Here is a 144,179-nt window from a genome sequence, read left to right on the forward strand (position 1 = left end):
TGTGTTGTGGTCTGAGAGAAGTTAGAAAAGGGAAAGCGAGATACTGTGTCAAGAATTTTAGCCTTAGAATAAACATGAACCTTTTGTCAATATTTTTTGTTAGTCTCCAATTTGTTCCAAATGAGGTTTATGACTCTTATTTCAATAAGTGATAAACTAATATTGTTTGCCTACACTTTAGAACGTGGAAAAAATATTCAGTCCTCTTACAGAGAAAATAAAAATGTGCCTTTAACCAGAAAGTTTTTATGTAAGAAAATTAAGCTCACTCTACTGTTGATATGAAGAATAAATTTATCTTCTTACACTTTTCAGATATTAGCAGAGAATCTATTTAGTCACCAGGAATTAAATATCTAAATATAAATAATCTTGATAAATTAAAAATGAATTAGTTGGCATTTGGTAATGAATATGTGCCTTGTTTTCAATCTTAGTGTTAAAACATTCAGTTTCATTATTTTTTAAAATGTTAATTTTTAAAAATATTTTATTTATTTTTGAGAGTTAGAGACAGAGCATGAGTGGGGGAGGGGCGGAGAGAGAGGGAGACACAGAATCTGAAGCAGGCTCCAGGCTCTGAGCTGTCAGCACAGAGCCCGACATGGGGCTCAAACCCATAAGCTGTGATATGACCTGAGCCCAAGTCAGACGCTTAACTGACTGAGCCACCCAGGATCAGCCAACCACCCAGCCAGCCCTTCCATATTTCATTATCAAGTATTATGTTATCTGTAAGTTTTCTTATAGGTGTCCATTATCAGATTGTGGGATTTTTTTTATTCATAGTTTACTGACATTATGAGAATTTCTCCCAAATCTTTTTTTAATCTGCAACTTTCTAGATGATCACATAATTTTCTTCATTGTTCTGTTAACATGCTGAATTATACGGACTGATTCTTGAAAGTTTAATTGACTTTTGATTCAGTTTGGTGTAAAATTTTATCCTTTTTACTTATTGTGGGTAAGACTCAATTTGTTAATACTTTGTAAAATATTTTTTCATCTATGTTTATGACAGATATTAATCTGTCATTTTTTTCTTATCATGTTTCATCAATTTTAGTATTAGGCCTCTGCTATTCTCATAAAACAGGGGTTTTTGTGGAGTTTTTGCATACTCTAATTTCAATCATGGCTTTGAATTTTTCTACTCTACTGCCATATCTCCAACATTTGAAGGACTTCTGTAGTGCCTTCAGTGGAGACCCAGAGAGTTTCTAAGCGATTTCCTTTCCTTCTTGTGCAGCCAGCCTTCAAACGCCAGCAGCCAAACACCATCGGCTTGCCCTCAGTGAAGTCCAGGATTATGCAGAAGAAATTTCTTTCAGCTCTATTGCCCTGCTCCAATCTTAGTTCTCTTTTGAACCTTAGTTTCTCTATTGAAATAGTATTTTGGTATACCATTCCCAAGCAGTCAGAGATAATCTTTGGGAAAAAGCAGATGGTAGGTACAAATTCTCTGCCACTGAAGCTCCTGGTAATTCCCATCTGTCACACCAATTCACACATGCACGTTAAAGTTTATTAAACGTGACTTTTTTCTTACCAATGATCCTTCTTCCTCATGCCTCTTTATCAGGGATGAAAGCAGCTTTGGGTATCTTCTTTCCCTAGGAATTTCTTGGTATTCTCTATATTTTAGTTAATTCAAGTTTATTACAATATTCAGCTCACTAATGAGGGAATAATATGATATTACAGTCTAATTTGCTTTTGCAGTTAAGATTGGGAATAAAAGGGGGCGCATGGGTGGCTCAGTCGGTTAAATGTCCAACTTCAGTTCAGGTCATGATCTCCCAGTTCACAAGTTGAAGCCCCACATTGGGCTCTGTGCTGACAGCTCAGAGCCTGGAACCTGCTTCGGATTCTGTGTCTCCCTCTCTCTCTGTCCCTCCCCTGCTCGTGCTCTGTCTCTCTCTCCTTCTGTGTCTCTCTCTCTCTCAAAAATGAACAAAAACATTAAAAAATATATTGGGAATAAAAGTCATGAGACCTTCTATGTCTTATTAAGAAGCAAAATCAAGTGTTTGTTTTTGTTTTTATTTTTACTGAAAACATAATCACAGGTCAAATATTAACTTTAAACAAAAATTTGTTTATTTTGATTATTATTTTATTAATGAAATGTTAAGGATCTTCTTCAAATGCCTTCCATTTTAAACAATTTTCCTTTAATAAATAACTTTTGGGCATCTACTTTCTGTTTGGTGATAATTGTTGATACTTAATGTAAAGTGAATCACATCAAACCTCATGCATTAGTTTAATAAAATGAAATCTAGAAAGTTAGGAAGACTTGAGGGTTTACCCTTAAACATTAAAACAAAATAAAAATTATAAATCATGCAAGACATTTCCCATAGAAATAAGGCACTGTTGTACTCTTGCAAATGTGCAATGATAATGTGGCAATTATTTTCTTGAGCCAATTTTTCAAATACTATGACATTATTATACTTTGATTTTTATTTCCATTCTACACACAGATTTCCAAAAATACTATGAATATGTATGGACTACATACATCATCTGCATTTCTTCAACCATACTGTCTCTGGATTGTGGTCTAGTTTTAACAGTAACACTTTAAATTTTTTCCCATAGCGCTTTTGTTTATGGTTAAAATAACCTTTCTTCCAAAAAATACTAAAGCATGGAACAGGGCAGTGATGAATGATCACGCAGAGTACAGGTAAAGAAAAAATAATTGTCCATCACACTTCTTGCTTAAGAATAAGCAAACACCCAAAAAAGAGAGACAGAGACAGAGAGACGATAGAATGTATAAGACAATTATTTTCTAGTATCGAGTTGAATAACGGTGTACTGTCTATATGGAAAAAGTATATTTCATTCAGTCACCTTGTGATATATTACTTTCCATTAAATATATGACTGTAAATGAGATCCAGTATTGGTACCTGAATATTAATAGATTAGGACTATCTTTAGACCCACTTTCCTATTCTGACAAATGATGACAGTTCATGCCATAGTGGAAATATGTCAATACCAGTCTTTTTTTTTTTTTTAATTTTTTTTAACGTTTATTTATTTTTGAGACAGAGAGAGAGACAGAGCATGAACGGGGGAGGGTCAGAGAGAGGGAGACACAGAATCTGAAACAGGCTCCAGGCTCTGAGCTGTCAGCACAGAGCCGGACGCGGGGCTCGAACTCACGGACCGTGAGATCATGACCTGAGCCGAAGTCGGACGCTCAACCGACTGAGCCACCCAGGCGCCCCTTTCAATACCAGTCTTAATCTTGAACATTCAAAAATCATATATATTCATGTATACATGATTTTAAAACATGGTAAGACTTAATATGGATTCACAGTGTTTGCTATTGCAACTATATGATAGTTAAATGAATGAAATGGAACTGGTGAACTTAGAGTAATTAGTGGTAATTATGTCATTAAAATTGAAAAAATATGTCTGTGTTTTCTAGCTACCATTTATGAAATTTGACATTTGATTGAAAAATAAAAATCAATATCTATGCTTGCATGAAGTACAAATAAATGTGTAGTGATAAAACAAATTAATACCATACCTATATTTTTTTAGTATGTTCTTCCCCTGAACAAATTATGTCTCCCTTCCTCTTTTATTTGAAATAGTTTTTAAAGTAATGATAATTTCATGTGAGAATTCTGGCCTTATACTTCCTAAATTTACCTAGTTATGAAAATAAAAAACTAGTAGGCAGGGAAATTTGTCACAGTTTCTGTGCTTAGAAATAGGAATTAATTAAAACCTTAAGAGATTCCTCATTTGATTTTCCGTACTTTTGAGACATGAAAGGGTGAATGCAAAGGTAAACTTTCAGATGCTCCTTATATCCTAATCATATCACACGTGCCTCCTGGCAATCTGTTGCTTAAAACTCAAGGGACCTAATGCTTAATGAGAATGTTTTTCTGATTAGGAAACAAAAACATATAGTCTTTTGGAATAGATTCTAATAGTCTAGAGCGAATGGGATAAATTCACTAACATACTTAGAAGAACTAGCACCTAAAAATGATTTTTGTTGTTTTATTGTTTGCATTCTTAAGTAACTCATTTCAATATTTAATTATTATAAAAATATAGTGAGACATTTTACTTTTTTTTATAAGTCATAGAAATTCTGAGTAGGTACACTTCTGTAACCACATATGGCTAGTCAATGCTATGCTGGACAGTGAACCTCTACACTTTCAGTTCAAAACATTTAATGAGCACACTATGAGCCATAACTTTAACTCCTAATTATATAAGAGTTCTGAATTTTAGAATTTGTTGATGAAGGAGGGTTTCCAAATGAAGAAAAACATTTTCATAGAGATTAAGTGTAATATGGAGATACAGAGCATAAAGAAGCCTTCTTTTGCAGTGGAAAGATATATGGGTCTAGTATTTGAAAGTGTTTCTCAAATTCAGAAAAGGTTAAAAAGAAGTGTTAAAAATGTCTGAAAAAGGGGGCACCTGGGTGGCTCAGTTGGTTAAGCGTCCGACTTCAGCTCAGGTCATGATCTCCCAGTTCATGAGTTCAAGCTCCCCATCGGGCTCTGTGCTGACCGCTCAGAGCCTGGAGCCTGCTTCGGATTTGTGTCTCCTTCTCTCTCTGCCTCTCCCCCACTTTTGCTCTGTCTCTGTCTCTGAAAAATAAGTGCAAAAAATTTTTTTAATCTAAAAATTACTTTAAATGTTTGAGCCTTTTAAACAGTTTTAAATTGTACTCACTGTAGTAACCTTAAGGTTGCCTAGCAAGCCTTACTAAAATGCATCTGTCCCAGCTATACTTCTAGAAATTCTGATTTAGTGGGTGTTTTCTGGGTCCAGGAAATTGTGCTCATTTATTAAACATCTCCATTGTTTCTAATATAAGTAGTCCACAAATTTTGAGAGACACTGTTTTTGTGTCTGGAGTGACTTAGTTTTTCCTTTAGTCAATAGTTTCTTAGGGCTTTTGATGTACATTAGCACTTTGAAGAAACAAAAATTAGGGGAAGTTCATCTTGGTGGGTTATCTATCTTCTTATTTTTACATCTCACACATAAAGTAATTATTAACATTATCTTTATTTTGAACATTTTTCAATGGTTATTTTTTCTCCATGAATGTTTTTTATTTATATCATGCTGTTTATGTTTTATATGGGTAATATTACCTTGAATTTCTATAAGTATATTCTTTAGAGATTTTTAAAAGCTATTTTGTTTCCAAAACACCTGGGTGGCTCAGTCAGTTAAGTGTCCAACTCTTGGTTTCGGCTCAGGTCATGATCTCACAGTTCTTGGTTTCGAGCCCTACATCAGGCTCCGTGCTGTCACTACGAAGCCTGCTTGGGATTCTCTCTCTCCTCTTTCTGCTCCTCCCCCATTCCCTCTCTGTCTCTCTTTCTGTCTCTCCCCCTCAAAATAAATAAATGAAAAAACTTAAAAAAAAAAAAAAAAAGGAACTATTTTGTTTCTTCCAAGTTCAATTTTTGGGATTATTGACTTTTCTTTTTCCGTTCTGATGATTATTATGCACATGTATGATGATCTTGGTGGTTAATATTATATCTACTCTCTACCGAAACTACCGCACATCAATCTTAAGCTTGTCTTCATTGACTAACAAGTCTTCTTTCAAGAACTACAAAATATTGCCTTTACTTTTTAGCATTTATCTGCCTGCTGACATTTTTGCAAATGTTTGAGTTTTTGAGCTGCTGATTCTGTAATAGCTAATCCTGTGTTTTAGATCTCTAAAATCATTTATACTCTTTTCAGTTTTCTAATTTTTGCTTAGCTAAAGGTAAATTTTTTCATGATCGATTTGTGATTACCCAAAATTTAAGTGGGAATGTGAAAGTGATTTTAAATGTAGCACAATCAGTGTTTAGTTCAATAGTGCCCTCACTAAACTTGGAGTTTTAAAGTCTACCCAACAGTTACATTGTTTTTCTTTGCCTTCAAGATATTTCAAAACCCTGGAAAGGTATCTGCATTCTAGTTGCTGTTTCATGAAGTTATGTCCTTGGAAAGTACATTTCATCCATGTTTCCTTCCTCTATACCTATAAAGTGAAATTAATACACCCTAAAGATTTTGAAATGATATAATTGGTAACTTTTAAAAATAGCTATTTCATATAGGATTTGTTTTTTCATTTTTGCCTCAGTTGCCAAATAGGCAAAATAGTATAGTCTTATTTTTCGACAATTACATTATTAGAAATGTGAAATAAATAAGTTATGGCCCTGAAAAAATTATGTGAGTATATGCAAATAGTGCTAAAGTACTAGCTACTGAAGCATTAACCTTTTAGAGCAAGTATCTAAATATGACATGCCCGCACTGTTACCCCATACTGGACAACTGCAGAAAAAGTAAGCTGTTGCCTGAGGAAATACATCTGTTTTCTCCAAGTGAAGCAAAATCAACCAAAGAGCACATTAATGGTTAGAGAACAGACTATACTGTTTAGGAGTAAATACATGAATACATACATGCTCCTCTCACATTTTTGGCACATGACAGCTCCTAGGACATTTTTCACAATCCAAATATGCATCAAATTAGAAACAAAGCTTTAGAATTTGGGGCCAAATAGGTAAATGGACATTTCTGGTCTTTCATGCGAGAGGGTGATGAAGGCCATGATGAAAGAAATTTGTAGAGGTTTCATGTATATTTCAACACTCGGCAAAGATATGAGAAAATTACCACACAGTTTTATCACATAATATCACAGAATTTTTATTTTAGAGGGAAAACTGAATAATGTTTGACCTGTAAGCCAGGTCCATAAATGAGAGGTTCTCAAAGAAAAAGAATGTTAATACTGAAATATATGATAATGCTTAATAGAGTGCCTGGCAGGAAAATTGAAGCAATCTTTAGATAATTCACATTATTAAGAGTTATTTTTTCAAATATGTTTATGCATGGTCTTCAGAAAAAAAAATCTTTATCAAAATTCTTAGTTTTATAAAATATATGGGAAACCAATCACAAACTGAATAAGAAGATGATGTATTACATTTGAGTTTTGATTTAATATTCTCTTCACAACTCATAAAACAGTCCTGACTTTCTAGTCACTGCAATGACACAAGTAAAAAAAGTAAAATATATGTATATTAGAAAGGAAGAAATAAAACTGTCCCTGTTTGTATATGACAAGGTTGTCTATATAAACATTCTGACAAATATACAAAAATAAAAATAAAAACTTATGGAATTAACAAATGAGTTCACCAAGTTTATAAGATACAAGATGAACATACAAAAATAAATTGTATTTCTATGTACTAGCAATGAACACATGACCAAATTAAAAATAAAATACCATACATACGAGCTCAAAAATAATGGAATACATAGATATAAATTTAACAATACATGTGAAATATTTGCTTGCCAGAATCTACAAAATGATGATAAAGTGTTTAAGATCTAAGTAAATGAGAAAACATTTTGTGATTATGAATTTGAAGACTTGACAGAGTAAAGATGTCAAGTCTCAACAAACTGATATACAGACTTAATCAATTCCTATCATACTCTCAGCAAAATTTTTTTGTAAATATAGACAAGATTATTCCAAAATTTATATGGAAATGTATAGACCTCAGAATGACTAAAATAATGTTGACAGAATAAAGAATAAACTGGGAGGAAATCAGTCTATCTGATTTCCAGGTTTATTATACAGTTTCAGTATTCAGGCCATGCAAATTGTAGAGGTTTTGATACATAGATTACTGGAACAGAATAGAGAGTTTGGTAATGGATCTATATAAACCTGCCTGACTTTGACAAAAATGCAAAAAAACAATTCAATGTCACCTTTCCACAAAGGTTGATGGATCTCCCACCTCATACAAAAAGTAACTCAAAATAAATCATGAACTTCAACATAAAACTATAAATCTTTTAGAAGAAAATTAAGAGAAAATATTCCGGCTTCCAGGCTAGGCCAAAAGTTCTTAGATTTGACCCCAAAAAGCATAATCCATAAGAGGAAAATAAAGCAAATCTTTTGCTCTATGATAGACTGTTTTAAGAGCTTCAGAGACAAGACAGACTGAAGAAAACATTTGCAAATCACAAAGGATTAGTATCTAAAATGTACACAGAACTTTCAACACTCAATAGGAAGAAAAATAAGCAATCCAAAATGCAAAAAAGTCACAGATATTTCATTGAAAAAATACACAAAAAACAAACACGTGAAAAGATATGTTCAATATTACAAGCTACTTGAGTTCCTTCACTTGACATCTGAAATACTAAAAACTTAAGTTTAAGAATATGTTTTGGTGATCCACATGTAGCCTTTCCCACTTGAGCTAGAGCTACTGTGATATTATCTTGAGGAGATGAGCAACGCTTTTTTGCCTCCTACTTTCTTCTTTGGGTTTGAGATCTGGAGGAAGTTGAGAGAAATATCAAGCTCCAACATGCAGAATTTGGTCAATTGTTTCCTTTAAAATACTGTTTTGCATCAGAGCTAACTATATCTAATTCATTTTGCCTGTAACTCATTTTGCCTGAATCTAGGTTTCACTTGTCCAGGATTCTCTAAAGTATTTAGTCTAAACACTTATACGAATATGTGTCAATTTATGAGAAACCTGGAGCCATTTTGCCATGTAGATGTTTTCAGGAACCATGTGTGACAATCTTTCCACAACCCATAACCCACATGCAGAAGAATCATCTATCTAAGCAGAAGGATACCAGAATCCTAACTTGCCAAAAAGCCTTTTGACTTGCTTCCATGTTTGTGTGTGTACAGGGGGAGAAGCCTGAGCAAAATGAGAAGAAAGGTTATGTAAATGATTAAACAAACACAATACCTGTTTTTCCTTTTACCCAGATAACCGAAACACAGAAAAGATCAGATTAAAAGGAAAAGATGCCCACCCCATTATGGATATAAAGCAGGAAGAAGGCATAAACATGACCCTGCCTTCCTCGTTCTCATACTGACACCTAACACAGGGACACTTTGCCATGCTTTGGCTACTCTGAAGGGACAAAGGGAAGACAAGGAGAATATCCTGTAAACATAAACCAGAGAGGCAATAACTCTGAAAATAAAGTGAATGTGGCTGGAGATGAAGTATCAGTCTCTAATAGTGTCAATAAGGTTCATGAGACTTCCTTTATATTACAATTGCCATCCAAAGAAATAGTATCCCATGGACCAGATAAGACCAGCTCTAAATGGCTACTTTGTACAAGAGAAGGAATAATCATGACAAAGGTAATAAAGAGAAGATCCGGCCCCTTACTAGTTTTTCTGTTCAGCCAAGTAAGCTCTGAAGTGTCTGTTATAATTCAAAGAAAGGAGAGTCTTCCAAAGTTAATAATTATCAACTAATTAGCAGCACTGAATGGTGTCTGGGCATGTGTGTATGTGTTTGTGCAATCAAAATGTATAATGAGAGATTTCTTGATTTCACAAATTGTGGAAAATTTTTTACTTCTTTTTTTTTTTAATTTTTTTTTAACGTTTATTTATTTTTGAGACAGAGAGAGACACAGCATGAACAGGGGAGGGGCAGAGAGAGGGAGACACAGAATCGGAAGCAAGCTCCAGGCTCTGAGCCATCAGCCTAGAGCCCGACGCGGGGCTCGAACTCATGGACCGCGAGATCGTGACCTGAGTTGAAGTCGGACGCTTAACCGACTGAGCCACCCAGGCGCCCCGAAAATTTTATACTTCTTATGAGTACTTATTTTCTTCTTTTCTTTCAATATTTAAAGTAGATGGATGTGGAAACCAACAGAGAATAAGAAGACCCTTTCGGAAATGAGTTAACATATCATTATCATCTCTGCATTTATCGAGCAACTGGGCACTTGGAACTTCAAGAATCTCCACAGAGACTCCATAGTGAGACAGGTTTCTATGTTTTATAGTCATCTATTTGAGGACAAGATTAATCTGCAAATGCATTACATCATGTGGAATTATTCTTGGGTTTGTTTTTCTAAGGGAAATTATTTTTTAAGCAAGTTAATCTATATTATCTCATTCAAATATTCATGATTGGAAATTTATTTGTTTCAGTAAATATGATTTTACATATTGGAAGGAAGGAAGTTGGAAGGAGTTTACCTTGTAAATTGTTGCTATGAGCTTTGGGAGAGCTATAAACCAATTCTTACCCATGGTGACATATATCTACATGTTGAATTATTCTTTTCAATCTGATATCATTGAGAGTAAACAGCTGGTCCACTCCAGGGGACAATTTTCCATGTTAAATGTCATTGAACATGAAATTCACTCTGATGCTATCAAAATCTTCTTTTTTGTAGCAGCTCTAATCTGGTATCACTTTTCTATAAGTTTTGTAATAGAATTAACCAAAAGCTAATAGTATTGTCTGTCCTTGTCTCCATTTTTAAAAACTAATGTTCGTAATTCCTCTTGGAGTCTGACACTTAGACCAAAAAAATAGCTCTCATATATGCATACACAAACAGGGCCATTTTGAAGTTTTAGAGAAGTAAATAACAATTTATAAATGTGTCGGGAGTCACAAATTTACTCTCTCAGCAAGTCAGATATGGAGAAGAAATTGATTTCTTCGTATAATTTACTTACCTTCAAAAAGAGACCCTACTGGCTGCTGATGAGCTGCTTAGTCCCAGCTGCTGATTCTCACAGTCCCTTTACATAATGATTTTTCTTTGAGATAATTGTTCAGTGTTGCTGTTATTGTTGCCTCAACATTTGCTCCTCTCTGAGGTTGTGTTTGGTGGGACACATGATGCTTTGGTAGAACAGTTAAGAAGGCAGGGCTCCAGGGGTGCCTGGTGGCTCAGTCAGTTAAGTGTCCGACTTCAGCTCAGGTCATGATCTCACAGTCTGTGAATTTGAGCCCCCCATTGGGCTCTGTGCTGACAGCTCAGAACCTGGAGCCTGCTTCAGATTCTGTGTCTCCCTCTCTCTCTGCCCCTCCCCTGCTCATGCCCTTTCTCTGTCTCAAAAATAAATAAAAACTTTTTTAAAAAATTAAAAAAAAAAAAAAAAAGAAGGCAGACCTCCATAGAGACAGTGCTGGGGCGAGAGAGCCAGAAAGGCACTGGGCGACTCTGTGCCTCACTGAGGAAAATAATTAAACCTGGGCAAAGGGGATCCTAAGAAACCGAGAGGCAAAATGTCATCGTATTCATTCTTTGTGCTAGCTTGCCGAGAGGAGCGCAAGAAGCACCCAGATGCTTCAGTCAGCTTCTCAGAGTTTTCTCGTAAGTGCTCAGAGAGGTGGAAGACCATGTCTGCTAAAGAGAAAGGAAAACTTGGAGACATGGCAAAGGTGGACAAGGCCCTTTATGAAAGAGAAATGAAAGCTAATATCCCCGCTAAAGGGGAAACAAAAAAGAAGTTGCAGAATTCCAATGCACCCAAGGGTCCTCCTTTGGCCTTTTTCTTGTTTGTTTTGAGTATTTCTCCCAAATCAAAGAAGAACATCCCAGCCTATCCATTGGTAATGTTGCAAAGAAACTGGGAGAGACATGGAATAATACGGCCACAGATGACAAGCAGTCCCACTAAAAGAAGGCTGCTAAGCTGAAGGAAAAATCTGAAAAGGATATTGCTGCATACTGGACTAAAGGAAAGCCTGATGCAGCAAAAAAGGGAGTGTCAAGCTGAAAAAAGCAAGAAAAAGAAGGAAGAGGAGGAAGACAGGGAAGATGAAGAGTATGAGGAGGAAGATGAAGAGAATGATGATGAATAAGTTAGTTCTAGCAGTTTTATTTCTTGTCTATAAAGCATTTAAGCCCCCCTGTACACAGTTCCTTTTAAAGAAAAACATTGAATGTAAGGCTGTGTAATATTTGTTTTTAAACTGTATGGCATCTTTTTTTTGTATAGTTAATACACTCCTAAATGTGTCTTTAGATAGCCCTGTGTTGGTGGTACTTTCAATAGCCACTAACCTTGCCTGGTGCAATGTGGGGGTGTAAATTGGCATGGAAATTTAAAGCAGGTTCTTGCTGGTTCACAGCACAAATTAGTTACATATGGGGATGGTAGTTTTTTCATCTTCAGTTGTCTCTGGTACAGTTTATACAAAATAATTGTTGCTCTGTTAACTGAATACCAGTCTGTAATTGCAAAAAAAAAAAAAAAAAAAAAAAAGTTGCAGCTGTTTTGTTGACATTCTGAACACTTCTAAGTAAATACATTGTTTTTATTTTAAAAAAGGGCAGAGAAATGTGGTCAGGCAGGATGATGTTGCACTCCAGACAGTTCCCTATACAGCACTGATGCTGAGTTAGGAGCTGGTAGACTTACTAGGAAGCCTGTCCAGGCAGAGAGAAATGACCTTATAATAAGCACTGTGTGCACAGCATCTAATTGTGGAGCTAGATACAGGCTAAGGAAACTAACTGAGAAGGTTTTCATTTCTAAGCTCTGATCCAGCTGAGAAAGACTACAACTCTGACCACAAATGCCAGCAGCAGACAACATCATGATGCCCAGGAAAGGGACCAGGCTAGCCACAGCCCAAACTTATCAAACCAGCCATTTTGTAATTTGGTCGGAGGATTCAGAGAACACCTTGAGGTAATGATGATTCATTTATTTTGCCATTATGAGATCAGATGTTCACAATGCTCCCTGAGAGGAGCCAGAGAGAAAATAAAATATGAGAGGAGTTGAGAAATTATCTTCCAGAAAGATTGAACATTACCTAAAATGTCTGTTTATATTCTCAAGTTGGACTTGGTTATGAAATGAAAAGGACGGAATGCTGTATTTCCCCCACCACTTAACAGGTTCCTCTACTTATCAAATCTGGTGCCCAGGCTACATGCACTATAAATGCAGCCTCAAATAAAACAAATAACCCTCAGCATAGGGTTCCCAACAGAAATAAATGCAGAAGATAATGACAGGCAAAATCATATTTCATTTATGGCTGGCCTTTAATTTTGAATCTCAATAACTCAGGCACTCAAGTGAGCTGGGATAAACCTTGCCTAGTATTCTGCCTAAGCTAAATCAGAGAAATGATCTGTAAGAAAAAGGTCAGCTCTATTTCACCTATATGAAAATGGTTATTTGTTAATCTGACTCACTTTTATAGCAAAAGGAAGAACAAAAATATATAAATTTTAAAAAAGATTAATACAAATAAAAACCTACACTGGAACATAAGTACAAATGGATAATAAAGGTAAGGAAACAGGACAAATGGGAAAGCACAGGCCTGTTACTTAGAGTGACATCGGCCTAAACTGATCTGTCCACGCCTTCTAGGACAACCACATTAGTCCTGAACTTGGTTATTCTTCAGAAGAGAAAGTATTCTATAGGAGCCAAAAGCAGTCTCCCCAAAATGTGCTACTTTGGCATTTCGATTATGTTAAACACAAGTTCCTTAAGAAACAGGCAGTGCAAGGACCCTCAGACCCTCTTAGGTCCTCCTGAAATCAGGAAATAAATATCCCATATGAAACCTACTCTCCTTGTACTAAGAAGTAAAAAGTCATCCTTATCACGAAAGATAGCAACTTTAAAGTTGAAAGAACGACAGAAGCAAAACAGTTACTTTTCTCTAATCACTGCCTCAGCCCAAATTCCACTTAGAATTCCTCACTAATTAAAGTTTCCAAACATCTGTTTTCTTTATCCTGTCAATTCTCACAAATTTATTGTCTTTTTGTCTAAAAAGTATGAAAACAGTCTGCCTTGGTCATTTCTTTAAATCTCAATTTCATTATTGGGCTTCTGTGTACATGTAATAAGTTTTGTGGGCTTTTTAATCCTATTTATCTGTCTCATGTAAATTTAATTCTTTGTCCAGCTGGAAGAACTTGAAGCATAGAGGAAGAATTTTTCCTTCCCTATAATACAAAGAGAGAAATATTATGCTTCAACTTTTCTGTTCTATTTTACAACCATAAGGTAGAGAGAAGTTGCTAGAACACATGTGTTTAATTCCTTGGAAAACTCCAACCCACTGGGTGTAGGTGGGGGGCTCTAATCTTTGTAAACCCAAAGATTAAATGAAATGGTCCTCTTATTAGGGGAATGGAAATGGGGAGGTAGTACAATAAAAATAATTTCCAATCCCTAATTTCCAAAAGACATAAAGCAGATAATTTATGATACAGAGACCTTGAAAATAAATCAGAAAGTGAAAAAGTTATAAGCACATCTCACTTCTCATCAGTTTTCCATCTGATGACAATAGGGTACAATAGGAATATCTATTTCTTCTTCTTATTTTCCATATTATATAACCTCATTTTTTGACATTTGATAGATTAATAGAAGCAAAATATATATAATTACACCTCAGCCTGCATGAAAATAACCATAGTAGTTTGGTTTTTTCAAATGAGATTTGGAATAAAGGCTTAGCATGTCAGGAATGGTAATTATGCCTGGTATATTTTAAATTTAAGAAATTTGAAATTCCTAGTCTAAACCTTTTACAGTTCTGCTTATATAGCATTACAATAAAACCTTGGATTGCGAGTGATTTGTTCTGTGAGTGTTCCACAAGACGAGCAAACATTTATAATAAATTTTAACTTGATAAACAAGAGATGTTTTGCAATATAAGTAGTACATGACAGCAAATGTCACATGATTACAACCGAGTCAGTGGTTCTCTCTCTCTCTCTCTCTTTCTCCTGCTGCAGGATTGTGGGTGATTGTCTCCCGTGCTCAGATGCTTGGCCTCAGACCGTGGTGTTTGGCAGAAATCAGTGATTTTTCAGAACATTGGAAGGTGCCCACAAATGGCATCCGACTGTTGCATCGTGAGCAACAGCAAGAGGTTATGGAGATCTCCTCTACAGAGGAGGAGATAAAGGTGGACTAGTCCCTCACTTCAAATGGGATTAGGGAGATGCATAAAATGTCAGAAACAGGGTAAAATTTTGTAGAAAACCACCACCTAAATAAGGCTGTAGCAGTGCAAGTGATGAATCTACTTAACAACAATGTAATGTCATATTTTCGAGAAATCCTCAAAAGGAGGCAAAAGCAAGTGCCATTGGATAGGTTCCTTGTTAAAGTTGCATGAAAAGAAAAAGATTCCATTGAGCCAATAGATAGCAGTGATTCCATCAGTGATAGTGAAAGTAGTCCTACACAATAACCCTCCTCTCTCTTGTCTCCCTCAGACCAGCCATGAAGGTTTTCTAAGGTAAGTACAGGTTAATTTCTTTTTCTTTATATTTTGTCTTTTTAAAAAATTATTCTGTATTATATTCCAGTATGTTAATCATTTTTATATGAATATTTTAGGTTGTGGAATGAATCATCTGAGTTTCCATTATTTCTTATGGGGAAATTCGCTTTGCTATACAAATGCTTTGGATTACTAGCATGTTTCAAGAACGAATTATGCTCCCAAACCAAGGTTTTACTGTACTTACTGTTTGTTTGTTTGTTTGTTTGTTTGTTTTTCCTAGAGTGATAAGTAATTTAGTTCATCCTCTTGCCTTCAGGTACATTCACACTGTCTTTTCCAGGAGATAGGACTTTTATTAAAAATTTTCAAAGGAAGAATTTTATAATAAGTTTTACTAATTTATTCTCATTTAGCTTAAACATGTCAGGAAATGTTATTTTAAGTAAATTTGTAATTTGCATACTGAAGTCTTAACACTTTTCTCATAAGGAGAAATAATAGACTCTTGGGCAGATCATAAAGAATTTCTTGTAACCTCTTTTTCTAAAGATTAAAAATATATTTCCTTTCCTCAGCACCTCCCCCCATATATTTGGAATTTTTGTATTCTCATCTGACATGCCTAACTCTCAAAATCTACAACTATTTTTGTAGGCTATCTTCTGAACTTCCACTCCCACTCATCTTCTAGTTCTCTGACAATAAGGGAAACCAATTCAAGGCCATTTCTCTGCAGCATCTTGCTTTTCTATATCACCAGATGTGTGTAGAGCTAAATCGCCTGGACCTGGGTGGTCATGCAAAATTCTTTGTTAGAATTAGCTCATTTCTTTAATAGGTCTTATGAAGCCTCCAGTATGAAAAAGGGTAGGAACAGCTTTCCTCCCACATCCTCTCTAGAAGATTATAATTAAACAATAATAAAATTTTTAAATAAAATTCTGATCTTCTGGAACATTTATAGATAAAAGGTTGGTGAAGTCCTAGCTGCTTGTTCCTTTTAGTGATCTGAAAACATGTGAAATATATCAGGGGCAGAAAGACTGTAACTAACTATCAAAGCCACATTTAAAAAAAAACCACCAGGGAGACAAAAGGATATTTAGAGATTAAGAGTAGCTTACATTCTTTAAGGAAAAATAAGAAGAATAAGAGAAAGCATTTTGGTTTAATAACAGAGTACATCATTGCTACTAAAGAGGTGAGCAATTAGAGAAGCATTTAAACTTTTTTCAACACAGAATTTAGGCTTCTCACAACATACAAATTGATTATAATTCTAAAAGTATTTTAATAGTATTTTTCCAATTCTAACTTTAAAACTCTTAATTCATTCTAATTTTAAAGCTGTATGACTAAAAAATAATTTCCATAGCAGAAATTTAATGTTAACTGGGTAAAAATAGAGTTAGCTGCATTGTTTCTTTTTCAGTTGAAATACCTTCACATTGATAGTACAGGCAACATTGATAGCAGGGATGATTAATTATTCTTCTGAGTATAGAATCTGAAATCAAATGATAATTTATTAATATCTGTACCAGTATCTGTATCAACATTGTGATGGTTATTTGGACATAACTGTGGGCAAACAAAAATATCCCAATAGTAAAAAAATAAGCAAAGCTTATCTTAGAATGGAAATACAGTTTTATTTAAACCTGAGTCTCCAAGAAAATCTATTAGCTGTTTTTAGTTCTTTAAGACAACTATACATTGAAACTACTAAGTCAAAGGGATATATGCACCCTATGTTTATAGCATCATTATCTAAAATAACCCAATTATGGGAACAGCCCAAGTGTTTGTCAATTGATGAATGGGTAAAGACAAGATGGTACATATACACGATGGAATATTAGTCATAAAAAAGAATGAAACCTTGCCATTTGCAATGATGTGGATGGAGTCAGAGTAGTATTATGCTAAGTGAAATAGGTCAATCAGAGAAAGACTAATACCATATGTCTTCACTCATATGTGGAATTTAAGAAACAAAACAAATGAGCATAGGGAAAAAAAAAAGAGACAGAGGCAAACCAAGAAACAGACTCTTAAGAATAGAGAACAGGGGAGCCTAGGTGGCTCAGTTAGTTGAGTGTCTGACTCAATTTCAGCTCAGGTCATGATCTCATGGTTTGTTGGTTCGAGCCTGATTCTCTGTCTCCCTCTCTCTGCCCTTCCCCTGCTCACGCTGTCTCTCTCTCAAAATAAATAAACAAACATTAAAAAAAAAAAAGAATAGAGAACAAACTGATGGTTTTTAGAAAGAAGATGGGGGGTTAAATAGGTGATGGGGATTAAGGAGTACACTTGTTTTTGTTTGTTTGTTCTTTTTATTCTTTTTTAGGAGTGCGCTTGTTATGATGAGCACCAGGTATGGTATGGAAGTGTGGAATCAAACTTAAGAAAATATTTCTGAGATGGTTGATATGTTTAACCAATTTAAAATTTATTTCTAAATGATCATACTTCCTGATAGTTTTAATCTGATTTATTAATATATTCTAATTCACCTAAGAGTTTGGAATTTTTTCTCTATGTAAACCTATGTGTTTTATGTCTAAAATTTAATCTTGATTTTTGCTAATAAACAACTTATGGGTTAGTTTTGAAGCAGTTGATTCCTCCAAAGGACTAAAAACTAAGACTTGCCACGTTAATAGACAGTGAAATACAGGATCACAGAAGTAAATGCAGCAGTTTAGTAAACAGTATCCTTCCTAGTTAAGTTCACTTGAAAAAAATTTAATAATTATTATAGATTGAGTTCAAAGGCACTTTAACAATTTCATTCTACTATCACAAAGATCAGATGAGAGACTAATAATTTATCAATTCAAAAAAATAAACTGGGCAGAAAATACAGTGAGGGAAATATAATAATGTGCTTGGTAATTGAACTAGTGTTTTTCAGACTGTTATTAGGCCCATTGTATCAAAATAAGGTGTTGCAAAATATATTAGCATTATTTATAAAATGATAATCAATTTTAATTATATTTTTACCCTTTCAAAGTTGGTAGAATTAAGCGATTCACTTTTTCCAAGGGAAAACAGTAAATCCGATGATCAATTCTTGAGTTTCCCATGCCTAAATGCAGTTTAAAAGCTATAAGCATAGTCCAAAAACCAGTGTTAAATAAGCACCTGAGTTCTGGAGTCAGACTATGTTGACATCCTGGTTTTACAAAGTTTTAACTGTATGATATTGGGCAAGTTTATTAATCTCTCTGAACTACAGTATTCAAATCTATAAAGCTACTTTCACTTGTTAGAATGAGGCTTAAATCAATTATTGATATGCATGGAATATTTACAACAGAAGGTGACATATAACAATGATCAATAAGTGTTAGCATTTTTGCTTTTCAGAAAATTGCCTTTCTCTAATTCCGAAAGGCATTTTTGTATAAGATGGAATGAGAGAGATAAAGCTTCTGAGAACAGTCTCATATTTTGCTGTGCTCACAATTGTTAACATCTATTATATATGTTTTGCTTTTCTGCATTTGTCCTTTGTTCTGATTATATCTAATTGGTAGATTCTAAAATTATTCAGTTAGTTAATTTCATTCCAATCATTCTTCTCCATCATCACTATTCTTAATTCCCTCACATTTTCACATTTTGTAATCTATATACACCAATTTTCAATACTTCTTATATAGTTTCTCCACACCCTTATTCTCACCATTAATAATAATTGCTTGTAAAATATGTAGTTCTGATTGGATTAAAATATTAAAAAATCACATAATCATTGGAAGTTTTAAAAATGGAATTAAGGGGCACCTAGGTGGCTCAGTCAGTTAAGTGTTTGACTCTTGATTTTAGCTCAGGTCATAATCTCAAGGTTCGTGAGCTTAAGCCCCACATCAGGCCTTGCACTGAAAGTGCAGAGACTGGGGCGCCTGGGTGGCTCAGTCGGTTGAGCGGCCGACTTCGGCTCAGGTCATGATCTCACGGCCCCGTGAGTTCGAGCCCCGCGTCAGGCTCTGTGCTGACAGCTCAGAGCCTGGAGCCTGTTTCAGATTCTGTGTCTCCCTCTCTCTGACCCTCCCCCATTCATGCTCTGTCTCTCTCTGTCTCAAAAATAAATAAACATTAAAAAAAAAAATTAAAAAAATAAAAATAAAATAAAAAAAAAAAAAAAAAAAGAAAGTGCAGAGACTGCTTGGGATTCTCTGTCTCCCTCTCTCTCTCCTTCTCTCCCACTCCCTCCTCTCTCTCTCTCTCTCAAAAATAAATATTAAAAAATTGAATTTTTATTGTTTTTAAAAATATTCTATGTCTATATTAAGTTCAAAATTGAAAAAACTTATTAAAATTTTTATATCATGAACTTTCTAGGCAATTTTTTAAAAGGATGGAGTTTTTAACTGATTTTAAATTGATTTGATTCACTGACTATAAGAAAAATAATTTTCATGACTTCAATTTCATTTTAGGGCATATCAATGGTATATGATGTAGAATGTTCCATGTGTACTCGAGAAGAAGATATATTCTGCTATCAGTGGTCTATACTAGAGATGTCTGTTTGATCTAGTGGATTTATAGTGTTGAAGTCTTCTATTTCCTTATTGATCCTCTGCCTAATTATTTCATTAACTGTTGAAAGTGAAGTATCAGTGTTCCCAAATATTATTGTTGAGTTGTCTATGTCTCTCTTCAGTTCTGCCAGTTTTTGGCTTCATTTATTTCGAGGCTTTGTTCTTAGGGACATATGTTGTTAACTGTTTTCTTTATAATGGATTGACTTTTAGCATTATAAAATATCCATTTTGCCTCTAGTAAGAATTTTTTGTCTTAATATATTTTTTGTCTGATGTTAGTGTAGTCATTCTAACTCTTTTTTTGGTTATTGTTCCTATAAAATATCAGTTTCTATCCTTTTACTCTACATATATGTGTTATTGAATCTGAAATGTGTGTTTTATAGACAGCATATAATTGAATCATGGGTTTTTCCTTTCTCCATTCTTCTAATTTCTGTCAATGATTGTAGTATCTTATCAATGTATACCTAATGTAATCCCCGAAAAGATCAGACTTATTTCTGCCCCTTTGCTTTTTGTTTTCTATATATCTTATGCCTTTTTTTTGCTCTACTAATTTATTAGTTATCTTTTTTTTGTTAAATAGATATCTTCTTGTGTAGAATTTTAATTTCCTTGTTTCTTTTACCATATTTTTTTGTTATTTTTATAGGAGTTTCCCTAGGTATTACAATTTTTATCTTAACTAAAAATAGTTCAGATTAATATCAACTTAGTTTTAACAGTAAACAAAAACTTTGCTTCACTATACTTTCATTTCTTTTCCCCACCTTAGTGCTATTGTTGTCAAACAAATTACATTTTTATACATTATAAGCTCATCAATATGGTTTTATAATAATTGATTATGCAGTTGTCTTTTAAATCAGATAAGAGAAAAAAAAGGCTAGAAACAAAATACAAACATTGTGTCTTCTGTATTTACCTACACAATTATCTTTACCAGTGCTTTTTATTTCCTTGTGTGGATTCAAATTACTGTGTACTATCCTTTCATTTTAATCTAAAGATTCCCTTTAGGTTTTCCTATAGGGCAGAACAATTAGTGACAAATTCCTTTAGCTTTTGTTTAGGAATGTCTTAATGTTTTCTTCTTTGTAGGATAGTTTTGCTGAATATAGAATTCTTAGTTGACTATGTTTTTCCTTCAGTCCTTTGGATATGTTATGCCAAAACCTTCTGACCTTCATGGCCTGTGATAAGAAGTTTATTTTATTGAGATTCTCTTATATGCTAAGACACTTTGCTCTTGCTGCTGTCAAAATTTTCTCTTTGTCTTTAAACAGTTTGATTGAAATGTATCTAGGTGTGGTTTTCCTGGATTTGGTCCTACTTGGTTTATGTTGGGTTGCTGGGATATGTAAATTAATATTACTTGGTTTTTGTTTTGTTTTGTTTTAATATAATCTGGAAAATTTTTGCCACTTATTTATTCAAGGAGATTTTTTTTTGCCTTTTTCCCCCTCTCTTCTCCTTATGAGATTACTATTAAGCATATGTTGGTATAAATGATGATATCTCACAGGTCAGTGAAGCTTTATTTTTCTTCATTATTTTTTCTTCCTGTTCATTAGACTGGTTATTTTCAATTGAACTATCTTCAAGCTGATTGATTATTTTTTTAAGTTTATTTATTCATTTATTTTTAGAGAGAAAGAGAGAGCACAAGCAAGGAAGGGGCAGAGAGGGAGAGAGATAATCCAAAGCAGGCTCTGCACTGTCAGTGCAGAACCCAACGTGGGTCTCAAATCCATGAACCATCAGATCATGACCTGAGCCAAAACCAAGAGTTGAATGCTTAATGAACTGAACCACTGAGGTGCCCCCAAACTGATTCATATCTGTTGAGTCCCTGTAGAGAAATTTTCATTCCAAAAATTTTATTTTTCAATCACAGAATTTCCATTCATTATTATTATCATCATCTCTTAATTCCTCCTATTTGGTGAGACAACATTTTCATATTTCCTTTAATATTCTAAACATGATTTCCTTTAATTTTTTTTAAACTGTATTTATAATTGCTGATACAAAGTCTTTGTCTACTAGGTCTAAAATCAGGCTCCTGAAGAATAGATCCCACTGACTGCATCTTCCCCCATGCATGGGCCATATTTCCCTCTTTCTTTACATGCTTCATATTTTTTTATTAAAAAAATTGTGAGTTTTCTGAGCTAATTGCATAATCTGTATTCCTTATACTGAATAGCCACTGAAGTCTCTGCTTCATTAGTTTAGTCATCAGCTAACGGTGGGGCAGATTTTTCCTTAAATGACTTGCACCAAAATATCTATTTGCCAAGGAGCTTTGTACATGGTAAGGCATATTTTAATTTTGGCACTTTATTTTTTTTAATGTTTATTTATTTTGAGAGAGAGAGAGAGTATGCACACAAGAGTGGAGGAGGGTCAGAGAAAGAGGGAGAGAGAGAATCTCAAGAAGCCTCTGCACTGTCAGGATACAGCCCACCAATCATGAGACCATGACTTGAGCTGAAATCAAGGGCTGGATGCTCAACCCACTGAGCCACCCAGGCACCCCTAATTTTGGCACGTTAAAACTGAGGTCCTTGGGTGTACCTGGGTGGCTCAGTTGGTTAAGCGTCTGACTTCAGCTCAGGTCATGATCTTGTAGTCTGTGAGTTCAAGTCCCACCTTGGGCTCTGTGCTGACAGCTCAGAGTCTGGAGCTTGCTCTGCATTCTGTGTTTCCTTCTCTCTCTGCCCCTCCCCTGCTTGTACTCTGTCTTTCTCTCTCTCTTAAAAATAAATAAACATTTGAAATTTTTTTTAAAAAGTCATCCCAGAGTAAGTACTATTCTGAACATTGAACTTCTGTATTTTGTGTGGTTTTCTTTAATACAAATTACATTATTATGCAACCTGCTCTTTTGAGGAGTCTAAATGTATATAATTGCAAAAAATTGTTGTATCTTAAATATTTAACCAAAACATTTTATTTCTGTGAAATATTTTCATCTTTGTTAGAAAGTTGTCACAACTGCTTACATGAAAACTGGACACTTTAACATCAGCTTTACAAACACGATTTTAATGAGCTTTAACTTTTAAGATATTCTATTTCCATTTCCCAAAACAAACAATATTTGCAAATTGTATATCAGTTTTACATAGGTTTTTCTGTTATTTATTTTAATGTTTGTCATTCTACATACCTCTATTCATTCTTAATCAAAACAAATTTTAAAAATAAGGAGAGAGATGAAAAAGATTGAAAAAATGTGATTCTTCCCCCATTCCAATTTGGTACCTTATTCTTTAAAAGGAAAAATAAAAAGAAAAGAGTGAAAAATTCATATAGTAATATTATTCTGTGAATGAGTTATTTACTTAAACAATGTGTCAGTCCATAAAAGATACATTATTTTCATCAATTTTGGTGAAAATCCACTTAGCATTCTAAGTAAAGTCATACTTTTCACTTCATTTATTTATCCATCCCAAAGCAAAGTTTCCTGGTTGAGACTGTTTGGAATTCTTTTTCTAATTTTCTACGATCCAAATGTATCAAATATTAAAAAGAAAAAATATTTTTATTAGCCATATTGCCAGAAGAAAAAGAGGAAAGGGGAATTCTCCTTGAGAATTGCCCTCTAAAGAGGCCCATCAAAAGCCTGTTGAAGGAAATGCCAAGCTTGATTGTTTGAAATCTCAACTTTACATATTTCCATTAAAATCCCATCCAGGTCCATTTAATTTATTCACAAATAAACAAAATGCCCTTTATTGCATTGAATGCAGTTTTGACAGATGGCTCTTAGCATTCTGTCCAGGTGTAGAAGACAAAGATAAATGAATCTGTTCTTTTTAATTCATACACTTTATGACTTTCATCCCCACCTGACAGCATCCTTTGGCTCTCTACTTCATGAACCCAATAAGCCACAGCTCTTTTTCTAGCTGGAGATTGCTTCATTGTGCTTCTAAAGAGTAGCTACCTCTATTTGAAATAATCAGTTTGAGAGCACAGCAACAAAACAAATTATTCTCACCAACATTTCAAGCATATTATTATTCAGTTTATTAGAATTATCTTAAACGCACATAGACCTATTAGATTTATCTATGCATGGATTATCTGTAACTAGAGTCTAAGGTGATTAAGACTTTACGATATTCATTATTATGTAAATGCTAATTAAATGTCTGTCATCCAATGTAAAGCAAAATTAAAGTTAGGTTTAATAACTGAAATTAATTTTAAATTTCTTATCAATAACAATAAATACTGAAAAGCTGAAACATTGAGCTTATATTTAAATTATACCAACTTGTCATTGCCCAAAATCTTCAAGAATGTTTCATAATACTGTTTTAAAAAATTTAGTGGGTAAATTTTAAATAGTAAATTATTACTACACATTATTTTATTTATAATAAAATAAACCCTCAATAATTAAAAAAAATGGGAGAATGATATAAAAATATTCTGTTCCTATGGATTGAAAAGCACATGAAATGTGAATGCTAAGATACTGTTTCTCATATTAATATGACCTCCTGAAAAAGAATTATACATTTTTTCTTGAAAAAAGAAACTAGTCCTTATAATTTAATTTAGGAGTAGAAATGTACTATAGTTCATTTTTACTGGCATAAAAAACAATCTATCTGCACAAAAGTCAACAGTTATTTGCTTTTTGAAAATATTTATATTTATCTATTTAAATAGATTCCCATATTTTTAAAAGAGTGGTTTCTAAATTGTGATTTATAGAATTGTCTCAGAATTGTCTATACACTCAGAATTGTTTATACCCTTTCAGGTGGTTGTGAGATCAAAATTGTTTTCAAAAGCATACTAGGCATTATTTCATGTTTGCCTTTGCACTGTGTTAACATTTGTACTGATGGTGTAAAATAATTGATAGTGAGGAAAATTACAAGTGCCTTAGCAGGAATTAGGGCAATAGCACTAACCCATACTATTAGAGATCACATTCTCAACCATAATCCCCACATCAAGGTCATTTGTATACTAATCCTCATTTTACACTACTTATAATCAGCATTTGACACAATTATCACCTTCCTTCTAAAGAAAAAACTTCAATTTAATTCAAAGACAACAAATAATGTTTGTTTTTCCTTTAACACACTGGAGACTGCTCAGTCTTCTTTGAATGTTTCCACCATTCTTCCAGACCTTTTAACAGATGGAGTATACCAGAGAAAAGTCTTTGGACATCTAAATACCACTGACACCATAAGAACTCTCAAATCAAGATGAGACTTCATATTGAAGTCCTATCAGTATTTCCATTTGGATGTCTAATAAATAAGAAAACACTTTTATTTTGGAAAACGAGGGAGAAGATCATAACAGAATAAAAATGTTTAGAAATGTCTGGAGCTATGAAACAAATAGGGTCAGAATGACAAAAGAGCAAATCAGTAAGAATCTACCTGAAAAGAAAGTTGACAGAAATAAACAATATAGCCTTAACATTCCCTCTACCAGAGACTAGTGAAAATATGGACCAGTTGTAGAGGTGTGAATTAAATTGTGTTAATACGTTTCAGTTTCTCATACATTGAGCAGCTAGCTTTATAATTAACTCCAAGAGGATTATTTAGTTCAGTCTGCTCACTTAGGAAAGTCAAAGATTGTTCAAACCCATGCTTAAATATGAAAAGTCAGTTAAAAATAGAGGGAAAAATTTCAGCTACATTTGGAAAACTTCTACAAATTAGGGAGAAGAAAAAATGTTGATACAAATTAAATGCCATAATTTTCTCTGGTTCTTTTTAAAAGAAAAGAGGTTTATTCAGATACATAATATATCACAAAACTCACCTATTTAAAATGTACAATTCAGCTGCTTTTCGTATATTTACCACAATCTAGCCTTAGACCATTTTTAATCATCCTATAAAAAAGAGCCACTACCATCAGCAATCACTTTCCCTCTTCCCCTCACTTAGCATTAGGCAAATATACATCTACTACCTCTTTTTGTTAGTGACTTCTTCCACTTAGCATAAAGTATTTAAGGTTCATCCATGTTGCAGAATATTTCATTCTTATTTAAAACTGAAATGTTTATTGAAATGATTGTAGATTGATACATAGATACAGAGAGGCCCTTTGTATACTTTATCTACTTTCTCCCCAAGACAACATTTTGCAAAACTATGGTATAAACACCACCACAACTAGGAGATCAACATTGATCAAATCTGCTGATTATATTCAGATTTTCCCACTTTTACTTGTACTTCATCATTCATCATATATATATGTGTGTGTGTGTGTGTGTGTGTGTGTGTGTGTGTGTGTATTTTAATTCTATACACCTTCATTACATGTACAGGTTTTTGTATTCACTAATACAGTCAAGAATCTCAATAGCTCCATCACTATAGGGATCCCTCCTGTTGACCTTTTATAATTATGGCAACATCCTTCCCACCTCTCTTCCCTCCTATAAACCTGGCTCTGGTAACTATCAATCTGCTCTCCATTTTAAAATGTTACATGAATGAGGGGTACCTGGCTTGCTCAGTTGGAAGATCATGTGACTTGTGATCTCAGGGTCATGAGTTTGAACCCCACGTTGGGTGTAGAAATTACTTAAATAAATAAATCTACTTTAAAAAATGTTATATGAATTACAGAATACAATATGTAACCTTTAGCATAGTCTCTTTTCACTCAGTGTAATTCCCTCAAGATTCTACAAAGCTCAGGTCATGATGTCATGGTTTGTAGGGTCGAGCCCCACATCAGGCTTTGTGCTGACAGTGCAGAGCCTGCTTGGTATTTTCTCTCCCTCTTTCTCTGCCCTACTTCACCTTGTGTACTCTCTCTCTCTCTTTCAAAATAAATAAATAAACGTTTTTTAAAAAACTGTCTGTTTTACTTCCCTTATCTAAAAATAGTAATCATATGGATAATTTAGATAGTAACTGTCTAACTCAAAGAAGTGCTATATAATAATTTATGGTAAGATAAACTTAAGAATTTTAGCTTTACTATAACGTGGAAGTGTCTTTGATTTCCTCCAAAGATAGGGACTAATAGGTAAAAAATTGGTTTGTTCTTATTAGGTGCTTTAATGACATGGATTCCTAGAATACTATTAAGTACTTCTGTGTGTTTATATTATATTTCAAAATAGAATGTGCATTGTCATATGATGCTATTTTAAATTATGGCTGATATTTTATAATCAGATGTAGTAGCAGATTGATATAATTAAAACAACACTGGGTTGGAAGTTCATTTCAATTTACCCAGTTGAAATCATTTAAAGTCTTGAACTTTACTTTTCTCATCTGTAAAATAAGATTCGACTAGATAGGCTCTGGGGTTCTTTAAATCTCTTTACTCATGGTTGTGAATAGTTTCCATATTTAAAGTGTCTTATTTAAATCATCTTTCCTCCTGCTTTAATGACATAGTCATGTAAAGCATATGTGTTCTTTTATTATTCTAAATGCTGTCAGAATGCATGCCAGGTCAAGGAGACAGACAAGAGCTGTCATTTACTTACTAGTGGATTACTCTATTGATGAGGAGTTTTATATTCAAGCAGTACTTGAATCTATCTTACTTCACTGATAGTTGAACTTACTTAATATTCTTGATCAGGCAAGAATATTGTCTCTTGATAGTCTCAGAAAGGTTGTTTAACAATGTTCTGAACCTTAGGTCCATACATGTATGTCAGAATTTTAGTGGAAACTTTGCTATTCTTCTATATTTGATTCCTCATAAATAGTAGCAAAACAAAAACAAAGATTAATGCACCTGTGATCATTTAGAAAAGCAATTAAATAGAAACTAAAAAAATGAAAATCAAGTTAAATGATTAGTCCACTAATCAAGCTTATTTGTCACTTCATTTGCCAATGAAGTGATGGTGGCACCTGGAAATCAAGATTAAGTCAGACAAAGAAACAAAATATGTTAGTGTATTGAGTTTAATTTCTTCCATCTGCAAGGCTTCAAATGGCAATTTAAAAATTCTCCATTATATATTGGCTCCAACAATCACTGGGAAAAGAAACTTAAAACAAATTGTTTACAGAATAATTATTTATGCAAATATGTAACAAAAGATCTCTTAGCAAACAATCTATTGCTAATCCCGGCTTATACAACTTTAAAGTTATTTGCGTGTATTAATACTTTGCAAGTCCTGATAATATCATCATCTTTCTTGTAACTATACTTTTATGGGCTCTTTCTTTCCCCACTAAGAAATTTCTTGTTCAGACTTACATTTTTCAAGAGACAATTCAAGAGCTTTTTGTAAAATGTTTTAAATTCCTTCCTTCCACCATTTCTTGGCATAGGTCTATTTGCTCCCTGAGTTTTCTGGGAGTAATGTGTATACGTTTATTTTACTCTTATTTTACTGAAATTGTGTTTTCAAATGTTAATACTCTAAATAGAGGATAAGTTCTTTCAGGATATAAATTGGGTCTTACATTTCTTCATTGTAGCATGGATGCCTGGCACAGAGTGTTAGAAACTCAGTAAGTGTTACAATGCCAGTGGAGGCACCTTCCTATAACAAGGCAACTCTGGTAATAAATGCTAGTTGAAAATAGTGAGGTTGAGAGTTTTAGAGATACACAAACACCTTTCGGCTGATGGAAAATTTCTGTGAAGGCATAAGTTGAATCAGTATTATAATTGCTTATGCACTCTTTTGAATGGGGCAGCCCATGTCTTAACAAGAGGACAAATACATGGAACTACAGCAACTATGGTTAGTTTTATTAACTCTAGCTTAATTTCTGAGGTTTTAGCCACAAATTTATCATTTTTCTAGATTATCTGCTTATCTCGTGAGTGCTCATTATTTGTCTTAAGCAAAGTGCAAATAAGGAACAGACTAGATTGGGTAAACATCAAATTATTACAGATTAAAACCACTGCCTTGGAACTAAGATTGCTTTAAAATGTTGTCCCCTTTCATATTCATTAATTATTTTCTTTACTCACCAAACTCCAACCAGTTATGCAGGGACTGATTCATATAATATTTAAAATATTTTTATTACAAATCTTAATATATCTTCATTTAGATGTTAGAAATTATAAACAAGCAAAATTTTAAATATTTCCTGGAATAGAATCCTCAACAGCAATCATTGCTATTAGTTGTGAACACATCCAAACTTTTCCTTTTCTAATAGTTACATAAAATTGTACAATTTATATATTGTGTATTACACATAATACATTATATATTATGCCCACAGAGGAAACTTTTGCAAAATTGCAAGTTATTTATCTCAATATTTTAACCTGATATTCCTATTGGAGGTAACTTTTATGTTCTTATATATATCAAAACATCTCTTTATTTTCACACTTCTTTATGGTACCATGATTGTTTGACACATTATTTACATGTCCAAATAAATTTTGAACTCATGCATTGTAAGCCATACCATGTAAAGTAATAGTCATTATAATGATGATGATAATGATGATGATGAGAAAAAGAAAAAGGAGAAGAAGGAGGAGGAGGGGAAGAAGAAGGAGGGGAAGAATAGGATCAACACTGAGCATTTGTGTAGCTACTCTTTAAGTAGGTACTGTCACTCCCATTTTACAAAGGCTGAAACAGAAAGTTTACATAATTTGCTTATACTATACACATTCTAATGGAAGAACAAATGCAAGTAACATGAACTACATACCTATGCTTTCACTCTTTCACATTTTATAAACTATAATGTAATTTAATCCATGTTCTATTAGTGCGTGTTTAGGTTTTACTTCTCATTTTTCTTTTTCTATTACAAAGAACACAATGAATAATTGTATGTATCCTTGCATATCTTTTTAACTTAAGACAAAGAAGGGTATTATGCAAATTTACAATATAAAAGATACTATATTGTAGCATCTATTTATCATGTTCCATAACCAAATATTATTTTTTTTAATTTTGAAAGCCTGCTTGGTGAAAAAAATTGTAATTATTTCATAAAATTGAATTTCTTAAATTATTTGTGAAATTGGGGATCTTTTATTTAGCTGTTTAAATAATTCTGTTGTGGGTACACTACTCATACTCTCGAAAATTATTCAGTTTTATTTTTTGCAATTTATTGAAATATAATTTATATACAATAGGTTGTGCACATGTAAAATATATAATTCAATGAATGTTGATAGAAACATATGCCTATGAAACCACCAGTATAATCAAGAACAATTCTGTCACTCTCCCCAAAGAATTCTCATGCCACTTTGCAGTCAGTCCTTCTCTTTATGAAGTATACATTGATTCTCTTTTTCATATTATTGATTAGTTAGCATGTTTTATTTGTTCATCCATTTATTTATTTAGTCTAATTTATTTAAAATAATTATTTAAATAAATGGAATTAGAAAAATAAAGATTTTTGTTCCTTGAAATTAATGTTTTCATCAAGAGTTTATAGCCATTATTTCATTAAGTATATATTCTGTTCATTTTTTTAATTTCTCCTTCTGAGTGTCCTATTACACAAATATTGTACCAATTGATACTCTCTGAAAATTCTGAGGCTTTGTTCATTTCTCTTTATATTTCTTGTTTTGGAAGGATTGGGTAATTTTTACTAATCTTTCTTCAGGTGTACTGAAGATTCTCACATCTCCATTATTTTGACAAAGATAAGAAAAGCAGTAATGTGTTCAGGGCTAGAAGATTCTAGCCCTCATCTGCTCAAAGAAACACCAACTGGAAAAGCTTCAATGGACAAAAATACCTTCACAAGAGCCACAAGAATCCAGGTGAGAAGTTAAAGCAGCCAGGTAGGGCACAGAAATTAGAAAAGATACACTGAAGACAGTAATTAAGAAGGAGAGTTTCATTTTAAAGCCCATACAGTGTAATGTGCCTGGGTGGCTCAGTTGGTCAAGTATCTGCCTCCTGATTTTGGCTCAGGTCCTGAGTTCATGAGTTCAAGCCCCGTGCTGGGTTCTGCACTGCCAATGCAGAGCCTGCCTGGGATTTTCTCTCTCTCTATCTCTCCCCTTCTTATGCTCTCTCTCTCTCTTTCTCAAAATAAATAAAGAAACTTAAAAAATAATAAAGGAGAAATAAAGACTTTCCCAAACAAAAACTGAGAAAGTTCATTATCACAGGTTCTGCCTTATAAAAAGTATTAAGGGAGTTCTTTAAGTTGAAATGAAAGAACGCTAAGCATCAACATGAAAGCATATGAAAGTTTAAAACTCACTGGTAAAGGTAAATATATAGACAAATACAGAATAATTTGATAATGTGAGGGTGGCTCATGAATCAATTTTAATCCTAGCATAAAAGTTTAGAGACAAAAGTATTAAGAATAATTATAACCACAAAGATTGTGGATACACGATTTAAAATGAAGTAAATTCTGACATCATTAAAATAAAGTGCGTGGGGGAGTAAAAGTATAGACATATCTTGTGTGATTGAACTTAAATTATTATTACCTCAAAAAGACTGTTACAGTAGAAAATTTTCTGCACTCCTAACCACAAAGGGAAAAAAAATAAAACTTAGCAAAAAAGGATTAAAAAAAAGGATAGTTAAAAAAAAGGATAAAGAAAAAATAAATTCCTGCTTGGGATTCTCTGTATCCCTCTCTCTCTCTCTGCCCCTCCCTCACTCCCACTCTCTCTGTCTCTCTCAAAATAAAATAAATAATAATAAAAAAGAGAAAGAAACAAAAGAGCTTCAAAAAATAAATCAATAAATATAAGTCAATAATCACTTTAAATCTAAATAGATAAAATTTACTAGTGAAGATATAGACTGGTAGAATGGATTTTAAATAATCCAACTCTATGTTGCCTACAAGATAACCATTTTTTTAAGGACACATGCAGGCTGAAAATGAAGGGATGGATGAACATATTCCATATAAATGCTAATCAAAAGAAAGCATGGATATTTATACTTAATATCAGAGAAAACAGATTAAGTAAAAATTGTCCAAGAGTCAAAGAAAGTCTTTACATAATGATAAGAGAGTCAATTCAGTGGAAAGATATAACAACTATAAATAGATATACATTGACATACACTTAAAAAATGAAAATAAGTACAAGCAATATGCTAAGAATTAAGAAAAGCTGAAATCATATAAAATGCTCAACTGAAACCACAAAAAGTAGCAAAAGAGTAGATTAAATAACAGCAAATAACAAGGGTAATAAAGAGAAAACAGTAGTGAATATGATACATATTAATCCAACTCTATCAATAATCACCTTGAATGTCAATGGTCTAAATGCACTAGTTAAAAGACAGTGGACCAAAAAGCAAGACGCAACTATGGGATGTCTATAAGAGATCCACTTTACATGTAAAGACACATACAGATTAAAAGGAAATGGATGGAGGAAAATATACCATACTAAAACTAATCAAAGAAAGCAAGGGTGGCTATATTAGTTTCAGACAGAACAAATGTCAAAGCAGGGGAAGTTATAAGGGATAAAGAAGGGCATTACATAGTGATAAAGAAGTTCAATTCTCTAAGAAGATATAATAATCTTTAATGTTTGTGCACTTAAATCAAGCTATGTAAGGCAAAAACTAACAGAATTGCAAAGAGCAATAGATGAATCCACTATCATATTTGCTGCTATGATTTCAATGTTTGTGTCCCCCTAAATTCATATTTTGAATTCCTAACACCCACATGATGGTGTTAGTAGGTGGGATGTGCTTAAGTCATGGGGGTTGGAGGGCTCATGAATGCAATTAGTGCCTCATAGAAGAGTCTTCAGGCAGATCTTTAGCCTTTTACCCATGAAAGGACACAGCAAAAAGACACTGGCTATTAACCAGAAGGATGACTCTCACTGGAGAACGTGACCATGCCGGTGCCTTGATCTTGAACTTTCCAGCCTCCAAAACTGTAAGAAATACATTTTTACTGTTTATAAGCTACCCGGTCTGGTATTTTGCTATTTTTCATTTGCTAAATGAACTATAACAGTTGGAAATTTCAACATCTTTTTTTATCATAAATGGCAGACATCCCTTTATCAGTTCTAGTGGGCAGAAAAATCAGCAAGGACATAGTTGAACTCAATAATAGTATCAGTCAACTGAATAGAATTGGCATTTATAGACTATTTCATTCAACAATAGCAGTTTACACATTCTTCTCAAGCTCACTTGGAACATTCCCCATGATAGACAACATTCTGGGACATAAAACAAACCTTACCAAATTGGTTTAACCATATGGTCACATATGACAGGATTTCCTTCTTATTTTTTTAAGGCTGATTTATATTACATTATATCTATATAGCACATTTACTCATTCATTAATTAATGGACATTAGTTTGTTTCTACATCTTGGATATTTGAATAATACTACAATAAACATGGGAAATGCAAATATCTCTAAAAGACCCTGATTTAAATTCTTTTGGATAAATACACAGAAGTGGGATTGCTGTATAAGGTAGTTCTATTTTTAATTTTTTGAGTCACTTTACCTTTGAGACTTCCAAAAGTCTCTCTTTTTCTTTGAATTTTGACACTGAGAAAATGTGTCTCCACATGGACTTCTTTGGGTTCCTCTTTAGAGAATTTTGGGTTTCTTGAATCTGAATATCTATTTTCTTCTCCAGATAATGGGGAAGTTTTGGTCATTATTTCTTTAAATAAACTTTCTTCCCCTTCCTCTAGCTCTTCTTTTTGGGCTTCTATAATGTATATACTGGCCTACTTGATGGTGTCCTATTAGTTCTATAGGTTTTCTTCATTATTTCTATTTCTTTTTCTTTCTGCTCCTCGGTGACTGGATCATTTCAAATGGTCTGTAGTTATATTCAGATTCTTCTGCTTAATTTTGTTTGCTGTTTAACTCTTCTAGTGACTCTATTTCAGGGCAGTTTTATTAATCAGCTCCAGGATTTCTCTTTGTTGAAATACTCATTTTCTTCATATATTATTTTTCCTGATTTCAGTCAGCATTTTATGGGCGTTATCTTGAGTTCTTTCTCAGGCAATTAATATATCTTCATTTCTTTAGGGTCACCTTCTGTAGATTTGTTGTTGGTGGTGTTCCTTTGTTTGGACTATGTTTTCCTGTCTCTTCATTTTCCTCAACACTTTCTATTGGTGTCTGCACATTTGAAAACAAGGCCACGTCTCCCAGTCTTTGTGGACTAGCTTCATTCAAGGAAAGCCTTTTGTCTATCAGCCTTGGTAGAGATTCTCACAGCCTCTCATATCTTTCCTGTGGTCATGTTGTGTCTAGACTTAAACATATAAATCCTGGTTAGAGTGATTTTTTGGTTTCTTTTTAAGGAGAACATAATCTTTGTTTCCATGTTTGTCTGCTATACTGTGGATCTTCTGAAGCAGCAGCATACTGCTCAACTCTTTTTTTTTTTCATTTTTTTCTTTTTGACTTTGCAGCAGCCTCCAGGCATCTAGATTTCTTTATTTCCCATCAGCAATCTGAGGCAGATGAGAGAGAAATCAGTCCCTTGGGCAACCCCCTGTAAAAATCTGAATGTTGGATATATGTTTCAGTGTTCTCTTTCCCTGCCTAGAGATACGCCAGAGACTGAGTTTTCCTGATCATGTCACACTGAGCCAGGGACAGGGGATCTGGTGGTGACTGTATACTATACCAAATCTCACCTTTGTTCTCAGTGGCTCCCAGCCAGTGAGAGCATGCCAAGTCCTGTAAGTGCTCTAAGGAGATTAAGAAGCTTGTCCCTTTGGCAGCTCCTTGAAAAGCTGGGATATTGGATGGATATTCCAACTCTTGCTCTTCTCAGGGGGAAGCAGGAATTGGGGATATTTGCCTACAATTTCTGCAATAAACTGGAGAGAGGGTTTATAGCCATAAGTGTGTGTATAGTCCAAATCGTCTCCTTTGTTCTCAGCAGCTCCTAGCATGGGGCCCTTTCCTGTCAGTGCTCAGATTCAGGCATGACAGAAACCAGTTTCTTGGGCAGTCCCCTGAAAAGTCATAATGATGGGTATGTTATCCAGTCCTTTCCCTCCCTTGGGAGAAGCTGGGAGCTCAGTTTCCTCCTGATTATGTGGTGCTGTGCCTGGGAGAGGGATTATGGTGAGAGTGGCCTCTAAATTTTCCTACCAGTTTGAATGTGCTTGTTTTTATGCTTGCTTGGGGGTGTAGGAGCCTCCCAACTGATCTCTGGATTTCTCACAAAGGGAATTGGTCCTTGTATTCGTGTTGAATAATTGTGTCTATGAAGAGAAGGAGGGCTGGGCTTCCTGTTTTATCATCTTGCTGATGTTTCCCAACTTCAAATTTCTGAAGTCCTTGGTTAATTTTCAGAAGTTAATTATTTATTTTGCAGTTGACTTGTAGCTTAATTGCATTATGGTCAGAAAACAAGCTCTGTGTATTGCAATCATTTCAAATGTGTTAGAATTTGCTCACTGGCCAACCAGAATAGGATGAATTTTTAAAAAATAGATTATTTGTCCTCGAAAAAGGAAAAATGCTCAAATTCTTGGAGAGTTCTATACATGTCTATTAGTCAACATTGATAATCATGTTCAGATTTTTGAAATCTTTCCAGATAGTTTTTATCTTTTTAATTATTTCACTAATGACTAGAGGTCTGTTAAAAATCACACACTACGACTTGATTTGCCTATTAATTTTGCCTATAAATTTCTTGCCTTCAATATATAGAGGTTATGTTTTGGGACACATAGAAGTTTAAAATTGCTATATCCCTTAGGCTTTTCTAAAATTTATTCCATGTCATTTTATTTAGTGGCAAGTCTGGTCTCCTCATAGTGTCCTGGGGAAGATGGGAATGCTAGTGGTTTACTTCTGGTTCATTTCTACCCAGAAGGTGGAACCAACTGTGGATAAACAATAGGATGCTAAACCTTCTTCTCCTCTTTTCAAGTCCATCACAACCACACTTCAGTATCATATCTTGATTTAATCTAGAGAAACCCTGACCTTGAGTGCTTGGTCTATGTCTCAGGACTTTCCTCTCTTATTTGTCCTGCTAATTTGCCTATGATATCTTTAATTTTTGAAGATCATTTTTTCAAATTTGACTCAGGATTTTGAATTAAGTATGTTTTGTTTTTCCAATAAGAAGATGCTTCTAGGTAAAGTAACCCACATTTACTAAAAATCAGAATGAATGTTTTCAATACTTTTTTAAGAGTTTGAAGCTGTTACTTAAATGTTGTTACCATTAGCTGCCATCCACATTAGGCTTCAACTATCCTGTTCTTTTTACTATTATTTCATATCTCTCATACTCTCTTCACTATATAGTTTATTTATGTCTGGAATTTTTTTTCCTCCCCTCCAGTTGCATAACTAAGTCCCACTTGTCATGCAACTTGAAACTCAAACTTAGGCTAAATCTCCCTTTTATGTATTTAGAATAGTATTTCTTCTTTATAGACTTATTTCAGTTGTTCTTCACATTTTTATGTCTGTATAGAGGTAAAGTTATGTGCAGGCAAGGTATATGTCTGATTTTGCTCCTATGTGATGGCCAGATCTTATCACTATGCCAGAATATGCTAAAAATATGCATGAAATAACTGAATGAAATAAATGAATGAGTAAAAATTTGAAAGATAGAAATATTTACTTCAGGTATGCAATTTAAAAAGACTGGTCACTATCAATTTCTACATAATTTATGTTTGCTTATTTTTTCTTGTATACTTTATTCCCTGCATATTTTTCATGATATGTGAATGTGGGAGATCCTCTTAGACCCATTAACTTGTTCTTTAGAATTAATCTTGTTTTGGGGGTATTAAAAGACTTAAGTGATCATTTCTGTCACTCAATAGTCTAAGAGGAAGAGATATATTATTATCTAAAGTCCATTGCATTCAGGATACTTTGTTTCTATTTGATTCCTCTATATCCTGAAATCACTTCTTTTCCTGCCTGCTGTGTTCTACTGTGTCCCAACAATTCATACCCCATTTGAATTTTTGTTTTCTTTCTTTTTGCTTTTTTTTTTTTCCTGGTTTTAAGTGAACTGGCTTCTTAAGTGAGAAACTGAATTAGGGAGAAGTACCCAACCTGAATTCTTATTTGTGGATCAGAATACATTTTTCTGTGCATATCTATTTATGCTTGATAGTTGCTCTACAACTATAAAGTTGGGTCACTGTTTATTCATTGATTTCTCTCATCTTCCCTCATCTTCACGCTTCCTGTTTTACAAGGGGACAGTGGTAAAAATATATGGCTAAGTATAAATGTATAGGCTTTTTTTAATCCTTGAGGCCAATGCTGATTCATACTTTGGCAATGGGGTACATATGGGGTAATTTTAAATTCTCTTGTTTTGACAAGTCCTCAGGACTCATGAGTCACAACAAAAGGATACTCATGTATGCTTTAGAAATGCATATGATTACTTTATATCATAGTGCATCTTTCTTTCAGTTGAGAAATTGTCAATTCACAATTTCTTTTTCCCATCTGACTGTAATTTCACTAAATATTGGAGTTACTCCTCATTGTTTATAAAATGATGCTGCATCTATTTGCTAGCTTTAACATTGATGAGGTTTACATAGCTCTATTTTTTGTTCCTTTCATTCATTCCACTATCTTAAAGACTTTATACCTGCATCTGCCCTAGAATCTACCTTTGAAGTTCCCACAATAATAATGAAAAAGGATCAAAGATAATAACATATTACACTTGTAACTCAAATCTCATAATAATTGATTTCCAAATTAATATATGAAAATTAATATGTAAAAAAGGAATCATGTGAAAAACCTATTCTGACACATTGTGTTTGATTTTGACATTTGAGTAACTTCTTGTGGGAGGCACATAGATACTACTATCCACTGGCTTTTCACCAGCAAATTATCCAAGTTGATATCCAAGGAAAGCATCTAACTTTTATTAATGAATATAGATTCATTAATATAGAATGATTAAGATTCATTAATATAGAATATAGATTAAGGAATATAGATTGTGATAGGAATAGATTTTGAATAATACTGAAAGTTAAATACCTATGAAGTATATGTAATTTTCCAGATATTTCTCATATACTAAAATTTATCTTCTATAAAACTAAGCAAATTTTATTCTCCTGTGAGGAGACTATAGAGAGCTGTTTATGTAATACTGCTTTAAAAAACATTTTTAAAACCTTTAATATTGTGTATAATTGTCACTTGGCTGTAATTATTCTAAAACTGTTATTTGTTAATACACATTGTCTTCAAATAAATTCTGACAGTTTTGCAGTCATATAAAGTTCATGTGAACTGCATCAAGTATTTCCATATGACAGGCATATTAAATTAATTCAAAAAGGGGCACTTAAGTATTTTTGTTATTTTTAAATTTTCATATAGCACCAATTTATTTGCTGCAGGTGTTTATCTTGCTGTGCACAGCAGCAAGCTCTCATATGCCTGTCCACTTGAAATAACAACTGAGGGCTCCACATTGAGCTATATAACAATTAGCATCTCTCCGACAATATTGTCTTCAAAAGAGCTCTCTGACTATCAGCATTATGTCTCTTCTCTGGACCAATATCTCATTCATTAGAGAAGATGTGTAGTGGAAGAATATCATTTTGAGCATGAGCAACAATGAAGAAATAAACAAAAAATAATGATGAAAGAGAATTTATATATGTGTTCTTCCTAAGTGAATACATCAAGAGTGGTCAAAATCACTCAGAATGCTCTATTGGATTTTCCCTGAGACGAAGTTTGATTTTTTCAAATCTGAATTATCCCAGGAGTGATATACAAAAGACAATTAGAATGTTTGCACTCTTCCTCTGATATCCTACCAATCTTATCCTTGAAAAATATCATAAAAAAAAGCCATGGCGCTCAATCATGAAAGCAAATTAGTGGCGTTTAGTTTAAGAATAACTATGCCCTCCTATGAATCATGATTATGTCATTATGAAAATTTGGATTTTATAGCATCAAGTCAGCAGAAAGATTCATTTTGAAAGTTGACAAATTTTTCAACATTTGGCAAAATGTCTACTTCTATATAAAATTATTTTAAATATCTATAAAATCCTTGAGGTTTTAAATATTGAATTACTTTATTCTTCATTCTTTAAAAAATGGCTTTTCTCTTAAATGAATAAGATGTAATTGTTACGATCTATTTCCTCATTAAAGTACTCTATGGTTTGCAATGTCATGTGTAGCATAGCTAAAAAGAAAACATCTTTGTTCTCATAACTTTTAAAAAGATACCATAAGAAACCTTCTATCACCATAAGAAACTTGTATTTACTGATCCTCTTGGATTATTTCTACATTATAAGATTTTTCTTATTGTATGGAAGTGTGAAAGGCATTAGTTACATATTAAAGGTTATCTGTATTAATAGAGTCGAAATTGCCTTTAAAACATTTTTCCTATTGTCTTTTGAGAGGTAGATATTTGCATGTAATTTTAATCTTTTCCTTTGCTATTGTTTTTGGTTTTCTTATAAAGATGGTCCAATTTGGTATTTCATATTTTCTTAAAATTACATCTTATAATCCTATATCTAAAAATCTTTTTATTTTTAATTATGTCATATTATTCAGTTTTAGAATTGATCGTTTATTCATTCTCTAATATTTCAGGATTATACTAGTGGGAGGTTTTTAAAAATATATTATAAGTTTCAGATAAATAGTTTTGTGTTTTTCTGATCATTTCTCACTCTTATATATTTTATATTTTCTTGTCTGTATCTTTACAAATGCTTTACTTCTATTTATTTTGAGTTTATTTAATTTTGTGTGTTCAGCTAAGTTAATGTAGTCTCAATCTTTCCTATTTTTTAATAAGTGAATTTACTTCTATAAATTACTCCCTCAAAACTACTTTGTCTAAATCCCAGATTTTACATACTAGCACTCTCATTATCACTCATTTGATTTTTTTCACTTTCTATTTTCTTGTCATCTTTTACTCACAAATTATAAGGAAGCATATATTAAAATTAACATATGGATTTTTAAGTTAACTTTTTAATTTTGATTTATAATTTAATTGCATGTGCTAAATGAATATTGCTTATATGGTATTGATTTTGTTGTAGTTGTAAAATTCTTTGGGTTCTATTACATGATTGATGTTATCAGTTAGATTTAGATTTAGATATGAGAAGTGGGAATAAAAATAACATTGGCTTGACATCATAGAGTTTATTTCTCTTTTTAAAAAAAATATTTGTTTATTTTTGAGAGGGAGAGAGAGAGAGAAAGTGCGAGAGCAGGAGAGGGGCAGAGAGAGAGAGATTCAGAGGATCTGAACCAGGCTCTGCGCTGATGGCTCAAACTCATGAACACTGAGATCATCACCTGAGCAGAACCAAGAGCTCCACACTTAACTGACTGAGCCACATAGGCGCCACAATTTCTCTCTTATTTAACGATTTGGAAAGAGGTTGATATGGAAAATCTGTTCCACAAATTCCTTCAGGGATACAACCTACTTGAATCTTTCTACTCCACAATCTCCTAAGATGCCCTTTATCTTCATGAAAGATGAGCTCCAAGACTTTTATAGTTCAAACATAAAGATTAAGGCATAGAAAAAGACAGGGCACCAGGCATGCCCTACTTGCCTTCTAAGGAATATTCCAAGAACTGCCACATGACAATTTGCTTAAAGTTATCTCTAAAATACTGCACCCCACTCAAGTCTAGGATCCCTATGTGGTGCTCAATCCTATGTGTCTAGAGTCTGGCCCTTTAAGTGACACATAAAATAGTATAGGACCATCTTCTCCACAATCTCCCAAATACAGAAACAGTACACAGAGAGTAAAAACTCTCACTCAGAAACAAGGTGGGGTGTGTGTATGTTGAAAAACTCAGCAGAAATTGGTTTATATTACACCAAACCCTACAAGATAAAAACTGGGAAGATTTCATTCCATTATATTGCATATTTGCCATGTTTAGTCAATCAGATAGACCTTGGTTCTGCTTTTTGAGAATTTCTTTTTTCATTGCTCTCACAGTCCCATGGTCTCACAGTGAGCTGTAGTTTTCTAGCTTACCTCAGATGAGATAATGTTGCTGACGCTCTGACAGTACTGACTTTATTATGAGTTCCTTAAATGCATAAAAGCTATGTGACTTACCACAGTGGTGTCTGTATCTGCCATTTCATTCAACCCAATGCTACCATTGGCACTTCTTTGTAATGATTGTACAGTGTGTTCATGTCAACAATATATTAATATTTGTACAATTATAAATGATAGCCCAGTTAATTATATACTCTTGGTTAGTTTCCTCTGTGGTTGTGCATCTGGTTATCCAGACAAACTTTACGGGGGGTGGGATTATGGTAGGTGGTAAGACTCCCAGAGGCGTTTATTAAGTGACTCAAAAGTCCATTTATTAAGTGACACAAAAGTCACATGGCATGTGACTAGCAGTATTCAGAGTTAGGATACAATTTCACAAATTTGTTAGGATATTTAATACATTTGAATTTAGACAACTATTACTGAACTTGCTATTGGATTTGTATATACCAGATATAGATGTAAATCAGAGTAATTTTATTTAAGACTACACAGTCTCAGGATCTTTCATATTCTTATTATGCTTACTTCAGTAAGAATGGGCTATTTAGGCTAGCTATAAAATAAATTTTAAAAATAAACATTTTTGGAAGGAAAGAATGAAAAGTTACATAGTGACCTGATCAGACATCATACCAAACAGATGGCATCAACATAAGTTAGAAATGGAAAGATACATTGTAGAATTTTCCTAATGTTCATGTTTTGGAAAAATGTTCTACAACTTGAACCATTAATTGTTAAAATATAGTATCTAAGCATGTCAACCCCTATTGTATTTAGGTGAAATGTATAATGACTCATAATTAGTTATTCAAACTTAACGTTCTATAATTACTCCAAAACCTAAATTGTAAACAATTTAAAGTTTCCTTTCTTCACCAGCTTTTAAGCTGAATTTGTCTCTTTATATAAACTTAAGTCTTTGCAATATTTGTAGGTAGCATTTTAATTGTATGAATCAAAATATATTACCCATATATAGTCTATTTATCATAATAACTTAGGCTCACTTTTCTTTAACAACTGAACAATTATAATTAAGATTCATATGAAGTAAAAAATTACTGATATTTTTTACTAGATATTAAATCTATTTTAATGACCCAAGCATTTGAAGAAAAACTTGGGGGTAGAATCAATGTGATGAAATTTTAAATTAAATCATATGTGAAATAAATTCTTAGGAAAGGAAGCTAGATACCTCTTCAACCATATAATTGATGTTTATACACATGCATCTCTATAAAGCAATGGATGAGGTTAGTACTAACTTCAATTCAGAATGGCCTCTAAAGTTAAAAAGTATAAAATTATCAGGTGGAATAAAAATCTAAAGATACACTAGCAGATTTAAAATTTGTAAGACATGATTGTAATTTGAAAGTTCTTAAAACAAATAAGTTCTATAATACTGCAGCCTCATAGGTTAGTATATGGATGTTTAATGTAGACATATCACAATTTTTAAATAATTGAAAAGATCATTATTTTCTAAGGGAAAAATAAATAAAATTCTTTTCCAGTTTGTAGATGATTTACATTGACCCAAAATATTGGTAACTTCATTTTATACTAGTCTTTGTCCTGAAAGCTTAGTACATAACTTAGAGATAACTGAGTTGTATGTTTTATTTGTTGAGATAAATTTTAAGATATATTATAATATGTAGGAAGATTCTTCACTTCTTTATCTACTGGATTGCATAGCTTAAAACAACATATTTAAAAGTTTAAAAATCACATCTACATTATTTTAATAGCAATTTATTCTTCCTGTTTTGCATACTATACTGATTGGATTAATATTTTCTTAACCTAATGCAGATTATTACTAAGTCAAAAGAAAGATAGTATTTCAGAAGCACCTGGGTAGCTCAGTCAGTTAAGCACCCAACTCTTGGTTTCAGCTCAGGTCATGATTTCATAGTTTGTGAGATTGAGCCCCACATTGGGCTCTGTGCTGACAATGCAGAGCCTACTTGGGATTCTCTCTCTCCCTCTCTATGCCCCTCCTCTGTTCTATTTCAAAAATAAATAAATAAATAAGTAAATAAATAAATAAATCTTTTAAAAGATTGTATTTCATTTATTCTGAAATAAATTTTCAACACACTGTTATATGTAATATTTAGTTACAGTAAATTTGGTTAAAAGTGAGTTTGCCTATTGTACTGTTTTTGAGCATCAATAGAAGAACATTCTTAAATCCTTTTTGATACCAGAGATATCAGTAAACTTGAATCTCTTAAATATCGAAGCACCTTCCATGCTTGTTATCAAGTGTTGTTTAAATAAAGATTGTCTTTTGCAAACCTCTAAGATGTATATTAAATTTTTGGCAGCAGTTAAGATACTGAAATTTTAAACTTACACATTGATATATGTCAATTATTTCTTAATAAACTGGAAAAAATAACCTAATTTTTTAAACCACATGCACTATTTATTATTGTTAGTGTATTGCCTTTAAGATTAAATTTACCAAATTATTACATTTGTGTTACCTATTTTGTTACCTATTGGTAGTTGTGGACTTTGTGTCACAAAAATGTCAGAAGTCAACACCTTAACTCAGCCTTACTTAAGATAAATTAAAGCAAAGACCCATTTTTCAACTGTATCAAGCATATTAGTAGGGTTTTTAAAAATCTGATATTATTTATATGTAAGTTACAATGACATAATACAAAATAATTAAAAGAAAAAAGAAATAAAATCACGAACTGTGTTTATATTTCACTTAGTTATCCAGAAAAATTCACTCTTTCATCAGACATGATGTTTTTATCCACTCATTACCTGGTGCCAGGTGGAATTCTGGTAAAAGAGCAGTGTTGTACAAGGAAGCATCAAAAGCAGATCATGGGCAGCCCAACTGCACTGTGAACATATGCAGTACCTATTTCAAATGTTTAATACAAATACTATTTACATGAATTTAGAAGATTGCAAATAATTATATATCTTTGGTAGAAATATGTCTAATTCAGCGGCAGTTTAAAGTCAAAGTATTGTCAAATAAGAAGGAAATCAAGAAAAAAATTCATATAGCCACTTAACATTTATTTGCTAAATAAATGTTTGCATCTTTGTGGCAACATCTCATCAACAAAGATGTTTAGCAAATTTTTGTTGCTAACCTAACCCGGATCATCAGGCAGCAAACGTGAATACTGTGTTTTCATTCTCTGCCTTACCCATTGCTATCCTATACTTCACACACATACATCTTTCAGCCTGTTTCCTACATCTTCCTTCTCCTGCTCCAGCATACCCATATGCCTTAATACAGAATAGCCACAAAACTTTGAGGGGAAAATAAATTACTCTTGTCATCGGACTGTTCCTTGGTGAGAGTTAGTCTGAGGGCTCATAAGGACCCTCCAAGGAGCTTAGTACTCACGAGTAGACTGAGGAAAGCTGGCACATATATATCAGAGAAACAAATAGTAAAATCCCAGAATAGATGAGAAACCAAGGCCCATGGAAACCATTTTAAACCAGTTTCCACACTGAGTCCTTGGCTTATAACTGTGGGCTAGTGATTAGATGAGAAAGATTTTTTAAAAATCAGTGATCAAAACAGAGATAATCTTATTATTTTCATTAATATTGATTTGACTGTAATCATTTTCTGGGGAGATGTAATCAACATTAAGTGACCCAAAGGAAGCTAAAGGATTAAAAGTATATGAATAAAGATATACTTGTAAGGAAATGATAAGAATTGTTGAGAATAGGAAAATAAAATAAATGTATAGAGGGTATAGATGAAAAGAATGACAGCAGTGAGAATAAAAGAAAAAGTAAGAGGAATCAAAGTATTAGAGTTCTTTTTTAAGAAACAGTATAGAGAAAGGCATTATGTTCATCTTTTTTTCCCCTTTGTGTGATGAATATTGCTTTATGTTTTGAAGCTGCTGCTCTAGACCAAAAATTAGTGTCACATGTAATCTACATAACTAGAGATGACCTAATAATGTCAAAGGATTTTCCTATTACATTAGTTCATAATTCTGATTTTCCATTATTGAATATTTACAAACTGTAGAATTCAACTCAGGAAAATCTGGAGTAGGTTTATTTACATAATCTCTAAGCTTCATATAGTATTTGGAGTTATCCTTACTAAGGACACTGAAATGTTTGAGTTTAAAGAAAGTCAAGAAAATAATGAGCTAATCATCATTTTAAATACCTTACTAGACTAAGACAAAAAATGAAAGAGCCACCTGATTCCCAATTTTATATAAACATATCTAGCAATAAAGAAAAGCTATAGGTAGACCATTTAAGGAAATATGCTGATGCTCAGCCAGTGGAAAACTAGGCGTTGTGTAAATCAGATTTAGAATTTTAGGTATTACCAAAAGTGTCTTCTTATCAATTAACTTTCATTCATTTTGCTAGTACCACAATTTCAATGTAATATTTTGTGGTACTTAGTGTCAAAAAAAGAAGTTTCTGTTAAGAAATAGTTTCTTGTTAACTTCCAAATGTCATCTAATCACCCAATCAATCTCAAAACAATAGATGGTAAACCTTTTCCTAGACAGACAGTAGAAAAGAAAATGTCTATGAGTCATACATTAGAGGCTCTATATTTAGTTAATTAATGACTGTGGAGATGGACTTGATAAACCAATTTAAATAATACCTTATCTTGAATTGGGAAGAAAAGATTAAGGAAGATCTAGAAGGAAATTATATGCTAACTTTTTATATGAAACCCAGTTTAAATTTTTTTTAAATTAATAGTCAAATATGGTTCCAAGATAGAAGACTTGTTGATTAAGTGTTACAAGTTTTAAGGCAGAAATCCATTATTTAATATTTAAATTTAATAATGCCCTTTTAATTTTGGAAATTCCAAGCTGCATATCCAATAACTTAGTACAAAATATATTATCAACTGCTATTTCAATTTATTTTAAATGTATTAGCTGAATCTAGTATGATCTTCTCTGTCATTATAGTTCTGAATATCTAAAATTTATTTGTAAAAATACTGATTGGTAAGGCTATACTTGAGTTTGTCTTTGCCCATTCTACTAATAATTTACCTCATAAATAAGCATTTTGACCTAACAGGTAAAACAGTAAGATACTCAGATAGTGTGATTATTTATCTATATTCCATTATTGAAAAACTTTGGAACATGTCATAAGCAGCCTTAGTAATTACTACCTAATAGTCTATTTAACAGAGAAATATGATGAATGGATTATTTTTGTCCTTTTTTGTAGATTTCTTTGAAAAAATAACTTCACATACACTAAGAAGTAATGTTTGTTCTTTTTTTAAAAATGCTTTTTATTTATTTTTAAAAGAAAGAGAGAGTGAGAGTGGGGGAGAGGCAGAAAGAGAGGTGGACACAGAATCTGAAGCAGGCTCCAGGCTTGGAGCTGTCAGCCCAGAGCCAGACACGAGGCTCGAACTCACACGCTGTGATCATGACCTGAGCCAAAGTTAGAAGTTCAACTGACTGAGCCACCAAATGGCATTCAAGAAGGCCATGTGGCACTATATATACTTATTTGTTGTCATATGAGGCATATGAATTTTATTCCACAAAGAAAGTGAATAGTTATCTTCAAACAATGAGAGTGAGTCAAATGGAAGCATGTAAATGGTATAATTATAAAAAAATCCCTTTACGTTGGCCTTACTATAATTCAAAGATACTACACTGAATCTATATAGCTGACAACCATTGGCCTAAAATGATTTAAACCAGGAGGAAAAGAATATGAGATCTCACCTACCTCCTTCAAGCTGCCAAAGAGCAGTGACTTATTTTTACTTCACCACAAGGGTTTTTCTTTCAAACTTTATTCTAAAGCAAATACTAAGAATGAAGCAAAATGGGGTAATTTATTTCACTTACAAAGTTGTAAAGTGTTTATTGTCTATATAAAAGTATGTTTGACTTCATCATGAAAGGTTAAAATGAGAAGAAACTCTTTATTGTATATCACATAGCCAGTGAAAACATTAAATCACTTGCGTTCTGTAAACCTCACTGCTTAAACACTTATAAAATGATGATGGACCATTCAAATTTTGCCTTTTAAGTAATGACACCTAAGAAGGGCCATGCAAATACAATTTTTGGAAAGCAACTAGAAAAAGTTGAACATTACACAATTTTCCATTTTCGATATAATCATGAATATTCATGATAATATATTCATTTTAACTGTCTAGCACTAAGGTAAGGATTTCTGAATTAGCATGTCTGATGGAGTACAGTACATTACTGGAAGTTGAAATAAATGGTAGACTTCTTTAACCTTTATAAAATCTGTTAAATCCTTGCCTATTCCTTTTGCCTCTCATCACAGAATCCAAAGCCATAAACTCAGTGAAAAAAACTGAGAAAGTCAAGTCAACAAAATGCAAAGAATCACCAGAATATTGCCTGGAAGAGTAATGAGAATTTTCCAAAACTCTATTGAACTATATCCCCAGGATACCAAATAGAGAAAAGCAACCATGATAAATAATTGCCTTCACATAAAAGAACTTGAAACATAAATTTTTCTTCAAGTGGTCTAAAGAATTTTACAACTCTGACTGGAAATTAAATTATAGAAGTTTTCTGAAAAATATAAGTGTAAATAAAGAAAGAGGGAAATAAAGGATGGGAAGAAAATTGGTTTTACTTTTTAAAAGATGTAGTTCAATTAAGTTCAATTCAATGAATAGTTATTGAATACAAGTTAGAACAATATACTATAATGAATGGGGACAAACAAATAACAAATAGATATCGAGTTTTTTCTGAAAAAATATCACCCATAGAAAATAAAAGGCTAACCATGCTTCTTAAAACTTTATGTATTTGGGGTTTGCCCAAGTGCTTCCTAGTCTTATTTCGTAAGTTAATAGAAAGGAGTTTGCACTTTTTCTTTATCATATAATATATGTTATCCTTTAAGTAACCAGAGAAGCAGAGTAATATAAATATGAAGAAAGATTGTTGAAAACTTAAGTCATCATTATTTCTTTCAAGATTTGTCTTTTATTTTTTGTTTATTTTTCAAGAGCTATATTATGCACATACTCTCTTTTGTGTGTTTGAGAGAATAAATGGTAGAGAAAGGATGGGCAATTTAAACAACTTTATTCAAAGGAAAGATAAGGAATCACAAACTATGATTAGGTAGATGAGGTTGACAGGTAGTAAGCTCAGATACTGGGAAAGCAGTGACCAAGGATACTGAAAGCTACACATGCCAGTGAAAAATATGTAAGTGAAACTTAAGGTAAGTTAAAATATTTAAGAATTTTATTTCACAGAAAATAGACAATCTTAAACAAGGAAAGTTCTTTAAATCTGCCAGGTTTGTCATTCATTATTCTGTCTATTTAAAGAAGGATAGAAATGTCAGAAAAGTTTGTTTGCTAATATAATAAAAGAAATTAATATAATTTTAAGAGTTTTTTTTTTTTTTGCAAATTCACTACTGAAATGGATCCTAGAAGGAAGGAAAAGTGATTGTTCATGTTAAGAGAAGTTGAGATATTAGAATAACTGTGGCAGGTGGTGGAGGTATGAATTAAATTGCTCAGAGAAGTGGGCAGCTTAGGAAAATCCTCTAGATGACTATGTGCTACAGTAGGGATCAAAGTTTAAAACAGTTACTGAAGAAATAAGGCATACAGCTAAAGGCTACAAAACTCTTAGAAGAAAACAGGAGTAAAGTAAATTGTTTTCATTAAAATTAAAAATCTTTTGTGATGCAAGTGATACAATCAAGAAGGTGAAAAGACAATTCACAGAATGCTGACAGTATTTGTTAATCATAAATGATAAGGGACTTGTATTTAGAATACATCAAGAGCACTTAGAACTCAATAATTCAAGTACAAATAATCAAAACATGGTCACTAGTATAGTCAGAAAGTCAATTTTCCAAAAAAGAAATTCAAATTGGATAACCATAATTTATACACAATTATTTATAATAATATGATAATTATTATTTATAATAATAATAAACAGAATTATCATAATAAAAACATTAGAATGACTATAATATAAAGGGTAGGAAATAATGAGCTGGTAAGGATGTGTGGAAACTGGAACCCTCATGCCTTGCTGGTTGGGATGTATAAGTGTGCAAATACTTTGGAAAACAATTTAGTAGTTCTTTGAAATGGTAATAAATAATTGTCATATGACTCAGCAATTCTAGTCTCAGATATTTACCCAAGAAAAATGAATTACCTGTCCACAAATAAACTTGCACCTGAATGTTCTTATCAGTATTATTTGTAATAGCCAAAAAGTGAAAGTGAAAACAACTCAAATGTCCATTAACTGAAAAGTGATAAAATGTGGTACATCCACACAATGGAATATTATTTGGCAATAAAAAGGAATTATATATATACATATATATAACATTATATATATTAAAATATTATATAATTATTTAATTATACTTATTATATGTATTCATATTTATATATAATGACTAAACCTCAAAAACATCCTAAGTTAAAGAAACTAGTCACAAAACTCACAAATAAGACGATTCTATTTATATGAAATATCCAGAACAGCAGATCTATACAGATAAAAAGTAGATTAATGGTTGCCTAGGACTTGACCACAGAATAGGGGGAATCAAGAGTTATATGTCCTTTAAGTCCACAGAGTTAGCACAGTAGAGGAAGAGATTGGAAGGCAAGTCTCCAAAGCAGTTTACATTATAAGGCATTGCTTCAGGGTAATACTGTTTTGTTTTGTTTCTTTTGTTTGTTTTTATGTTTTGTTTTTTGCTTTTTGTGTTTTAGCTAATCTGTATGGGAAGGGCTTTCTATACCACAGACTCTCAAGCACATGTAATATATTATCTTCAATTGGTCTCATTCAGAAAATAAATTTTTCCCTAAATCTTATTAAGGGTCTCTTTTGTGTGGGGGCACCTGGGTGACTCAGTCGGATAAGAATCCTACTCTTCATTTCGGCTCAGGTCATGATCTCACCATTTGTGGGATCAAGCCCTGCATCAGGTTCTGTGCTCACAGTTTTGAGCCTGCTTGGGATTCTCTCTGCCTCTCCCATGCTTGCTCTCTCTCACTAAGATAAATAAATAAACATTTAAAACAACGTCCCTTATGTGTGGTACTGTGCTAGATACTATGTGATACAAAATTCTTTACCTCAAGAATCACATTTCCTTCAATCAGAAACAGTAATATGGTCAATCTATACAACACGGAAGGACCATACAATGAACACATAAATGCATAAGTACATGACAAGCAAGAAACAAAGCCCCCACCCTAGGGTTTTAGATATTACAGAGTACACAGTTTATCTTCTACAAGATAAATTATTAACATTTTCATGCTCAATTTAAAAATACTCGAGAAACAAAACAGTCTTGATCAGAGGAGTTAAAAAAAATAAAGTGTTTTCTAAGCGGTAAAACATCTTTTTTGGAAAGGAAGGAAAGCCCATTTGTTTTAGTCTTGATGAGCTAAATGACAGGCGCAATCTGCATCTTTCCTTATCATAAATTTCTTGAGCTGTCATATAGAAGTAGCCTCTTGTAAGGAAGTACTTTCTTAAGTGGTGCTTAGATGCTAATTAACTTCACCCAAACTCTGAAATATCTTTCAAACACATTTTCATAAGTGTTTCTGGCATAAGTGGATAGATTTCCATTTTACCCACATACATTGATACTCTTATCAACTTAATCTTAGGATACATTACTGAGTTGTTTTAATAACAGTGAACTTGGTAAGTAAACTTCATATATATAAACTCATTAAATGTACCTACTTTGTATAAAGTGAAGGATAATTTTAAAAACTCATCATTTCAGATTTAAAAGCCAAGAAATGTGTTTCACTTTGTTTAAGCAACCAATTATTTTACCTCAAGTCCTTCAGGGATAGAGATTTTATATATTTTTGTTTTGCACAAATGTTAAAAAGAGATAAGTTGCAGACATGGATATGTTAACAGAATCTTAGTAGCTTGGTAAGGATCCAACCTCATTTCCATAGAGCAGGAATTTGCTTTGCTTTTTTAAGGATGATTTTAGAAAAATCTAGTTTTACCTATCATGCCAAGATTTCCCAAGGAGAATAAGAAAAAAATATAGTTTGATAGATGGTGGAGGGTGGGGGGGGGGGTGTGGGTCCCACAGACTTCCAGGGTTTGGCAGGAACAGCCTCACTTGCAAACTATCAAAAACCACTCCAGCTTACTCCTCCCCAAAGATGGGGCTCTCTTCCTAATTTATAGGAAAACAAGCGAACAAAAGACAAGAACTATCTACCTACTTAGTCTGCCCCAGTAGTGATATTCCCAATCTTTCTTGCAGGGACTCAGAGAGAGGTGGAGAAGGAGCATCTCAAGGAAAGCAGCCCAAAGAAAAGAGTTGTTCTGTTCAGAGTCTGCATGACCTAGAACAACAGGTCCTGGGTGTGAGAGAATAGAAGCAGTGTTGGTAACTATGGCTGTAGTAAACTAAGAGGGAAAAAATTAGAAGCAAAAAGGTTCCGAATCCACGTGGCCAAGTGTTTACAAAGGTTGTCAACTGTCAGAGGCCTAAGACATGTTTTTAGCCTCACGGTGAAGTGCAGGGATTACAAATTCAAATGTACATAGGAGCCAGGAAAGTAACATAAGTGGCAGAAGCAATTCACATTTAAGAAAAATCAATTGAGGGGCGCCTGGGTGGCTCAGTTGGTTAAGCGGCCGACTTCGGCTCAGGTCACAATCTCGCACTCCATGAGTTCGAGCCCCGCGTCAGGCTCTGTGCTGACCGCTCAGAGCCTGGAGCCTGTTTCAGATTCTGTGTCTCCCTCTCTCTGACCCTCCCCCGTTCATGCTCGCTCTCTGTCTCAAAAATAAATAAACGTTAAAAAAATTTTTTTTTAAAAAAGAAAAATCAATTGATAGGAATATAATCAATATGCCTTTAAATTATAAGATAGTTCAAATGTATAGGTAATAATACTGCCATCAATCCCTTCTCACACACCAGCGAGCTTTATCAAATGTCGCCATATATGATGCAGTTATTTTCTTCTTTTCAACAAGACACTACAGATGAATTTAGTTTCCTCTATTCCCTTCTTCATTTATTCTCCTTCTTACAAAAGAGATAAGCACTATCACGTGTTTGATATTCATTACCTTTGCACTTGTTTTATATGTTAGCTTAGTTATTTTACTAATAGAAAAGAATAACTGGTATGCAACAGTGCACAACCTGCTTCTATTGCTTGTATTAAGTTCTTGAGATATATCAATGTTGATACAGATATTTATTTTCAACGATATGTATACTATTTCTTCCTGTAAATAACCATATTTATTAATCAATTTTCTTTTTATGAATAGGTCACATCTAAATATTTTCTTCACCAGAAAGTGCTGTAATAAGCACACTTGTATATGATTCCACAGATAATAATGTACCATTATTTAAAAGAATATATGGACTGATTGTGGCATAGTATATATGCTTCTACAATGTTACCAGTTATGTCAAAATTATCATTTAGAATTGTTGAAACATATGATATATATGACACGCAAAATTGTTGAAATGTTTTATAAATATATGCATATAATATTTAAGACATGCCAAATGCCCAGGTTAAGATAAAAAAATGTTATTAAGACCTTAGGATCTCCTTGGGAATCCATGCCGGTCACATTTCCAGACTTTTCTGGAAATAATTAGTATGCTGATTTTGTGATAATGACTTTTGTCTTTGTTTTTTTATGCTCCAATTTTCTATTTTATACTTACCATACATTTAAATGGATGTTTTTCTCTTGTTATACAATTCTAGGAGTTTTAACACATGTATACTTTTGGGTAATCACCACCACAATAAAGATGCAGAGTTCTCTAGAAGTGTAAAAAACCCCTCATGTTATCATTTCATAGTGATAGCATCACCTCCACCCATACTCCTGCTAACCACTGATCTGTTTTCCATTTGTTTGTTTGTTTGTTTGTTTTGAAAATGACAAGGAGGGTCGCCTGGGTGGCTCAGTCCGTTAAGCGTCGGACTCCAGCTCAGGTCATGATCTCGTGGTCAGAGGGTTTGAGCCCCACATCCGGCTCTGTGCTGACAGCTCAAAGCCTGGAGCCTGCTTTGAGACTCTGTGTCTCTCTCTCTCTCTGCTCCTCCCCTGCTCATGCTCTCTCTCTCTCAAAAACAAACATTAAAAAAAATTAAAAGAAAATGACAAGGAAATGGAAGCATACAGTATGTAATTTTTGAGACATGTAATCATTCAGTATAATATCTTTGAGTTTCACCTAAGTCATTGTTTATATCAATAGTTTTCCTCTTTACTTCTGGTAGTATTCCACTGTATGGATATATCATAATTTATCCATTCACCCGTTGAAGGCCATTTCAGTTATTTCTAGCTTTTGGCTATCATAAATAAAGCTTCAGTGAACATTTGTGTACAGATTTTACTGTGCATATAAATTTTCATTTCTCCAGTGTAAATACCCAGGCGTGCTTGCTTAGTCATGTGGTAAGGGTATGCTTAACTTTACAAGAAACTGCTGAACTGTTTTCCAGAGTGCCTGTACTATTTTGCACTGCCATATGAGATAGTTCCAGTTGTTCGGAATTTTGCCAGCAGTAGATATGATTAGTATTTTTTTAATTTTATTTTAACCATTCAAATAGGCATATAGAGTTACCTGATCATGGTATTAATTTGCATTTCCCCATGGCTAATGCAGTTGAACACCTTTTCTTTGATATCTTTCTATCCCCTGTGGTGAAATGTCTCTTCAGTCCATAGGTTGCCTTTTTATTTTGTTGTTTTCTTTTCTGTGCAGAAACTTTTACTTGGATATAGACCCAATTGTTCATTTCTGTGTTTGTTACCTAAGCTTTTACTACTGTCCTATCTAAAACATAACTGATAAGGCCAATGTCAAGAAGGTTTTATCCTAGGTTTTCTTCTAGGAGTTTTATGGTTTCAGGTCTTACATTTGAGTCAAATCCACGTTGCGTTGATATTTGTGTATAGTGTAAGATAAGGGTCCAATTTCATTCTTTTGTATGTGGATATCCAGTTTTCCCAGCATCACTTATTTATCTTCTCTCTATTGTGTATCATTGGTGCCCTTGTCAAATATTAGTTGACTGTATATGTTTGGATTGTTTTCTGGGCTCTCTATTCTGTTTAATTGGTCTGTATGCCTGTTGTTAATGCCAACACCATACTGATTTGATTAGTATAGATTTTTAATATAATTTGAAATTAGGAGGTATGTTGCCTTCAATTTTGTTCTTCTTTTTCAAATTGCTTTGTCTATTCAGGGTCTTTAGTGGTTCCATATGAATTGTACAATCATTTTTTCTATTTCAGTGAAAAAATGTCATTGCAATTTTGAAAGGGATTGTGTTGAATCTGTATTTTGTAATTGGGAGAAAACATCTGTAAACATCATATCTGACAAGGGATTAATATCCAAAACATGTAAGGAATACATACAACTCAATAACAAAAAATAACAATAAATAGTTTAAAATGAGCAAAGAATCTGAATAGACATTTTTCTAAAAAAAGATATACAAATAGCCAATAAGTATATGAAAATTTGAAAACAAGTGTATTCCAAATTTGAAGATTTTTCTCCTATACTCTTTCAACCCATTCTTTTTCTCTCTCCATTAACATTAGGAATTTTGCATTTTTGTTATTGTTCGACAGGTTCCTGAGATCTGTTCTTTTTTCTTTGTTTAAGTCTATTTTCTTTTTGTTGTTCAGATTGGATATATTCTTTTGATCTGTTCTAAGTTCACTGATTCTATACTGCCATCTTCACTCTACTATTAAGCCCATTCAACACACCTTTTACAAATTTAATTTACTATATTTCTCTGTCTATAATTCCCATTTGGTTCTTATAAAGTAACTTCTTTGCTGAGATTGTTTTTAATTTTTAATTTATTAAAGGGAATGTTTAATTGATCATTGAAACATTTTATGGTAGTTGTGTTAAAATCCTTTTCAGATAATTCCAACATCTGATTCATCTTGGTGTTGGTATCAGTTGATTGTCTTTTCTCATTAAAGTCATGGTTTTCTTGATTTTGGTATGTTGAGCAATTCTCAATTGTAGCCTAAACATTTTGTCTTATGTTAAGAGGTTTTGGGTCATGAGAACTTCTTTTATTTTAGCAAGAAGTCACCCTGGTTAGGTTTAGCACATGGTCCTGGACTACTTTTGTGGATTGTGGTTCCAATTATAATTTAATTTTCAGACACTTGTAGTATTATTTTGATCTGCTGGCTTATTTATGTGGTGCTATTGTGGCTCCCACTGGTCAATGTTAGCACTGCCTGAGAGGACAGAAGGGTTTTTTTTCTAGGCAAGCCACAGAGTATCTCTTGATGGGGGAGTACTCAGATCTGGAGTAATGTAGAGGCTGCCAATGCCTGTGCCCACCTGCCTACCTTGGTGCCTCCCATTATAAGAGAGTCTCAGGCCTGCGGACAAAGAATCTTCCCTGACTGGGTTTTTATTGGGGAGATTTCTTCCCACTAGTGACTCCCAAACCTCTCTGGTGTCTCTGGTGGGAAGGAGACTGTCTAGTATGCTAAATGCAAAGGTTTGTGGCAAGATTATGAAAGGGACCCTATAGGGTTTTAGTGTTTGCTTTAAAGCTTACATTTGATTTGTAGTTTTAGGTGTGCTTTGGCATATATATATATATATATATATATATATATATATATATATTGGTGCTGATAGTTATGTATGGTTTTGGTGGACATATGAAGACTCAAGGCAGCTATCATTATCCTCAGTCACCCTTGTCTTCAGCAAGGTGACTGGAAGCATCAGGAAGACCCTTCTTTCCTCCATTCTCCCCATCCCAAAGAGTAAGTTTTCATAGTCTGGTTTGACTGGAAAAAAAAAGAAATAATGCAACTTGACACATTGCCCTGGTTACCTATTTTCTAAAAAGCATGGCATCCAACTAAGTAACATTCATAATAGCCATTTATCTTCTGTCATAGAAGATGCTCCTTAAACTCTCCTAGAGAGACTTCTTTCTATTTCTACCAAAATTGTCTTAAATGTTTCAGATCATTAAATATCCTGGAAATTGGTGAGGACAATATTTTAAATAAATATGCACTAATGAGATTTAATGTAGTTTATTAGTAATGATAATATTGAAAATAACTTCATGAGGGCTTGGAATCTGTCTAGTTAACTATGTCCAAGTGTTTCACATTAATCAGGATGAAAGCCTTGTGAAAACAAAATGGGAGGTACTTTATTTGTAATCATGAATGTCATCCGTAGTGAAAAATATGGAATGGTTTTCTACCTATTAGCAGTATAAAATTACTGGAATCATAAATGCTTAAAATTGGAGAGTACTGTTTAACTGTCATCTTTTCCAGCTCCCATCCTTTTCCTTTCTGGAATTTGTACCACACTGCTCTAATATACACAGTGGGCAGAAGTGAAGCAGCATTAGAATAATTGGTATTGTATTTCTAGCTTCAGGGAAAAAAGCTTTAAAAAAAAAAAACCTTTATATTATCACACAGACTTTTGGGCTACATTAGGGAATATTTGATATGAAATTTTGAAGGTACTTGCCTTGGTTTCTCATCATTATAAAAATCAATACAAATATGTCTAACTACTTCAACCTGAAGATCACTGCTTATATTGAGAAGTGATAGTTATAGAGATGATACTGTCTGCAACCATAGATCTGACTTTTGAGTAATGCATTGAAATTTGAGTACTGAAAATTCCTGGCATTTCCAGGAAAAGAGTGGAAAACATATAAGTGTAGTGTGGATAGATGTAAGCTATATCATTATTTTGATATTATGAAATCTTTGCAGCCTGCTCTAGAGCTATGGATATAAAAGTAGATTAAATGGCATATATTACTATATAAAAGTAAAGTGCAATCATTATTATTATTCATCACTTCTTCCATCTTCACCAAAGTGTAATTTGACCTCTCAGCAATGCTCAATTTATGTGCCGGTTCAAATTAAAGATAGATCTTCCAAGTGCTTGAAACAGGACTAGAAAATATCTAAGGTTCCTTATAGGCTCATTTGTCTGTAAAATATTATTATTTATATAATCTTATGACATGCAGTTTTGTGTCATGTTCCTTTAAAATGTCTGTAGGTTAATGTCTATAAATTAATTATTCCTTCTGAAAAACTCAGTTTGCACCTGTTCAGTGGCAATTAATTGAATTTCCATTTTCTTAATTCTTTCTTAAAATGATACAGATGTGTTCTTTTACCCCTTTCTTAAAATGTCACATAAGCGTTCAATACCTTTTAATTATGTTTGAATAATGCAATAAAACTAAAAGCTCATTGACCCATTCAATTTATCAAATAGCATTTATTTTGTACCAACTTCACCTAGCCCTGTGCTGGGTACACAAAATAAATGAGAGTATCACTGCCATTGAAGATTTTACAGTCTTAAGGCTAAAGACATTATGAAAGCCTGAAGTGTTGAGTAACAAATTCTTACCTTTGATATTATAAAAAAATTCCTTGAAAATGTGTCCTGTCAGCTTAGAAGGTAAGGGCTTTTTGTAGTAAGGAAGTTTGAAATAATCATTTATTTAAAAACTTGCTCTTGGGGTGCCTGGGTGGCTCAGTTGGTTAAGAGTCCAACTTCAGCTCAGGTCATGATCTTGTGGTCCATGAGTTCAAGTCCCACATCGGGCTCTGTACTGACAGCTCAGAGCCTGGAGCCTGCTTCAGATTCTGTGTCTCCTTTTCTCTCTCACCCTCCCCCATTTGTACTCTGTCTCTCTTTCTCTCTCAAAACTAAACATTAAAAAAATGTTTTTTTAAATATTGTTCTTTCTGACAATTTTGCTTATTAAAGTCTGCAGGCATAAATGTTAAAATCTCAATATATACCAAGAATAAGGACACATGATTAACCTAATACATTAATATGTATGTCAGTGTTTTTCAATGCTTTCCATGGCCTAGAGAGAAACTTAACCTTCTCACCTGCTCCCCCCAACTTTTTTTTGCTATATGTTAATTTCATAAAGAAAACTAGGACCACATACATATGTATTTGTTAGTTTAAATTTCATAAGTAAAATCCAGCAAATAAAAAAATAAAAACTCCTCAACCAAAAAAAAATTATGAGATTTAAATTTCTTAACATAATATATGTGTGCATGTGTGTGTGTGTATACCATAGTACCAAAAGAGTAAAAAAGAAAACTTTTTTTTCCCCTAAGACACGACCTATCTACAGAAAAACAATTCTGGGACTTTTATTGCACTCTGGGTAGTGTTTTCAGATTATTCTTTAAAGGAGTAGGAAAGCATTATCTGGTCTAAGAGTTTTGACAAGAGCTGTCTGAGTGCCAGCATAAAAGGACATTAGTAACCAAGATATATCATTTACAATGTGGCCTTCTTATGGCTCCTGTCAAGTTACAGCATAATCCGAAGAAAATCAACATCATTTAAGGTTGCAGTGACCTTCTAAGGGCTTGTTTTTAAGAGCAGAGGTTAGAAGGCACAACAGTATGAGTCACTGAATATGATTGTACTGAAGCAAGTTTTATAGAATGTCATTTTCTTTAAATTCTGCTTTTGAGTTCAGTGTCTATCATATAATTATTTAATCATTTTGGAGAAAAAGAAATCTCTGTAAGGATGTCTGGATTTTTTTACCTTCTAATTTAGTTTTATATACAAACTCAATAAAGACATATAGCTATTACACCTTTTAAAATGTCACCCTCAACATGATAGAGGCATGCTGAAAAAGTAATGTAATCAGCTTATTGTATGTTGTTATGTTTCTCATATATTAAAAAAAGAACATGGCTCATCAATGTATAAGGAAAACTGATGAGGGAGATAGTTGGTGACACATCAGAGGACAGGGCAATAATTCATCGTGACTTGATAAACCAGGTGACTTTTATAGCATTTGAAGTGACCAAATAGGAAGAGTATTATGCTGGAACCACGTTACAATTTATTTTAAATGTCAATGACAGGTTCTAGTAAAGACAGTAAAGACAAAGCACACATAATCTTTTCCTCTTGAAAATCCTAGAAATGGAAACAAAATATCAGAAAAAAAAGATGTCAATATCTAAAATAAGTAATAGACTAGTAGACAATCTTGAAGAGAAAATTAATTACTAGAATTTGGAAATGAATTTGTAGCACAAAACATATCAGAGAGAAATAAAGAGATGACAAGTTTGGAAGTTAACAGAACTAAAGAACAGAGGGAGAAGCTTCAATTTTATCTGAGAGGATTTTCAGGAGGAACAGCTACAGAAAACTACAGGAAATACCAGAAATAATACTTGAAATTTTTCAAGGTGAAAAAATATCTCAGTATTGATATTGAAAAAATTAATCAAAACTGAACATTATTTTAAACAAACAAAACAAAATTCACATTTAGATACATCATAGTCAGTGAAGACCCTTTCGTGTCTTTATAGAAATCTAACAGGCTAGTTTCTTTTTTTTATAACCTATGTCCTCTGCCATGTCCTATACAAACTGTAATCATTCCTGTCTATATGTTTAAACTTCTGCATTTTTCCCTAGTATACCTGGAACCTTTACTTCCACTTTGTGAAATTCTTCCTAAACTTCCACTGTATTTAAAATGCTCACTGGTCATCTCAGGAAGGATTGCTTTTCCTGCTGTTGTCACTCTAGTTCCTTCTCTGTGTACATATTTGAATTATTTTCTTAATTTGTTAGCTTATTATACAAAGATATATGTCTAATTTATATTTTCAACCTCCATATTTTCCCACAGTATTCTGTGTATAGTAGACTTTCAGTATATATTTTTAAATAAACCAATAAATGAATGAACCCAGATAAAGTTCTTCAATTATTCCCAGCCATCAAATAGGGTCTTATTTAATATATGCCTTATTGATAGTATTAACATTTGAATATTGTGGAATAAAAACAGTTGGATCTCATTAGTTATAGTAAAAGTTATTTAGTTTTAATAGATGAAAAAGCATCCTCCATAAAAACACTTATATTTAGTGGATTTGAGATAAGATTAACAAAGTTTTCTTTACTTCAGGCAAGTAAAATATAGGCAAGATTTTCAGTTGTTTGCTGCCATATGAATAAAGGGATTAGATTTTTCACTGAAGTGCCAAAAAGCAGAAAAAATAATAAACTCATGTGAGTTAGGTTAATAACAACATTTTCCTTGATAAATATTAGAAATAAAAATTTTAGGGGCACCTGGGTGGCTCAGTCAGTTAAAAGTCCGTCTTTGGCTCAGGTTATGATCTTACAGTTCATGGGTTCAAGCCCCCATCTGAGCCTGCTTCAGATTCTGTGTCTCCCTATCTCTCTGTTCCTCCCCACCTTGTATTCTGTCTCCCTCTCTCCCCAAAATAAAGAAAGATTTAAAAATTAAAAAAAGAAAGAAAGAAAGAAACATTTCAAACAAGGTTTCCTATAAATTAACATATGGAAAAGGATTGAAGGCTATGTGTTCTGAACTGTACTAGTTGGATGTTTTGAGACCCTAGTGGGAGAGGGGGGCTTTTTCTGACTTACAAATAATCTATTATTATGTATTTTTGAACTGCGGTCTCTCTGTTTTGTTCATTTTGTTCAACTGGGGACATTTCTCATTTCCCTATCAATATTTTAGATTAAGTTTGACCATTCCATTGTAAATCAGTTTTCATTTAGTCCTTTTATTCTCTCTGCTGCATTGATATTGAGGAATATTTCTTAAACATAATTTGAAGAAGTAATAGACTTAGAATTATAGAAAAAAAGCAAGCCTACATATGATATATGTATCTATGTATAGATTCCATGCAGAAGGGCGATTGATATGAAGAATAGTTGTAAGAATCTTTCTCTATAAACACTACAGGGAAATACTTATTTTTAAATTAATGGCATTTTCATAAATATTTTAAAGATAATGGAGTTTTGTGTAGCACAATGAAGATTAGAAAGACAATATTTGGGTGATGAAAAACTATATTTTAACTATCAACTTAACTAAAAATACAAATTTCCAATATATATTCTTTTTAAAAATTAAAAACAAATTATTTTTTAGATAGCATGAGTTGGGGAGAGAGAGAGAGGGAGCTCCACGCTCAGAGTGAAGCCTGACACGGGGCTTGATCCCACGATCCTGGGATCATGACCTGAGCCGAAATCAAGAGTTGGACAATCAACCAACTGAGCCATCCAGGCGCCCCACCTTTTTTTTTAATGTTCATTTATTTATTTTGAGAGAGATAGTGCCAGCATAAGTAGGGGAAGGGCAGAGAGAGAGAGGGAGAGAGAAAATCCCAAGTAGGGTCCACACTCAGCGCAGAGTCCAACTTGGGGCACGATCTCACAACTATGAAATCATGATCTGAACCAAAATCAAGAGTTGGTCACTTAATTGACTGAGTCACCCAGGCACCCCCCAATATGTATTCTTTATAAAGTCATAAATGAACACAAAATAGCTCTTTAAAATAATAAGAAATATTTTACTTCAGAAAAGAAAGAAAATAAAAAGAAAGCAAATACCTGAAATTTTACTAAGATAATGGATATAAAAGGTGGACCATTTTAGGGGCACCTGGGTGACTCAGTCGGTTGAGCCTCCGACTTTGGCTCAGGTCATGATCTCACGGCCGGTGAGTTGGAGCCCCACATCGGGCTCTGTGCTGACAGCTCGGAGCCTGGAGCCTGCTTTGGATTCTGTGTCTCCCTCTCTCTCTGCCCCTAACCCACTCGCATTCTGTCTCTGTCTCTCTTAAAAATAAATAAACATTTAAAAATTTTTTTTAAAAAAAGGTAGACCATTTTAGCTCATAACTAGTGAATATAGAGAAAAGTATTATAGTGTCTGATTGTCTGAGTGATCACAAGCTAATTAGATAATGCCTCTCTCAAATTGACAGCTTTGACTCTTTCAGGTAACTATCTCAAGAGAAAAAGATGATAAACAATGTGATTACAGAAAACTTAATTTACTTAGATCTCAGGCTTTTCTGGTAATGCAGGGCATGTTCTGGTAATACTCAAATTATATTTAATAATCTTTGATAATGGCTGCATAATATAGGGAGCTCTCTTTATTTCCATTCCTTCTGAAAAGCAGTTGTGGTTACAGTTGGCATTTTTTAGTATAAATGCTGTTTCTATAGCATTCAGCTCCCCTGAAAAGTTTGGCAATAAGTGAGATAGATGACTGAGAATCACCAACGCTTGGAATCACTGGCCTTTCTGACACATCCTGATCATCCAACTCTGTCCTCTCATTGTGAGTACTGCATGATGGGAAAACACAGAATTGGGAATCAGCTGATTATGATCACATTTCAGGCTTTGCCTCAAACATAACACAAGTAGAATAAACATGACCGTGACTATCTCAAACTGATTCATTTCTTATTAGAAATAAGGTCTTATAGGGGCACCTGGGTGGCTCAGTGGGTTAAGCCTCCGACTTCGGCTCAGGTCATGATTTCGCGGTCTGTGGGTTCGAGCCCCGCGTCGGGCTCTGTGCTGACAGCTCAGAGCCTGGAACCTGTTTCAGATTCTGTGTCTCCCTCTTTCTCTGACCCTCCCCTGTTCATGCTCTCTCTCTCTCTGTCTCAAAAATAAATAAATGTTAAAAAAAATTTTATTAAAAGAAATAAGGTCTTATAGAAGCCAGAGGGAAAAAAAAAAAAGGAAGCAAATAGCAGGAAATATAGGATTTCCAGTTACCATATATCTGATGGGTTGATCACCACTGGCTAGTGTGACAGAGTATCTCTGGGACAAGAAAACTGAAAATAGACAATTAGTTAATTGTTCCTTGAGGAGCCATTGCTGAGTGAAGCATTGATGTCTAAACCATTATGCAATTTCTGGTGATCCAATATACATATATCTATTTCTCCTCATAAACAGTACAGGCTCATATGGAATGGAATCCATTCCAGCACTGAATAAAAGAGGCATCCTGTTATTAATTATGACAACAAAAATGAACAGTTATTTGAATATTTACTATGTGTGAGGCTCTGAACTAAACATTCTCATAATTATTATATTTTATTCTGCAAAACTCCCATAAAATGAGTACTGTAATTATTTACATTTTGTAGATGGGGCAACTCAAATTTAAAGATAATAAGTAACTTGTCCAAGTTTATATATCCTGGAAGTTGTATTATTATTAGTCCTTAAATCCAGGTCTGGATTTGACTCTAAAGCAAATTATTTTAATCAGTATAATATACTATTTGAATATTTGAAACGGTGTCAGAATGACCCAAGAGAGCCTTGTAAGAGGACATGACTGTTCAGTGAGCAACCCATTTTAGTCCATGGTTGGGTAATATCTAGGATGTTTTATCTGTCCAAAACTACTGACGCCCCTCTAAGGTAGAAATTGGGAGTCATCGTCATCCCTTTTATTCCCTGAAGGGGCTAGCACAGTTGGGAAGCAACGTGTTTTGGATGTTTCATCTGTAAATTTTTATTTTATAATATTTGATACATAAGTATGCCCACAATATTTCTTAAATTTAGTTATGTGAAAATTCAGATGAAGTGGATGGACACATTTATTATACAAGTAGCAATTTTCAAAATAAATTTTTTCAGGATTGGAGAAAAGGATCTATAGTGGAATGATTTTTCCCCTCTTGTTTTTCTCCATAAACAACCTGTTTATAATGCAAATATCAATTGTTAAAGTATTTAAACAAGGAGGCCATTAGACTGCGGTGGCTGTAAAATCTTAATAGGCTACCTAAGCAAACCAAAACTACTCCAGAGTCAATGCACTAAAATTTGAGAAAGTGAAATTTACAAACAACCAATCACAAACAACCAATTAGGCTCTCCAAAATAAAGTACGTGCTTAAGCTATAACCAATTAAATAATTGCTTTACTTTGCTTTGGTATCTTTATAAAAAGACCTTACCCCTTATACCTTACCCCTACCTCCTGGCACAACAGTGTTCCTAACCACATTGATTTGGTGCAGCCTGGTTCAGATTGATGTATATGCTCAAATAAACTCTTGAAAAATTGTAATGTTCCTCAGTGTACCTTTTAACACAGATTTAGCCCACTACCCACCCTTTCCCCCCCCTTTTTTTTTTTTACCTATAATGCATATGTACAAAAAGAAATTAGGTTAGAGAAAGAAAAGAGACCATAAAAGAAATGAGGCTTTCCATTTACTATTAACAACAACAACAAAATAATAAAATTAAACTTTTCCAAAAAGAGGTCTTGGGAAGATTTTCACCTTTCTCAAACTTTGTTTTTAAATTATTCATAAATATTTTTCTTTCCATTGTATGAGTATATAATGATTAATACATTTCTATGGCTCTAAATTCCACTAATAACAGATGCTCAATATTCACATTTCTATAACTTCTTTCAAGTCAATCTTCTCTCCTCTTTAATTCTACTAATTCCAGTTTCATCAACTTTACTCTTGTTACCATATGTTTTTCTCCAAGAAAGGAAAAAGAATATATTTCATTGTCTTTAAGAATGTTACAAAAGAATTTAAGAAACTGGCTTTGATAACACAAAAAGCTTTTACTTCTAAATGACAAAGAGCTATGGGTCAGTTGGAGGGGTATTCTTATTTGCACAACAAACACAGTAATTGTTTTCCCTGTGAGATTGGAAAGCCTGACAAATATGTTTGTTTGCCAACAGTTTTCTATTGGAAAACTAAGCTTATTATCTTATTTGGATGACTATGTTGGCCAGAATTTTACCAGTGACTTAAATGATCTCTGTCTTTAAAACTGTTAGGTATAGGGGTGCCTGGGTGGCTCAGTTGGTTAAGTGTCCGACTTCAGCTCAGGTCACGATCTCACAGTTTGTGAGTTCGAGCCCCACATCAGGCTCTGTGCTGACAGCTCGGAGCCTGGAACCTGCTTCAAATTCTGTGACTCCCTCTCTCTCTGCCCCTTCCCTGCTCATGCTTTGTCTCTCTCTGTCTCTCAAAATGAATAAGTGTAAAAATAAAATAAAATGAAATAAAACTGTTAGGTGACAGATACCCTCAGAAAGTGAGAAATAGGACTACAGAAACTACGTCAGGAGGAAATTTATCTTTTTCCAACATATTTTTTAAAATTCTACATAAATATTTTCCCATGAAGTAAGTGTTTAAGTAGCCAAAGGAATGTTGATGTATTTCTAATTATTAATCCTTAATGATAAAATATAGACATTTGTGAATGATAGTACTCTTAGGGGTGGAAATCCATCTTTTTAATTTCATTATGGAAAAATTATCTGTTCCATAATTTATAGAAAGCTAACATTATTTTTAGAAGTTTTTAATTTAAATTCCACAGTTAGTTAACATACAGTGTAATATTAATTTCTGGCACACAGTATAGTGATTCAACAATTCCAGACAACACCCAGTGCTCATCATAACAACCGCACTCCTTAATCCCCCAAACCTATTTAACCTATCCCCCCACCCACTTCCCCCCTGATAACCATCAATTTGTTCTCTGTAGTTGCGTCTGTTTCCTGGTTGGCCTCTCTTTTTTTCCCCTTTTGCTCCTTTGTTATGTTTCTTAAATTCCACATATCAGTGAAATCATATGGTATTTTTCTTCTTCTGACTGACTTATTTTGCTTAGCATAATACTCTCTAGTGCCATCCACATCATTGTAAATGACAAAATTTAATTATTTTGGGTGGCTGAGTAATATTCCATTGTATACGCATACCACATCTTCCTTATCCATTCATTAATCAATGGACGGTTGGGCTGTTTTCATAATTTATGTATTGTTGATAATATTGCTATAAACATCGGGGTGCATGTATCCCTTCAAATCAGTATTTTTGTATTCTTTGGGTAAATACCTAGCAGTACAATTGCTGGATTGTAGGGTAGTTGTATTTTTGACTTTTTGAGGAACCTCCGTATTGTTTTCTAGAGTGGCTGCATCAGTTTGCATTCCTAACAACAGTGCAAGAGGGTTCCCCTTTCTCCACATCCTTGCCACTCCTGTTGTTTTTGTGTTGTTGATTTTAGCCACCATGACAGGTGTGTGGTGATATCTCATTGTAGTTTTGATTTGTATTTCCTAATGATGAGAGATGTTGATCATCTTTCCATGTGTCTGTTGGCCATCTGTATGATATTCTTGGAGAAATGTCTATTCATGTCTTTTGCCCATTTTTAAATTGGATAACTCACTTTTTGGGTGTTGAGTTTATTATTTATGTTTGTTTGTTTGTTTGTTTATTTAAGAGAAAGAGCTCACACAAGTGGGGGAAAGTGGCAGAGGGGAAGAGAGAGAGAGAGAACCCTGAGCAGGCTCCACACTCAGCAGGGTTCAATCCCACAACCCTAGTATCATGACCTGAGCTGAAATCAACAGGAGGACATTTAACTGACTGAGCCACCCAGGAACTCCTGGGTGTTGAGTTTTATAAGTTCTCTTGTATTTTGGATATTAACCCTTTATCAGATAGGTCATGTGCAAATATCTTCTCCCATTCCATAGGTTGCCTTTTAGTTTTGTTGATTGTTTCCTTCGTTGTGCAGAATATTTTGTTTTGATGTATCCCCAGTAGTTTATTTCTACTTTTGTTTTCCTTGCATCTGGATATATATCTAGTAAATAGTTGTTATAACTGATGTCAAAGAAGTTACTCCCTGTGCTTTCTTCAGGAATTTTATGTTCTCAGGTCTCATATTTAGGTCTTTATCCATTTGAGGTTTATTTTTGTGTATGGTGTAAGAAAGTGGTTCAGTTTCATTCTTTTGCATGTTGCTGTCCAGTTTTCTCAACATCATTTGTTGAAGATACTGACTTTTTCCCACTGGGTATTCTTTCCTGCTTTGGCAAAGATTAATTGACCATATAGTTGTGGGTTCATTTCTGGGTTATCTGTTCTGTTCTATTGATCTGTGTGTCTATTTTTGTGCCAGTACCATACTGTTTTGATCACTATAACTTTGTAATATAGCTTGAACTCTAGAGTTGTGATGTCTCCAGCTGTGTTTTTCTTTTTCAGGATTGCTTTGGCTACTCAGGGTCTTTTTGTGTATCAGTTCTAGTAGTTTTTGGTGTAGTCTTCTGGATTGTCTATATAGAGTATCATGTCATCTGCAAATAGTGAACATTTTACTTCTTCCTTGCCTATTTGGATGCCTTTATTTCTTTTTGTTGTCTGGCTGCTGTGGCTAGGACTTCCAGTACTATGTTAAATAACAGTGGTGAGAGTGGACATCCTTGTCTTATTCCTGGTCATAGAGGAAAAGCTCTCAGTTTTTCTCCATTGAGGATATTAGCTGTAGGTTTTTCATATGTAGACTTTATTATGTTGAAGTATGTTCCCTCTAAACCTATTTTGTTGAAGGTTTTTATCATGAATGGGTGTTGTACTTTGTCAAATGCTTTTTCTGTATCTATTGAAATGATCATATGGTTCTTATCCTTTCTTTTATTAATGTAATGATATCACATTGATTGATTTGTGAATATTGAACCACACTTGCAACTCAGGAATAAATCTCAGTTGATATTGGCGAATAGCTTTTTTTAATGTGTTGTTGGATTTGGTTTGCTAGCATTTTGTTCAGGATTTTTGCACCTATGTTCATCAGAGATACTGGCCAATAGGTCTCTTTCTCTGTGGTGTCTTTATCTGGTTTTGGTGTCAGGGTAATGCTGGCCTTAAAGAATGAATTTGGAATGTTTTCTTTCTTTTCTATTTTTTGGAAAATTTTGAGAAGAATAGGAATTTACTCTTCTTTAAATATTTGGTAGAATTTGCCTATGAAGCCATCTAGCCCTGGACTTTTGTTTGTTGGGAAGTTTTTGATTACTAATTCAATTTCTCTGCTGCTTACTGGACGGTTCAAGTTTTCTATTTATTCTTGTTTTAGTTTGGTAATTTGCATGTTTCAAGGAATTTATCTATTTATTCTACTTGGCCAATTATTGGCCTATAGTTTTGCATTATATTCTCTTATAATTGTATTTTTGTGGTGTTGATTGTTTCTCCTCTCTCATTTGTAATTATATTTATTTGAGTCCTTTCTCTTTCCTCTTTGATAAGTCTGTCTAGAGACTTATCAGTTTTATTAATTTGTTCAAATAATCAGCTCCTTGGGCTGCCTGGGTGGCTCAGTTAGTTAAGTACCTAACTCTTGATTTCAGCTCAGGTCATAATCTCGTTCTTTCTGAGTTTGAGCCCTGAGCCCCATGTGGGTCTATGCACAGATCCTGCTTGGAATTCTCTCTCTCTTTCTCTCTCTCCCTCCTTCTCACACTTGAGCTCTCTCTCGCTCTAAAATAAATAAACAACAACAACCAGCTCCTCTTTCCATTGATCTGTTCTATTGCATTTGTTTGTTTGTTTCCATGCCATTTTATCTCTACCCTAATCTTTATTATTTACCTTCTTTTGCTGGCTTTAAGCTTCACCTGTTGTTCTTTTTCTACCTTCTCTGGGTATAAGGTTAGGTTGTTTATTTAAGATTTTCTTGCATCTTGAGGTAGGTCTATATTGCTATGAACTTCCCTCTTAGGACTACTTTTGCTGTATCCCAGAGGTTTGGGATGGTTATGTTTTCATTTTAATGTATTTTTAATTTATGCTTTCATTTCTGCATTGATGTATTTATTTTTTAGTAGCATGTTACTTATCCTCCTCCATGTATTTGTGATCTTCCAGATCTTTTTCTTGTGGTTGACTTCTAGTATCATAGCATTGTAGTTAGAAAAGGTTCATGGCATGACTTCAATTGTATTGTATTTGTTGAGGCCTGTTTTGTGGCCTAATAGGTGATCTATCCTGGAAAATCTCCCATGTGCAGTTGAAAAGAATATGTATTCTGCCATTTTACGATGAAATGCTCTAAATACATCTGTTAAGTCCATTTTGTCTAGTGTGTCATTCAAAGTCATTGTTTCCTTGTTGATTTTCTCTTTAGATGATCTGTCCAGTGATGTAATGGGGTGTTAAAGTCCCCTACTATTACTGTATTATTATCAATTAGTTTCTTTATGTTTGTGATTGTTTTATATATATTTGGGTGCTCCCATGCTGAGTGCATAAACATTTACATTTGTTATATCTTCTTGTTGTATTGTACCTTTTGTTATGATACAGTGCCCTTTTTTGTCTCTTGTTGGTCTTTGTTTAAAGTCTAATTTGTCTGATATAAGTATTGCTACTCCAGCTTTCTTTTGACATGTATTTGCATGATAAATGTTTCTGGATCCCCTCATTTTCAATCTGCAGGTGTCTTTAGGTCTAGAATGAGTCTCAGCATATAGATGTCTCTTATTTTTTTATCTCTTCTGACACTCTATGTCTTTTGATTGGCATGTTCAGTCCATTAACATTCTATTTACTGTCCATTTACATTCAAAGTAATTATTGATAGATATGTATTCATTGCCAGTTTATTACTTGTTCTGTGGTTGCTTCTAGAGACCTTTTCTGATCCTTTATCGTCTTTGTCTCTTTCATGTTTTGCTGTTTTTCTTTAGGGATATATTTGGACTTCTTTCTCTATATTCTTTGAATATTTATTAGTGGTTTTTGATACATGGTTACCATTAGGTTTGTATAAAACCTCTTCTGCAGATAGCAGTCCATATTAAGTTGATGGTTGTTTAAGTTTGAACCCATTTTTGTCTCCTCTTCTCCCTATGTTTTAGGTATATGTTATAATATTGTGTGTGTGTGTGTGTGTGTGTGTGTGTGTGTGAGTTCCTTAGCTGATTTTTTACAGAAATACTCATTTTTCTTGCTTTGTTTTTCTGCCTTTATACTGTCACTTTTGGTCTCTCCTTTCCAATCAAATTTCCCCTTTAATATTTCTTGTAGAGCTGGTTTAGTTTTTGTCTGAGAAACTCTTTATCTCTCCTTTTATTCTGAATGATAGCCTTGCTGGATAGAGTAGTCTTAGATGCAGATTCTTCACATTCAGCACTTCGAATATATCATGCTACTCTTTTCTGGCTTGCCAAGTTTCTGTTGAAAAATCTCCTGATAGCTTTATGAATTTTCCCTGGTAAGTTAATGACTTTTTTGTCTAGCTACTTTTAAGATTTTTCTTTATCATTATATTTTGCGAATTTAATTACAGTATGTGTTCATGTTGGCCTGCTTTGTTGATTTTGATGGGAGTTCTCTGTGCCTTCTGGATCTGGATGTCTGTCTCCTTACCCAGATTAGGGAAGTTTAACTATTATTTCTTCAAATAAATTTTCTTTCCCCTTTTCTCTTTCTTCTTTTTCTGGGACTCCTATAATACAGATGTTATTATGTTTGATGGAGTCACTGAGTTCCCTAAATCTATTCTTATTTTGCATAATTCTTCCTTCTTTCTTTTTGTCAACTTCATTGCTTTCCATTACTTTCTTTTCTAGGTTATTAATTCATTCTTTTGCTTCTTCCAGCCTGCTGTTCATTGCATCAAGCATGTTTATAATTCCATTTATTGCACTATTCTTCTTTGAATGATTTTTTTTAACATTTTTATCTCTGAGGTAAGTTTCTCACTGATGTCTCAATTCTTTTCTCAAGTTCAGTGAGTATTCTTTGGATCATTGCTTTAAATTCTCTATCAGCCATATTACTTCTACCTGTTTCACTTAGATCTCTGGCCATGCCCTTTCTTATTCTTTCATTTGGGATAAATTCCTCTTTCTTCTCATTTTGTTTAGTTCTGGTGTATTTAGGATGATTTGATAGTTGTCTAGTTGTATTCATAAGAAAAAGGTGAGCCCTCCTACTCTGCCCCCATCTTCCTCTAAAGGTAACATTTTAAAATTAAACAAATACATATTGCATTTAAAAATTTTTAAACTAGTAGATAAAAGAAGATTTGAAAAGACAATGGTATACTGAGTTACTATTGATATATTTCTTTGCTCTAGAAACTGTTGTTTCAATCTTAGATGCATCATATCTAACATTTGTTTATAAAATATGATTTGAAAATCTTATGGATCTCTAGCCACTTTTCTAAAAATTATTTTTTAATCTGTCCTAATTCTTAGTTCAGCAATAATGAACATATATTGAGTGGCTAATACATATTTGTTGATGAATTAAGTTGTATCATTACAGTAAAAAAAAATTATTGTGTTTTAAGTGAGATAGTCTTGTGACAGTAAATCATTTACCTATTTCAGTTCTTAGTCTTTTGCCATTTTACATTTAATTTTTATTCAACATGGTGATCAAAGCAAGAAATCATTTACTACCAAGTTACTAAGGCACATGAAATTATGAAATAAGTATAAAATTATGTATGATAAAAATATCTGTCAATTCTTATGACAAGAGTTCTAGAATGATTAACATTTTTTGCTTATCATGTTTTGTTTATATTTCTTTTGTTATACTCATATCAGAAACATGTAATGTATTTAGATTTTACTGTTGTTAACAGGCAATTCCCAAATGTGTGTGCCTTAAAACAATGCAATTTTAATTTTTGTATAATTATATTTCCTCACAGATTGACAGGAATCTCAACTCACTGCAGTTACTAAGGAATATAGACAGATGGAGTATCCACTAAATTGAGTGCTTCCCTCTCTTTGTCAGAGTCTCACATAGGCAATTAAATATTAGGCCTGAAATAATACACAGAACTTATTTACCTGGACTACATGGAAGCACAAAGCACTGGTGCCAAAAAAACATAATCCTACCGTAGTTTCTGGAAGGTGTAGAGCTGAAATTATATTTTTGGGTATGAAAACATTATTCATTATATTTTTGTTATAAAAACAATTTATACATATTATAAGTTTGTATAGTGCAGCGATGAAAAGCACACATTCTAGAACTATAATGCTGTTTTAAGTCCTGGTTGTGACACTTAATTAACTACAAGTTGAATGAGTTACTTAAATTCTTTGTTCTTTAGTTTTCTCATCTGGCTATATTGGTATCTTTCATAAAGTTCTGTTGTGAATATTAAATATGGTAATTATGTGTAAAAACTTAGAACAGTGACTGGAATGGGAATTGTTATAATTTTGGCATATGAGCTCAATATAATGCCTTAAAGTCACATCTCAATGTCATTGTAGATAGGATTTATGTTTTTCATATCCATGTATGTGAATGCTTTAGGATTTATAGTTGGATAAGATCTAAGATTCAAATGTACTTTGTGTAGAGAATTAGATGAACTGTCTTCTCTATCCTGAATTTATTGTATCTACAGATTCACATGAAGAGCTGAGGGAAATAATATCAAATGTAACCCATACAGGTTGTATCTTACATCGGCAAATGTAGTCTGAAGAACCTCCTAAGACTGGCAGAGATAAGTGCAAGAAAGGAAGAAGTTGGATGGATAAGTCCAGACTTTGGCCTACTAGCAAGGCTGTTCCCACAGTTTCTGGCAGGGACTTCAGTGAATGAGAAGTAAGGACCCTATTTTTTTTAAAGGTGGTAGGTAGGTTCCTGGTTATCTCTTTCGTGGTAAGAATTCCCAAAGCAGAAGCAAGAGAAATTCTGACTGGCAATAATTAAGAATTATCTATTATTGCATTTAGATGGTTCATAAGGAGAATGCTCACACAATTACTACAGAAGTATTAGTATTGGCCTAATTTGGAAATATCTTAAGTCTTCTTAGGTATATTCTTAATGTGGACAAATTTTTCACCTTGTAGGAAAGTTAATTTTTCATCAAAATTAATGAGTGAATCACAATATGAATAATTAAAACTGGTAATACTGTTACAAAAGTAAGTGTAACTATGAAGTAATTGTACTAAAGCTCTGTGTGGTTCCTAAAATAATGCTGTAGGCATTTCTTTAACAAAGAAAAAAAAAGTTTTATAAAGGAGCAGAATTAATTCCAAATTTGATCTCTTGGAAAGTTAGCGTTTATTTGAAAATATAGGTAAATGATAAATGGTATTTTTATTAATTAAATTTATATATGTAGTTATGTAGATTCATTTATTAATTGTATATATATATATATACACACACACATATATACACAAATATATATAACTAAATTATGATTCATGGAAGAATACAAAAAGGGCTAAATGTCTTGTTTTGATTTAATAAACCTACACAGGTCTAATAAGATATAGTATATATTCTGAAACTAGACAGGTTTTACTGGGGAAAAAAAAACACATAGTGGAAAGAGAGGCACATGGCTACTTGGTATTTAGAATCTTTGACTATGTTAACTGAGTAAGAAGTTCTTGCTGTCCATGTGCTATGAGCACATGGTGGTACTGACAGGGATTTTTTACTCTTGGTTCCCTCCAAATTTCTAAATAAGACAAGATTGATAAGACAAAAACAGAACAGGGAAGTAAAAATATATATACATCTGATCAATTGATCCAATGTGATGCTCAGTTGGGGCTCCTATGAGCACTCTAGATCAGATGAAAAGATCCAGCTGCTCCTTTTCCTAGGTCCTGCAATGAGATTGGATCAGATCTATCCTGCTGAATATGTAGTTACTTAAGAGTTTACAGCCCCAGTGATGGGGATTCTTTCTTCCTCCCACTCTACCTTCTTACAATGCAAGTGTTAGAAAGGCCTAATACATATGAATTAAACAAAGGAGAGTTTAGAGATCAAGGTATCTGGGTATAAAGGTCACGTATGCATGAAGATGTTGGAGGCTTGGATAAATTTTAGCTTAAATACGATGACCTTGGGTGAAGCTGAGATCAGGCTTATAAGCAAAGGGAGCTCCTCTATCTCCCACACACTATCCAGTCTCCTGGAAAGTTTATCTTAGCTGCAGATTCTCCCATTTGGCTTTTAGAGAAATAAAAACTACAAATTTTTGGTCAATCTTGTCTCTATTCATATATTTCAAACCCTGTTCATATAATCCTAAAACACCAGATCTGATGTAAAAATTCAATCATAAATCCACACTATGGAATCCAAAGCTATGGTTAAGCTTCCAGGTTCATCAAAATGCGTCTTTCCTTGGAAACAGAAAGCAAAATAGGAGCTGTTATATGATCCACAGAAAACTCTTGACACTAGTTGTATTTTAGAATTTAGAATTTGCTTTATAATTTTATGAAGATGATAGATTGTATATGCATATATTATGAAACACACTCTGTGGAATCTGTGGAAGTTTCCCATAATCAAACACATGTGCTCAAATACAACTATTCAAACTAATAACCACACGTCAGTTGAGGTCACATTTGCTATGACTTTTATTTCTTAATTTGGTTTTAGAACTTTTTGATTTTTGGATTTTGATTAACTTAAATTTAATGACTGTGGATCTGACTTGCAGATTTATTTTAGGAACCAGAAATAAGGAGTCAGATCTATTAACCTTAACTAAAGTGCCCACAGAATTCCCAATTGAGCATGTAATGGATCACATGAATGGATATTTTAAATGATTAGGCTCTTTTTTTCCTTATCAATAGCAGCCAATTTTGTGATATTTGGAAGGTGCCAAGTATAAAAGACCATCTCAATGCAAAAATGTGCCCCCGGCTGGCTTAAGAAACTTACTCACAAAGTTGAGTGAGTCAAAGATATTAAATATAGAAATCTGAGCCAATGATTAAGTCCCAAAGTTAAATACTGTTGAACAATCCAAGCAGATGCTTGAATTTGGTAGTTTTTGAACATTCAAAAAGAAGTTTTCATTTTCATCTGGATATCTAATACAATAAAAATGGGCAAATGTGTGTCTAGAAAAATAACTATGAAGTTGGGCACCTGAGTGGCACAGTCAGTTAAGCATCCAACTCTTGATTTCTGCCAAGGTTATTATCTCACAGTTCATGAGTTCGAGCCCTACATTGGGTTCTGTGCTGTCAGCCCAATGATCTGCTTGGGATTTTCTCTCTCTTCTTAGCTCTCTGCCCCTCCCCACTCATGCATGTGCCTCTGTCTCTTTCAAAATAAATAAATATTTTCAAAAAGTAAAACAAGAAAAAAAAAGAAATATAATCATGAGGCATGCTTATTAGAAATATACATGCACTATATCTGCACATATGTACTTAAAGTGGTGTGCTTACTTAAAGCTAATGAGGTAAGATTAGAGGAAGATAAATTTCAAGATTTTGTTAAAAATGATCTGAATGTAAATCAAGAGAAAATAAAATCATGTTCCCTAAAATGATCCAATATTCATTTACATACTCATCTACTTTCTCATTCAGTCAAGCAATATTTGAATATTATGACTTTTACCTCTTCTCCCTCAAGAGTTTTTTTTTTTATATTAGATATTGAAAAAAAAGAAAGCAAATTCCTTTGCCATATCCAAGCCCCAGGTTGTCACCTGATAGATATTACCTGATTGCTATAAACTATAGACTTAAGTCTTTACAAAAAAAGGCATCTACTTCTGTGGGAAGAATAACAGTTCCTTGGTCAAGTGTTGGTTCAGTTATTAGCAGTTGATGCGCCAACCGCACAAACCATGTCTTCTGTGTCAACTGAAGTAGGGATTCCAATGTCTCTCACAAGACAAAGTTTCACAGTAGAGATGTCCACTTCACAGTCCCCAACTTTAAGAGCATCAATTCCTGCAACATCCACAGTTCAGAATGTTCTGATGAATGCATCATTAATTGGGCCCAAAAACATTCTTTTTACCACTAACATGGTGTCATCACAAAATACTGCCAATGAATCATCAAATGCATTGAAAAGAAAACGAAAAGATGAAGATGATGACTATGATAATTTATAATCTAGCCTTAATACTTTAACATGTATACTTGATCTTGAATCCATTGTACTGAGATTAAACATGCATGCTGGGTGTTTTCAAATTGTGTTGTAGAAAACTCAAATGGTAATGAATAAATATAGTTATTCTTTCTGACTGAGATGTTCGATTTTCTTTAATAGGATTAGTAATGGTTTTTCATCAGCCTTTAAGTATAAAAAATAAAGTTGTCATTCATTAAAAAAAAGTCAACATAATATTAAGCCTGCACTTGAGTTGCTCACAATCTTCATCAAGCCTTGGACTATCCTTGCTTTTTCTCTGGTGGCAAGGGCACTTTCAATTAGTGAAATCAGAGGTGTCTATAAATTTGAAAAGTATGTTCCCTGTAGCTGATAAGAACTTTGGATTTTGAGTCCATTACGATCCTGAGTGTAAAATTCAAGTAGTTTGTGGCTTCCCCTCTTTTTCTCAGCAATGTCCTTCCATTTATCCAGTATATAACAGAGGGTGTTACTATTATTGTACTATTGTTGTACACAATAACACATTGAACAATGAAACAAATTTAAATATAAAACTTTAGAGAACTCTGGAAAAAAATTAGTAAGTCTTTAATTTTACCCATATTCTTTCTCTATCATTTGGCTACTGCAAGGATTCTGGAGAGGAGTCTGGACCTTCATGGGGACCCAGATCTGAATGTAGAAATTAATTACCTCCTTCCAGTTAATAGATGTCTTTAACCTCCGTTGGAAAGGGAAAACAAAACAAAACAAAACAAAAAAAACAAACATTAAACAGAAGGTTTCCAAGTTAAGCAGGATGGTTGCTTTGAAGTTCCTAAATGCTTTCTATTAACACTTTTTAAGTTTTTTGCTTCTTGATTGTCTAAGTTGTTTCAAATTACACAGTTTATCATTCTCTTCTCTTGGAAACCCTTGCTGGATAACTTAAAGAGATCATGATTTAATGTTCTTTACAACTTAACTTCAAGTTGAGTTTCCTTCCTCAGAGAGTAAAAGAAAGCACCAACAATGCAATATCAATAGGAATACCAATAATATATTGATTGAATTGTCTGGCAAACTGAATCAGATTTTTTTTATAACTCTTTTTTTCCAACAATTTCTTACTGAAGACAAGAAATATGTCCAAACATATGCCTAAAATGTATTCAAATATAATCTTAACTAAATTAGTGGCAAATGCAAAATGTACTGGTAAGTTTCCTCTGAGTGGCTATCAGTTTTGCTATAGAACTCCACTGTTACTCCAGGGACAGAAAAAGCGTGCTCACAAGGACCTACTATTGATCTAAATATCCTTCTTTTTATTTCTGTTTAGTTTCCTTCTGTTCCACTGGCACATCCTGTATGGGGTTGATTGACCCTACCTTTTGAAATACAAAACTCTTAAAAATGATAGGAACTTGACTCTTTTGTTCCTGATCTTGTTAACATGTGTCTTGTACAATACAGATAAAGGTTTGCAAATTGTGTTGATCATTCAGAGTACCAAATATTGGTTTCATTAATTTGTCTTCTTTTTCATTGATTTCCACTTTAGTCTTTTATGTTTAATTCTTCTGTATGCTCTAGGCTGAATTTTCTCTTTTGTTTTTTATTTCTAAATAGAGAATTTTAGGTTATTGATTTAATATAATTTCTTTATTAATGTAAGTATTAAAAAGCTACAAATTTCTCTCTGTGTCTGGCCTTATCTGCTTTATCTGTTTGGTATTTTAAAGTCTTACTAGATTCTAAAGATTTCAAACATGGGTTCCATTAATTAACCTATTTGATACAAATATAAGTTCAACAATCTCTGTTTACTGTTAAAAATAAAAAAATTAAGACAAGTTAAAAAATTAATAATCACGGCACGAAGGAGAAGCATTTCAGCCTATCCATGCATGCATTTTCTAGTGACCACTAAAAAGTCATCTTCCATCTCGAGCCACAGGGGAATATATAGTTGTCACTCTGACTACATCCGAACAGCCTAAAGAGGGTTTCATAAACACTCTAAAACTTTTCCTTTCTCCTCTCTTCCTCTTTTATATTTTGTTCAGCCTCTTGAACTTTACAACTCTCAAGAACCAATCTTTTTTTGGCAGAAAGCTGCATGAGTGATAATCCAACTGAGCAGTGTCATCCTCCTGAAGGATGACACTGGAAATTGCATGATTCGTAAGGGAAGAAATTGTCACATTCTGAATGGTGTTTCATTACGAGTCTGAACCAGAGTGTATCTTCACGCATACCACTCTACTCACACCAGTCCCAAATTATCCTGCCTCATGGAGTTCAAGTCATGAATGTTCATGTAGTGATAGCTCAAAAGGGCAATTTATATTGTAGTTAATGTACTCAAAAAGTCTTAAAGGTGAAAAATGCTATGAATTGTTGGAGGTAATTTGATGAGTTTCAACATTAATGCAATTTATTAAAGAGTTGCAGCCAGTATATAGTATTTTTTTGATTTTAAATACGGACAGATTATTTCAGTCTAATTCATAAAATATGAACTTTACATACAAGTTCATAACAAGTACATAAGGTTTTATTATTTTCAGTATGAAAAATTTCTTTGGATTTTTTGAAAGCAGTTTTTTAGTGGCAAGGGTGCTTCCATATGATTAATCATTTGGCAAAGAGCCTAAGGTCAAGAAAAATTTTAATACTGGAATATTAACTTCATGAAACTATTACAAATATTTAAAAATAAATCAGATATACACACATTTTAAGTGTTTGTTTATTGTGAAAGAAGAGGTACATCTTTTTCTAGAAAAATCAGTAGAATGGGACAAATTTATTTTAGCCAATTATAAATGCTCTAATAGTATCTGATTTGAAAGTCCTTATTCACAAATATAGAACCTGTTGTTAAGGTCTATTCTCATGTTTATAAAATCACAGTTTTATTTTTTAAATAGAAAATTCAATATTCTTAATTTACATATATGGTATGAATGGATATAAATTTATATTTTATCTGAAAGTGATTTGAATGTTGAAAACACTGCTGAATTATTTTATATTGTCCATATATATTATACTTGAATTTTAACTTAAATTGTATTCATATAATTCCATTTTTACATTAATATTTTCATAATTTCAAAGGCTTAGAAGAATAATTACATTCAGTCATATCTCCCAGAGGGTAGGTTATTTTTTATTATTAAGCAGATACCTAATATATCATTTTAATTCTGTCGTTGATTTTTCCCCCATTTTTTGAGTTATTTTCTTACTGATTGCTGTGGGTATTATAATATGCTCTTATCCCTCACAATTCTAGTCCGAATTAATACTAACTTAATTCTGGTAAACACAGAGGCAATGTAGGCATCCTGAAAATATACTTTCTCCTTTCCACCTTAAAAAGTATGATCTTGGGGATTTGGGAGCCTTATCTGTTCTTTTCTTTTTCTTGTTTTACCTTTTGCCACCTGAGCTACCATAGCAAAAACAAACCCAGGGATCCACTGAGCCAGCTCTCCTGGGATTAGACTGATCATTTTTCAGGTCCATTGGTAACTTTCACCTCTCATAAGAAATTACAGCTCAGCTTCTATTTCATATATGGGTGATTCCATAGATATCTAGGCAACAGAGCTTCAGAATCCCCACCTCTCCCGCTTTCTTTTCTCCAAATAACACGTTAGTCATGTTTCTGTGAATGGAGATAATTCTAAAAAACTTCATCACTGTTACTATTTGGGTTAGGGAGTCCCAGGTCCACTCTCATATTTGTTGATTTGTTAGAACTCAGGGGACTTGGAGGCTATTATACTCATGGTTGTGAGTTATTTCAGAGAAAAGAAACACAACAGGATGAGCAAGGGGGAAAAGACACATCTAGCAGAGTCTGGTGGAATCCCACCATGGGCTTTCTATGTGCTCCTCAAAGAGCCCCCCTTAGCACACTCATTCCTCCACCAGTGAAATTTACACTACTCTGCACAGGAAAGCCACTTTAAAACTCAGAGTTTGAGGTTCTATTGGGGGCGGGTCATGCAGGCACTCTGCCTAGCCACAGCTACCAAAATTTAAGATTCCCAGAATGAAAGTGGATGTTCACCATAAATCACATTGTCGGTACAAACAGCCTAGGTAGGATGGTAGAGAGACCTAATCAGTCTACAGAATGTTCCAAAGCCAAGTTTCCTAAAGCCACCCAAGGGCCAGCTCTGGAAACAGGCTCTTCTAAGGATCAGACCTGTTATGAGCATCTTCCTGTACTGTCATTCCTCAATTCCTATCCATTATTTAGTGCTAAGTCTTTAATAACACGTTACCCCATGAAATTCTCCCAATAATTCTTTGAGGTACATATTTCCATTCCTTCCACTTTTCTGATGAAAAAAAAATACTGAGAACTGAAGAAACAAAATCAGTATACGTGCTGCTGAAGCGAGTACTGGAAAGACCAAATTAATTTCAAAAGTTCAGATAACTAGGAAGAGGTAGCAAGGTTTGACTTCAAGCCAAGATTTTAATTATTACAATATACCCACATGGTATATCTTCAGGAAATATTTTGTGAATGAGTGGATGCCAAGTGAATTGGGGCTGACATTACCATAGTATTCAATATTACTGTGTAAGTGCAGAGTACTGTATCTTACTGTAACTCTGTGAATTAAGTATAACCAAAGTTATTATTCTCATTAGGCATAAGAGCAAAATCAAGAGCTGAAGTGTATAGAAATATACACTTTATATATATATATATTCATATCTATATATATTTACAATATTACATTATTTATATAATATTTTTATTATATTTACATATAAGTATATAGCTCTCAATTATCACTTAGAATTTAAATAAACTTCCTGACTCATTGCGTGCTTTCTTTCTATACCTAGAAATACGTGTCTGCCATGACAACGGTGGCTTTTAAGGCTTTTAAATATTCTAATTAATATGCCCAAGCACTGCCAGAGACAGGAAAACTGCTTGCAATTTTGGTGGGAGATAAAGCTCAAAGGATTAAATGTAAATTGTAATAGCTTTTAGAATGCAGGTCAGTTGGGTAGGAAAGCTTCTCTAGATTCTGTTCTTCAGGGGTGAATATTAATCCATCACATAGAAATCTGCTCACATATCACATCAAGGCAGAACCATGAATGTCTGGCAAGCTTGAACTTCATGGTACTCACAGAAACAAATTCATTCAGACAATACTCCTCTTTTTTTCCTATTGTAATACTAAGTTATGCACAGCAAATATAAAGAAAAAGAAAAATATTAAAGATTAATCCAACAATGAATATGTCTAGAGTAAAATATGGTATACAAAATAATTTTTTAATAATACTTGCAATAATCACAAATCTTTCTAAAAGATAAGGACAAGAAATTCAAACATTATCATGGAGGTATCTTAAGCATCTCTTTTCATCATCGGAAAGAAGCAGGCTAAGAATGTACAATAGGAAGTGTGCTTTTAGAAAAAACTTAGGTTCCAGCCAATATTAAACTTCCTTTCTGATATCTTTCTCTCCCCCCTGATGTTAGCAGATTAGTTGGTACAGATTTAATTATTTATTGTTAGTCTCTTAAACTAATAAGGTAACTCTAATGAACACAAGAAACATAGACTGAGTGCCTAGTATCAATTAATTAAAACACTTCCTGGGTATTTTAAAGTATGGCCTGGAGCTGAGAACTATTGAATTAGAGGATTCCCACTCTATTATTTATAGAATATTTTCCAGTTAGCAATTTTGATACATTTTTATGTCAATGATACCAAATGTGCATTTCCCATAGCTAGATATAGCAGTCCATAGAAAATAAATTATAATTTTGAATACAACACATGCTTTTGATAAATGTCTTTAAATATCAATTTAAATTCCAATGTGACATTTCAGAGAATTTAGAAAACTGAAGCTTTCAGTTTCATATATATATATATATATATATATATATATATATATATATATATAGTAATAAACAATGTTCTCATTGTCAAACATAATGTTTTCAGTTTAGATGGTAACTTGTGTCAGAGTTGGCAGGAAAAAACAATTAAGTTCTTGAAATCAGCTAAGAGATATATTTGTTCATCAGACTCCTACAAGACAGTGTCTTTGTCTTTGTAAATGTTACTATATTGATTAAAATTTTTACATGTTAGGTTTTTTGGCTTGGCTTACAATGCCCTTTACAAACTAACTTCTCATGCATTCTAACTCTAGTGCCTGAGGCAGCCACAGTCTTTCATGATTCCAGAAATTTCCTTCTTTTACCCCTCTCATCTACTAAGACTTAATGCAAGTTGGGGTCCTAAAACTCTAGTCTTTTACTTTATACTTTCTAATAGAACTAAAGGTCACATCTCAATATATATGAAAAAATATATTTCAGTGTCTTGAAGTTTGATTATAAATCTATCTGATGTACTACTTTGTGATCAACTGATTTACAGTTCTGTCTTAGGTAAATCAGTTCTATCTTATTCATTTTTACATCATGTAAACACAGACTATTAAATCTTTACACATTTATAGAGGCTACCTGGATAATTTTTACACTTACTCTTCTCTAAAGAGATTGAATTTGGTCACATGTTGTGACTGTTGGAAACATTGCTTAGCTGAGTGTTTCCACAAACTAAGCAGCACATCAGAATCACTTATTTTAAGGAGGGCCCTGTGCCCAGAGAATCTGAGTCAGTAAACTAGCCAGGCATCTGGTAATCCTTCATGCTAATATGAAAACCATCAGTTAATTCAATATATACTTATCTAGTCTGGCACTTAAAAGGTGCTAGGAATTGTATCAGAGAACAAAACAGCCCTGATGTTTACCTTTAGGGAGATGACAGTAAAAATATAATTAGGAGTGATAAATACTATGAAAGAAAATACAAGGAGCCTAACCAAAGTTTTGAATGGGCAAAAAAAGCTTTTTTGAGCAATGATATTTAAGCAAAGACCATACAAAAATAAATGGAACCAAACTAGGCGAAGAAAACAATTAGGAAACAATTAAGTGACAAAAAAGCATTTCAGATAGAAGGGAATTCCTTTACATTCTGAGGCAGCAAGACTGAACTTTGAGAAATCTAAGAGACTCCTGTGAATGGATCAATGAAGATTTGTGCAAAGTTAGTTCAGAGTTGTGTAGGGAGTGGAGCGATGAATAATTCAGACTTTCAAAGTCAGGTTAAGGATTTTGATTGTTATTCCAAAAATAATGGGAAGAATTTTAAAGGTTTCAGCAAGACATTCATATCACCAAACTTAGATTTTAGAAAGAATAGTGGCTGCCATGTGAAAACTCCGTGGTATTGGGTGCTTCCACCCAATTGTGGTACCATTTGTGGTAGAGACAACAGTGGGAGCAGAAAGACCAGGGAGAAGTTTGGAACATAAAGTCAGGTGAGGAATATCTTAGACTGTGGTGACTGCCAGAGGTAGGGAGAAGTAGACATAGTCAAGACATATTAGGAATTAATGATTGCTTTTCAGTCCTTTGGAAATGCTTCCTAATTTCATTCGGAGAGGAAATAACTTAAAATGGAAAACGTGAGTGCTTCGAATTGTAAGGACTCATGTTGTGGCCCTGAGACCCCTATTGACTTGTCCCCTGAGTAAATCTTTCAAGCTCTCTGTTCCTCAATTCCTCATAAAGAAAATAGGAACGGAGTTAAATGGATGCAAGTTTTGATATGATTTCATAGCATGAAACTATTTCTTATTTTTTTCTGAAAGGGACTTGGGTTTATAGTACCGCTTGATTATCATTAAGAAAACTGACTCTTCCAGACTACCTGAAACATCAATAATATCCTCATTTTTGGTTTTGAAGAGACATCTGTGCCACATTTTATAATTTATTACCCTGAAGTATATTAAGGTAAACCTTGTAATACTCCCCCTAAAATTCCTCCACCTAAAATTAGGCTTAATGATGAGTGATAGCAATATAATTACTTCTATTTTTAAATAAAATACAAATTATAAAAAGTAACTATTAAAATGATAGTTTAATGGAATGTACATTTTACTTTATGTGCTACACAGTCCTTAACTTGTTGGAAAGGATTGATAGGAATAAGTCTTAAAATACAAATGTTTTTCATAAGGATTTCCAGCTTCTCTAAGAATTAACCAATATCAATTTTCCAATCATTTATTCATTCACTCAATTCATATTTATTGAGTGTCTACTGTATACCACATATAAGTATCATGTCCTAGAGAACAATACAGGCCCATTACTTGGGGAAAACGTTGTCAGGGAAGATTAATGAGAGGAAGTAGCATTTAAGGTTGAGACCAGGAGTATATTAATTTCCTAGTGCTGCTGAAACAAGGTACCAAAACCTGGATGGATTAAAATAATAGAAATTTATTGTTTCACAGTCTGGAGGCTAGAAGTCTGAAATCAGGGTGTTGCTTTTTCTAGCTTCTGGTGTTTGCAGGCAAATCTTTGGCATTCCTTGGCTTGCAAATGCACATTACTCCAGTCACATGACCATCATCTCCCTTTGTCTCTTCACGTTTCCTTCCCTTTGTGTGTGTGTCCAAATTTCCTCTTTTCATAAACACACTGGTCGTTTTGGATTAGGTCCACCTTAATAGTCTCATTTTCACTTGATTACTTTTGTAAAGACCTTACTTCCAAATTTGGTCACATTCTGAGGTACTGGGGATTAGGACTTATTTGAGGAGGGAAATATATTTGGGGAGGGAAGCATAATTAAACTAGAACAAAGAGGAAAAGTTAACCAAGCTAAAAACAATAAAGCAGGAGCAAGAACATTCCAGAGTTAAATGAGCTGTGTGCCATTACTGACTTAAAATTCACACTGAAAATAAGAAAGTAAAATGTGGTTCATCAACAGGATCATTTTATATTCTTTAGAATAGTACCCCAACTGCTCTAATTAGTCTTATATGGAAAGTTTTATAAATGGGAGTTTATAAAGATTTATAAATGGGATACCCAGGAATATTTCTAGCACCCACAGTTGAGGACTTACTTTTCTTCCTCATTTCTCTGCTCTCCTTTGTCAGTTGCCTCTCTGAGCCACTGTTCTGTTACTTATTTATAGGGGTGTTGTAGTTTTTCATTCTAAAAGCTCATCCCCTGGTCAGAGATTCTTAATGTTTGCTGTAAGATGCCCAGGACAGAAGATGACCATGTCTGACACTCTGCTGAGCATTCTTCACTATATTAAACTCCAGTTTTTGTTTTGTCTTTATTTTTTTAATCTCAGGAATAAATCAGGATATGTGGGAATGAAAGTGAGTGTAGCAGGATCATATCCTTGATATAATACATAAAATTCCTTATTTATTCTTAAAGCAAATCACTGACATGGCAATACTTGGGCAACCATTATTTAGTCATGTCTTTACTGCCATCACAACCTTTTAAAAGACCAGGCTCAGTCACTATTCTTAAGAATACCTGATACCTGAAACTAATATCACACTGTATGTTAACTAACTGGAATTTAAATAAAACTTAAAAAAATAAAAATAATAAAAGAAGAATACCTGACAATCCATTCATTGCAATTCATTCACTTATTTAGTCTTAAAGCTACCAATTCAGCTGACATCTAATTAGTGCTTGACAGGCACCCAGCATTGTGCTAGGTAACACAAATAGGAGGAAACCATTGATCTTGCCTTTAAGTGGCTTGTAGTCTATTAGTAAACTGAAATAAGAGCACGAAATAACCATTTTTCTCTTTTGATACTGTTGACTTTACCCAATCAGATGCCTACCCAGAAATGTCTGAGAAGTGAAGGGTGATGTTAAAAATGGTCTAGTAAAGAAGTATCAGAAGAACAATTTGTTTTGTATCTTACCTGTAGAGAAGTTGTGTTTCCAAACATTTTCCCTATTATCTGGTCCAGCACCCTCCAACAACAAATAAATTTGCATTTTTGTCAATTTTAATTTAAAAAATCCTCTGAACTCTGTTTTCTCACACTTTTCATTTCTTTAATTTGAAGGTATTTTTTAATTTGAAGAAGTGTCATTATATAGTGAAAATAAGGAAGGATTTGTTATTAAAAAAATGAATCTTGTGGGTTGTCAGGCACAGGGGTTAGAAACTTGAATGTACAGGGTAGTAAAGTGGAAAGTTTAGAGGCCAAATGTGGAGAAAAACATTTCAGTGTAATCTAAGAATGTTTTGATTAATGAATCATTTGAGTAGATGGGATATTTTAGGACAAAGGGAATAGAAGGTGATGCAAATGCCCATAACCAAACATAACCTGTCCAAGACACTCAGTGATACGTACACTTTGTGATCCATTTTAAATGTGGTAAGTGGCAGGGTTAAAGTCTTCCCAGTTCAATGTTTGTAGGGTGTCAAGAAAGATTATTATCAATGATGTTATTATCCCTGTGTATATTATCCCTACAACATCCCTTCAAAACAGTGTTTTCCATGAGAGAAGGGGCCAAAAAATTATATAACCATTATTTTAAGGCAAAACCATAAAATAAAGTGACAGAATAAAGTAAGGACTATAAAGTATGTAACATGATCTTCATATTTGGACCATTGAAATTTGCTGCTCTTTTTGGAGGATGGGGGAGAAAGTGAAGAGAATTAAATGTACTATGTCTCTAGTTAAGTAGAAAATGATGAATACATCTTTTGATTCTGATACACACTAAAAATGTTTCAGGTACCTGTCATTGGCTTGAGCAGGTAAACTATGAGAAAATTCATAAAGAATTGTTAAGAAGTTCCAAGTAGCAGCTTATATCTTAATGATTCTGAGGATAAAATATAATCTTCAAAGTGTGAGGGGTGGTGTGGTTAAGGAAGAAAGATGGAACTTCCGGAAAAAAGTCCAGCTTTGAAACTATATAATATTGAAAGGTGAGCTGCTTTCCAACTGCTCTTACTAGATGTACCTAACAGATTTGTATACATATGCTAAGAAAACCTGACATTGTTAACAAAAGAGCAAGTGACCTGCATATAATCTCTGCTACATTACAAATCTGTATTTTATTAATTAACCCTAGGAGGTACATTTCCACTTACTTCTTCCCAATTCCTAGATTTCAGCAGAGGTCAACGTAGTCATAGCACACACGCATTAGTGATTTAATTCCAACTAAACACAAAACAATCATTTATACTACAGTCTAAGTCAATTTTTACCATTTTCTTTAGGAGTCTAGAAGAGGAGACTACCTGTTATGAAGTGAATGGCTATATTAAAAAAAATCTGTTAGGATGTTCATGGCATTCCAGAGGAGTCACACATCTCCCCATACATTCCATTTGTACCATTTGAACAGAGAGGGGACTTTTTCATGGTTGGCATTCCACCCATTTCTCTGAATGAATACATAGAAACCCACCCTGCAGCATTTTTACTCTCCTCCTACATCAAGATATTAATAAGTTTCCCTGAACCCAAAAGACCAAAGGGCAAAACTTAAACTACACTATTATTAGGTCTAACCCAAATGTGAAACTGTTGTGAGCATAGGGTTCAGTGCTGGTGCTGAAATTCCCTATATATCCTATATTTCCTCAGTGGTAAAAGTCCCACAGCTTGGATGAGATAAAAAATCTTCATCATCAAATTCTAAAAAACAACATATTTATGTTAAACTCCCCAAAAGCTTTCGCTGTTAACTATTAACAAACTGTTAACCTGACATGGTATCATTTTTTTGTCTCTTGTAACCCCATCTGAAATACCAATCCTAATAAAGCTGTTTAAAGTATTCCTATGTAAAAGAATCAAGGATTTGGTGGTTTAGCAGCTTTCAATCAATTGGCCTTTTCCTCGACAGTAATATATAAGTTTTTAATGAATTTAACAATTTAGTCTATGGTTTTCTTCCCATGAAGCAATGAGTTATGATATCACGCAGGCAAGCAAGATAAATCTCTCACCCATGAGGGCTGATTTATAACAAGCCTTTGTAAATTGAATATTCATGTTACAAAAAGTTCTTTTAAACATGAATGATATATAATGACATCCATAACTCATTTTTCTTCTTTTACTTCTGTTCACTGCAACACTGGTATATTTCTTCCTTCTCCCTTCATTTTTATATGCTTGATTTACAATTTCTTGAAATGGAAAATATATTTTAAATGCAGTAAGGTGTGTGTGTGTGTATTATGTGTATATGTATGTGATTATATCAATGTAATCAGAGTAACTGATTACATTTTGACTGGAGCATAGGATGATTAACATTTGGGTTCAGGAATAAAAACACTTCAATTATCACAAATCCTGGATGAGTAAATAACTGATATAAAAGCTCTCATGCCCACAGTGTAAATCTTGGATGAGAGGGAGCAAGGTTTTCTCTTTTGTATTTCAGGATCTAAAATACCTTCTTGGCATTCTCCATTATATTTAATTTTTAATCTTTTCATACACAATTAAATTGGCGTGGATATGCCTATAAGAACATTGGAAAATATTCTGATTTATTGGTCACTTTTGTGACTGATATTTGATGCAGACGGTATTTGTAAACTGGGAAATTTCATATAACCTAAGTTTTCCAGATTTTTTTGAAAAATCAGAAGATGGTAACATTGAGCTCATATTCTTCATTACAAAGAACTGAATGTTTCTCAGTAGCAGTATCTTTCAATAAAAGAGTGACTATAACTTAAACATTTCAATGGTTACAAGAGTCAGGAAGGCAAAGTAAATAAGTGAAGTCAGTGAGAAATAACACATTAGGGTGTTTCAGGGCTATAGCAAATGCACATCTTTTCTTGAAGGAAATAGCTGCTACTCGGCATTAGTGTTATTATGAGGGAACACTGTCTCAATGTTGCCACATCTAATGTTTCAAGAAAATCTGGAAAGTCAGATTATTATGTGAACCTTCTCAGTTTTAGAGCACAATGTGGGTCAAACGTTGGCTGACTAGATCTAGCCTGAAGACCACCAGTTTGCAACCCCTAAGGTAGACAGTTTTTTTATGTTTATTAAAGAGAATTTTAAACATATGTAAGAGTAGACAGCCTAGTGTAAAGAATTTCCTTGTGGCCAACAAACATTAGTCTGTTGATCTCTCCCATCTACATGCCATCTGAATCTCCGATCCTGTATTGTTTAAAGCTAATCCCACACATCCTATCATATTATTTATAAATATTTTAGGCTACATTCAAGTTGTTTTTAGGAAAAATAGAATGGGAATATGTTTCAGAAAAGAAAAAATTTCTACCAGGTCACTTAAACAGAAATGATCCACCAATGTACTAACACAAGTTAAAAACTTACTGGGCACCCAAAATTACTTGAAAATTCAATACAGTTCTAGTGCCTTACTGACAAAATCATGAAATTTAGAAAATTCACTCAGCTGATAACTGGAACACATGAAATAGTTTATTCCTTCTCTGATTTCTTTGCTCCTGAGATTAGGTTTTCGGATGTGATAGTTTTAATGAATATCTTTCTATATATCCTACTGTTTATAAAGTTGTCCATAAAAAGTAAGTGAAACGTGAGCCACTCTTACTTATTTCCAACTCATATCTTGAAACACTATATGCACATGAATTTTCTAATTCTTTTAAAAATCGTATTTACATTAAGTGCAAATATATATTTTACCATAAAGCAGAAAAGAGTGGGTATCTCCAGAGACACCATTTGAAACTGATTTACATAAAAGTAGCAGAGGAGAGTTATTTGCTATTCTGAATAAATTTTTTGAGAGTATGCATCTTATCCTAGAAGGCATTTTACATTCAAGACTGCTGGACAGTAGGCACTAAACAAAAGTAGACTAAATTTTTTTTTAAAAGGAAGGAATGTCACATCATCACCATGTATTTGCTCATAGAATGTGGTCTTATAATGATTTTGCTTGGTTCTGTGCAGCAGTTTCAGAATGAAACTATAATAATCATACTTTTTCCTTCATTTTCAGATTCAGCTGAAGTGTTGAACTTCATTAACCTTGTTGGAAACTTAGAAATATAATAAAACCGCTTTTGAATGTCCCCTTTTAACCTATGATTTAGATGAAACTGAAATTCAAAGCAAAATGGGATTGAAACTAGACAACACATACATTTGTGGAATTAAGAATGTAGCGTAATTTGATGCCATGGTGCCTTTATCAGATTTACAAGAGCACTGGGGTAATATTATTGGGGACAAGAGCAAGTTTAATCACAAAGCTTTCATTTAACTACAGTTATATAAACAACCAAACTTCATACAGACTTTTGGTAGTCCAAATCTGAAAACGGTATCTCCTTCCAGCAGGAGACAAACTCGCTGGTGGTCTGCTCATCGCACCTCTTGGATAGTAAGGTGAAAGTGGGGAAGATAGAACCGGTTCTGTTGTTTGGGTGGCTGGCCTTCTCAGTTGCCACTATTTCCACCAAAGCTGCATCATAAACCTGCCAATCATCCTAATGAGATGCAGCTGGTCAATTAATTGAGCAATACTAGAATGTTCACAGACATAAGCTGCATTCCCAGTAATACCAAGGATTTTGCGCAGGGAGGCATCATAATTAGATGACAGCATATAGCAATAGAAGGATGGATGGCAGACAAGGCACTAGTAACAGGAACTGCTTTACACAACACCAAAGAAATAGCCTTTCCACACTTGGTCTCACTGCTCATTTGATTTAACATTGCCGAGAATGGTAGTTTCTGGTTTAACTAGAAATGGAGAGAGGCCTGCAGGGAGAAGAGACTTGTTTCTCTCATGAAATCAGTCTTGGTTTGAATAAAGGAAGAAAACATGGATATAGGCTGTTGCGAATTGGATGCTGCACTAGTGAGGTTTGAAGGGTAAGGATCTGAGACTAAGCAGTGCTATAGAAAAAATAATGTAAGAACATAGATTATTATATTAAATTCTTAGGAAAATGATTCATATTTGATGTGGTTCTTCTTAATGTAACTTATATTAGTTATGTCAAATATATGACAGTTATAAAATATGTTGCTACTTTAGCTCATTTTTATTTCCTTAAGATGTAGTAAATATGTAGTATTTTCAATTATGTCATTTCAAAAAATAGAATAAAATATCCGTATTAATAATGCAAATTTATGATAAAATTTCTCATATGAAAGCATTTTACTATATAGCATACGAAGCATAATACTTTGCCCACCACTGAAATGCAATTATCTCTGGGCCAAAAGACAGCTAGAGTTTCAGAGCCTAGAACAGCAGTACATAATAAAAAAGAAATGACTTCTCCAGGCTGAAATCAGAAAAGGATTTTAGGTATGCAGAATTTAATTATCCTTGTTAGAATCAGGCCAGGAGGCAAACCTTTATTCTCATGAGAAGCCTGATAGTGTTTTTAATGATCACAATCAAGCACATTTTAGTTTTCCATATCATCTGTATACAACTTCTTTCCTAAAATAGCATCTTCTGTTCCAGAAGCATGTAAATACATGCAGTCATTTTGTCTAAGGAGTCTAGCTACTTTTCTTCACAAAATTTTATCCCCAAACTGACCAGGACTGGTCCTGGGGGTCGCAAGGTTTAATGAGCATGGCAGCATAAAATGTGCATTACCTTTTTGCATGTTTCTAAATCAGCACTTTCATTCAGATTAACGTTTAAGAGACAGCCTGTACCCCGAAAGTACACACCACTGATTCTAATTCCCACTGTCTTTATAAAATATACAACTCTGGACAGGATAAAGAGAAGAAGTTTTTATTTTGTTAATTTGAGAAATCTATATATTCATTCTCTTTGTGTGTTCCTAGACTCTGGATTATTTTTTAAGGAAAAGAGTTTAAATTGTGTTTGTGACCAAATGGAGTGAAACAGGAGGTATAATGGATGAAAAGTGCTGAACAGTGAATGTTTGAGGACTACTGGAGACTTGCATTCTTTGCTCTCTTACTAAGGTATTCCTGTGAAATGTTGCTTATCACTGATCATTCTTTCCAAGGAAAGGCTGAAAGTTCATTTGTTCTGCTTCATTGTGTTTAGAAATTAGAATTGTCTTCAAAACAGCTCAGGGATTTTTGCTTTTTATCACCTCTAATGCATGCTTTTGTCAAACGCTTACAGAGTTTTTGTTTTGTTTTAATAAGTTTTAGAAGAACCCACACAGGTGGATAACATCTTGACACTTAAGATTCTTTAAAAGTTGCTTTTTATTGTTATTTTCCTTAAGTGTAGGGTTTTTTCACATAGTTCTTGGTAAAATTTCATTGAGATCATTTTTAAAGATTAAAAAATATATAGAAATATCAAGAAATGTTTACTGAGCATATGTAAATTGTCCATATGGTATTATATACCATATGTTTCAACTATAGTAATTATAAGGGTTATGCATTTCCTTCTAACATTTGCAATTTAACATTTATTATTTTTTTAGTATGCAATTCTTTGGAAGATGCATATAATTCTTTTTTATCCCATCCTTACTTTACATCATTCAGTTTCTTTTTTTTTTAAATTTTTTTAACATTTTTATTTATTTTTGAGACAGAGAGAGACAGAGCATGAAAGGGGGAGGGTCAGAGAGAGAGGGAGACACAGAATCTGAAACAGGCTCCAGGCTCCGAGCAGTCAGCACAGAGCCCGACGCGGGGCTCGAACTCACATATCATGAGATCGTGACCTGAGCTGAAGTCGGAAGCCTAACCGACTGAGCCACCCAGGCGCCCCGTACATCATTCAGTTTCTTATATCACTTTCATTAGTGCTTAAACTTGAGATTCAGCAAAGACATCATAATTTTGTTTCAGTAAGCTCAAATTAACATCAGAGTGTGAAACAACAGAGAAATATCTGTGCAAATTTTTAAACTTGTTTTTATATCAAACTATGAGAAAATATGCATGTTAAACTTTTTATGTTTTATATATTTATGAATAATATTTATCCCACATGCAGCTATTGTTTGAAAGATGGAATAGGAATATTTTGGCAGTAATCCTATGATATGAAGAGGCCTTGAAAAGAATCAGTCCACTCCAAAATGTGGTAAAATCAGAGCTAAAGAACTCAGGATAAAAAGTGATCTTTTCTTTTTGTGATAGTTTCTATAAAGATTTCAAAGCCTTTCACAGTAAGTACTACAGCTGTTTGACATGCTAAACCATCTTTCTTATGTCATATATGAATTTAACTCACAATTAAAGCCCATTTTTGCATTTCAGAAAATATGGTGAACAGCTGTTCCCCTTTCTTCTTACAATCACCTTACATTTTCTAACATTTTATTATTGTCATCTACTCTGTTTAAGTTACTGTCTGGCATTCAATTTTGTTTATTTTCTTGGAATAAAATTTTAAAATATCACTCTCAACATACTTTTCTGCAACCTTTTTATCCCATTTCTGTCTTTCACTGTTACATAATCTAATCTTACCAAACAGATGTCAATGAGCATTAATCATTACATTTGCATTTAACGAATGTTTTTAAATGACGCCTCTATACCAGTTACTACACTATGCGTAAAAGATACAACATCCAACAAAAGAGACAAAGTCCTCGTGGAGTTTATAGTCTAGTGAGAGGGGTAGATATCAAACCAATAAACTAATACACATGAAATAGGTCAAGTGATGATAAAGTGGGCAGAAAAGACTTAACGGAGCACACCTTATGTCGCTCACCTGTTTGCTGTCTTCAGGAGGGCCTGCTTGTATGGGTGACCCTTGGCTGGCCCTGGGAATTCAGCCTATGTTACTAATTGGTAAGGATGTTCTCAGCACATTTGGCACTGAACCATACTGTACCAGTTTGTCTAGCTGCTCTGTGGAAACAATATGATGAATGGTGGACACGTACTTTGCTTCTGGGTCTATAGTTTCAGTGATCATGGCTGGCTAACACACAGGTGGTATGTGCCTATGTGAGTAGTCCTCTTTATAAGGCCTGGACCCTGGGGAAGTTGGCTTCCCTGGGCAGAAACACCGTATATGCATTGCCACTGTTTGTTGCTAGAGGAGTAAGTTTGTCTTCTTATCGTCTTTGACCCCTAAGAGGGAGAACTTCAGAAGCTTGCACCTGATCTCCTCTAGACTCCACCTGATAAATTATCTTCCCTGTTGATCCTGCTCTGTAACTACTTTTTGAAATAAACTCTGATTTGAGAATGACTACTAATCCTGTGAGTCCTTCTAGCAAATCACTGGGTGAATGATTGGTTGTGGACTCTCCTCCAAACAGTGTCAATTAAAAAAAAAAAAAAAAGCAGCAGAGTAAGGGATTAAGAATGATAGCAGTCAGGGCATCTGGGTGGCTCAGTCGGCTAAGCATCTGACTTTGGCTCAGGTCATGATCTCATGGTTTGTGAGCTCAAGCCCCACTTTGGGTGAGCTCGCCTTCTCTCTCTCTGTCTCTCTCTATATCTCTGCCCCTTGCTCACTTGTGCCCTCGCTCTCTGTCTCTAAAAAAAAAAAAAAAAAAAAAAAGAAAGCAGTGTGCTATTTCAGGGATTGTCGGGGAATCTCTCTCTCTAACAGGAAGACATTCCAGCAGAGGCCTGACTGAAATGAGGGACCACATTTGGCAATGATTTGGGGGAAGAATGCTCCAGTTACAGGAAAGAGCAACAGCAAAACCCACAGAATAGTAGCGTGCTTGATATTCTCAGTGTGGCTAGAGCTCAATGAGTGAGGTGGGGAGATGGATGTTATACATTAGACAGAGTTCAGGTATAGACCATGTTTAATGTAAAACAAATCAAAGAATCATTTACAACACATTACTTCTTAAAAATTAAGAAATCAAAGAATATATTTAAATGATTTCTGTTGAGAAAAGTAGGCTGTACATTGACACATGAAATTTTTCTCACTAAATGATTCTGAAAATCCCTTAGTAAGGGATCTTATTAAAAGATCTTATTAATAAGAGAAATAATTTTTTTTCTTTTGGAGCTAAATGACTAAAATCTATATTTTCTAACTAAGATTAATGTCCAGTAAAACAAAATCAAAAGATTATCTAAATGTTACTACAGACTTTGAAAAAATCAAAAACTCAATTCAAATTTATCTGAGAATAATTTCAACGGTATTAAATAGGCCCACTATTTGGGAACTTACAGAGTATTTGATTCACTGAAATGAAATACCACATAAAACCATTTGGACCAAGGTAGTAAATGTTTGTTTTACAGCAAACAAGGTGTAGTATACACTTATGACCATGGGACCCAATGGTCATCTTAAATGCCACACAATCCAAAAGCTGCCAGACTATTTAGAGTAATGATATAGACTTTTGAAGTCTGCCTGTGAGCCTGTGAAATACCATTTTGGAGCTAACACCCTGCAAGCATGGAAAGCTATCCTTCAAGATTCAGTATACACCTGGTACAAGGAAACTGGTCCTTACTGGATGTATGCTCATCTCTAGGGATGCCTGAAGCCATGATGTTTATCATTGGCCAAATTAAGGACAAAATGCAGCACTGGTGACTTATAATTGTTCGTTTAAAGTCTGAAAGTCTCCTGGAGGCATCTGGTACTTGCCTGTTTACATCCTTTCTTGAAAATTTACTAAATGACAAATTATACCTGGTTTAACTCATTACACATACCCCTGAATTAACTTATATGTTGGTTTTCCTGAAACAGAGTAACTTGCATGTATCTTCGTAGTCCATAATCCAAAAGGAAGTGCATCCTGTGCAAAGGACTCAGGCAGCTGTTTTTGACTAGAAAGTTTTTGACCTTTCTATGTTTGCCTTTACTTTCTTTCTCATCTGTATCACATCCTTTACCATTATTGAAGTTTATGTGAGTATACCTTATGGATTCTCAGTAACTAATCATCTGACCCTGTACAATTTCTGTGCATTGTAAATTAACAACCATATTATAATGCTCTGTCCACAAAAAAGTAGAATGTATGGTCTGAGATCCAAGAGGTAGAACTGAATAGTCAGCTTACTTATAATGAGGCTTCAATAAGTAGAAATTATTTCATTATTAATTCAATAAATACTTATCAAGGGCATATTAATAATAGGTACTGTCATACAATGTCACACAATGAGAATAATATGGTGAATTATTAATCTTTTATAGGCCACGTGCATGAATGTACATGACACGTATTCATATTATTTAATATATTCTATTCTGAAGTTTGAAATTCCCAATATTTAGGCTTCAAAATTATTTCTGTAAATGATTAACAGCTTTACAGAATGCTTTTGAGGAGGTCATATCATAATAAAAATCTACACTGACTTTTGAAGCTACTGGTCTTCTCAAAGCCATCTTCAGAAAAAGAAAACACCATAAGTGATGATAGAAAAGTGTGAATTTAATCAAGAAAAAAATCTATATTTAAGTAAGGCATTGTATATGCTCAAACAAGCATTCTGAGCATAGCTTTAATCTTTCCTCTAAAGGAAGTTTATGACTGTAATACAAATCAATTTTATTTTTATATGAGCAATTTAAAAAGAGAATGAAGGAGATTATACTGACCTTTAGAACAATATGGTCTCTATTCTTTACTTAGGCTTCTTTGGTTTTATTTCTTGCTAAGTAACCTGGTGATACAAAGACAACAGAGTCATTTATTATTTTTATTATACAACAGCTCATATCACATAGAGATATTGTCATTGAAAAAACTGGCTGGTGCCTCCAGATGCAATAACAAAATGACAGGTTTTATGGCTAATTTCTTATTCACCAAGCTCCTGTATCTGTTCTTCTAGTCCTTGGGTTACTGGAAACTGAAAACTATACAATTATATTCATTAGCAATAGTTCTTCTTTATTAGATATTTCTGTTTCTGGCTTTATTTTAATCTGCGTGTCAGTCATAATTGGCAACAATTTATTGAGACAAATGATAGCTTGTCACATTATTTTGAACCATATAATAAAATAGCTTTAGCATTAGTTCAAAGGGACCAGTCTCAAATGGCTCAATTGTATGACTCTAAATTACAGTGGAAATCCAAATTGTTTGTGGATGCTTCAAGTTTCTCTCTTTTAACATTTAAGTTGCCATTTGCCTTATTTTAACTTAAAAATACAAGCTGGTCCCATGACATGACATTTGCTGGAATTGTGTATAAAGCAATTTAGAAATTATGTGATAGGTTCAAGTAAGTTTAAAATAAAATCCCTAGCTTAAATAAAACATAATGAATCTACCCCCTCATTACCACATTTTAGACATGGACATGTTGTTTTATGACAGAACTGTAAAAGTAAAGGGAATGCAATATGTTTTAAAAGTGCAACAATTGAAAGAGTAATTAGGAAACTTACCAGGGACTTAAAATGTGACTACTTCAATGGCCTTCAGCCATCCCCAAAGTAATTAATGACAGAGAAAAAAAATCTTTGAAGTTGACTTACTGTCAATAAGTATGCAGTCCCTGATTTAAAAGATTACAGATATTTCCATGATCTGACAATGCAAAATTGTCTCAAAAAATAAATTATCTCATGAAGCTGCTTAAACATTATACACTTCTATGAGGCTGCCCCAATGTTTACCTAATTGTAGTTATTCAAGTACTTAACAGCCATTTTTTTAAATGGTATTTGATTGAATTCCAATACCACTTGCATAGTTTGCTCAATTACTTCTAAATAATTTATATATTTTCATTTATTTTAATAGGTTTGTCTCCTCCTTGTTTCCTTTTCTAAAGTTCAGTGATTATTATTGACTGAAAAATATATGCCAAAGTGTTTGTTACCTCCCACTTTAAGAGAAATTGTGTTTCTCTAAAGGAAATAATTCTCTAAAATATACAATGGTTAAATATTACCATTTTCTCACTAAAGGTGAAGTTATGACTATTTGGACTAGGAAGTTTAAACAGAACTGCATGTGAAGACATTTAAGCATTCTAAGGCTTTATGATGAATATATTTTTGAGAAACAAAAGGGAAACATTTCTTAATTGGGGTGGTTAATGAGATTGGGAAGGGGAAATTTACCAAAATTTCTGGAATTAGGTTAGTTTAAACTAGTCAGTATGGAAAAATTAAAAGTGTGTTCTGCTAAATCCAGACCCACACAAATCCCTTTAGAAAATCAAATGCACCATTAAACTGATATTTTGTTTATTTATTTTTAAATATCTATTTATTTTGAGAGACAGATCACACGTGTGTGAGTTGAGGAGGGGCAGAGAAAGAAAGGAAGAGAGGAAATCCCAAGCAGGCTCCATGCTGTCAATGCAGAGTCCAACCTGGGGCTTGATCTCATGAACTGTGAGATCCTGACCTGAGCACAAATCAAGAGTCAGATGCTTAAATGACTGAGCCTCCCAGGCTCTCCTAAAGTTAATTTATACTGAATTTTATGTTATGTATATCTGTTGATTTTGGTGCTTTTAAACTAATAAGATATATGGGGATTTAATTTTATTCTTAATTTTGTTTAAAACTAACTTTACATATTGTTGATGCTCAATATTCCTCACCTATGATTTTCATTCTGAATAAAATTTGTATCTACATTTAACATTATTATAATAATGCTTTTTCATAAAAAGCAGAATTTGGTAGATTTTTATTTGTAGTTGTTTGTCTGAAGGGTTTATAATGTACCCAATATAATGTTATGCTTAATAATTGAAAATTCTGTATATTAAAATGTTTTTTATTCCACACAGCAAATGTATACTCAGTGTCTTTTCTCAAGTTTTTATGGTTTTCTCCACTGATATAAGGTGAAAGTATGTAATTCTCAGCTATCTTGCCTAGTCTTTGGCATATTTGGGCCACATGACTTATTTGCTATTTAAATATTTTAAATTGCTAGAATTACTAAACATTAAAATTGCACCATTTAAATTCATATCTATGAGATGAATTTTACTTGATTAAGTACTGAAAAGAACATATATAAAAATTTCTCCCTATCATATCCTAAATTACTTTGCATATTCTTAAAATTGATCCCTTCCAGGAACTCCCTATTGTCTTAATGTTAATGCTTTGCTAAGCTTGACAATAGGTAGACTCCCATAATCTGTGAGTCTTTAGCATATGGAAATCCCTTGAAGAAACTTCCTCTTGACTTTACCTCCCCCAAACTCCATAGTACATAAACAGTCACTCTTCACAACCTCAGTGCAGCTCTTTCTCCATGGATCCTGTCCCCATGCTTTAATAATATCACCATTTTGCATCAATCAATCAATCAATCAATAATCCCGGTATCCTTGACCTTTTTGAAGAAGTAGAAATCATGGCATGAGTACATTTGGAGTTCCAAACTATTATTTGTTTAGAGTACATACACTCTGATTTTTTTTCAGTAACTTTTTTTTTCTAATTATATTCACAAAAATAACCAGGTTAGTAATTGATTCAACTGCTGCTTGTTTGGCAATTTTCCCACAAAGCCAGGAATTTGATGGCTCTCAAAAATAAAAGTTTTAGTAACTACTCCCAACTAGAAAAACAATAATAATATCCAAAATATAATTCAAGAAGCATATGGCACGCTCTCATATGTAGACATAAATTACCTCATATTTCAAAACTATGCATTCTTCATTAAATAATATAGATGGGGAAAAATTTGGGGAAGAAAAGGACATGAATGCTAAATAATATCAACATTTATCTGAGTCAGAACTTGAAGTTTCTGATTTTGTTTGGAAACTGCAAATTCTAGAACTAATATTTAAAAATTCCACTATAAGTATAAAAAATATCATCTCTGTTATTTTATCTCTGCTCTTATCCCTGGTCAAAAGAGTAAAATGTAAATGTGGTAAATTAAAATAGTAACATTTAACATACTTGAAGTCAAAATTTTATCAAGTAATAAAATTACCTTAGAGTAGAAACACATTAATACAAGCATGCCCTTATGGATAAAATTCACTAATTAAATTATTGGGCTTTTTCAAGTTCTTTGGCTTGAGATATGTGCAGAAAAGAGTTAATAGCAGTCCTAAGATTATTATCCTTAGAAAGGCTGTTTATAAGATTTGCCCTTGGCTGGCATTTGGGAACTTGGATTTCAGGAGGCAATGATGGGATCAAATGAGCATGCACTTAGACCAATGGTTCTCAAACATTAATGTACAGAAGAATCAACTGAGATTCTATTAAAATGTAGATTCTGATTCAGTAAGTCTAAGGTCAGGCCTGATATTCTGCATTTCTAATAAATGCCAGGTGATGTTGACATCATTTATTCAAAAACCACCCTTTGAATAAAAAGAACCTAAGAAAACCAACACCACTTTTGGAAGAGCAGGAGAGGCCAATGTTAGAGGGAGGCTAGAAATGAATTAAAAAATTTTTTAACTTACAACCTATTCTCCTAACACACTGCCAACTTATTCTAACAAAACTGTATTTCCAGTAAAAATAAAGACAATGATACAGTAAAAGTAAATCATGTCAGAGGAATATTAAATAAGTTGACTTAGTTCTTTTTAGCAGTACTTTCTGCTAAAAGAATGTCAGGAAAATGTGACCTAAGAAGTTTTTACTTCAAATACTATGAGAAGAGAGTGTCACTTTCAATGATTTTGTAAGTTAAGAGAGCACCAGTAATTTCTTTAAAAAATAATTTTATAAAACTACTGAATCAAAAGAGGGGCATAAAAATTAATATACAGTTAAGGAAACACTATTATATAAAGACATTCAATGAGAAAGAAAATCATGAATATAGAACTTAGACCAAACAGCTGTGTAAATTAAGTTAAAAAAATACATAGAATGTTATAAGTAATAGCTATGTAGTATTGATATAACTAGTAATAATTTAGAAATAAAAAATTTAACTCTGCTAAATTTATAATTTTTATAGCAAGAGCCAATAGATATATTTGAATATTAAAATGACACTGTTTTAAATAGTCAACATATTTAATATTTTTATTAACTTTAGAGAGGTTTGGGGAAACATGTAACTTATTAAGAAATATTTATGTAAGTATCAGCAGTTACTTCAGGTTCAACTCAGATATATGGAATACAATAATGTAAATTATACATCACTTCTCTTTTTGATAACAGCCATTCTAACAGGTATAACCTGATATCTCATTGTGGTTTTGATTTACATTTCCCTGATGATTAGCGATGTTGAGCACTTTTTCATTATCTGTTGGCCAATTATATTCTTTCTTTAGAAAATGTCTATTTGGGTCCTTTGCTCATTTTTTAATTGTGTTATCTGGGGTTTTTGATATTAAGTTCTATGTGTCCCTTTTATATTTTGCATATTAACTCCATATTAACATTTGCAAATATTTTCCATCATTCCATATGTAGATTATCTTTTCATTTTGTTGAAATGAACAAAATTTCATTTTGTTGATTGTTCCCTTTGTTAAACAGAAGCTTTTTAGTTCAGTGTGGTCCCACTTGTTTTTTTTATCTTTTGTTACCTCTGCTTTTGCTGTCAAATCCAAAAAATCATTGCCATGACCAATATCAAAGAGGTTACCCCCTATGTTTTCTTCTAGGACTTTTACTGTTTCAGGTCTTTAAAAAGACAAGGGATAACAAATGCTGGAGTAAAAGGATCTTGTACACTGTTGGTGGGAATGTAAACTGCACAACTACTGGGGAGAACAGTATGGAGGCTCCTCAAGAAATTAACAATACAATTACCATATGATCTAGTAATCCTACTTCTTCTGGGTATATGTTCAAAGGAAACAAAACAATTGTCTTGAAGAGATATTTGTATTCCCATGTTGACTTTATTCACAGCTATGTAGTAGTGATATAACTACACTTTATTCACAATAATGCGTGATATAAACGCAGCTTTATTCACAATAATCAAGGTATGAAAACCACCTAAGTTTTCATCAAGAGATGAATGGTTCAAGAAAATGTGATATATATACATAGTTGACCTTTGAACAAAATGGGTTTGAACTGCGTGGATCTACTTCTATGCAGAATTTTTCTCAAACAGGACAGTACTATAAAGGTATTTTCTCTTCTTACAATTATCTTAATAACATTTTCCGTTCTCTAGCTTACTTTATTGTAAGAATACAGTGTATAATACATAAAATGTATAAAATACATGTAATTTGACTGTTTATGTTATCAGTAAGGCTTCTTGTCAATAAGAGGCTATTAATTAAATTTAGGGGGAGTCAAAAGTTATACATAGATTTTTGGCTGCGTAGGAGGTCATCATTCCTAATCCCCATATTGTTCAAGGGTCAATGTGAACATACATATGCACAATGTATATACAATAATATAATAATATATAATGGAATATAATTCAGCCTTAACAAAGAAGGAAATCCTTTCATTTGGAATAACATGGATGAAACTGGGGGCATTATGCTAACTGAAATATGCCAGACAGAGAAAGACACATACTTCATGGTATCACTTATACATGTAATCAAAAAGATTAGAACTCATAGAAACAAGTAGAAAAGTGGCTGCCCAGAGCTGGGAGTTGGGGGAAATAGGAAGAGGTTGTTAAAAGGCTACAAACTTTCAGTTGTAAGATGAATTAGATCTGAAAATCTAATGTATAACATGGTGATTATAGTTGATAACACTCTATTGTGTAATTGGAATTTGGTAAGAGAGAACTTAAATGTTCTTGCCACAGAAAAGAGGGGATGGATTTGTTAATTTAACTCAAAGGGGGAGATTCTTTCATAATATCTATGTATATTGAACCATCACACTGTACACTTAGAATATGTTAAAATTTTACTTATCAACTATATCTCAATAAAGCTGAAAAATTTATACATTTATACAAAACATATGTATAAATCATATTTATATAAAATATAATTTCCATAATATGTTCCATAAATATGAAATATATGTAAATATAAAACATATAAATACATGTAAATTAGATTTTACATTAAAAATTCTAGATTTTGCAGCCCAACTCTAGATGTTCTAATTCAGTAGGTTAGAGTTGAGGTCCAATAATTGGTTTAAAATAAATCCCGAGTAAAACTGATGCTGTTGGCTCAGGTACCATAGTTTTCAAACTGGTATTATTACAGTATTATAAAGCGTTTAATAGTAAGAATAGTGGAGTATCTCTGGCATAGACTAACATCTATCACTTATAAATGATAGTCTTTGGCAAATTAACCTATCTTTGCTCCAGTATCCTTATTAATACATGGCTAGTGCATCATATTATTACCCTCTATATGTAGGATTTGTGAGGGTAGAAAAGATAGTAGGTATTAAGCAAGTACATCAGAATCATGCTCATAATACCTGCCCAAATAATGCAATCTTTAAATTTGTATTTATTTAAAATAATATGCATTGAAGGGTGCCTGTGTGGCTCAGTCGGTTGAGCGTCTGACTTCAGCTCAAGTCATGATCTCACAGCTCATGAGTTTGAGCCCTGTGTTGGACTCTGTGCTGACAGCTCAGAGCCTGGAGCCTATTCAGATTCTGTGTCTCCCTCTCTCTCTTTGCCCCTCCCCCACTCACACTCTGTCTGTCTCTCCATCTCAAAATAAATAAACATTAAAAAATTTTTTAAAAATATGCATTGAGAGCTGCCTGGAATGATGTTTCCAAATGTTGTTGAAGGTTATTGATGGGTAGTAACATTTAATGATTTTGTCATGGTTTTTAAACTTTTTTTTCTCTTTAGTTTGATTTTTTTACAGCTTTATATACAATCGATATACAGTAAACTGGACTAAAAATATAAACTGTATATCTTGATATATTTTAACATATATGTACATTGCTGAAATCAATACAATGTCATCCCTCCAAAGTTCATTTTACCATTTTATAATAGGTCCTTACTTCACTCTAGCTTTACATCCCTTATCCACACTGATTTGCATTTTATCAAACTGTGTAGACACTGAATTATGCATTTATACTTTTTGTCATGTGTACTATTTTTTATCTGCTTTTTGTCCAGTATAATTACTTTGAGGTTCACTCATGTTGTTGCATGTGTTGACAGTTTATTCCTTTTTACTACTGAGCAGTATTCCTTCTGTGGGGATATATCCCAGTTTGTTTATCAATTCTCTGGTTGATGAACTTTGATGTTTTTTTTCCAGGTTTTCACTATTACAAATAAATCTGTGTGCATTCATATTTAAGTCTTTGTGAAGACATATCCTTTTATTTCTCTTGAGTAAATAGTAAAAAGAGGAATGGCTGGATTATATGCTAGGCATATGTTTGATATTTTAAGCAATTTCCAAGCTGTATACCAAAGTGGTTGTAGTATTTAATAATCCCAGCAGTGGTACATGAGAGTTCTAGTTATTCCACAATCCTTTCTAACTTGATGTGGTCAATATTTTAATTTTAGCTATTTTTGTGTTAGGTGCGGATATCTCTCATAGTTCTAATTTTCATTTCCCTAATGACAAATAATGTTAAGCATGTCTTGATGTGCTTATTTTCCATCTGTCTTATCCTGCTTGGCCTGCCATAACAATACATCTTAGATTGGGCGGCTTAAACAATAGATACTTGTTTCTCACTGGGTACTGGGGAGTCCAAGTTCAAGGCTCTAGCTGATTGGTTTCCAGTGAGAACTCTCTTCTTGCTGCAGATAATTGTTTTCTTGGTGTGTCCTCACTTAGCTGTTTTATTATTTTTTTTCTAATATTTATTTGAGAGAGAGAGAGCATGAGTGGGGGGAGTGGCAGAGAGAGAGGGAGACACAGAATCTGAAGCAGGCCAGCACAGAGACTGTTGCCAGGCTCCCAAAGTCACAGACTGCGAGATCATGACCTGAGCCAAAGTCAGATGCTCAACCAACTGAGCCATCCAGGCACAGCCTCCTGTAAGCTGTTTTAATGTCCTTCTCTGACAGGGATAAAGAGTGAGCTCTCTGATATCCCTGCTCTTTCTCCTTCTCTGCTATTATCTCTGTTCTGGATGAGTTTTGATTGATTTCTCTTCCCCTTTTTGGTCCCATTTCCCTGATCCTTTATAGTTTGGTAAATTTAATTTGTGTAGTAGACAGATCTTAAGATGGACCACAGAGATGTCTGCCTTGATTATTTACATCCTTGTATAATTCTCTCCCCCTGAGTGTACTGGTTTAATGACTTGGTTCTAATAATCAGAATAAGGCAAAAGTGATAGAATGTCACTTCTTTCATTAGATTACAAGAGACTGTAACATCTATCTTGTTGGCTTACTCTCTCTACTGCCTTCTTAGCTTGCATGCTTTGAAAAAACAAGCTACAATACTGTACAAGCCCACGTGGTAAGAAACTGATGGCAGGTTACAGCCAAGATAGTGAGAATCTGAGGCCACCAGTGAGAAGCTGAGGCTACCAGTTGAACAGTTTCCTACAAGGTATTGTACTGAATACTACCAATAATCATGTGAGCTTGGAAATGAATTTTTCCCTAGTTGAGCTTTAAGATAACTGGAGCCTAGCAGGCACCTTCTGAACTTTTAAGAGAACCAGAAGTAGAGTCTCTAACTAACCCATATCCAGATTACTGATGCACATAAACTGTTTTTAGCACTGAATTTGTCACACAGCTTTTTAATGTGGTAATAGATAACTAATAGTTTTCATGGTGGACATTGTGAACATGTAAACACGAACTAACAGTTTTCGTGGTGTACATGAAAGGTGAGACCAGGACAGTCCTGTCTCACACTATCTGATCTTGCCTCTTCATATTGAAAGCTCACATTCCTTAAACATTTATAGGATAAAAAAAAAATCCTTGAGACTGGTTTTAAAGTATTTGCTTCTGCTGGGTGACTAGAGTACCACCAACCTGAAACCACATTCAACAGTATACTTAGCTTGGAGATTTAGGGATTACATTGGTAGTATGATCATAGTGCCAAAACTACATGAGAGGAAGTCTATGGTTATGAATTCCTCTTGCTACATATATCAAGAAAAACTAAGGCAGGAAAGTTCCTTTAGAGTCTTCTTTTTTGGTGCCTATTTTGTTTTGATTCATCTTTTCACTGACCAAATGGTCCTTCATGGTTCTGGCTTTTTACAGGATTTATAAAACTCCCATATCTGTGCCTCCTGACTTCCATGATCAATTAAAATTAAATATCTGGATTATTGGTAATCAAGTTTTACTATTGTTTGCATATCCCCTAAAAGAATTTTGATAAGTTATAAATGTATGATACCTAAAATGTTTCAGTTTAAATTTTGAATGGTCAAAAAATACAATCTGTTGTGTTTTAACATTGAACTTTCAAAATAAAACTGTTACTTCACCCTTCTAAATGTGTTTAGCAGAATCTAAGTGAATCAATACCCACAATTATTCATATAAAAGTATATTATAATGTTATATTTTAATATTCATATATTTTCCATTATTTACTATGCTAAGATGATCCCATGTGTATTTTCACCTGTTGTGTGAAGATTTGATAATCTATGCTGTGGATTAACAATAAATTTTATCTGGAGTAAGCTACCATAGCCAGCGTCAGTAGCAGAGACGACCTGAACTCCTATTTTCCCACTGTCCCATTGAGAAGATAGGGTACTGTGCTGGACACACAATATGGATTGTATTCTAGTTGATAGACATTCTTTCCCATTTTTCTCCTTCAGGGAAAATGCAACATTATGAGTGAAGAGTCACATGAATAACGTGCATACCAGCAAGTCTATAAATGAATGACAGCATTTTACAAAAAAATATCTGGAATACCAGCTGCTCATATCCTAGAAGAATTGTAGAGCCTTCTAAGGAGTGGAAAAGCCACTGATCCCATTGGAAACTCATTTCTGATATAACCTTTGCTTCTGAGGAAAAAAAAAAAAGGAACAATCCTACTTATCTCATGATCCAAACAATCTTGTGAGAGTACCTTGGATCATTTTCAGTCAACCTGTGCCTTCCTTTACCAGCTCATATTTGCATGGCATCTCCTACATAGGAATTTATCTTATGTTATATTTTATGCACAAGTTTGTGGAGCCTAAATGGGGGGTCCCTCTATTGAATGGAGGCCACCAAATGTGAGGCAACAATAGGATGGAAGCCAATGGCACCGGAGGTGAAATCATTCATTCACCTGAGGCAGAACAAAGGAGATAGCTTATTGAATACACTTCACGGGAGCAGCAGGCAGGACAGTAGAGACAGGCTGTCTGCAAAGAGGTAGGGGGTTAAGGCTGTTTTTAAAGGGGGAAGATCAGGAGGTATGGTGATGTTTGGAATTCTCCTTTATTGGTAACAGTGCCTAGTTGTAAGCCCATTGATCAGTTAGGGGCTATGGATATTTTGAGGTGGGTCACCTGATGGGTCTTTTCGACATTCCATTGCTCAAGCATGTTTGCCTGAAAGCAGCCTCTACCAAACTTTTTTGTGGCCTACCATATTCTCTTCGACTAAATTATGTTTATAAATTGAAATTGATTTTTCACTTCCTCTAAAGCTCTAAATGTTAACCAAGTTCCTTTGTATTAAATCACTACCCAATTATTAATAGTACACAATTGATTAAAACATGAAAAATAAAATTTTACTGGAAATGTATTACTTAATGAGATGGATAGGTCTCTTAAAATTAATTCATGTACTCATAGATGAGTATGACTTATTGGTAGAATAAAGTAAGTGTCAATGGAAATTAACAGGAAATGGCAAGAGACTATGTGGGCCACCAATAAATTCAGGGCTTGCAAACCATGAATTAATGATTGTCATTAAGTACATTATTTATAATAGAATCCTCAGCATATTCCAACTAGATTAATACAAAACAAGTAAGTACATAATGCACAAATAAGCAAGCAGTCAGGTGACCAGTGATAGTGAGCCAACTTGCACCCAAGTTAAAAAAAATGCATGAGAATTTTTCAGTGCCAAAATTTAGTGAAAATTACTTTCATAAATCTCAATAAACGTCTAAACTAACTTATCTCTGATATGTGTTTTTGAATCAAAGATCACTTTGCTATGTCAGAAATAAAATGGAAGTTTTTTTACTTCCTATTTGAAATCATGCAAAAGAAGAAGCTGAGGCAGTCCTTTGATTACAGGAACTGTGTGTAGTCAAGATTATTTTGGACTGTCCTTTTTAAATATTTACTTTGTTTCAGATCTTTTCTCTTTTCTTTCACTTTTCTCTTCCCTTCCTCCTGTTCACAAACACTTCAAAAGTTTTGTTTTTATATTTGGAAAATGGAATGCAATCAAATTCAGTTATGTTGAAGTTTTGACTTTTTAAAAAAAGTGTTTTTTTTGGAAACTGGGAGAATTATAACAAGAAAGGGCAAGAGAAAAACTAGAAATGATAATGCTGCTGGGAATTTGACTACAGGCAAAGTTTCAGGCAGATGATTTTTTTTTAAGTTTATTTAATTATTTTGGGAGAGAGAGGCAGAGAGAGGGAGAGAGAGAGACTCCCAAGCAGGTTCCACGGTTCCACACTGTCAGCAAAGAGCCCACCATGGGTCTCCATCTCAGGAACCATGGGAGCATGACCTCAGCCACTTAACCAACTGAGCCACCCAGGTGCCCAGGCAGATGAATTTTTAAAAAAAAGAATTGATATAAGTTAATGTGGAAACTGATTTTCTTAAAGCTGTGGTCTGTATCCACATCCACTGGAAAGTTTTAGAGTAATCTGGAAACATTATATAGTTTGAAGACCTCTGCTCTGAGCCTTGAGGATCAGATGAACAAAGGCTACAGTGCATTTCAAATTTCAGTTAGTAGTTTGCATTTGTACTTTCTTGTCATCTTTTGGTCTCTAAGGATTTTCCTTACTTTCCTGCCATGCAGCACATTACCTTTAGTTAAGGAAGTTAAGAAAAGATGTGAATATATAATCTTTTTATTTGGATGTTTTTCAAAGTGGAAGACTTTTTTTGTTTGTTGTTGTTTTGTTGTTTAAGAAGGAAGAGAAGATAGTTAATATGCCAATATACCTAAAGCAAATGCACAATATATATAATATATACAATATATGTATAATATATATAATATATATGTATAATATATATTTATATATTATATATTATATATATAAAATACATATATATATACATATATATATATGTATATATATATACATATATATATTTCTCTGTCCCTGGCACAGAGCTCCTAAAACACTTATAATTTCCTAAGTGAAAGTAGCACTAAGAGCATCTCTTTTTCTTTTCTTTTGTTTTAATACAATTTATTGTCAAGTTAGCTAACGTACAGTGTATACAGTGTTTTGGGTGTAGATTCCCATGATTTATTTCTTTTTCTACTATTTGTCTTTGACCTGTCCCTGACAGAGGGCTCCTAAAAGCCTTATAATTCCTAAGTGATAAGAGCATTGGAAATATCTTTTGTTCTATTTGAGACAATTCTGAATGGGTTCCTGGATGGCACCTGGGTGAGGGCTGGTCACTAAAAGGCCAAGCTATGATTGGAATCTTGGAATATGCATCCTCAGCCTCCACCTTCCAGAGTGACAAACACATTGACATCAGGAAGGTGATGTGCCCCAACTCCCCTGGGACAGAAGCTCCTGTGCTCAGTATCCTCCCAGACCTTGTCCTATTTACCTCTTCCTCTGGCTGTTCATCTGTATCCTTCTTCAGGTCCTTTAATAAAATGGTAAATGTAAGAAAGTGTTTTCCTGAGTTCTGCAAGCTTCTCTAGCAAGTTAAGTGAACCTAAGGAACAGGTTGTTGGAACCTCCAATCTATAGTCCATCGGTGATAACACTGGTGATAGCCTGGGGTTATGACTGGCATCTGAAATTGGTGAGGAGGAGAAAACAGTCTTGTGGGACTGAGCCCTGAACCTCTCGGATGTGATAGAGAGTGCCAGAATTTAGTTAAATTTGAGGACAACCAGCTGGTGTTGCACAGAATTGGTTGGTGTGGGAAAAGCATCACACACTTGGTGATCAGAAATGTCAGAAGTGAAGTGTTCTTTGTGAGTAGTAAAGGAGACACACAAGAGAGAAACAGTCAGGAAGAACTGGATTTTCCTTGCCCAGGTGGAATAATGAATTTTTCTATATTACAGGCCCGTAATGCGGTAAGAAAAGAAAGTAATTTCTTTTTCAAACTCTAGTTGCTGCCTGCCAGACAAAGACCATCAAAACCATACCTGTGGTCAAACAAGGTTAGGTTTATGAGTTCTTGTAATGAAGTTTACTGTGTACAATATGGAACCTAGGGCATGTAAACAAGAGGAGTTTTTTTGTTTGTTCTTTAGAAGGGACTTGTTACAGAGTTTAGGTTTGTGTTGGTGTTTGGGAGAGAGATCAGTGAAATGTGATTTTCCTGTGATTTGGGTAGTGTTAGAAAGAGAGAGAAAATCTATGGGTGTGTGTGTGTTTGTGTGTGTGTATATACAAATGTACTCTTTTTTCAATCTCAGAAATGGAAGAAATACAGTGAATCTAAAAAAAAAAAATCACCTCATGAGAGAAGTCTCTTATGTGAGCCAGGAGAAGAACATGACTGGTTATTTTTGTGGTTTGAAACATCTTGTTTTTGTCTGTGTGAAAGATGTTTATGGAATGGTTTTATTTTTAATTGTTCCATCATGGTCAGAAAGTGACCTTTGATGATGGTACCCTCTGAAACTGTTTAATAGGAAAACAATCATACGGTGATGGAAAGGGATACATAATACAAAAGGTGTTAGAGAAGTTATTACTACTGATCTCAATGAATAAATATCAGTTAAAAAGAATACAACTGTATTATAATATGGATGCCATTATCATCCTCATTTTATAGTTAGAGAAACTGAAATTGAGAGTGGTGAGGTATGCCTGAAGTCACCGAGCTATTAAGTAGTAACCAGCCTCACTTGAGAGTCTGGATACTTAACTAACGGGCCATGCTGCTTATTTCCCCCAGGATCTATGATCCCTAGATATATGACCCACCAAATTTCAAGGGAATAGACGGGGACATGGATTTATTGGGATAAAACTCAGTATAAAAACCATTATGATTCAAGGGTATTATATCAGAATTGAGGACAGAACTGCAGGAAAATGTAATTTCCACAAAGCAGAAAAGCTGAAGGCAGAAATATTATTTAGTAAATCTGGGAGGATCCTATGTATTTGACCTTGTCAGCACTTAACTTTAATTCAAGAACTAAAAGAGTCTTTAAATGATGTAAGCTTCATGTAGTTGCAGAATAATTGAAATTTTCAGTTCTGATAAGAAGTTACATTGGGTGAATAATGTCACCAGAAGCTGTATATATTTCTGTTTGAGTCTTGAGGTTGCAGAACCATGGAATATCTTTGCGCTGAATCCGCCCATGGCTAGTGGTACCTCTCATTCTGATAAATTGATATATCCTTATGTTAATAAATCAAGAAAGTAAACTAATGTGTTAAAGATTGTGCACTGGGGGCGCCCGGGTGGCTCAGTTGGTTAAGCGGCCGACTTCGGCTCAGGTCACGATCTCGCGGTCCGTGAGTTCGAGCCCCGCATCGGGCTCTGTGCTGACAGCTCAGAGCCTGGAGCCTGTTTCAGATTCTGTGTCTCCCTCTCTCTCTGCCCCTCCCCTGTTCATGCTCTGTCTCTCTCTGTCTCAAAAATAAATAAACGTTAAAAAAAATTAAAAAAAAAAAAAAGATTGTGCACTGGCAGGTGATAGAGCATGGCATGTTCTCTTTCTGCAGTTATAATCCATCTGATAAAAATAAGAAGCCAATAGCCATTACTGAAAAAAATGGAGTGGATTGATTAAAATGGTACTCTAGAAATAGTGATATGCAAATAAATTGCAGGCTGCATTGAATAATCAAAGAAATTGATGTTAGGTAAGAATAGAAATTAGAAATTTGCTATCATGGGGTAAGTATTTTGACTAAGATCAGGCAGTGGGAATGGAAAAGATACTTCAAATAAAATGCGGTAGAATTAATCATGAATTAACACTGAGACAATGGAAAATAAGAAAGAAAATCCTGAGTATCAAGTTCAAACAATTAAGTGTTCCACAGAAAATATGCTGAAGAAGGAAAAGAAGGAACTAGAAAAAAAAATGAAAGAAATTACAATTCAACTACTGCTGACTCTTGAATAGTTGAATAGTGTGGAGGGTAGGGGGGTTTGGGGGCACTGACTCCAGCAAGGTCAAAAACCCATATGTAACTTTTGACTCTCCCAAAACTTAACTACTAATAGCCTACTGTTGATCAGAAGCCTTACTGATAACAACATCTAGTAACACACATTTTGTATATATATTATACACTGTATTCTTATAATACAGTATGCTAGAAAAAAGAAAATGTTATTAAGAAAATCATAAAGAAGAAAAAATACATTTATAGTACTGTATTTATTGATTTAAAAAATCCATGTATGAGTTCAAACACATGTTGTTTAAGGGCCAACTTTAATGATACACTTATTAATAAAGAAGTATTTAATGAGATCCTATTTCATACAAGGCACACCTCTAGGTGCTGAGGCTACAGCTGTGATTAAAAAATAAAAATACAAATTCTTTACCTTTACAGTGCTTTTATGATGGTTGAAGAAACAGATAATAGGCAGCTAATCATAAATAAATTAGATGGTGAAGAGTGCAATGAAGTTGGCAGGATTGTAATTAAAAAATAGCATAAAATATCAGAAACTAAGAGAGTTTCTTAAATTCTCTAATTTATTTTAAAAATATTCGTTTAAATCTAAAAAAAATGGAAATTGTTTTAAAATTAAGAAAGATCAAAGGCAATTAAAAGCTGTAATGTTTTAACGGATGAACAGGGAAAATTAGTTTCCTAACAATGGTATTACTTCAGGTTAGAGGCGCTCCCTTCCATTATTTCTGATACTTTGGGATACCAATCCCAATATTAGGTCTTGGAAATTTGTGTTTTCTCTCTGGCATGTTATATAGTGTCCTCAACAATTTTCTTTTAGCTTGGTTCCTCAAAGAGTTTTCATCTGCATTAAATACAGGTCTGTGATTCTGACAGTCTTGATTTCTTTTTTACATCTCAGCTACTGTGCAGTTGCCAAATCTGGGCAGAAGTCAATAGATAGGACTCCTGTCCAACACATACTACATATTTGTAACCTTGGACAAATCATGCAAATTCTGTGAATCTATTTCATCATCTATAAAATGGGGATAATAATACCTAATACCAAGTATTGACAGAATCAAATGAAAAACTATGCAGGCAAGTATTTTATAAACTGCAAAATTCACTACAAACATAGTAGAGGATTATTTTTCACTATGTTACCTTGTAGAGGTTCACCAGGGCTTCTTAAGACTCATTTTGCTTTTCTCCACTGTATCCCCAGACTCCTGCTTTCCTTTGAATTTCTGAGCATTGCATATTAAATGAGATACAGTGATATACATATAAAGTGTCATAACTTATATTAACACTTCCCTTTAATAACTTCTTTTGAGAAATTCTATAACTTGTAACAGAAATTTTGGAGTTCCTATCTGCTACTATCAAACTAGTTCTGCCTCATGGAAATCCGGACTCTATTTACAGCCATAGGCCATTGATTGCATATATGATTTTCTAGTGCTGCTCAACTGTAAGTGGCTGACTTTGCAGTCTTATTATTTGTGCCAGTTTTCAGTTTCTCTTCCACGTTCTTTCCACCAACAGCATATGGCTTTGCATGGTCTATTCAGTAAATACTCATAATTATTCCACTGAGCTCTGGTGACGATGAATGTGTGTGTTATTGGAGATAAATTGTGCAATCTGCAAGAAAAACAAGGATGAGTTTTTGCGTGGATATTTTTACTCATTTTGCCGCGGAGGCAGATGCTCTACTCCATAGTGAGGCAGGGCTTTGCTTTGGGGACAGGGATGCAGAGTGCATCACATGCTTTGTGCTTTCTTATTTATACTTCACGACTGATTAGCATGCCTTCTACAAACACTTCTGGTATACGGATGTAAATACCTTCCATACAAGGTTATAAGAATAAGATAATGCATGCAAAGGAGTATCCTTTACCATAAACAAAAACTAAGCTAAGTCTGAATGTAAATATTGCATGATACAAAATCAAAATATTTAATATCTCTTGATTAAATATTAGAAGTTGCTTTCTTTCTTGTGTTCTGACAAAATGAACGCACAGACAAAGGCAGTAGCTGAAGTTGTATCAGCAACCGATAAAGGGTTTTTTGTTTGCTTTTTACTTTCCCTCTGCTGACCGTTATCCTCAAAACTAAAGAAAAAAAATGAAACCTCTCCTTTCTAGGTTTTACAGTGAAATGAAATAGTAACACATAATTTCAGGGAGCTAGAATTCCTACTGTCAAAGAAAAACACATGCCCAATTACCAGTATTTCATATTTTTGAACACAAGAAAATATGAAGTGTGATCCAAGTTCATTTGTGCATCAAAGCTGGAAATACACTGGAATTTTCTTTTATTCTAGAAAATAATTCTTTATGAGAAAAAGGATGAAACAGCTTTAATGTGGATTTACTACTCCCATTGCTGTCCTGGGTAAATCTTCACATTTTACTTTTTAACCAAAATATAAACCATCAAGTCACAGAAGGAACGAGTGAGCCTTTTTATACAAGCTTGAGGTCTGATTCAGTAGAAATGTATCTACAAATTTTGTGAACAAGGACATGAAAGTCTGTGTATGCTGGATCTGGAGGTTCATAAGAAGCTAATAAAATGAAAGGCGGGGGGGAAAAGCATGCCTCCTCTTTTGAAAAAGATTCTTTGGATTCTAGCGAAGTCAGTACAAAATACCAAGAGTCCATTCGGGCACAGTGTAATAATGCTCAATCTTTACAACTTGTCTTGGTTTTTTAAAATTATCCATTTTTTTCCCTGACATTCTGGAAAGCAGTATAACTTCTACCTTATTTTAATACTAATCGGCTACCCAGCTGAATGATGTCAATTAATCCCAGTTATTACTTTTTTAAAATATTTATTTATTTGGGGGAGAGTGCAAGTGGGGGAGGGGCAGAGAAAGGGGGACAGAGGATCCAAAGCGGGTTCTGCACTGACAGGCTGACAGCAGCTAGCCCGATGTGGGGCTTGAACTTGGGGCTTGAACTCAGGAACCACAAGATCATGATCTGAGCTGAAGTCAGATGCTCAACTGACTGAGCCACCCAGGTGCTCCAATCCCACTTGTAATATATATACAAGGTATTAGTATCTTCAAGAGAGAAGGGAGAAAATCCTGAACTAAATAAATGATAGCTTTACATTAAAAGCCTTGTTTAATTATCTCTTTATAAAATCATCTAAATGCAAGCTCATTTATATAGCCCTTTATCTTCCTTTGTAATTTCTTTTGCTGGATCAAATGAAAGGAAATAAGGTATCTCTGGTAGTGTATGAAGGCAACACTGAAGGAAATGATGAGGAGGGGAAGGTGGTATCATTTACATTTACCAAGTTCTTGATCCTGGCTGGCCAGTAGCCTTTGCTCAAGATTCAGTTGGAGGTATCTGAGATGTTTCTAGGCATACTCAGCTGACTTTTAATGTACTGTTGAGGTCCTTCTCAAATACACAAATGATAGTTGTAGGTCACAGGGATGGCATTGCCATTCATTCCCCCCTTTGGTATTATGTCTTTTGCTTTTTTGCACTAGACTTAATCCTCAGAGGGCTAATATCTGGACTGACAAATAAAGATTGGTGAGCTCTGAAGTGCTCAAGGGATGCACTATCAGTTCATTCATGCAGCAAAGGGGTCCTGTCTTTTAAATTAGGGAATTTTATTGCTTCCTACAAGAACTCCCAGAGAATTTAATTGTTTGTTTGCATACATGTGGGAAAAGGAAACCTCCTCCAATTCTAAGGTATGGTACACCAGGAGATATTTTCTGGTTCTCAAGGAGTAGATTTAGAGATATTTTGCATGGTGGAAGAAGAAGCAAAACATGCGCCTTCCATTAAGAAACCACATGAATACATTTTGTGTGAGCAGAAATATTCTATGATATATGGGGAAATGTTTTATCTCTTTCATTTTTCACTTATTCATTATTGCTCCATTTCTTTCAAAACTGATTCAGGTCAACTGTAAAAAGACCTAAATGGAGTGGAACATGCCTTAAGTTGGGTTCCTCAGAAACAGATTTTGAGAAAAATATTTATATGAAAGGAAAATATTAGAAAGTGTTCTCAAGGGGAAAAAAAACAGTAGGAAAGAGGACAATTGGGACTAGGAAAAGAACAAGGCCAAGAGAGAGTTAATACCAAGCAAAGTTTTTATGTACAGTGTCTATTCCACATGAATTCGAACTACTTCTGATTCTCTTTCCTAATGAGTATTAAAGAGAACACACATTTGTTGATCAATTTACATGTGAAGTGCCAGACGTCCTGTTGATCTGTTCTAGTAAAGATACCACATGTAAGCCTGCAGTGTCAACAAATGGCCATAGAATCTTTGAGGAAAAATTGGAGGACTTACTACCATATAAACTCACCATTGTGTTATAGGGTCTTTCCGGATCCACATTTATATTCTCTTTTAATCTATGGGCACTGTTTCTTAGAACTACCTCGAGGTAATGTCCTATGTTTGTATTATAGTAATTCAGTGTTCCTTTTCTCTAAAACCTAGTTTTACAAATGCAAATTTTATCATTAACTCCAATCTGTAGAGGACAACTCACACTGAGCTGCTTCACAATGCACTGGCCCCACCATCAGAGTAATTCTTATAACTGTAAGTGAAGGTAGGGTCTTCTGAACCCTATTAGAGAAAAAAGACAGCTAGAGGAGGAGGTCAAGGTTATTGGGTCTTTCATAATTGATCCATTGAGAATAGCCATCTCTCTTTGGCCACCTTTATGTACCTTCCATAACACTCTGCTAGGGCACTTCCAGCAGTACTTTCAGTATGAACCATTACATTTTCAAAGTTTAGAAGAGTCATCCTAATTACAGTCAATTATTATAACCAGATCAACAATCTCAAGCATAGGCTTGGTGGTTATAGTTACAGCATTACAAACAGGGCTAAATTGGGAGCTCTGGCAATTCTCCAATGCCAAAGCCCCAGGCCAGATAAAGAAGAAGTAGGACTCTGAGACTTGGGACAGAGATATCTGAGTAGATTTGCCAAAGAACATTGAATGCCAGGACACTGTTGGTCTGCTGGAATGAATTGAAATGGAGCAGCAAGGATAGTATAGGCTGAGGATGACACGGAAGATTCACCGGTTGTATATGCATTGCAAACTGATGTTTATATGTGATAGAATAACAGACCATGCTTGAGAATGCATCTTGAGGATGTCTTTCTCACTGAGGAACAGGGAAGTAGGACCAGGAAAAGAAAGGAGTAAGTAAGACTGTATTATCATACACAGTTCTGCTAAAATTAATTCTGGCTCAGTTTGAAAGAAGAGCTGTGGCAACAGTGTAGACCTCCAAATGGTCCGCTCAGAAGAAAACAATATGGATTATTTATACTCCTATACTCCTTAGGTATTGATTAAAAGCTGCCCCTTTTAATCAGAAAGACTCGTTAGGGGTGCCTGGGTGGTTCAGTTGGTTAAGCATCTGACTATTGATATCAGCTCAGGTCATGATTTCATGGTTCGTGGGATTGAGTCCTGCATCAGGCTCTGCACTGACAGCACAGAGCCTGCTTGGTATTCTGTCTCCCCCTCTCGCTGCCCTCCCCCACTTTCTCTCTATCTCTCTTTCAAAATAAATAAATAATAAACTTAAAAACAAAACAAAAATAAAACAAAACAAAAATAAAACAAAACAAAAATAAAACAAAACAAAAAAACACAAAAAGAATCTGTAAAATCCAGAGAAATCTAGCTATCTGTGGGCAAAGGTAAAATGCTTTCTACCAGCCTGACCCCCCAAAATACTATGTTGGCCTCAAAAATAAAAGCCTCAATGTGCATTGTGAGTAAAAATTTTCTAGAGATTCAAGGGTATATGTGCAGAACATTGACAGTATTAGCCACAAACCCTTTTTATTATGCCCCATAGTTCATGTAGAAAATTACTCCTGCATTCAGAGTGAGGTAAATTTCCATTACAAGCTGCAAGGGATGATCATAAGAATAATAAATACACTGTCAATTGGTTCCATAGGTGATAGTTTTAATTTATTTTCAGTTGAATGTATGCTTTTCCAGTTGTTTTGATGGGTTTATGTGAAAAGTAAGCCATTCATGACTTACAAGCAAAAATGTGGGTGATTAGTGCCAACAGCTGGGTTTTTGGTATGCAAGCTGCAGCTGTAGAATAGATTGCATTTTGTTCTCTAATGTGAAGGCTTAATACAATTATGGACTCATTAATTCTATGCACTAACCCATTTAGAAAATCGTTTTCTGAGAAAACTAGATGAGGGATGAGGGTAGGCAAAGCCAAGGGTAGGTTTCTTCAGGAGAAAAAAAAAGTGAAGAAGCTAATCAAATTGGAAAAAATGAGGTCCTGGAAAATAGTCACTCTTCCTTGTTAAATACTGAAAAATAAATTTAGTAGAAAATTAAAACATTCTTCAACATGATGTGAAAATTTGTGTAGATTTCTAAAAATTTATATCCAGTCACTAGTCTTTCAGTAGAAACATGATATACATGCATTTTCTAAAATTACACAATAAATCTATTTACTTTAGTTATAAGATTAACTTATATTGTGTAATAGGGGGAAATACGAATGAAGTAAGGATTATTGCCATGGGAAGACTATGCACCTCATAGCTTCTGGTCCTAGAAGAATGAAGAGATACATGGAAAAGACCAATATATCTCTCTAAAAGCCCACCTGGGCCCCATGCTGTGGCAGATTTGCTGCAATTGCCATGGATGTGTATATAATAAAAATAAATGGTTGTTCTGGCAAGTCACTCAGATTTGGAATGATTTAGGTATTCCAATAGCAGACCAATACAATAAACCAGTCCCTAAAACCTGAATATTTTACCTCATTTATACCCACTATTTATTCTGATACTACAAAAATGTATCAAGTTTCAGAAAAATTTTATGGATCTAGAGGGAAGATCTATTGGGGTCAGAAAAAATAGGGTCTGAATGGAAATAAACTTTTTTCAGTTCTGCCTTTTAAGAACCCAAATCAGCACTGACCTTGAGCATCATTCCATATCTCTGGGCCTGAAGTGAAATGCTGGAGTAGATGATCTCTAAAATCCCTTCAATTCAAATATTCCATGATTCTTTGCATTACGGTCTTTGTTAAAACTTGGTGCTTGGGGCGCCTGAGTGGCTCAGTCGGTTAAGCGGCCGACTTCGGCTCAGGTCACGATCTCGCGGTCTGTGAGTTCGAGCCCCGCGTCGGGCTCTGTGCTGACAGCTCAGAGCCTGGAGCCTGTTTCAGATTCTGTATCTCCCTCTCTCTGACCCTCCCCCGTTCATGCTTTGTCTCTCTCTGTCTCAAAAATAAATAAACGTTAAAAAAAAAAATTAAAAAAAAAAAAAACTTGCTGCTTGGCTATATGAGTAACACAAAGTCTAAGTCCCATGGCAGGATGCTAATGGTAAGAGCCCCAGTCCCTTCACTATCTACCTCATTTGCCCAATTTCACATTAGTGAAACAGATGATTTATACCAACTACTCAGAGGTGATTTACCCTTTGCAGAAGTCATGGCTATAATTGAGCAGAATAATTTAGACAAGTTGATAAGAATGAGCAAGTTGCCAGTCTTTACAAAGAAATATACAGGTTATGAAAATTGGTTCTGCTGACATCTTACAGAGCAAATCACATCAAGGATGAGTGGTGCTAAACATGGCATTGTGCTCACAGAATTTGTAGTGTGCATTCCATTCCTCTGGAGATTAATGCCTGATCGACCCAACACATTTGAAATCAGTCACATATAAGGGCATAAGTGTGAAGATGAACTCTAGGTGATTCGGTGGGCTATTCTACACTCAGGTGAATACCCTACTTCCTATCTCTGTCACCATCAGGATTAAATTATTCTGTCATTTTCTTCAAGTGGAATATGACTTGAAGAATGTCAGAAAGTCTCTTTCTCAAACTGTCTGTCTCACCCTGGCTCATAGAAATAGCTCAAATATCACCACTAGTCCTTTTCTAATATTTACTTGAAATCACTTCTGGAAGGGAGACATATTATATCATTTTGTAACTATTGACACATTCGTGGAGGTAAGTGTTCACATTCTTCAAATAGCATATTAGTGAAAGATTCCTTCTTTATCTTTGTCCTCCAAAATACAATTGTGCTTTAGTGACTACTAAATGAAATCAAATTCTTTTAGATTCCTTTAATCCAAGTTTAACTCTCCTTTTCCAGTTTATATTCAACTCTCTTCCATGTTCAACCATCTTCCTATATGTACTAATTCTAGATTCGAGTCAGACCTAGTTCTTAATTATTAATTTTTATTAGGTTAAGTTTATATTCTAAAATACACATTTTCTTCTTTTATGTATCAAAGTTTTTTAAAATAATTTCCATTCACTATAGCATGTTAGACGATGTTAATTACTGTTGAGGAAAATAATGCTGATAAGGGGAAAGAAAGTAAAATGTTGGAATTATAGTGATAAGGGAAACATCTTGGAGTAAATAGCATTTGAGTAAAAATTTGAGGTTGTAAGAAAGTGAACCCTATGTTTATTTGGGAGAAGAACATTCCAGGAAGAATTAGTTTAAATTGGAAAGGCTCTGAGGCGAGCACCAGCCTTCTGTGTTTATGGTTTGAGATGGAATAAGCATAGGGGAGATTGTTAGGAGATAAGGCCAGAGAGAAAATGAACAGATAATGCAGGACCTTGAAGGACACTGTGAAGAATTTGCTTTCATTCCAAAGGAGATGGAAAACCTGGAGGGTTTTGAGCAGGAGAACAATATAATCTGATAATAGGTCATTCTGGCCATTGACATGGTCATTGATCTGCAAAGGCAAGGGCAGATGGCAAAGAATTTAGGAGTTTATATCAGTGATCCAAGTGAGAAAAAATGGTGACATGGATAGCAGAGTTATTGAGAGCTGATCAGTTTCTTCATAGATGTTGAAACTAAAACCAATGAGCTTCAGTTACATTGAATAGGACTTTTGAGTAAAAAGGAGGATTTAGGCCTTACAAAAAGAATAGAGTTTCCACTAACTAAGAGAAAATAGTGAACATTAACAGGCATGAAAGGAGATATCTGACAGTTTTGAATATGTTACATTTGAAGCACCTAATAGGTCTCCAGATGAAAGTAGAATAGGAAGTTAAAATGCAAATCTGTAATTCAGTGTAAAAATCTAGTCTAGAGATACGAATTTGGGAGATATGGCTACATAAATGATGTTCAAAACCTAGATGAGATCATCAAGAGAATAGTGTGCAGATGAAGAGGAAAAAAGCATTGATCTAAGGCAAAAGCTGCTAAAATATCAACAAGATGAGGAATGATTAACAATGATTAGCAACATGGATATCATCAGTAACTTCATTAAACAGTTTTGGCGGAGTAAGCCCAATTTTAGTAGGTGGAAAACACAATTGCAAGACTTAATCTAAATAGAACAAGTCCAGGCAAATTTTTTAGTTTTGCTGTAAAAAGAAAGAAGTAGAGTATGAGGAGATTTGCGATGAGAACTGTTTGTTTTCGTTAGTTTGTTTTAAAAATGGAAAAAAAAAAATAGTATGTTTGCATCCTAAATTAGAATGATTCATCACAAAAGTAAAAATTGATAATGCAGAAGAACGAGGGAATAATTAAAGGAGCAATATCTTCAAAAGGAGAGAAGAAATATAATTTTATAAATAAGTGCAGTGTGGCTAGGACCACGGACATTTAATTCAAATTAATGAATTAGCTTATTTAATTTATATTAATAAGGGCAAACAAATTTTACAATACAACATTTAGTTTAGAGAGGTAATTATGGTAGTTCTTACAGTGTTTGGAAATTTTCTTCTATATTTTCCCAATTTAAAGGCAACCATATTTATATGGAGGAGGAGAATCTGAGATTTGAAGAGTGGGTAGGATGTATGCACAAAGGAGAGAGGAAGCAGAGTGAACTAGGAAAATGTTTGCTTAAGAAGATAATATATACCTGGAAAGATTACTTGAGAACTGAATAATTTGCTTGAGTTTAAATGTTTTCAATAATAATAAAGGTGAAGTAATATTATATTATTTTCTGAAAAAAAAATTGCCTGATGTAAGAAGAGCTATAAAAGTTAAGAAAAATAAGAAGAGGACAATACTTAGAAACTAACACATATATAGGCCTTTGCTCTTCATTGTGTAAATCATAAAAACATGGAAATTAGATACAATTTTCATGATGAACAGTGAAGAAAAGAGAATCTCTGTTGGAATATTAAGATTTTCCTTTCCTTCTTTATCTTTTTCATTGTCCTTTTAAATATTAATGTACTTAAAGAGCATCTCCCAATCACGTAAGTGTTAGTTGGGGTCAGATTTTAATTAATAAGAGGATGGTAGAGACTGGTCAGAGTGCCCAAGATCAGTAAGATTTTATCATACAAAAGACCTTTTCTCCCTACAGCACATGAAGATTTCTTCTTTAGTTCTTGTGACATGAAAATTGTAGCCATGTTGCTTAAAGAAAGGAACAGAGAGACTAGAGTTTAATTATACTGTTTTATTTCCCTTGCAGCTGTATCCCATTAGCTACTGAGCAATAGGAAAGTTCTTTGTAATCTTTGACCCTCCTACCAATACAGTCCTGTGCAAACTGGTAATTACAATCAATTATAGGCCATAGAGTGAAAGAGACACTTTTTTTTTCTCTTACAGAGGCCTATGAATTAACTTTATAATCAAACTATAACTCTTCAACTTCCGGGCCTCAAGCTACTAATAAGTTCAAGATGTATGGTTGTCTTCACTATTGTAATAATCTGCTAAGAATTGTGATGTTTCCTAACTCTGATTTTCATCATTGGAGGTTGGTTTTCTATGGATAGGCATACTTTCACGTGTTCTTGTGCATCAAGAACATGCAAAATTCCTATTTGAAATTTCTGTAACAGAATAACAAGAGCAAGTAACACATAACTACATTTTCTTAATGCAGTTAATGTATTAATGCATTCAATTCTCACAATAAACTTACAGAGTAGGTACTAATATTTATTCTCTTTGATACCTGTGGAAACTGAGGCAGAGTAGAGAGTACCTTCTCACATTGAGGAGGTGCTAGCTCAAGGAATAGTACTCATCATCTAGCTTAGGGTTAGTCTTCCTAATCAATGTGCTAACTGCCTCCTTGACAATTGGGATCTTTATGGAGCCGTAAAAATTCATGGAAAAGGAGCCATAGTAAAATAGAGAATAAACAGGTAGAGCTAGCACTTACCACACTACTGAATAGCTCACAGGGATCAATAATTTCTCATTGACTGCCTTCTCTCACTTAGCTTTAAAAGGAATGTGACTTTCCACTGAAGATGTTGTGATTTATCAGCTTCTCATCACATACCCACTGCAATGTGATATAGAAAAGGCAAATAGCTGAGGTCCTAGGGTTTAGTCATAAGTGTTTAAAGATGATATCTTCTAATATATCCCTGGCCAATGCAATATTAAGTAGGTGTTCGAGCTCTGAGTGAAGCATGGAGAAAAGATATGTAAGTAGGTATTTGGGGCCATACTCTCCCAATTTTCTGGGGTTCAGAGCAGCTTGTCTTTGAGAAGAAGGAATAACCTCTTAAAACTATTAGAGAAGCTTAGCATATGGATAAACTACCAAAAGTTTATAAACCCTTGTTCACAGAACCTGCCTCATCCTCTGTAGAGCCAAGTGCAAAATAGAAAATGTAGGGCCTCTTTTTCAAACAATACTAAGAACTACAAGAAAGTGAGAGGACAGTAAGCCAAGCATGGGCCTCGTGTGACTTACTATACAGATCATACACCCATGAAGCTGGCCTGACAACATTCCTTAATGTTGATTTTCACTAATCTGAGAGTGGCATGCTAGTCTCTCTCAACTCTAATGCAGCTTTTCCTTAGGTCCTGTATGTTCCTCCATTCTAATAGCACAGGACACATCCTTCTCCTGTGGAAGGAATACTTTCACAATTTGCAATCAGAGAAATATCCTCCATCCCATCTATGTGTCTTGCACACTGAGCTGGACTTCGATTGTTCCTATTATGTATATAGATGGACAGGCCAGTGGCATGTTCTTTCTTAGTCTTTGGCCTGGCTTGTCCTGGAGGTATTGAAAGAGAATAATCCAATCCTCAGCTGACCCACCCTCTTATCATTCTCTATGGTTTTATAAAAAAAAAAAAAAACTTTTTCCAAATGTGGTAGAGAAAACCTTCTATCATTAATTCTTCCTTTACAAAAGACTGAAGGATTAAGATCGCTCCATCAGTGATCTTTTATTCTTCCACTTTGCCAGAAACTAGAAATAAACTTTGTAAAGGTCAGTTCTAGGAAATGCATTTTAAAAGGCAGAAAATTGTATGATAGCTGAATGTATCTTCATTCTAATCTTTTTTTCTGTTTTGCTATAGAAAGAGAGCTTGCCCAAGTTTTCTTTCTCGGGGCTATTTCTTAGTCACCTTTTTATTTTTTTTCTCTTTGACAGCACTTTTGTAGAAAGTTTATCTTTTATTAGCTTTTAGGCCTCCAGTCATCATGCGCTGCAAAATCCTTTGGGGCATGTTGAACTTTCATTCTAGTGTTGTCTTTCTCTCTCAAAGCCTATCGCTATCATTTCTTTGAAAGGCTGTCCCCAGCTTAATATCTGAAGGTTAGTCTCTGATAGAACCTTTTAATCATATCAGCAGAGAAGTCAACCAGTAATATTACTATTCCAGTCTCATATTTATGAGTTTAATTAGCTTGGTTAGATATACAGCAGAGAAACTTTAGCCATTAAAGAGAATTTGTTGATAATTATTTAAATTCTTGCCTACTTTTGAACAATATACCTGAAAATGCTCATATTTAAATAATTCAATATAGTGCTAAGAGAATAATTAAAAAACATCTTGATTATTTGTACATATATATTAGGAACATAAATTTATACATTATGACATATTATATTATATTGTTATATTATTTTCTTTGCAACTTTACACCTTATTTCTACTGAAGAGCTGAACATCAATAGCATGTTATATATTTTCTTTAGTAAATGGGTGCCACTTAAATAAGAAAACACATTGAAAAATCACATAAAGTCACACTCTCAGAAATATTATTGTATTCCTCATGCAGAATTTAAGTGTTATTTAACAATTTAATTAATAACATAAATTAAACATTTATGCTATTACCCTGAGGGTAGTGGTAGTCTTTGAGGTTCATTAGCAGGAGGACACAAAACTGGAAAGATATAAAGGAAGTGTAGTTTTCATTTTGTTGGATTCCAACTAATTGCAGTAAAATAAACCCAGTACTTTTGCCAGCTTTAACTCTCATGGAAAAGTAGACAGTCCTAAATCCAACCTTTTGATATGGCCATGTATCTATTGCCAAGTTTCTTTTCTTAAGTCCCCTGAAAAAATATGTATGCCAATTAAGCAATATAAAAAAGGGAGGAACTTGTGCCTCATGCCATTTTCTCATTAATTCTAGGAAATGACTGTGGGACTTCTTCCCACTATTATCCAAGAGTTTAAATGACATCTTCCCCCAGTTGACTAAGGTAAAAGTGCCAGGTTTACTTTCATCTTGGATTCTATACCCTGAACGAAGACCAGACCAAACAGTGCCCTTTGAGGCTGATGATGCCTTTCTTCATAATGTCATCCATTAGCGAAAGGTTTGAGAAAAGGTCAGTCTTACCCCACTGCAAAAGAAAATGTTGGCAATTCATGTAAAGTCACTTCTTGCTGCTTAGAAGTATCTTTATTTCAAGACTTGTTGCAATAATTTTCCCACCAAATAGATTTGGAATACCAAATAATATCATAGAGGTATATTTACAAGTAAATGACATATATTCTTGTATTAAATATTTCATTTAAATATTTTAAATATTTCCTTTAAAATAAAAATATTTTTGAAGCATGAAGGAAGAAATCATTAAACAGGGTGGAGATAATAGTCTGTATCAGTCTATATTCAGACAGGAAGCACCACACTCAAAGTGTTAATTGACGTGAATATAAAACAAATAAACAAACAAAACAAACAAACAAAAAACTGTTTCCATTATGTGGCTAAGAATAAGAGAATCAATACAATATCATGAAGTACACAGGGGCTAAGAACAGTGGGAAATCATTAACATCTCTAGGTTTATAGGGCTAAGAGGATGGGGCGATATAACTAGACTCAGAGAAAAGCTGTAGTCTTAGGAGCTCTGTCCACTAACTACTACCACTGTCAAACCATGGCCAGTGAACAGGCCAGGGGAAAATAAAGACCAAATATTCTTTCCTTCCTCCCTGTGATCTCATAATGTGTACCTTCCAATGACTAGAACAAATGGGAAGCAAGAGTGAAAGACAGCATTAAAGATTAGAATTTTTGACCTCCAAATTGGGCAGAAAAGAATAGAAAACTGATCTGTGGGGAAACAGAGCAAAAACAGTACCCATGTATTTACCTTCTTTGAAACTGAACACACATAATATTTTTTTTCCAGTATCTTTGACACTTTTTAAATAGAAGTCAGGAAACAGAGGTCTGCCAAGATGAGAATAGTTTGAAGAAAAGAAATAGTTTTATGGAAAAAGACATTAAACATTTAAGTTGCTCTCTCTATTTAAATGAAATCTTTAGGGGTGCCTGGGTGGCTCAGTTGGCTAAGTGTACAACTTTGGCTCAGGTCATGATTGCATAGGTTGTGGGTTCGAGGTCCGTGTCGGGCTCTGCGCTGACAGCTCAGAGCCTGAAGGCTGTTCAGATTCTCCTCTCCCTCTCTCTCTGCCCCTCCCCCACTCGCACTCTGTCTCACTCTCTCAAAAATGAATAAACATTAAAAAAAATTTAATGAAGTCTTTAATAATTACATTATTGTATTTTCTCTTCATATTATTGATACCAAGATGTCCTCTGATAATTATCAACAGAGACTGCCACTGTGATTTGAGCCCCTTGGCATATTAATTATATTCTTACTTCTCAGAGATATTGGAATAACAGAAGTTGTCTCCACATCAAATAACCAGAATGGAATTTTTATTCACTTTATAATTCCTTGCTATGATACTCAAAAATATGAGCAATTCAACTGATATTTTATTTGTCCTTTATCCTTAAGTGCTACAACAGTGAAAATAGGAAACAACTACACAGATACCTATATTGGAAATCTCACATTTTAGAGATCTTAATATAAGAAACACTAAATGTCTCTGATATCTAGGAAAGGGCATCTCATCTTTACTTACTTTTAATTAAGTTCATTACTACTTAAAGGGCATATAATAGTTTTTTTGGAAGTAGAATGTTTAAACATAATTTCTGTTATCAAGTTAAAACTAAGATGAGAGGACTTAGACAAATAAAATATTTCACATTAATACAATTGGGTCAGCAATATAATACCCCCCAAAAAATAATAAACACTATCATAGGAATAAAGCTCACATATTGCACTTCCTACATGTCCCAACCAGTTCTTTAAATGCTGCTTATTTAGCATGCATCCCTTTGAAAAAAGATCGTATGAATATGCTCTGTGGCCTTGGTAAGGAGCACTCCAAGACTATAAAACAGATAGAATCAAACTGCAAAACCTGTTGAAACAACCAAAGGTTAGCTTTGGGCTTATGGGGAGGAAGACACTGAGAAAAACAGCAATCCAGAATCCTCATTCTGTAGCAGTGACCAAATATTGGTATTACTCTTCAAATATCAATTTGAAATTTATCTGCAGTAATTTCTACAATGATCTCATGTGTCTGCTTATGTAAAGTAATAGAAAATTAGCTTCTTTTATTTGTACCTTAAGTCTTGATTAATCTAGACTGCTCTATAATAATAACCTGTTTTTCAAAACTATGTTTCCAGTAGATAGTACCTTGCAGGCACTAGTTTTCTTTTAATTTTATATTTTTAATTTTCATACAGTATAAATTCACTTTTTTGGTACAATTCCAAAATCAGGATATCAAACGGCTTCATAACCCTCAAACTACCTTGTATTATCCACTTATGGTCACACACACCACAATGATACATTCTCCATCATTACAGTTTTATTCATGAGTGTCAAATAATCAAATCAAATGAAATCATATTCTTGCATCATGTAAACATTTGAAACAGACTTCTTCCAAACAGCATAATGCTTTTTAGATTCATTCAAATTGTTGCATGTATCAATAATTTGTTGAGTTTTGTGTTGTTTTTAATTGCTTAGTTTGGTATAATTATAAATAGAGCTGCTGTTCACATTTATGTACAGTATTTTTAGGGATCATAACTTTTTATTCTGCTAGATAAAATAGTGGTAATGTTGCTGAGTCATATAGTAAATGCATTTTTAAGCAACTGCCAAACAGTTTTCTAGAGTGTCTGTACCATTTTCCATTCTCTTCGGTATTGGGTGATAAATCTGTTTGTTCAACATCCTCTCCAGTATTTTCTATGGTTAGTATTTTTTATTGTATCTATTTTAACAGGTATGTAATTGAACTTATCATGGTCTTAATTTGAATTCTCCCTAGTGAAATACTGTCTTCTTGAAGTAGTTGGTTGATTTTTGTAAATGAAATAATCAGAGTTGGTGATTTCTTTTTTGGAAGATTTTATGAATTAAATTTATATAATAGCTGTAGAATTTCTCTTTTATTCTGGGTTTGTTTTATTCATTTGTGCTTGATAAGAGATGGGTTATTTCGTCTCAGTTGCCAAATGCACATGCCTAGAATGTCCATAGTCCCTTGTCATCCTTCAAATATTTTCACAATCTACTATGACACTCTTTTCATTGCTGGTATTGGTGATTTGTGCCTTCTCTTTTTCTTTCTTAATCTTGCTAAAAGTTTATCAATTATATTGATCCTTTTGCAGAAGCCACTTTTGCTTTCACTGTTTTTTCACTAATGTAAGTCTGTTTTAAACTTCATTGACCTCTTCTCTCATTATTTCCCCTCTTCTGATAATCTGGATTTATTTTGTTCTTTTTCTCCTTTATTCTAAGTAGAAATTTAGATTATGGATTTGAAATATATTCTAATATAAACATTGAACACTATAAATTCCCCTTTATGCACTGGTATAATCACTTCATACAAATTTTGGTATGTTATGTTTTTGTTTAGTTTAAAATACTTTCTTATGGCTCTTGACATTTTTCTCTTTAACTGTATAAATTATGTAGAAGTATGTTGAGTTTTCTAGTTTAATTCCATTAAGGCCAGAGACACACATTTTGATTCTATTCTTTTAAAAGTGTTATTTATTTATTTATTTATTTATTATTTTTTTTAATGATGCAGGATACGGTCTATTTTGGTGAATGTCTCATGTGTCCTTGAAAAGAATTCATATTCTGTGGTTGTTGGTTATTCTTCTTCTTTAAATATCAATTCATTTCAGATGGTTGGTGGTGGTGTTCATTTCTTCGATATTCTTCTTGATTTTGTGTCTTTTGGTTCTATAGATAACTGAGAGAGGAGTATTGATTTCTCCATCTATAATTAAAGATTAGTCTATTTCTCTAAGTTCTGGAAGTCTTTTGCTTTAAATATTTTGAAGGATATATATATATAATATAATATATATATATAATATAATATATATATATATATATATTGTTTCTTTCATTTCAAATATATGCATTCATATTTAGAAATGTTGTATCTTTGCTGATTAGATTCAGATCCATGAATGTGCATGTTGGGGCTCCACGCAAGGGTTTATAGACAACTTTATGGGATTTATTGGCTGAGCTCCACCTTGTTAAAGCTCTCCTTGGTATTTTAGGTTCCCTGGGAATCCCCTTTACTTTCATTGGAGAGACAGTGGGGATTTGTTTACCCAGCTCTGTCACACAGTTCCACAGATTCACCACATCTGAAGGAAGCTGTCATCTTCAAAAGACAAAGAGACAAAATGCCACGTGGGTTTGCAGCGACACTTTTTGGAACACAGTTGCACCAATCAAAGAGGAAAGTTTTCCTCCTCAGAGTTTTGGTTCCTATGACTTCCCACTGCCACCTTTGCTGCCATGTTTTGCAATTGGTTGGAAGCTGAAGCATGAGAAAATAGAGAAAATTAACAGGGGAGGAGGGTGGATTCTGCATTCTTTCTAAGTGTCAGGAGGTCCTTTTTCCACATCCTGAGTCCAAACTACAGTGCTTTCCTAGAGATGTTTTTGTCTGCACCAAATGCCACTTCTGGGCTTCCTATTGTAGTGTGTTGAAGCTAGAGAATACGGAAGGAAAAAAGTGGTGAACTTGCTGTTGATTTGGTGTTACTTTGAATTCTGATATTCTTCCCCAACTTGCCTATTACAATTTGCTTTCTGGAGTCCCCTCAAAGATATTATATATCTTGTCCAGGTTTTACAGTTGCATCCATTGAGAAAGAAAGGATAGAAGCGCTTATTCATCTTATCACACACCCTCACTCCACACACTGAGAACTGAACATGATTAACTAACAAAATTAAGAAAATATAATAAAGACCAATAAAACGTTATTTTGGAGGATTTTATCGCACTTCTGCTATATTCTGTTGATACTAATTACTTCTATTTGTATTGTTTGTATATCACCTTTTAGTTTACAAAATCTTATCCAATAAATCTTTCCTACCTTAACACTGTTCAGCAAAAAACTAAACCATTTGAAATAGTTTGATCGGGCTTCGTGATACAGTGTAACACATTTTCTACAAGGATTTTCAAGAATCATGTAATGAAAATCAATTCAAAATATAGATTTGGATGAGCAATTATTTCTTTTCTTGTTTTCACAGATGAAATTATATAATTCCATAAGTATATTTTAGTCAACAATCTTTTTGTTATATAGTTATATAATGGAAATGTGATCGTTGCTCTTTATATTATAGTAAGTCTACTAGAACTGTGATTAATCAACTAGTAATAGTAATCTGTGTTAGCTTTTTCCCCACTTTCCTGGCAATATTGTTATAAGCAAATTAAGGAGTAATTTATTTAATGACATAATGACTTAGTAACATCAAACTCAAATTATTTTTTTTAAGTTTTCAATATATATGGTGTTTGTTAAAATAAAACTTTCTGTTTACAAAGACAAGAGAAATATCAGATGGTTTTCCAACACAATTCCTGCATTCCTAATTAGTGAAGATCTATGTATAAAAAGAAAGAGTTTTTTACTTTTTTAGTAAGGGCTGGTTTTATCTTAAAGTTGAATAAGCAGAAGTAGAACTTAAAGCAATTAGTCTGAATATTATAATATTTTTTTCTGAATATATTTTGTGAATTTTTTCTACTTGCAACAAAAACATCATGAAATAAAATTGAAATTGTAGATTAAAGAAAAATGCTTCTTTCATAAGACAACTTATGCCAATGACTTTAACCTTAGAGATTTGGGTGATCAGATTTATTATCATTAAGATATAAATTGGACAATTGATACTCGGACATACCCATACATAAATAAATTTAAAAATTTATTGAATTAATTTGACAAATTATGTAAATAAAGTAAAAAAGTTCTTACAATGAAAACAAACTTTCAACTTTTACACTTTATTAGAATGGTTTCCAGATTTCTAAACATAAATTTTTTTTTTATTTTTTTAAACTTTTATTTATTTTCTGAGAGACAGAGAGAGGCAGAGAGCGAGTGGGGGAGGAGCAGAGAGAGAGAGGGAGACAAAGAACCCAAAGCAGGGTCCAGGCTCTGAGCTGTCAGCACAGAGCCCAAGGCAGGACTTGAACCCACGAACCGTGGGATCATGACCTGAGCCAAAGTTGGATGCTTAACCAATTGAGCCACCCAGGCACCCCTAAACATAAAATAGTTTTAAGTAGGCTAGCTACAGTTTGTTCAGGATTTGTTCAGATTTATTTTGAGGACTTTATAAATTGCCTTTCTTTTACTACTCCATTTTTTTTTTTTTTTTTTTTTTTGCCAATAAGAAGTAAACCCTTACTAAATCTGTATCTTGAAGGTAATAAAAATAAAATACCCACACAATTCTTTTAACATTTTCTATTGATCTCTGTGAATTTTTTCTAGATTTCTAGCAAGTAGTGTCCTCTTAGAACCACTGCAGGTATAATGTTGGATCACTTTAATATCTATGAAGAAGTTAGTAGATACATAATTTAGTTCTTCTTATAGATCTTTTGAAGAGTGTGAACCTATTTTATTTCTTAGCACATTCCAGGTTGTTAGGTAAAATAATGGACTGCAGGTGAAAATAAATAAGTTAGCAGTCTTTCATTTCGAACTCCTCTATAATACAAGACTGAATAATGATCATTATAGTATATACAGAAAGAGGGAAAAAAAATGAAACATTTTTAGGTTGTTAATAGTTGTCAGTTATAACCAGTCTAAAAGTTGGCACATTCTACTAGATTTAAAAAACAAACAAACAAACAAAAACCTCTCCATTATGAATAACATATTTTAGGTTTGAAAGATACAGCAGGAGGTTATAGGATATCTTAAAGGTATGTGTGAAAACAAGAGACACAAAGACACCATGGGTAACCCATGACCTTCTGTCTGTTTTTACTTACTCTTAGTGAACAGAAATTGCTCAAGGTTCATAGTTTCATGTTAATAGTTTTTTTTTATTCCAGTGTAGTTAAAAATACAGTGTTATATTAGTTTCAGGTGTACAATATAGTGATTCGACAATTCCATATATTACTCAGTGCCCATCAAGATAAGTGCACTCCTAATTCCCTTCATCTATTTCATCGATTCCTACACCCACCTTCTCCCCTCTGGTAACCATCTGTTTGTTCTCTATGGTTAAGAGTCTTTTTTTGTTTTTTTGTCTCTTTTTTTCCCTTTGTTCATTTGTTTTGTTTCTTAAATTTCACATATAAATGAAATTATATGGTATTTGTCTTTCTCTGACTGACTTATTTTGCTTAGCATTATACTCTAGATCCATCCATGTTACAAATGGCAAGATTTCATTCTTTTTTATGGCTGAGTAATATCCCACTGTGTGTATGTGTGTATCCCACACCACCTCTTCTTTATCCATTCACCTAATCAATAGACACTTGGGCTGCTTCCATAATTAGGCTACTGTAAATAATGTTGCAATAATATGGAGAGTGCAAACATCCTTTCTAATTAGTGTTTTTATACCCTTTGGATAAATACCCAGTGGTGTGATTACTGCATGATACAGTAGTTCTATTTTTAATTTTATGAGGAACCTCCATACTGTCTTCCACAGTGGCTACACCAATATGCATTACCACTAACAGGGTACTATGGTTCTGTATCCTCCACCTCCTCACCAACAGCTGTTCTTTCTTGTATTTTTGATTTTAGCCATTCTGACAGGTGTGAGGTAATAACTCATTGTGGTTTTGATTTTTATTTCCCTGATGATAAGTGATGTTGAGCATCTTTTCATTGTCTGTAAACCATCTGTATATCTTCTTTGGACAAATGTCTGTTTATGTCTTCTGCTCCTTTTTAATTGGATTATTTGTGGGCTTTTTCTTTTTTTTTTTTTTTTTTTCTTTTCTTTTCTTTTCTTTTCTTGTCTTTTCTTTTTTTTTGGTGATGGGTTATACAAATTCTTTATATATTGGATATTAACCCTTCATTGGATATGTCATTTGCAAATATATTCTCTCATCTCATCCCATAGGTTGTATTTTGGTTTTATTGATTTTTTTTTCCTTTGCTGAGCGGAAGCTTTTTATTTTGATGTAGTCTCAATAGTTTACTTTTCTTTTTTTCCCCTTGCCTCAGGAGACGTATCTAGAAAAATGTTGCCACAGCCAATGTCAGAGAAGACACTGCCTGTGCTCTCTTCTAGGATTTTTTCTGGTTTTTCAGGTTTCACATTTAAGGTCCTTAATCTATTTTGAGTTTGTTTTGGGGTATGGTGTAAGAAAGTGGTCCAGTTTCATTCTTTTGCATGTTGCTTTCCAGTTTTCCCAAAATCACTTGTTGAAGAGTCTGTCTTTTTACCATTGCATATTCTTGCCTCCTTTGTTGAAGACTAATTGACCATATAGTTGTGGGTTTATTTCTGGGCTTTCTATTTTGTTCCATTGATCTATGTGTCTATCTTTGTCCAGTATCATACTGTTTTGATTACTATAGCTTTATAATATAACTTGAAATCTGGAAATGTGATACCTCCAGACTTTTCAAGACTTCTTTGTCTATTCAGGTTTTTTTGTGGTTCCATACAAATTTTAGGATAGTTTCTTCTAGTTCTGTGAAAAATGCTATTGTATCTTGATAGGGATTGCATTAAACCTGTAGACTGCTTTGGGTAGTATAGACATTTTAACAATATTTGTTCTTCCAACCCATGAGCATGGAGTGTCTTTCAATTTCTTTGTGTTGTCTTCAGTTTTGTTCATCAGTGTTTTATAGTTTTCAGAGTACAGGTCTTTCACCTCCATGGTTAAGTTTATTCTTAGGTATTTTATTATTTTTGGTGCAACTGTAAATGAGATAGTTTTCTTTCTCTTTCTGCTGCTTCTTTATCATGTATAGAAATACAATAGATATCTGTACACTTATTTTGTATCCAGCAACATTTCCAAATTCATTTATCAATTCTAGAAGTTTCTTGATGGGGTCTTTAGGATTTTCTATATGTAGTATCATGCCAACTGCAAATAGTAACAGTTTTACTTTTTCCTTGCCAACTTGGATGCTTTTTCCCCTTTTTATTGTCTGACTGCTGTGACTAGGATTGCCAGGATTATATTGAATAAAAGTGGTGAAGAGTGAACATCCTTGTCTTGTTTCTGACCTGAGGGGGAAAACTCTCTAAAAGATGTAATCCATGAGAAAAGTTCAAAGGATATTTTATTATTGTCATTATGTTTGGTGAAAGAGCTTGGCCTCTATAATCCACATAGAGTTGAATTTCAATATCAAGTTTTCAGTTATTTGTGACCTTTGATAAATCTCAGATTTTTCAACCAAAAGTTAGTATAATAGTATTTACATCATATGGTCATTACACGGGTTTAAAATGTAGTTGAAAGCACTAAAACAATCTAGAATGGAGCAAATAATTTTTTAAAGCATCAGGTTTATTCATGCCATTCGTGTTTTGTTTAATAGCAATTGACAAAATAATCATTAAAGTGCAATGGGTGCTGTGATAATTTGGATTCAGGCTCACAACTAGCTCACCCTAAAAGAGGTTGGCAACGTTCAAGAGGAAAGGAAGTGATTTCAGAAGCAATGAAGCACAGACATAAAGAAGCTGATAAACCTTAACCTGACTTGCCAATGAATTCTAAATTGAACTTGGCAGTGTCCACTTCTCAGCTGAACATAATAGTATAGAGATAATGAGTATGTAAAGCATCAGAAAGTCTTTAAACTTTTTCCCCTATTACAAAACATATATCATATATGTACATGCATGAATGATATAGTCCTATGAATTCACCAGATTACAAGATGTTGAAGAGCTAAAAAAAAAAAAGGACAACAAGATATGTCAATTTCTTGTTCTCTCTCTTTTCTTCTTCTATCAGAGAAAGTTCATTGAATTGTGCATGACAGCAAGTGTAGCTATTATATGGACCATTTATAAGCACTCCAATTAAAAAAAATGAAATCATTTGTACAATTGAATAATTTAACTGTAATTATTACAATAATATTTATCAAATCCACAATGGAGTGTGATGACAAGTTAAGCACCACTACTTAAAGGACAGAGGCATATTAGGTGTCATATAATTTTAAAATCCTATTTTTTGTATTATTTCATTTTATCATTATTATTTACTGTAGTTTATAAATAGCAGCATTTTATAATGTATGGAATTATTACTCTGATTGCATAATATCCCATTTACCTAAATCCATTCAGACTGCTGAGCTATACTATCTACTGAAAAGAATGGCAACTAGTGACAACTTCTTTGAATTGTATATTTAATTAGATCCTGAAGTACTTATATCATCACTGTTTGTATTCTATTTTTTAAAATTTTCATTTAGCTCTTTTAATTCATGTCTTTAGGACTAATGTTGAATTCAATTCCAGGACAAATTAAATTAGAGTGTGAAGCCCCCACCCCGTATCAGTATAATACATCTATGAATAATGTAGGTCCTGCTGCCCCTGACTATATATAGAGCTCTTAGATAACATAGCTTCCCATAGTGACTACCTCTTAACTGAGGTTTGCCAGTAAAGGTCAAGGAGAACAGCTTCACTGGATCTCTTTTATCCCTATCATCAACACCATTATGGTGAGCTGAATCAGTTTCAGTTTTGTCCTCTTTTAAAAGTCACTGACACAGCAAAGAAGCTGATGTTTTGACAAGCATAGCACATCAGAACTACCAAACAGAGGAAAAGATACTCCTAACACTATTTTTATAGAATGAGGAAATCTTAAAGAATTTTAAATCATTTCCCAAGAGGATTCTGTCAATCATTTGTTAACCAATGTCATAAGTGAACATAAATGCTTTCTTTTTAAGTTAATCAGTACTCATGCATTCAATATTCACTCAAAAAATATTTACTTATGCCTGTTGAGGGTCAGATACTCTGCTGGGCATTATATCCCTCAGCTGTCTTTGAGTTGAGGAGGATTTCTCAAGTCAGAGGATATCAAAGCAGTTAGGGAAAATACCTTCATTTGAATACAAAGAATGAAGAAATGCACCTGAAAAATTTAATCTATTAGTCTCAATCAAAAATGTTAACATGATTCTGTATACATATTATCTTTTGGGAAAACACTTAAAAATCACATCCAAAGCTGGAGGACCAGACAAATTGACATTTACCAGCCTCAGTATGATAGATATATTCATACCATGCTACTTCTTTAGCATTTTAAGATTTTGCTATTTTCTTTTTTGGCATATATATATTCAGAATAAGTTTTTAATGATTTGTCTGCTTTTTGATTTGCTTGCTTTATAGAGGGAAGCGATAGCTATGTACACCAGGTGTTTTGCTTCAGGGAAGTGATGGTTGGCTAACTGCTGTTCTCAGAGGTTGCTTCCACTCAAACCCTGTGTATTGCAGGTAGGGAGCTGGACCAAGCATAATTCCTACGACAGCAATTTTCAGCAAATTGTTCTGCTAAATAGAAATATATTACTTGAAGCCTGGAAAAGTGATGATAAACCTGACCCTTCAGCCCTGCTTTTAAAGGTCATTTTGGTTAAACGTAAGCAAATCGTGGTACAAAGTACCTTTTACTTGCTGTTTCTCACTTATATCTCCCCTCATACCTCATTATGCTAATGTAATGACTTATTTGACAGAGTAGTTTCATCCATAATCTTGGAAATATATAATGGATTTAATTTTCAAGGTTATATTTTCAGAAAACTATTAATGTCCCTTTCAAAGTCATTGAGACTGAATTATGTTTCAGCAAAATATTAAGTACATTAAAGGTTCCTCTTAGATTTGAGTAAAGCCAATTGGCAATCCAGTTGCAATTATTTAACAGCTTTGAGCCCTGAATTGTTAGACTTATTATGAATTATCCATGCTAACCATTATCTTGAAAAATTAAACTTCTCTTCCACATTCAAACTTCATCAGATACTGTCACCAAAATAACTATAGGTTCTCTTTTTAAACTGTCAGAGCTTTTTATTTTTAAATGTTTAGTAGATAATGATCCTTAAATATTCAGGAAATCTTACCTGAATTGAATAAGATTGCCTCCTGCTGAAAAGTGACTTTTCAATTCCAGGAGAAAACAAGTATTTGTGTATACCATCTCCTCCATCTGCATCATGTAACCAGAACCACTCACATTTATGTACATGATATTGAAAAATAACTAGCACTATATTGTTCTAATAATGATTGGGCCTTATAATTAAGCATTAAAACCTCTTCAGTCTGGGAATGGTTTTCACCAATATTCTGGCCAAAAGCTCCATAATGAATACATATCATCTGGGGGAAGTATCTACTAAAGGTCCTATGAAAACAATCTCAGTGATTCTTAACCAATAAGAGACCTGTTAGAATCAGGTTTGCACAGAGATTTAGATTTCTCTTGTTATAGTTACCCTACTGCTCATCCTAGGAAATGATATATTTATGATATGGCAGAATATGTAGTTGGTATGACCTGGAGTAAATAATATCAGACACATGTGTGCTTGACTTAACTCTTTAAGCTCTTGTGTCATTCTTGACACCTTACAAATAGCTGGCCTCTTCCATTTAGAACCTTAGTGTCTGAAAGTTAGCACAAACAAAAACACATAAGAAAGTGTATTTTAATGCCAAAAAGATGACATTAACCAATAGAAGAGGGTTAAAAATCTTCATCAAAGGTAAGTGGTAGTGAAGTAAATTTTGATAAGGTTGAGTATCACTTATCATGTGTCCTTCTAACTCAAAGACGTTCTTCTATTACTTCAAAACTTGAGTAGGTATGGAAACTCTGTTTTGATAAGTCAAAAAGCCCCAAGCTTGCTGAAATTGCTGCTTCACTACTCCTAGTATGTTGAACTCACACACATTTCCAAGGTGACTCACTACCATACATGAATTCCAACAAGTGGGAAAAGAGAATGAGGTGAAGTGAAGGACACCCATTATGGGAAGGAACAGGAAGTTGCACACATCACTTCCACTCACATCTTACTGGCCACATTTTAGACATATGACCACACTTAGTTGTATATGGAATCTGAGAAATCTGGTCTTTATTGTGGAACCTGTGTACCTGGCTGAAACATTATGCACCTGCAACTAAGAAAGGGAATTAAAAACAAACCAGAAAAGCATAAAACAAAACATAAATGCTATATATTTAGAGCATCTGGCATAGGCATTTAAAACAGAAGGACAGGGATAGAAATAAGATGGCCAGGCCAGCCCAGCCCATGAGAAGGAATAAGGGGAAAATTCAGAAGGTTATTTATGCAATTACCAGTCAGTTGTTTTTTTTTAGAATACAATAAAAATCAACTGAGTATCTAAGTGAAAAGGGATTTATTATAAAGCATTGAGTAGTTCCCAGAACCACAAAAATGCTAGAGAAAATGACTAGGAGTTCAGACAGGCTGGACAGCTTAATATACACCAGATCATTACCCAGGGCCGGTGTAGTTATAGAGTCACCACAATGAGCACCTTTACTGCCAGACACAGGCTGCTGGGCTGCTGGACTCTCACCTCCATTGTTATTACTATGTCAAAAATCTGTTTTTCTCTATATTTCTGTGAAGAGGAGCATACAGTTGACTGTGCATCTGAATACATCCGAATACACTGAACATCTGAGTGTGCTTCACATGCCAGGATACTGAGAATTATCAGCCTTCTTTTAACACCTTCAATGTGTTTGAGTGTAATTCATCACATACACCACACACAGACAAGGACATTCAGACATATTTTTTTTTCTATTGGGAATTCTAGTTCCTGTGTGATATTTTACTTTCCAAGTGCAATGCTGAGTTGCCCTGATCCTATTCAGGGTCCTGCCACCTACCAATTCTTATTGTGCTACCTGTGGAAAACATATGAAATTGAGAATTTCTTCCTTGCTTGACTCCATGCCCACCGCAAGTAGAATTTAGTTCTATTCTGCCTTCTCTCTGGGTATTTCCAGTGTCTGTCAGTGGACCAGAATCATACTCGTACATCGTCTTACAGATGTTGGAGGCCAATCCTAACTTTCTTTAAGTTCAAAGCCTCAGGTTATAAACAATGACTCCACTAACATTTTTTTAAAGTTTACATATTTATTTTGAGAGAGAGAGAGACAGAGAGAGAGCACAAGTGGGGAGGAGCAGAGAAAGAGGAAGAGAGAAAATCCAAAGCAGGCTCTGTGCTGTCAGTGCAGAGCCCAATGCGGGGCTCAAACCCATGAATCATGAGATCATGACCTAATCAAAATCAAGAGTCAGGTGCTTAACCAACTGAGCCACCCAGGTGCCCCTCCAATAACATTCTTTAAGTTATATCTCCTCTGAGCAAGGTATAATAGTCTACCTGTTCAAGACAAGGTAACACAGAAGCAGTAGGGCCACAAAAGCTTCGCTGAATACACACTTCATCACATACACCACACACCCAACATTCACATATTTTGAAGAGCCAGTAAATCAGAAGAAGTTTCCTTCTATCAGTTCAAAAATCTAATGATGAGGGGCTCCTGGGTGGCTCAGTTGGTTAAGTGTCCAACTTCAGCTCAGGCCATGATCTCATAGTTCATGGGTTCAACCCCCCCCACCGGGCTCTGTGTTGACAGCCTCAGAGCCTGGAGCCTGCTTCAGATTCTGTGTCTCCCTCTCTCTCTGTCCCACCCCTGCTCACACTCTCCCTATTTCTCAAAACTAAATAAACATTAAAAAATTTTTAAAAAACAATGATGATTTAATAAGAGAGAAATTATAATGCCTCCTGCTTTTTTATTAGAAAAAGTTTCTTCATAATTCAGTAGTAAATATCATTGAATAATACCATTTAAAACATATAAAATTGCAATAAATGCATGATTTATGCTTACATTAATATTCATTACTTAAAAACAAAGGCAATTTTTTTTTTGCAAAATGCAATTTAGTAGAAAAATCTACATATTTCTCTTCAATAACACCCCAAATTACTCTCCTCAACACTAATATGTCAGATAAGGATTTAAAATTTATTAACAAATTTACCAAAGAAATTTTTTTCAAATAATTTTATGCATTAGAGCAAGCAACAATATAAAGACAAAATTATGAGTAATAAAAACATCTAAATATTAATTTAAAACCATTTGAGGCACATCATGAAACAGACACAGAAATAATAGCTTGGGCAAATGCTTACTTCTAGAATTAGTCTGTCAAATCCCCTATAGGGAATGATGACTTAAGCCAGAATGAAGGAAAAATCAGTGAAGTAGAAAAAATGGAGTTGAGCCATTCGACCAGCTGACAGTGTTATGATTAAATCTGACATACAGTAATCTAGAAATCAAAACTGCAAACTAGTTAGCACCAAAACAAATCTTATAACTTTAGAAAGATCAACCTTGAAGACAAGTAAAGTCAAGTGTTGATAAATTGAACATATACACTGGAAAGAATAAAAGGTGTTTCAATTTAAAAGCAAAAAGTGGTTTCCTTCAATAAGAGTTAAGATGCTGAACAAAACCATAGCATAAGCCACATGTATGTTATTGTGCTTGTGTGTATTTGCTGTAGATTTTGACTCAACTAGGAAAGTAGCAAAGAAAAATGAAATAAAATAATGAGCTCTAAGAAATAAAAAAACACAAAAGACATAACAGAATAAGAGCTTATTTTGAGTTAATAATTTAAAAAAAAGTTAAAACTGTAAATAGTTAATAAACAACAATTGAAATATAGAAAACTTATCTCCAAGTGAAGTTAAATCCATTTTATTTAAGAATAAGGGATCAATGAAGAAAGAAATTAAACCATTCTAAGTTGGAATGGGAAATTAAGTTACTGAGGGCAGCAAATGAGAGTAGGTGATGGATTACTACTTTCATTACCTTTGGGAAAAGGGATATTAAAGCTATATCACTGGTGCAGTTTTGTACTTGTGGTGCCTGAGATGAGTTGAAATAAGGTCTAATGAGGTAGAAATATGTTTGCCAAAATATTCCATGTCATATATGAACAAATTATCACAACACCTGAGACATTTTTCTAAACCATCATGCAATTTAACTATTAGGTGGGAGAAGGGATATGGAAAGGAATGAGAAGGAATTGTTTCTGAACAGAAAACTAAAATTAGAAATATTTTAATTTACTTTCAATAAGCATGTGGTATAAAGCACTGATCTTAGAATATGTAACAACAACAACAGCAGCTAACCAGTCAACAAAACGAAGAGTAACAACATTAATAACACTATCAGAAACTTGAAAAATAACAGTCAATATGATATAATGACGAAGAACCTAGGAAATGGATTTATACTCTTGCCCTACTATTACATATTCCAGTAGACAATTCACTTAACTCCATCAAACCTTAGATTTTTATTTCTTTTTTTTAAGTTTATTTATTTATTTGATAGAGAAAGAGAGAGAGAAAGAATGCAGATGGGAAGAAAGAAGGAGGAGAGAGGGAGAATACCAAACATGTGGGGCTTGAACTCACAAACTGTGAGATCATGACCTGAGCTGAAATTAAGAGTCAAATGCTTAACCAACCAAGCCACTCAGGCACCCCAGACTTTTTATTCTTAAAATGAGTGTGGTTCAGTAGCTATCCTTGCCCTATTTTGCCTCTCAGCACTGAGACAAGCCCTAATTGCAGAAACAGTCACCCACTCTTCATCAAGAAACTTGACTGTATTTATTATGTTGGATACTTTGAGATGCAATTAACCAAAACTCACACAGTCAACTGCAAATAGTACAAGGATTTTAAAGGATGCATAAGGAAGACACTACCTAATAGGTATCCAAAGACAGACATAGTTAGGAGGCTAGTAGATATGTAGTACAGTTTAATCAGAATATATCTATCAACAATACTACGGCTCTATCATCATGAGGTGATGGAGCTTGGTATTAGATTTGCTGCAAAAAATAGAACTCACCATACTGGGTAAGTTCATTAGGTGCTCACACCTTCATATTATGGCCTCACGGCCAGTCTCTCCCATGAAGAACTGCTCCTATGGGTAGAGCCATTTGGTTATCACCAGCAGATTGAATTGGGCCTTGAAAATTATCTTTACAAACTCCTTATCTCTCAGGTATGGATCCAAGGTCAGTTTTGTTTTTGTTTTTGTTTGTTTTTCAGGGTGTTTGTATACTACCAATAATATCTTTTCCCACCACAATTCTGATAGGTAGAGAATAAGTGCAAAGTTGGCTAGCTAGATGGGATTCTAGTGTTTTTAGATCAATTATCCAAACAACGTAGGTATAACCCCAAATAGTGTACTTTCCAAATACTACAGTGGATAATGTAGACTGAAGCCAAACTGAGGCTTTACACTGTCACAAGAATCTACTCTGAGCCTATAAACTCAAGAAGCTGCATAACAAACATCATGGGATCACATCTTGAATATTAAGAACTAGAGCTAATGGAGTTCATGTGGTCCCTTGAAGACATCATGTTCTCTCACACCTCTAAGCATTCCTGTATTCTTTTTCCTCTGCCTGAAATGCACTCTCCCACCAGTTCATCCGCCAAATCATTCTTTATTCCTCAATTCTCAAAGACCCTTCTACATTGTGAAATTTCTTTATTTCTTCCAACAAATATGGGTATTTACTGACCAGGCTAACATCATATAGATCCTTCTAATTAATTAAACGGATTTTCTGTCCTCTAGCTGTATCCCATGTTGTTAATGTCAAGAATCTAGACTTTTAATCTTTTTATACCTCTGCAACCACCACAATGGATAGCCCAGAGTAGATGTTTAAAAAAAGAACTGTTTGTTGCTTAGATATTCTGTGGAAATATTCCTATTTTCTAATCCAGAGGAGAGACTACTGCATGCATGAAAGGAAATCATCTATATGTGGTACAATCTAATAATCAACAAGTGAGATTAATATTAAAACAAAACATTTATTTAAATTTTTTCTTTATTACTTAAGTTATTTGTTTTTTGCATAGCAACAATTTTGTAACATTCTAAAAGTATTTTGATTATTGATCCTTTAATACTTTTTAAAATCATACAAATAAGAGAACTTTGTTTATTCTGATGCAAGTTTTTACTAAATTAATAAGAAAAAGAAATTGAATAGGTCAGACAGCCAATGGGTATTGAGTACCTACATTGTTTCTGGCACTAGGAAATAATTACATATGACTCACAACTTATAAATTTTATAGATATTTAAGCCATCAATATTTGAAATATTAGATAGTATGAGATAAACAATAATATGGTTTAAAATGCAATGAAAAAAATTGGCAATCAAAGAAGGCTGCAGAACTCTTAAAAAATAAGTCTACTGCTCTTCTTGGGGAAAAAGAAGGAGGCATAATTTGATGCTTTTATTATTTGGTGGGCAGCTAAACCTTAAGCAAAGCAGAAAATACACTATTTTACCCCCAATACATAAGGATTATTTAGCTCAACGGAAAATATGGATCACCTTGTTAAAAGAAGAAATTTTCCCTTTTCTAAATGGATTTACATCATACAACTATGCCAAAAGTAATGCCTGTTTGAGGACTGCACATACTTCATTTAACAGAACACCAAACGGCTAAAGAATCAACCTGCCTGTAGTAGCTGGTGATGGTAGTGCCAATAATGAAATCCAACAAGGTGTCACATCTGCCCTTGACCCAAGAGAGAGTCACTGGAACCTGGATAAGATGATTCCCCTCCCTGGTACTACTCCTCACTGGCCCTCCAGGTGATTTCTAAAAGTAACTCATTCAGACTGCATGAATCACAACATATCAGAGGGCACAAATAGATCTAGCCAGTGAGCCCCTTCTTCTGGGCAAGGTTGTGTTTAGTTGAAAGCTGTGTCATTTTCCTATGGGGTTAGAAAGGGTAAATATTTTCAGCAAAATAACTGATGAAGAAAGGTTTCCACAAGGAAGCAGATAGGAAACTGAGAGCCGGCATGCCTCAAAGTAGGGACACCTGGGAGAGAAACCCTTCTTGATGAATTAACCTTCAGCTGCCTTCTCCTGTAA

At 33.8% G+C, this 144,179-nt stretch overlaps 1 protein-coding gene and 1 pseudogene across 1 annotated transcript; both read left to right on the forward strand.

Moving 5' to 3' along the window:
- Positions 1-11,126: 11,126 nt before the first annotated feature.
- On the forward strand, positions 11,127-11,744 carry LOC122220750 (annotated as a pseudogene).
- Positions 11,745-12,461: 717 nt separating this feature from the next.
- Positions 12,462-75,561, forward strand: LOC122220751 (transcription initiation factor TFIID subunit 9-like). The gene is given in 7 exon segments (XM_042940411.1): positions 12,462-12,577; positions 17,512-17,538; positions 30,328-30,487; positions 72,109-72,263; positions 75,072-75,094; positions 75,097-75,262; positions 75,264-75,561. Coding segments are annotated over 7 exon segments (945 nt in total).
- Positions 75,562-144,179: the final 68,618 nt, after the last annotated feature.

The sequence above is a fragment of the Panthera leo genome, chromosome B2, assembly GCF_018350215.1.
Source record: "Panthera leo isolate Ple1 chromosome B2, P.leo_Ple1_pat1.1, whole genome shotgun sequence".
Taxonomy (NCBI): domain Eukaryota; kingdom Metazoa; phylum Chordata; class Mammalia; order Carnivora; family Felidae; genus Panthera; species Panthera leo.